Below are 116,636 nucleotides of genomic sequence, written 5' to 3'. Positions count from 1 at the left end.
GCAAGCTGTTAGGCTTAAATCCAGCCATATTAGTAATTACATTAAATGTAAATGAACTAAACACTCCAAAGAAATTGTCACATTGGATAAAAAAACCTAAATATAAGGCTGTTTAAAAGAGACATACTTTAAATATAAGGACACAAAGTGGTTGAAATTTTAAAAGATGAAAAAGCATCTACCATACCTATGCCAATCACGAGAAAGTTGAGGTGACTATATTAATATCAAAGTAGACCTCAAGGGACTTCCCTGGTGGTCCAGTGGCTAAGATTCTGCACTCCCAGTGCAAGGGGGCGGGTTTGATCCCTGGTCAGGGAACTAGATCCCACATGCCACAACTAAGAGTTCGCATGCCACAACTAAAGATCCCTCATGCTGCAAGGAAAATCCCATGAGCCACAATTGAGACACGGCACAGCCAAATAAATAAATAAATGAATTTTAAAAATATTCAAAGTAGACCTCAAGACAAGGAGTGTGACCAGAAATTAAAAGGGACATTTGGTAAACATAAGTGGGTCAATTAATTCAGAAACAAATGACAATTTTTAGTGTGTATGCAATCAAATAAGCTTTGAAACTTTGCAAAAATTGATAGAATCAGAAGAAGAAATAGGCAAACAAACAGTCATAATTAGAGATTTAACACCCCTCTCTTAGTAATCGATAGAACAGGCAGACACCAAAATAAGTAAAGATACAGAAAAAAGTTAAAGCAATTGACCTATTTGCCCTTAACCCTCACAAAACAAAATACAGAATATGTTGTATTTGATGAAAGATGTTTAAAATCTTTATACTGAATCCTCAAGGTATTACTGAGAAGAATTAAAATTTTCAAATATCATGTGCCGCCAGCCGCGGCGTGTCCTCAAAGTGCAGCAACAATCGACGAGAGGGGGTAGGGAACTGAAAACACCAAGGTATGGGATCAGAAGGGCACAAGCAACTGATGGTTGCAAGGCAAGTTTAATAACAAAGCATAGCCATATATATACCACTAAAGCAGGGAATTTGCTTAGTCATGCCTTATCGGGCATCAGCTGGTTTGATTGGCTTCTCGGCTTAATCACGCCTTATTGGCATCAGCTGGTTGATTGGCTTCTCGGCTTCTCCCTCAAAGGCACCAATTTCCCCTCCAGGGTTGCTTTTCCTAGCTTTAGGGAACAACCAGGGACTCCTAGTAACTGAGTAGGTCCCTGGAGCGATTTAGCCAAAGGCCATCTCCTTTTTTACGTTCATACCATAAAGTCCAGGATGCATACCAAGGAGAGTACAATCGGGCCCTGAGGCTTATGAGGGTCTTAATGGCGCCTTCTTCAGAGGGCAATGCTCGCCACATTTCCCCCTCTTTTATTTTTTAAAGCTTGATAATGCAATTTCAACCTATACACCTCCTGACGAAGAGCAGCGAGAAGGCCAACAATAAAGCGTAATAAACAAGGTAATGCAATTAACATCAACAATACACATGACCCCATGGTAATCAATCCTGTGAGTCCATTTTGAAACCAATGCATTGGGTTTAACCATTGAAGCTGATCCAAGAGTCCTTGAATTAATTGTTGGGGCCCGTCTTCTTGTAGATGAGCTTCTTGAATTGCTTGTATTTCCGCATTAAGTTTTTGTATGTCCAAACTAATGTGTCCATCAGTCCATACACTTAAAAAGTGCATTTTTACTTTGTTCCAATCCCAGTCAGTTTCATTATAAGCGTGTTGAGTCACACAAATCCAAGTATATTTAGCATGGCAAATCAAACGCATTTTCAATTTTAAATCCATAATTTGGTCTCCTGAGCATTTTTTAACTCATCAACCTCAGTTTTTAGTTGAGTATCAATATGACTTTGTAATGCTAATGTAATACTGGTATTTTTAGACAATTGATTAACAATGTGCTTGCTGTACAGTTTTACTTAATGCTAAACCGGCGGTAGCGGCTGTGGCTGTTAAAGCGGCTAAGGCTAATATGCTACATATTAATATTCCAATGAATCGTTTAGGTCTTTTTAAAGCTTCAGATAATTCTAGCCAAGCTTGCATGCTAGTACTATGATACCATGGTTCAGAAATATTTACAGGCAGCATTACATAGGAAGGTTGTTTTAACATCATAACAGAAAAAGTTCCTTTCATAGGCAGAATGCAAGTACTAAAAATAAAATTCTGACAAGTTATATTATATCCTAAGGAACCAGAAGTAAACTCAATCTGTAAATCTCCTATTAGCAAGGCATATGAGGGTGCAACACAAGTAATAACCGGTTGATAAGAATAAGACAATGCAAACTTCCCAAAATCCCAATACTTATAAAAAACCAAACTATTATTAGTAACAGAAACTGAAGAAATTAAAATGGTATCATTATTATAATTTAAGGTGCACCAGATTTGAGAATTCAAAATCAGATTGGGGAAAATCAGAAGGAAAAAAGGAGGGAAACTTCAAACTTGTAACAGCTTTAACTACCTTTAAACTATGGCCGGCCAGTAGTCCCTTGTCCTCCTACATATACTTCAACACAAAAATAGTATCTTTGACTTTGCAGCTTCTATTAGAGCTCCACTTTCAGCTTTATGATTAGACCCATCTTTGTTGCTGTAATTACCAGTCTCATTCTTTCCATTTTTGTTATTGTTGCCCTGTGAAATCATTTTTTCTAGAACAGCAAGAAGATGTAAAGCTTCCTCAGCTTGGTAGGTTAATATATACAGGTCTACGAGCAAAAACCACACTGCTTGGGCAAATTTTTCTTCAAAAGGTTCTATGAACTGATAAAGTTTTTCACCAACGGATATGGCTTCTGTATACTGTCGGATATGATACAGGATGACTGCTTAATTGTAATACAACATACTGTTTTCAACATCATCTAATCCATCCATTTCTTCAACAGCCGAGTGCACCTGATTCTTCAACTGGTTAAGTGTCTATCTTAAACTATCTATTGTTGTCTGGTTACTTTTGAAAAACTCAGCTACTGCCGTATTCAAAATTATTTTATAATCCTCTTTGTTTATAACTTGTAGGCAGGCAAGATGTTGCAGACAGACATCATAATTTCCAGCTGTGAAAGCCTGGAAAGCACTGGTGGACAACTCCTTCTCTTGATCAGTGATCTCAGGTCGCTCCTTGGATACTTTTTGTCCCATATTTTTTTTACTTCTGACTATTGCCCCGAGTTACTATCAACTTTACTATGTGGCCACACTTTCACTCTTAACTCCGGGGATTCACCTACCGAGATTCAGATGTCCCTCTTGTCAAGTCCCTGTTCGGGCGCCACTTGCCGCCAGCCGCGGCGGGTCCTCAAAGTGCAGCAACAATCGACGAGAGGGGGTAGGGAACTGAAAACACCAAGGTATGGGATCAGAAGGGCACAAGCAACTGATGGTTGCAAGGCAAGTTTAATAACAAAGCGTAGCCATATATATACCACTAGAGCAGGGAATTTGCTTAGTCATGCCTTATCGGCATCAGCTGGTTGATTGGCTTCTCGGCTTAATCACGCCTTATTGGCATCAGCTGGTTGATTGGCTTCTCGGCTTCTCCCTCAAAGGCACCAATTTCCCCTCCAGGGTTGCTTTTCCTAGCTTTAGGGAACAACCAGGGACTCCCAGTAACTGAGTAGGTCCCTGGAGCGATTTGGCCAAAGGCCATCTCCTTTTTTACGTTCATACCATAAAGTCCAGGATGCATACCAAGGAGAGTACAATCGGGCCCTGAGGCTTATGAGGGTCTTAATGGCGCCTTCTTCAGAGGGCAATGCTCGCCACAATCATGCACAAAATATAACATACATTAGGAAGTAAAACAAGTCTCAACAAATTTCAAAGGGTTGAAATCATACAGAACTTTCTCTGATCACCACGAAACTGAAGTAACAAAAGATAACTTTTTTAATGCCTAAATATTAGAGAACTAAATAATACACATTTCTCCTTTGATCAAAGAAGAAATCACAATGGAAATTGGAAAATATGTTGAATAATGAAAAAAATAACATCAAAATTTGTGAGATGCAGCTAAATGAATGCTCAGAGAGAAAGTTAATACACCAAATACATATAGCAGAAAACAAGAAAAGTTTAAAATCAATCTCTAAATTCCTACCTCAAAAAAGTTAGAAAAACAGAAGCAAATTAAATCCAAAGAAAGTACAAGTGAAGAAATAATAAAGATAAGAACAGAGGTCAGGGACTTCCCTGGCGGTCCAGTGGGTAAGACTCTGTGCTCCCAATGCAGGGGGCCCGGGTTCGATCCCTGGTCAAGGAACTAGATCCCACACGTATGCTGCAACTAAGAGTTCACATGCCACAACTAAGAAGCCTGCATGCTGCAACTAAGAGTTCACGTGCTGCAATGAAGATCCCACATGCTGCAACTAAGACCCAGTGCAGCCTAAATAAATAAATATTTTTTAAAAAACAGAGGTTAATGAACTAGAAAACAGATGAACAAATAAGAAAATCCACCCCTTCTCCCAGGAATAAATTAGGAGTTTGGAATTAACAGATACACACTACTATATATAAAATAGATAAACAACAAGGACTTACTGTATAGCACAGGGAACTATATTCAGTATCTTGCAATAACCTATAATGGAAAAAAATCTGAAAAAGAATATATATATATATATATATATATATATAGAGAGAGAGAGAGAGAGAGAGAGAGAGAGAGAGATAGATAACTCAATCACTTTGCTGTACACCTGAAACTTACATATTGTAAATCAACTATACTTCAAAAAAAAGAAAAATAGAAAGAGAATCCCTCCCTCCCCCAAAACACTGGCTTTTTTTAAAAAAGTAATAGAATTGTTACACCCTAGCAAAATTGTTTTTAGAAAAACATAAATTAACGACAACAGAAATAAAAAGGGTGATACCAGTAGTTTCTTACCAAAATAAAAGGGTATAAAAAGTATTGTATGAAAAACTTCATGGCAATAAATTTAAATATTCAGAAGAAATAGATTTCCTGAAAAATATGACTTTCCAAAACTGACACAAGAAAAAAATCGAAAATCTGAATAGTCCTATATTGGTAGAAGACAACAGTTGAATCTGTAATTTAAAACTGTCCCATAAAGAAAATCTCCAAGGTTATATAGCTTCATTGGTGAATTCTATAAAATATTTAAGGAAGAAGTAATACCAATTTTATAAAACCACAGTAATTAAAATAGCATAGTCTTGGCTAAGGATGCACAAATAAATCAATGGAACAGAATAGTAAGAAATAATCCGGGCTATAGACTGAATGTTTGTGTCTCCTCAAAATTCATATGTTGAAACCTAACCCCCAAGGGGTTGGTATTTAGAAGTGGGGCCTTTGGAAGGTGATTAGATAATGAGAATAGAGCCCTCACAAATGGGACTAGTGCACATAGAAAAGAGACTCCAGAGAGAGACTTCATCTCTTCCACTATGTGAGGTTACAGGTCCATGAAGCAGGAAGTGGGCTCTCACCAGACACCAAATCTGCCAGCACCTTGCTCTTGGACTTCCCAGCCTCCAGACTCTGTGAGAAATAAATTTCTATAGTTTATAAGCCACCCAGTCTATGGTATTCTGTTATAGCAGCCCAAACAGACTAAGATAAGCCCACACCTCTACAGTCAGTTGATTTTTAATAAAGATGCCAAAGTAATTCAATGGAGAAAGGGAAGTCTTTTTTTTTTTTTTTTTTTTTTTTTTTTTTGCGGTATACGGGCCTCTCGCTGTAGTGGCCTCTCCCGTTGCGCAGCACAGGCTCCGGACGCACAGGCTCGGCGGCCATGGCTCACAGGCCTAACCGCTCCGCGGCATGTGGGATCTTCCCGGACCGGGGCACGAACCCGTGTCCCCTGCATCGGCAGGCGGACTCTCAACCACTGCGCCACCAGGGAAGCCCGGGAAGTCTTTTCTTAATGGTGCTAAATAATTGCATAACTATGTGGAAAAAACTGACCCCCTTGCCCACATCATACACAAAAATTAATTTGATATGGATCATAGACCTAAATGTGAAAGCTAAAGTTTCTAGAAGGAAACATAGAGAATAATTTCACAACCTTAGGGTAGAGGTAGGAAAAGATGTCTTAGAACAGAAAATGTACTAACCTCTTTGGTCAGTACCTTTAGAAAGAAATTGATAAATGATTTGGTCAAAATTTTTAAACTTCTCATCTAAAGACAATGTTAAGAGAGTGAAATGCCAGACTGGAAGACAGTCTTGGTACACAGATAACTGACGAAAGACTTGTATCCACAATATACAAAGAACCCCTACAGATCAACAGTAAAACGCCAACCCAATAAAAATAGGACATTTCAAAGAAGAAACTACTTTGGAAGTCTCTTATCAAGTTAGATATACATATATACTATGGTACAGTAATCCTACTTTTATGTATTTACCTAAGAGAAATGAAAATTATCTCTACAAAGAGACTTGTACATGAATATTCTAATGAACTTCATTCATAATAGCAAAAAACTAAAAACAACCCAAAGCATATAATTAGGAAAGTAGATAAACAAATTGTGGTATATTCATACAATGGAACATTAGTAATAAAAAGGAAGGAATGACTGATCCAAGTAATATCACAAAATAGATGAATCTCAAAATTATCATGTAATTTTACCAGGTACAAAAGATAATATTGGTTGATGTGAGGAAGAAAGAAGAGTAGGAAGCTCCAGGCCCTCATTTCCCCACAGAAACACCAAGTAAACATCATACTGACCTAAGTAGTTTTGTGAAAACTCTAAAAACCAGTTAAGGATCTGTAGCAACCAACTGAATGCACAACAAAGAAACAGCCGCACTCAAAACATTCCAAATGAAAATTTCATGGCATTTTTGATCACCCTTGCCCACCCCCACCCAGGCATACCTCAGAGAGAGGAAGTCCATTCCTGATCCGTCCCTTAGGGCGGAAGGAAGTTGTCTACACTGTTCTGACTTGTCTGGGGGCTATTGGAGGGTTTGTTTTTCTCCCCTGACTCAGAGTGCTGACACGAATGGAGGATTAGTTTGGGTATCAGATTGGAGGCTGATCATAGCAGTGTGGTGCAGGGCACCGTGGAGAGCCTCAGGGGGATTTCTGACCTGTGGGCACCTGGGGGCAAGAGACTGTGGGCAGAGGAATACAATAGAACACCCAAGGCCCTGAGAAGAAGAAGGGTGAGACTCTTAGGGACATAAGATACTTTGAAAAGCAGCTGCGTATATAGAGGAATTAGGGGGGAAAGCACACAAACAGGCCCAAGGAAGATGTACCACGGGAGAAGACCCTGAGCCCTCATGCTGCACTAATTAGGGGACAGACACCTGCACTGAGTAACGCCGCAAAGACTGGGAGAGGTATCTGATTGTCAAATGCCCGGTTTTCAACAGATGCATGACCCATTCAAAGAAACAAAATAAATCAATAAATAAATCTATAAAACAAAATGACCCTAAAGGAAGGCTTCAAATTTACTTGACAAACACTTTGAAACAATTGTCTTAGTGATTCAGCTTGATAACCTAAATAGGAACACATACAGAGAACTAAAGGAAATCAGGAAATCAATATATGAACAAAATGAAAATATCTACAATAGAGAGAAATTATAGAAATCCAGCTTCTGGTCTAGCATATCAGGAGCTTGAAAGTTGTCCCTGTGTCCTAACAAGTAAAAAACTAAATGGACCAAAAATCACCAACTCTTCCTACCATTAGAGAAGTGAGGTCAAAGGGCAAATTGCTGACCCATAAATCAGAGAGACAGACAAGTAGATCCAGAGAATCAGAACTCACCAAAGCAGAAACCCATGAATAGAAACTTCTGTGGGAGCTGGTATCAGGGTAAGAATCTTAAACTGAAACTTATGAATTGCTGGAGGCTCAGTGTGGAAAAGTCTGAGAGTTTAAAACTCCAGAAGGGGGCTTCCCTGGTGGCGCAGTGGTTGAGAGTCCGCCTGCCAGTGCAGGGGACGCGGGTTCGTGCCCCACAAGCCGCGGATCGGCTGGCCCCATGAGCCATGGCCGCCGAGCCTGGGCGTCAACGGGAGAGGCCACAATAGTGAGAGACCCGCGTACCGCAAAAAAAAAACTCCAGAAGGGACCAGTCTTAGATGGGTGTGTTACCGAGTCCAAGCTCGCTCTGCTCACCGCCCAACAGGCCGATACGTGCCAACAAATCGGGAGACGAGGTGTTGAGATAAGGAATACAACTTTATTTTGAAAGCCAGCTGACCGAGAAGAGCGTCATGTCTCTAAACAACCCATCTTATCAGGGTTTGGATGCCAGTTTCTTTTATATAACAGAGAGGGGGAGGAGATGAGGAAGTAAAGGAAAAAACCCATAAGATTTGCAAATGTCCTGTGGCATGGCCAGCCTCTGGGAGGGGATGTGTTAGTTTCTTCTTTCTTGCAGCCATCCACAGGTGGACAAGGTCAGGATGCTTCCCTGAACAAAGGCACTTTGGTTTAACATTGAGGCAGAGGGGCAGGGTTCCCTGAGGCAGGCAATTGTGTATAGACAGTATCCTTTTAGTGAACAAAAGCAACAGGAAGCAAAGGTTAAAGTACAAGAAACAGATCCAACCTGTGGTCAGATTTGACTCGTCTCTGTTACAGGTGTGCTTGTGATTTTGTGCTTTAATCTCCAGGAGCCTTACCAGTTACTTAGAGTAAGCATTAGAGAAAAAAATTGCCTTGTGATTACAACAGAGGGAGGGGAAATGGAACTGTTTTGAAATATGCCAGGGCAGTCTGTTCTTAACAAAGCCTGCCCTCAAGAGAACTACCTCAACAAAGCGTAACTTATTGGAGTTTTATCAGACCATAACCAACCTGAATGAAATGAAATAATGTCAGTCCCTGTAGCCATCCTGTCCCACATAAAGGAGGGGGAAAGCTGTGAAGTTCACAGCTCAGGGGTACAATCTCCCTAAAAGACTGAGAACTAATATTTCATGGTCTATGGAATGCTACCCATCCCTCCACACCTTACCACCACATCTGTAAATGCTTATTTACCACAGATTGTTTTATCCAGTACAACATTTTAATCTTTCAACAAAAATCACAAGGTATACTATGAGAAATAAAATATTGCCTGCCACATCAGTAAACAAAGGATGTCACCGTCCTCAGCGACTGCAACCCTCCGTCCTCAGCGACTGCAACCCTCCATGAGCCGGTGAGCCCTGAGGAGACTCAAGAAGGAAACAGAATACCTGCCGTGTAGCAGCCATCGGACTGCAACCACCCCCTTCGGTGAGCCCTGAGGAAACTCAGGAGGTGGAAACACAGGATACTGGCTCCAGATAACCGAGGTGCATATCAGCGAAATGATTTCAGTAATCCCAGAGTCTTGCATCTTCCCATACATAGAAAAGCGATAAATTCCTTAATTTGATCTATCTCATTTTCTTTTCTTTTTTTTTTTTTTTCGGTACGCGGGTCTCTCACTGTTGTGGCCTCTCCCGTTGCGGAGCACAGGCTCCGGATGCGCAGGCGCAGCGGCCATGGCTCACGGGCCCAGCCGCTCCGCGGCACGTGGGATCTCCCCGGACTGGGGCACGAACCCGTGTCCCCTGCACCGGCAGGCGGACTCTCAACCACTGGGCCACCAGGGAAACCCATCAAATATTAATTTTATACTGAATATTTCCCAGATCACATAAACCTGAAATTCATTTGGGTCAGTTTTTTACATTTCTGAGAATTTATTAATTTAAATTTATTAATTTATTAATTAATTTCATTTAAGCCAATTAACTAGTGCTCATTTACAAATTAACTTTGGTTATATCATACAGAGGTAGAGACATATTATATCTGTAACATACACACAGACATAAAGACAGAACCAGAAGTTTCACAGCTTCATTTAAAAACTTAGTCATGAATCAGGTATTACAACATTAAACTCACTAGTTTATAAATAATAGTTGGAGTAAGTTAAGTTTAGTGGCTTGAGTTTAAAAAGGTCTCTTTTCGCCTTTTTCCTCTTAGTCTCAGGAATTGGAGATGGTCTAGATAAGAGAAAAATAAGAGTTCCCAAGAACCCTGGCAGAACATTTACATCTCAAAGGCACAGGGAGTGAGATATAAATTCCTCCTAGAAGGACTTGTCGCCTCATTTTCAGAATTCTGAAAAGATGTTTTTATCAAGCCAACTTTTTCTAACTGCGCATGCAAAAACCAGTTTTGCATTGTCAAAAGAGTCCCGTCCTGTCCATTTTCAGGGTGGGAAACTTTCTTCAGTTCCCAATGAAGTATTTGCAAGTATACTTAATTGGGTATTGATACAAAGATATAAATAACTGTACATATGTAATTTCATCCCATTTTTCCTCTCTCTTACAAAACAGGACTAACTGTAAAATAGAACTGTAAGTTCAGGACTTAACTTCGGGCCACTTCTCCCCTGACTCCAACTGACAGCAGGACCAGGATGTGTTACAAAAGAAAACCACTTTCATTTTTTTCATAGGTTCATAGCTAAACACTGACCAATTTTGAAGGATTGTATCCTAAAGGACTGCAGTTAGCTATACTATTAACTTTCCCCATTTTGGAAGGGTTTCTCTCAGGGTGACCAGAGCAAAATGATACTAAGTAGATGTTTTGGGTCAGCAGTGTGGTGCTTGTGGAAGACTCCTTCCCAGAGGACTCTTACATGTCTCAGAGGTCCCCAGACACCAGGAGGTGCTGGGCTGCTCAAGGTGCTGTGGTGACCCTCATGCAACTCTTGGATGAGCTCTCAGAGTTTCCTCTGACCCCAAAATAGGGTATGTTCTTCCAAGATGGATTCCTATGAGAGCACTACACATCACTGGTAAAGAACGAGACACCTCCTCAAGTTTTCTAATTGCCTGGAAACACCCTGAAAGGCCTGAGGGAGCAATATCTCTTATCTTTGGAGTCAGAGGACCCTCATACTGAGCAGGTTGGATAAAATTTTGTGCCACTTATCTGACAGTTAACTCTTATTAGCTAATTTTAACAAATAAAACAATCTGACATAGACAAACATGAACAGAGACATCTGAAACCCTGGTACTCTAAACCCAGGTTTCAGGACTCTACCCCAAATCCTTTGAGGACCTCAGTGGCTGCAACCTTTCATATTGTCTCTCTTAGGGTGGGACTCTAACCCATGATCCTAGTTTTGGGCCTCTAAGCCAAGTTTGGGGACTCTAACCCAATCCTGATGAGATTATTAGACAATGTGGGCACCAGCACATTTTAACGAGGTTACTCAACAAAAGACGTCTGATCCAGAAGCTGTTTCTTCTCTCAAAAGTGAAAGTAGGGGCTTCCCTGGTGGTGCAGTGGTTGAGAGTCCGCCTGCCGATGCAGGGGACACGCGTTCGTGCCCTGGTCCGGGAGGATCCCACATGCCGCGGAGCGGCTGGGCCCGTGAGCCATGGCCGGTGCGCCTGCGCGTCCGGAGCCTGTGCTGCGCAACGGGAGAGGCCACAATCGTGAGAGGCCCGCGTACCGAAAAAAAAAAAAAAAAAAAAGGGAAAGTAGTGCTGAAGTGCCTGGAGAGCTGCCGGTGGGGAAGCAGAACCCTGACAGTCAAGCCTTTAGGCAAATCTGGTATAGGTGGCCACTCAGGGTTGGCGGTGAGAGGCCATGCCCTGCAGGAGCTACAGTGCCTTAGGCGGGTGGTCACAAGACCTAAGTCCCTTTGTAGTTGCAAGAAATTGTTACTGACAAAGGACTCAATGCCCGATAAGAATAGAAGCCAACACTATGGTACTGGCTTTTGAGAAAAGAAAGAGTTTTATTACAAGGTCAACCAGCAAGGAGACAGGAGGCACGGCACAGATCTGTCTCCTCAATCTGGGGTTCCGTCAAACTTCTGTGAGTTAGGAGAGGAGCGTTGGTATGTGGAAGTGTTGGTGGGCAGGATTCCATTGGAGGGCTTTGGAACATTTATGGTAAGGTGTGGTAAAGGGGCTTCAGCACTTTACCAGCACTGGATCTTCCTGGATAATAGATCCTTCACTTCTGAAAGGGTGCCAGCATTCGGTTCCAGTCATGTCCCAGTCCTTTGGCTCCATGGAGGGAACTTTGGTTCTGGGTGTTATCTGAGATCAAAATGTTCTCCTCTGTGCATGTTCCAGCTGCATGACTGACAGTTTTTTCCTGTTGTCTCTGAAGAAAGAACTCAGTATCTTGTTAGAAACAGGATAGGGTCAGTATGAACTAGTTGTGTAGTTTCAGTATTTACTATCGAAAAAAAATCCACTTGTAAGTAGTAAATCTGTGCATATCAAACCTGTGTTGTTCAAGGGTCAACTATATTTTAAAGAAATTTGTGGGTGTGGTTCTTGTCTAATAGAGTGAACTTGAAAAGATTCACAGGAGACCTACAAAGTCTTTAATAGTATCATGTCACTGGAAGAATTGCCAGCTTGGACTAACAGGAACAGAGACTGAATGAATGAGCCAAGGCTTTTATTTATTTATGTATTTATTTATTTTTGGCTGCGTTGGGTCTTCGTTGCTGTGCGTGGGCTTTCTCTGGTTGCATGAGCAGGGGCCACTCTTCGTTGTGGTGCACAGGCTTCTCATTGTGGTGGCTTCTCTTGTTGTGGAGCACGGGGTCTAGGCACGCGGCCTTCAGTAGTTGTGGCACACGGGCTCTAGAGCACAGGCTCAGTAGTTATGGCGCACAGGCTTTGTTGCTCCATGGCATCTGGGATCTTCCCGGACCAGAGATCGAACCCGTGTCCCCTGCATTGGCAGGTGGATTCTTAACCACTGCGCCACCAGGGAAGTCCCAGGAGTTGTTCTTAAGGAACTACCCAGAGATGCCCCATCAGCAGGTGAACTTGATATAGATGATGAGATTCTGAACTCTGAACTGATGCTTCAGTGGGATAATATTTGGGGGCCTTAGGAGGGTAGTGCATGTATTTTGATATTTTGAGTGATATGAATGATTGGGAGGCCACAGGGCAGACAGTGGTAGATAGTCTTTAAGCTTGCCCCCAGATTCCTGACTCCTGGTGTCCAATCTGTAATATAAGCCCCTCTGCTTGAGTGTGGGCTGGATTTAGAGATTCACTTCTTTTTTTTTTTTTTTTGCTGCATTGGGTCTTCATTGTTGTGCGCGGGCTTTCTCTAGTTGCGGCGAGTGGGGGCTACTCTTCGTTGCAGTGTATGGGCTTCTCATTGCGGTGGCTTCTCTGGTTGCAGAGCACGGGCTCTAGACGCATGGGCTTCAGTAGTTGTGGCACGTGGGCTCAGTAGTTGTGGCATGTGGGCTCTAGAGAGCAGGCTCAGTAGTTGTGGCACACGGGCTTAGCTGCTCCGAGGCATGTAGGATCTTCCTGGACCAGGGATCGAACCCGTGTCCCCTGCATTGGCAGGCGGATTCTTAAGCACTGAGTCACTAGGGAAGTCCTTAGAGATTCACGTCTAATGGATAGGATACAACAGAAGCGATTGGATGACGTTCATACTATGTTATAAGAAGACTGTGGCTTACATCTTGGGTATCTCTTTCTCATCCCTTGTTCTGAGGGAAGCCAGCTGCCATGTTGTGAGCAGCCCCGAGGTGAGGCCCACATGGCAAGAAACAGATACCTTGGTCTTCAGCCAGCGAGGACCTGTGGCCTGAGGAGGCTCATGTGAGCAGTGAGGCAGCCTCCCTCTGTGAAGCCAGGCGGTCACTGCAGCCCTGGCTGACCCTTTAAGCCAGGAGTACCCAGCTAAGGCACGCCCAAAGCCCTGACTCATAGGAGCTGTGAGGTAATAAATGTTGTTTTAAGACACTGAGTTTGGGATCATTTGTTGTGCAGCAATAGATAGTACAGTTTGCTTCTGTTATTTGCAACTTAAAGGTTTATAACAGACACGTTAAGTGATAACCCTAAGTCCTCCACGACTTAATGCAGTCGGCCTTCCCAACTTTCTTTCCAGCAGCTTCAAGCTTCTCCACAAGACCCAAACTGTGCTCAAGCACGTATTTTAATGTTTTACTTTTATGCTAAGTATTCCCAAAGCAGATGACCCTGCCCTCTGAAACTTGCTCAATCCTCAACTGAGCTCCAAGGTTTTTGGTCTGTTCCTCTGACTTGATCTCTTTCTCTGACACTTACAAGCCCTTGACTTTTTACTCATTAGGACAGTGGTTATCAAGACGGGATATCTGGACCAGCAGAAAGAGCACCCCTGGAAACTGCAGATGCTTGGGTTCCACCCCAGACCTATTGGATCATAAAACTTGAGAGTGGGGCCCAGCAACCTTTACATGTCATGCTTTACATGTCAAAGGTATTAACACATTTGTTTATTACACTTTCCACTGGGATGCATTCCAGAGAGGACACTCTCCTGTGAGCCTCAAACTGGAGTCTCTTTTCACTATAATATTAGCTATAAAATATCAGTAGCATTCAAAGGGATTTTTAATTAATTGTTTTGTTTCAATTGGACATACCAGCTAAAATGAACAAGGGAAATAGAGAAAGGATAGGGTTTCAGATATCAAATAACCATTTAGGATGTATTATAATGAACATGAACATTCCTGTGTCTGTTGGAAATAACAAGGTGTGACTAATTTACTGCCGATAAATATGTCCTTTTTGTTTATGATATATTTGTTTACTGTTTGTTTGTCCTCCTCACTACACTGGGATCCTTGGGAACAGGCCTTTGTCTGACCTGCCCATCATGGCCAGCATCTGGCATGGGCCAAGTTGCTCAATAACAAATGAGCGAACACCTAGCTCAATAAAACACAGAGGTTATTTATGCCACGAGCCTACACATCCTCATACAGACCAGGATCAGAGCTACATATTATAGGCCAGCATATGAGACAAAGAATGAGTGCAGTTTGTTTTGTTTTGTTTCACAAAAAAGGTCAGATTTTATTGAATTAGGACACAATATTGAACTTTAGTTTGAATTAAGTTTTCCATTTACTGGTTTATAAAATGACATTCTCTCTTTAAGGTCAAGTTTATTGAAATTTAATTTATAGTAAACTTCACGCTTTTAAAAAATGCATGCAAATGTTACCGAGTCCAAGCTCGTACTTCTTGCTGAGTGACAGGCCAATAAATCGAGAGACAAGTTGTTGAGGCAAAGGACTAGCGACTTTATTCAGAAAGGCAGCACACCGAGAACATGTTGTCTAGTGTCCTAAAGAACCCGCTTACCCAAGACAGAATCCAGGCTTCTTTTTTTTTTTACATCTTTATTGGAGTATAATTGCTTTACAATGGTGTGTCAGTTTCTGCTTTACAACAAAGTGAATCAGCTGTACATATACATATATCCCCATCTCTCCTCCCTCTTGTGTCTCCCTCCCACCCCCAGGCTTCTTTTATACTACACAGGGAAGGGGTGTGGTTAGTTGCTGCAGACTTCTCGGTGCCAGCATCCTTTGCTCTTGCAGCTGTCCAGGTAGGTCTGGTCACAGTGTTCCTCTAAACCTCCAACAAGACTAATGTCTTGTCTAATGTCATCGTCTGTTCTGAAACTTTTAATCTCTATATGAATGGAGCAGTGTTATACCTTTAACGATCAGAGCCTTGAAAATGAGCTTTCCTGTATATTTCAGGTTCTAGGCCACATTCTTTTACAAAAGGTACAGAGGCATGACTAAGCACAGGCAACAGAGCACGAGGGTTAGAGCTAAAGGAATAGATTCAATATGGAGTCAGGTTTGCTCTCCTCTGTTACATGAATTCTGATGTACCCACCACCCCAGTAAAAATATAGAACAGTTTTATCCATCCCCAAAGTTCCCACATGCCCCTTTGTGTCAGTCCCCTCCCCTCCCCTCAGCCCCAGCCCCTGGCAACTACTTACCTGTTCCCGCTCCTATAGTTTTGTCTTTTCCAGAATATCATGTAAAAGGAATCATACATTATATAACCATTTGAGGATGGATTCTTTCCCTCAACGCTGTTTTTGAGATTCATTCAGGTTGTTACAAGTTCATGGCTTCTCATTGCTAAGCGGGATCTCATCGTATAAATTGGCACCATTTATTAATTCACCAGTTGATGGACATGTGGGTGGTTTCTAGTTTGGGGCACTTATGAATGCAGCCGCTATAAGCATCTGTACAGGCTTTGTGTGAGCATGTATTTCATTTCTCTTGGGTAAATACCTAGGACTGGGATTGCGGGGTCATCATCAGTATGTGTTTAAGACTATGAAACTGAAAACCTCTTTTCCAAGGTGGCTGCACCATTCTGCATTCATGGCACCAGCAGTCTGTGATGTTCAGTTGATCCACATCCATGCCAGGACTTGATATTGTCAGGTTTTTTTGTTTTGCCATTCTAATAGGGGTATAACAATATATAACTGTGCTGAATTTAAGAAAATTTTTGGAATTGAGGTATAATTCTATATAGTAAAATGCACAGATCTGAAATCTATAGAGTTCAGTGAGTTTTGACAAATGTGTATACTGTTTAACGAATAAAACTATAGAACATTTTCATTACCCTGGAAGTTTCCCCCTTGCCCTTCCTCAGGCACCACGCCCTGCTCAGAGGCAACCACTGCTCCAATCCCCATCGCTATAGATTAGTTCTGTCTGCTTGTTAGCTTTATATAGATGGAATTATACAATATGAAACCTTGTAAGTCTGGCTTCTTTTTTATCAGCATGAAATTCTTGAAATTCATCTATGTGGTTGTATGTGTCAGATATGTGTTACTTTTTGAAAAAATTGACTTTATTTTTCAGAGCAGTTTGGGGTTTCACAGCAAAATGGAACGGAAGGTACAGAGAATTCTCGTATACCCCCTGCCCCACCATGGGCACAGCCTGCCCCAAGTTAACACCCCTGCCAGAGTGGGACATGAACCTGATGTCAACGCAGACATCAGTGAACAATCTATAATAAGGAATGAAAGAGAGTTTTACTGGAGCCAAGCTGAGGACTGGCCCAGAAGTATATCTCCACCAAGGAAGAACGCGGTCCAGAGAAGCATGGTTTCCACTATAGTTTTATACTTTGTTGGAACAAAGAACATACATGAAACCTGACAGGGGTACATTCCTTCAAGGCTCCAGGAGAGATGTCTAGTTACATATTAACATGTACACAGAGAGTCAGCATGGGCCTGGTGTCTGAGAGGGGAAGTATTTCCAAAGGAGTACTAGCATTGGTGTCATAGGAAAGAAGGCGTTTCTCCCCATCGTCAAAGAGGACATTCTAAACAATCTGGATTATGCATTCTTTTCTTTAATGGTTAAAGCAGATACACAATGTATGTTTGACAGGTCATAAGTCAGGCTGTTCTAGTTGTGTTTTACATTCTATGCGTTTGGGCAAACGTATTCATCACTGTAGTATCATACAGAATTGTTTCACTAGTCTAAAAATTGTCTGTTCTCTGCCTATTCATTTATATCCCCCCCACCCCTGATCTTTTACTGTCTCCATAGTTTTGCCTTTTCCAGAATATCATATACAGTTGACCCTGGAACAACAGGGGTTTGAACTGCATAGGTCCACTTATACGCAGAATTTTTTCAATAAATACAGTAGTGCATGTACTACTGCATATGTTGATTGAATTCATGGATGTGGAACTGTGGGTATGGAGGGCTGACTGTGAAGTTAAGCATGGATTTTCGACAGCCCGGGGAAAGGGTGGGGGTGGTTGGCACCCTTAACCCCTGTGCTGTTCAGGGGTGAAATGTAGTTGGAATCATCCAGTTGCTCTTGCACCATTTGTTTAAGTTTCCTTTTTCGGGCTTCCCTGGTGGCGCAGTGGTTGGGAGTCCAACTGCCGATGCAGGGGACTCGGGTTCGTGCCCCGGTCCAGGAAGATCCCACGTGCTGCGGAGCGGCTGGGCCCGTGAGCCATGGCCGCTGAGCCTGCGCGTCCGGAGCCTGTGCTCCGCAACGGGAGAGGCCACAACAGTGAGAGGCCCGCGTACCGCAAAAACAAACAAAAATTTTCCTTTTTCCATTAAATTTTTTGGCATCTTAGTAAAAAAAAAAAAAAAAAAAAAAATCAGTAGACTATATAGGTATAAGTATTTCTGGACTCTATTCTACTCCATTAATCTGTCTATCCTTTTGCCAGTACCCCATTAACCTTTTTTTTTTTTTTTGCCACACAGCATGCGGGACCTTGGTTCCCTGACCAGGGATTGAACCCGTGCCCCCTGCAGTGGAAGCGTAGAGTCCTAAACACTGGACTGCCAGGGAAGTCCCAGTACCACACTAGTCTTGATTACTGCAGCTCTAAAGAAAGTCTTGAAATCAGGTAAAGTCCTCTAAAGCTGTTCCTGTCCTTCAAAATTGCTTTGGTTATTCTAGGTCATTTGCATATTCATCTAAATTTTACAGTCAGCCTGTCATCTACAAAATGCCTACTGGAATTAATTTGGATTGGGCTGATTCTATGGATCAGTTGGGAAGAACAGACATCTTAATCATATAGAATCTTTTAATTAATAAATATGGTATATCTTTTCATTTTGGTCTTTAATCTCTCTGAGTAATTTTATAGTTTTCAATTTAGAGGTCTTATATATCTTGTGTCAAATGCATTCCTAGAAAGTTTATGTTTCCAATGTTTTATTTCATGATCTTGTTTCTTCCAATACATCATTATAAACATTTCAAACATACAAGACAGTTGAATTATACCTGCCACCTAGACCCTATAAACATTTACTATATTTGCTTATTCATATTTAAAAATTTCATTTTACAATTGTTATTATATAGAAATATTTTTATATTGACCTTGAATCCTTTGAACTTATTATATTCACTTTATAGTTCCAGTTGTTTGAAATTCCTTTACATTTTCTACATACACAATCATGTCATTTGTGAATAAAGACAATTTTTACGTCTTACTTTCCAATCTTTGTGCCTTTTCTTTTTCCTAACTATTGCACTGGCTACGACCTTCAGCCTGAAATTGCACAGAAGTGTGTTTTTTTGTTTTGTGGTACGCGGGCCACTCCCGTTGCGGAGCACAGGCTCCGGATGCGCAGGCTCAGCGGCCATGGCTCACGGGCCCAGCCGCTCTGCGGCATGTGGGATCTTCCCGGACCGGGGCACGAACCCGCGTCCCCTGCATCGGCAGGTGGACTCTCAACCACTGCGCCACCAAGGAAGCCCTGCACAGAACTGTTGAAAGCAGACATATTTGCCTTGTTTCCAGCCTTAGGGGTAAAGCACCTAGTCTTTCCCCGTTAAGCACGGTTTGTTTTGTTTTTGTTTTTAAAGATGCTCCTCATTAGGGGGACGAATACTTTTTTATTCCTAGTTTATTGAGAGCTTTTATCATGAATGGTCATGGCTTTTTTCAAATACATTTTTACATCTATTGAGGTGATTAGATGATTTTTGCCCTTTATGTTGTTAATATGGTGAATTACATTGAGTTTCAAATGTTGAACCAACTCTGTGGTGGTGAACTTGATTTGCTTATGGACTTGATTTCATTAGGGAATTTTGGGTGTAAATTTCATGAGGAATATTTTTCTGTAATTTTATTTTCTTGCAATTCTTTGTAAATTTTTATCAGGGTTTTGTTGAACTCATAAAATGTTTTTTCTTATTTATTCCCTTATGCCTTTATCCTACTCATTATCTAGCTTCAAATTTCTTTTGGCTTAATTTTCTTTCTTTTCTCTCCAGCTTTTTTGAGTCTAACCAAATGGGTCTTGAACTTACCACCTTTTCTTCTGGAAGTATCTTTCAAAGTCCTTGTTCAGTGCTTTTGACTGTCAGCTGTTGGTTTACTTTTTCACTCTTTGAGGTCTCGTCATACACATGCATGCTTAGGAGTCAATCAAGTATGTGAGAGGAGTTTAATACAGATTACAGGGCTCCCCTTCAGGGTATGAGCCTTCCCGGCAGTCCTGGAGTCCAAGCCAGTGAGACTTCAGCTTTCCAGCTGAGCTCTGTCTGTTCATCCTGGAGTGCTGTGCACCCTGGGGTGCTCTTAGAGAAAGCCTTGTAAATGTGGGTTTCAAATAATGTGGTTTCCTTCTCTAAATACCCCGAATTTTCTGCTTTTGTTCATTCTCTAGTACCTTTTTAAAAAACATTTTGTCCAGAGTTTATTATTGGCATAAATTTTAGTCTAATAATGCTCTACTCTGCCGTCACCGGAACCAGCAATCTTACTCAATACTTTAAAGATGTTGTTCCAGTTTCTCTTAGTTGCCTTGATTCATATGATATGTCAGTATCACTCTTATCATTGTTAACCTATATGTAATGTATTTCTTTTCCTCAGGCTGCCTTTCAGGATTTTACCTTCCCTTTTGTTTCTAGCAGTTTGACTATGATGGACCTAGGTATGGTTTTGTTTTTCTTTATCTAACTTGAGATTCATTCACCTTCTTGGATCTACGGGTTCATGTTTTTCATCAAATCTGGAAAATTTTAGGCCATTCTTTTCTTTCGTGTGTGTGTGCGTGCTAATTTAACCATACAAATATTCATTTATACAGTAAGGAAAAACCTCTTCACCTTCATCTCCTCCCAGGCACCATGAGGCCCCACCACAAACACCCAGCCACTGTCTAGGTGGAGGAGGCAGCTACTGCTGTTCCAGGTTCACTCAAGGAAGCAAAGAAAAGGCCAGGCAGGGAGTCAGCTTGCATTTCTGGGCCCTGGCAACCCTGCCGCCCTCTCCTGCTGGGGCTCACATTGAATTGGGGGAGGCATTTATTCTTATGTCCATTTCCGACCTTGGCCATCCTCAGGCCACACCAGCTGTCACAGTGAGGTTCTCTTTTGACTGGAAGGGTCTTTGATAGATGTAAGTTTACAGCCAGTCCTTGCTGGGGGAAGAGAAGGCTGTTTCTTGTAGAAAAATGCCCTGAATTCAACTGTCCCCATAGCGAAAAGAATAAAAGCAGGCACGCGTGCACACACATCCACATCCACCTCACTCTGTGCACACAGACAGGCTCTTCCCAAGCCTGAGCCCCTCTGCCTCCCCCACTGGGCTCAGGTCCTTAAGGATGCTGCCTGCCTCACCTCGTGGGTGCCAGACATGGGTGGTCCTGCCCAGAGGCAGCCTGCCATTTGGGAAAGAGTCCAAGGAACTGAGACTACTGAGACTGAGAGGGTAGCCTCTGCCGCCCTACAGGGAGAGAGAGGGGCTCTAGGACTTGCTCAGAACCCAAAGCAGCGAGAAGAGGCAGGACGAATGGTACTAAGAGCCGCCAGGCCCTGGGAGGACCACGGACTCCTCCCGCCCCTACTCTGCAGCTTGCGCTCACTCTGGCCTCTGCAAGGAGCTCACCTCTCCAAAGATGTGTACAGAAAGGGTTTGCTCTTGAGAGGGAAGCCAACATGCTTGGGACAATTACCTTGCTGGGTAAGATTGCCTAAAAGCAAGAGGAGGAGCAGGACCCTTCCGGCAGGGCCAGACCCACTGACAGTGCCTACAAAGCCACTGCTATAATAACGGGAAAGGGGAAGGGGCACCTAGTGTGAAGATGTGATGCTTTGAGGGCTATCAGGTGAGGAGAACAGCTTGGCATGTATGGGTTCCAGGGCAGCATTCTGGGCCGGCCCAACAAACACAAGGCAATAGTGAGCCTTCTTGGCTTGCAGCTGTGGTGGCGTGGGCACCTGGCAGGGACTCCCCTCTGCTGTTGGAAATGCGGTGCTCTTTGTGTGCAAAGAAAGTAGGTGCTCCAGTGTGAGCCCTAGTCCAGCCCCAGACCCAGCGGCACTGCCCTCTCAGCAGGCTGGCTCCACCCTCCCCCAGGCAGGGCTTCTTCAGGGGACCAATGTTTATTCCCCCTTTTATTTGGGGGGAGGTACAGAGGCAAAGGGGGGGATTTCATACAAGCTTTTCTCTCACAATCAAGCTTTGAAAAAACAACAGTCCTAGAAAAGGATGAGGAGGAACAAACGACACACAGTTTTGGAATTCAGACACCCAGATAGAGACAGACAGGCACCCCACACCCAGGCTTGCTTGTGTCACACTCCCGGGGTGGCTGGGGTGTGGTAACAGGCAGGCGACCCTGCAACTGCACCCTAGATCCATATCCCCGGGTACCAAAGCAACCAGGACTCGGCCATTATTCCTTTTTTGTTTTTAATATTTATTTATTTATTTGGCTGTGCAGGGCCTTAGTTGCGGCACGCGGGATCTTTTATTTGCAGCATGCGGGATCCAGTTCCCTGACCAGGAATGGAACCCAGGCCCCCTGCATGGGGAGCGCAGAGTCTTAACCACTGGACCACCAGGTAAGTCCCTCAGCCATTATTTCTTAAAATATTTTTCTGGCACATTCTGTCTTTTCCTTCTGGGTCATCAATTGCATGTGTATGTTAGATTATATGATATTATCACACAAAATTGTGATACTTTTTCATTCTCAACTTTTCTCTTTCTTCCTGTAATTTTTACTAATGTCTTCAAGTTTATTAACCTTTTTGTTTTCAGTCTCAGCAGATTTGCTGATAAATCCATCTAATAAATTTTAAAATTTCAGGAGGTATATTTTAGTTTTTTTTTTTTAGACTTCCCATTTCTCTGTTTGAAATACCTGTCTTCTTCAGCATGTGTGTCATCTGTTCCTGCAAATTCTTCAACACATTCATAAAATTATTTCAAAATACTTGCCTGGTAATTTTAATAACTGAATTAACTGTGGGTGTGCTTCTATTGACTATGTTTTTCCTTGATTATGGGTCCCATTTTGTTACATAGGGTGATACTTAGTTACATGTCTTTTAAGTTTTAAAATGGTAATCTAGATATTGTCTATAAAAAGAACATTGGACACCGTAGTATAATATTGCTTTATTTAATTTCCTAGAGAATGCAACTCTGTCCTTGTGATACTGTGTTTATAATAAGAAATATATATCTGGTCTTTATCCCTGTTCCTGACAAAGAGCTTCTAAAATCCTTAGGATTTCCTGTGATGAGAGCAATAAAGGTGTCTTCTGTTTATTTTTTAGTACCACTGTAAACATTTTGTCTAGACTTTATCACTACTAGTAAAAATATTAGTCCGATATGCACTACCCTGCCATCATTAGAACCTGCAGTCTTTCTCAACACTTTAAAGACATATTTCCAGTTTCCTTTTGTTAATGAGGTGACTTTTGGAAAGCCCCCAGCCTAGGTAACCTAAGGACGGCAGTTTGTCACCAGAGGAACCAACCATGTGCTTAGAGGGGAGAGGGGCTGGAGATTTGAGTTCATCACCCATGGCCAATAATTTAATCAATCACGTCTATGTAATGAAGCCTCCATAAAAACCTAAAAAGGATGGGCTTCAGAGAGCTTCCAGGTTAGTGAACACACGGAGATGCTGGGAGGGTGTTGCGCTCCGAGAGCACGGAAGCTCCGCACCCTTTCCCCACGCGTCTCTTCAATCTGGCTGCTGCTAAATTATATTCTTTCATAATAAACTGGTAATCTAGTTAAGTAAAATGTTTCTCTGAGTTCTGTGAGCCATCCTAGCAAGTCAAACCCAAGGAGGGGGTTGTGGGCACCTCCGATTTACAGCCGATCAGTCAGAAGAGCAGGCGGCAACCAGGACTTGTGACTGGCATCTGAAGTGGGGTACACAGCAGTAATGTAGGACTGAGCCCTTAACCTGTGGGATCTGACACTATCTGCAGGTGGATAGTGTCAGAACTGAGTTGAATTATAAGACAGCCAGTTGGTGTCAGAACTGTAGTGTGGGGAAAAACACACACATCAGAATGGGAGTGTCAGAATCTGAGTCCTATATTTGGTGACAGGAAAGGATTCTACAGATTCCTCCTAGGTTTGAACTGAACTGCAGCTGAGCTGCACTCATCATATTGAACCTGTGGTTCCCAGTCTCTAGCCTCTAATACCCCCACCTCTTTAATCTTGTGAATATCTGAACTAGGAGGGGTTGGGCTGCAGTTTCAGATACTTTGGGTTCACGTTTGGATTTAGCTTTGACAGGGCTGCAGCATACAATCACTCTGAGAAGGCACAGGACTACTACACTCCCAGCTTTTTATCTACTGCCACCTTCTCAGCAAAATTTGGGCAGGACTCGGGGGAAAAAATTGTTGGGATAAGTGACTGATCTTTCATTTGCAGCCTTCACATTCCAATCCATTCTACCAGACCACATGGCTTGTCAAAGACACAATTGGTTTCTTCTCAACTGTATATTCTCTCCATGTACGGCACAGGAAGTCCTACTGCAAACTCACACCTGCACCTTTCATCCCTCTCAGGGTATGGAAGTTGCATAGCTCTTTGCTCTCTTAGGAAGGGCTTGTTTCTCTCTGGAATTCAGTTCGTTTCTGTATAGACAGTCTGTACTAAGCCCATACAAATGTACAATTTTATTTTGCCTTGTTTTTTTCTTGTTAACCATAGAAATGAAGGTCTTTAGTGTCTTAACCCAAAGTGGAAGTATGTAGGGCATTTTCTGAGATAGAGAATTTGGATTGGGTCTCAGATCAATCTCTGATAAAAGTGAATGAGCGTAGGTAAATTATATCTCAGTATTTGAAAAAGGCCGGAACTCTAGGTACCTTAACTAAATTCTCAGTCTCCTTGCAACTAGGTGTGACATGTAGGACAGATGCTTGCTCTCTGCTTCCTCTCTTGCTCTGTGGGCTGAAAGGTAGACAGAGGGCTGCCAGCTGGCCTTGGCTACTCGAACAAGGGCAACATCATCGGCAATAAGAAGCCAGAAGGGACCTCTGTCCTCAATCTCATGGTGTAGAACCACTTGGCCACCTTGAACCCCACTTGGACCTCTGCACTATCACAGGAGAGAAATGAACTTCTCTTTCCTCATGGAAATGTGTTATGGTCTCTTTGTTACAGAAGTTCAGCCTATGTTCTAACTCAATGGTCTTCAAACATTTTCTCTTAAATAAAAATTTTAGAAATCTGTATCCCCTCACACATTTTAAAGATGACATGTTTTTTTTATTTTAAAACTTTGCAAAGGCTATAGTTTCTGCTCTATTGCTTTATCACAAATGCTTTCAATATGTCTTCATTAAATTTTTAAAGCTACACATTACCTATGCAATTTATGCCAAATATCCCCAAGTTTAACGTAGTTGCAAAACCAGTCCTCATTGGCAAAACCATTCTCTGACTGAAGTAATGAGCTAAGTCAGATTACTTCCTATCAGAAAATGTCTGACTTCACTTTTAAATTTCATAGGTGTTAGCCCAGGCCAACCATGTCACTTCTGAATCCTAATTCTAGGATTGGTAGATACAGATTCCCTTAAATTTTTCATGCCCATAAAATACCTGGACAGTCTTCATGTACTCCAGGGTATAAAAACTCCAATTGGAAGGCCACCGCTGAGTAGAGTAGCACACACAGTTTTAGCCCTGTCAGTGGCACCAGCTTCCTGTCCACGGGGGCTCCTCCTGGACTCCCCTCTCTACCCAACTACCTCTCCAAGCCTGTCTCCTGACATGCCCCTTGCTCTCTGTGCACTAGCCACACAGGTCTTGCTTTGTCATGGACACACCAGGCTCATTCTTCCCATCCCCACCTTTTACATGACTGATAAGACATGACTTTCAAATGTCACCTCTCAGGGAGGCTTTCCTGGATCCATTCACATGGGAAATCACTCCCAAGTTGATCTTACACATTATATTTTACATCAAGATAAATTCTAGATGGAACAGTTAAATATAAAAATGAAAACTTAAAAGTTCCTAAGGGAAATAATGTGAAATTTTATAAAATCTTAGAGTGGAGAGGACCTTTCTTAAATTTTATTTTGTTTTAATGAAAAGTTGTATGGCATACTTTCAAAGTTCTCTTCTGGTTCTTAAAATTTTATGGAGTGAAAAGTATCTTGTGTACAAACTCACAGTGGATAGGTGCCAGACTGTGGCTTATTTATTGGTACCATATCTGAGAGGCCTGTTTCTAGGTAATTCATCTACTTTAAATGGAAGACTTATTTTGGTTATTGGTAAGCTAGGTTTTTCAGAATAAACTTCATTGAAAACAACTAAATATACTGATTAAAATATGCTTTAGAAATCTTAAATTCTTAAGCACACTTGCCAAAATAGTAAGGAACATTCCAACAGCTAAAAGAAAGCAAGAACCTTGACAGAGGCAAAGGGGTGAACTGGAGACAACTTATCCTAAAGATATTTGCCAATCCAGGTGAATTGAAGCCTGGGGCAAGAGGCTCATATACTTGGGTGTCCATATTTAAGTTAATCAAGTTAACAAACTAATAAATAAAGTATGTTTTATCTTCTTGACAATTATATCTTCATAAGAACAAAATTGAAAGTCATTAAAACATGAAAGACTATTTATAGCACATATTGAGTTCTGTTGATTGGGCAAGAAATGCTGGGGTAATAAAACAAAAGCAGGGTTTCCCTGGTGGTGCAGTGGTTGAGAGTCCGCCTGCCGATGCAGGGGATACAGGTTCGTGCCCCGGTCCAGGAAGATCCCACATGCCTCGGAGCGGCTAGGCCCGTGAGCCATGGCCACTGAGCCCGTGTGCCCGGAGCCTGTGCTCCGCAACGGGAGAGGCCACAACAGTGAGAGGCCCGCATACTGGGAAAAAAAAAAAAAGCATAAATATTTTACAACTTCAAATCTTTATTTCATTAAATTTATTTTGTCTTGATTTCAGCAAATCATTTGTTACGTAAATAAAGAGTTTTTCATGTAATTACATTCTACTAACAGTAACATCAATCTTCCTTGATTTTAAGGACATTTTCTCCTGTCCTAGTTCTATCCACCATTTTAGTGGAGGTTCTGGCCAGGGAAATTACATGTGAAAATGAAATAAGTCATTCATATTGGAAGGAAGTAAAACTGTCTCTGTTTGCAGTTGGCATGATCTTGTATACAGAAAATCCTAAGGAACAGACATACACGCACATTAGTGCTAATAAGCAAGTTCAGCAAAGTTGTAGGATACAAGATCACTATATAAAAACCTGCATTTGTTTCTGTACACTTGCAATGGCCAACTAAAAAATAAAATGAAGAAAACAAATCCACTTCCAATAGCATCAAAAATAATAAGTCATACATTTGATAATAATATAAGACTAGCACACTAAAAAATAAAAACATTGTTAAAAAAATTAAAGAAGACCTAAGTAAATAGAGACATCCCATGTTCATGGATTAGAAATTAAATATTGTGAAAATGGCAGTACTCTCCCAATTGATCTACAGATTGAATGGAATCCCTAGCAAAATTCCAACTGCCTTTTTTTGCAGAAATTGACAAACTGATCCTAAAATCCATATTGAAATGTAAACAATCCAGAACAGCCAAAACAATCTTGAAAAAGAACAAAACTGGAGGAATCATACTTCCTGACTTGAAAACTTACTACACAGCTACAATAATCAAGACACTGTGGTAGTGTCATAAGGATGGACACATAGATGAATGAAATAAAACTGAGAACCCATACATCTATAGTTAAATGATTTTTGACAAGGGTGCCAAGACAATTCAATCGAAAATAATAGTCTTTTCAACAAATCATGCTGTAACTAGACGCCTAACCTCACTCCTGTTATAAGGCCTAAAACTTCATGTGCTGCCTTTACATCTTTGATCCTCACAGGGCCTTAGAAAGGCCTAATCATGAGTTCCCTTGCTCTCTAGAAACATCCCCCACCCAGCTAGTTCTCCTATCCACTGAACCGGCCGCACCCTACCTGGTCCTCAATCTAACAGGTTTCACTTCCTTGCCAACCACAGAATCATCCAAAGCAATCACATCCACCACCTCCACCTCTAGTTACTATTGGGGTCGGCCAAAGAGTTTGTTCAGGTTTTTCTACAACATCTTATAGAAAAACCCAAACAAACTTTTTGGCCAACCCTACAAAGCCGCCTCCTGCAGCCCCTGCTTGTTCATTCCATTCACATTGTGGTCTGAGAGCATACTCTGTATGATTTCTATTTTTAAAAATTTGTTAAGGTGTAGTTTATGGCCCAAAATGTGGCCTATCATGCTGAATGTTCTCTTAAGTTTGAATTGTATTCTGTTGAAGTAATTTAAAAATGACTCTCTGATCCAGTTCAGTTCAACCATGTCCTTACTGAGTTTCCATCTCTCTACTTCCATTGCCTATCTGTTCTTGTATGGCATCCACTTTTTCCATTAGAGCCCTTAGCATATTAATCATAGTTGTTTTAAGTCCCCAGTCTAATAATTCCAACATTTCTGCCAAATCTGAGTCCAGTTCTGATGCTTGCTGTCTCTTCAAACTGTTTTTTTGCTTTTTGATAGAAGCTGGACATGCTGTGCTGGGTAAAAGGATATGAGGCAAACAGGTTTATCTGGGTAGCAGTTAGACTGTTACCATTTGCTGTAGCAGTAGGTTTCAGAAGCTACAATTTCCTCTGGTGTCCTGGTTTCTGTATCCTATTGTAGTCAGGTTTCCCTGGAGACTTCTTATTAAATAAGGTTTTAGCTTACAGTTGTAATTCATTGTATTCCCCTGTTACACAGAAGCCCTACTGGTGGGGCAGCAAGGTGTGGAGGAGGAAAAGCATTTTGTAGTACTATGATTAGCTATGATTAGCTCTCAGTCCTGTGAGCCTGTGCCCCTGTGCTACGACCTTTACAAGTGCTTCTCAGTTATCTCCTCCCTCCACCCGCTACACACACACACACACACTCCCCCCCCCTCCCCCCGTCTCTTAGGTGACACAGGAAGACTAGAAGGGGCTGGAATTCGGTGTTTCCCTTCCTCCAGGTTCATTAGGCTCTGGTAAAAGTTTCCCTCTACTCAGCCTGGCTAAAAACAGAATTCTCTGGGCATATTACAAAATGGATACTATTCTCTTCCTCATGCAAGAAACACAAGAGGATTTCTCTCTGATCTTCACTGTGAAAACCTGGTAGCCCTCCTAAAACTCACAAAAGTACGCCCCATCCCTCAAGTCTGGGCCCCCTGGAGTTTTTAACGCAGAGTCTTGTCCACATTGAGCCTCTAGCGATTTGTCAATTATGATTTAAGTTTCCTTAGCTTGGTTCTGGCTCCTGAAGAGGTTGCTCTGGTATAATGTGATTCTCTATGTCTGCTTGTCTCTCCAATTTTGGGGGCAGCAGTTTGCCCTCTGACCTCAAGTCTGATGGGTCTAAGAAGGGCTACTGATCTTCATTTTGTTCAGCTTTTTTCTTGTTCCAAGGATGGGAGTGATGACTTCCAAGCTCCTAACATGCCCAACTGGAAAACCGTAAGATTAAAGGTCCAAACAGAACCAGAAGAAAAATTAAGTAAAAGAGATCCCATCTTTTCTACACAGAGGAGAAGGCAATTTAATGTACATCACAGCATTAACTTTCCTACACAAACTAGTTAAAGAGCAGTTCTTACTCAGAGTTAGTGTAGAAGTCCTTTATTTAGATGACTCAAGAATCACCTGATGAGTGTAGCTGATGTGCTGGTGCACTGCCAGCAGACAGCTGCAGTGTCGCTGCTCCTGGGGTGGCCTCAGCTGGAGAGGGCATGCTTGCCCTAGGGACCCACAACCAAGGACTGATGAAGGTGGGGGACAGAAGCCTATTGTCTCAACCCTGCAGGGCTGGCTTTTCTCTCCAGCCAGTTCATCGCCCTTTCCCTTCTCCCCACTGAGCACTCTGAATCTTGGAGGCTCCTTCCCGAAGAAACCAACTGGTGACACTTTGTGAAGTCTATTCTTCCCCCAATTTAAACTTTGTTAATCTTCCCTTGGAAACTCTTAAAGTCGTGAGAAAAGAACAAATACAGTATAAAATCAGTCTAAGGTAACAACAAATTCCAAATACTCATTTTTTTTAATGAAAATATTTACTTTCCTAAATATCCTATAAATAAATGTATCTTCTATCCCAGGTTTAGAAACACTGATATTAAACATAATTCAGTTTATGAAAGAATTATGTTTTGGTATGTTTGATGTGATGATTTTTGCTATGCATAAAGAACTTTACCAAAAGAGCCAGGCCATCATTGTTTGAACCTTGACTCCATCATGACTGATTTATGCGAGCATAGGCTTCCATCAGTTTCTACAGGGTTTTGACTTAAAGCACCAGATCAAGAAATACTTCTTATATCTTATAGTTGTTAGGTTATACTGCAGTGTTTTCTTGAGACCTGGAAGTAACTATTCATCCCTGGCATTTGAAGGCCTCCTCAGTGAATTTCTTCCAAGACTTCAGAGTAAAGCCTGAGACCTGGGCTCGTTCCCAGGAGGGCTTATTAGCCGACTTTGCCATCTGCGTGCAGGAAATGCTGATGCTGTAAAACGACTGAGATTGTGCCTAGGGCAGAGGCCCCTGGGTGCTCAGCTCTGAGGCTATGTGGACTTCAGTAGTTGTTTTTAAAAAGTAAGTAGTAAATATAGTGCTGAGTCATAAATGGTAGAGACATGCCAAGAAGTAAAGAAACTGTAGGAAAACTGAACAGTAAATATAGTTTTAATTAATTGTGGTTAGCTCACAAAAGCCATACAATAGGATGTATCAACAGCTGGCTTTTACATTTATTGACATTGGTGGAAGCTATTTTCCATTTTGGAACTTCCCAGTTCCAAAAAAACACAAAACTTCTGTGACTAAGCAAAAGGGGAATAAAGTGCTTTAATTTATTTTTAATATTAATAATTACATTTTCAAAAACAATTATTTTACATTTAAAGGTATCAATACCATAAATCTATAGCTTATAGTAGGAAATATAAGTGTAAACAGCCTACATACATTCTGCATTATTGATAGTTTTATATGCATAACCCGATATACTAACCAATAATCTCCAGAGAAAACACATAAAACCCTCTTGTCTAGACAGCAGACAACAGTTTTAAAAACAAACCAAGATGGATTCCCGTTTCGCAGCTGCATGTGGTGGAAATGTATATGTATGAAGATTAAATCGGAGGCATTTGCTACACTGAAGGTATTTGCTCCATGCCAGCCATGAGTGACAGTGCTAGAGATTCCACTGTGGGAAGAATAAAAATAGGTTAATAAAATAGGTTTAAATGTTTGAAAATGGCTAAATAGGCTCTAATAAATGTCTTGAAAAGTACTTAGAGACATTTTCTATTTTTAATTAAAATACTCATTATTTTTAACATATAATAAAGATGATAATCTTCATTTATTAAATACAATTGAGAAAGTATGGTTTATTTCTATTTCAGATCATTTTAGTTTTGAAAACAAAAACAATCTGGGCATTACACTGAACAAATCACATTTTTCAAAATGTCATGGCCTCAATTCACAACAAAAAGCCATGTTCTGAGCTATGAGTGGAATCTCCTTGCGTAACAGTCACCCAGTGCAAAAATGGACAAATGTATCAATGTTTCCTCTAACACATTTCTAACACAGCATGGTTTTTTTTTTTTGGCTGAGGGTAAAAATGGGGGAGGCTGAGAGGAGGCAGTAGGGGCTTACGACATTAATTTGTTTTTAAATACCTGTGTAATAAACAAATGCCTCTTCATTGCAGAAGAGTCACCTGACACAGGAATACAGCAATCTAAGTTAAGCACTGTGAGATCAGAACTTTCTCTGTTTTCCTGCCTGGCCAGCCTCCAGCTTCTTCACTACTTACACAGAGCCGTCGGGGAGGGCTGGGGGTCAGGAGGACCGGCTCTGCGTGGGGCACTCTAGGATTCCAGTCTGCCACGCCGACAATGGGTTTCTCTATCCTGGCAAAGATTATGTGCCTCTGGCCGGTCACTGCCCCACCTACCTGAACTGTGGGTGCAGCAGGTCAGCACTGAAGGGCTCATCTCACCCCAGAATTTATTTAGACTTCTTTGCATTCACAACTTTCTAATGATATGTTTTTTGTTTATTCCATGTTCACTTGTTACTCTAACAGTATTTTAAAAAATGTTCAGCTACTCTTAATGAGCATATCACAATTTGAACATACAGAAATAGGGAACAAATTAGCCCTGCATACTTTTCCCAAAAAAGCTCTGCAAGAGATACTACTTAGTCCTTTGTGTCTGTAGATTAAATGACTGTCTTCTCCCCATGACTCACCCTACAGACCTCTGTCTGCTTCACACACTGTCCGTGTACTGAACCATCAGGCCTGCATTTCCTTGTGTAAGAGGCAGCCTTGGGAATTTTAAAATTGCTAAAAAAACAAAACAAACACCCCCCACCCCCGCAAACCCTATCTTTTGAAAAGGAATAGTTACCAAAGCTACACATGACAGTGAAGTGTGACTGAAACCTATTCTGCCATCTGCTTTACTTAACGATGGTTTTAGAAATCCATTGGTGTAACACATGATATACTAGAAAGCAAAATCTTCAGTCTCAATGTTTTACATCTGATTCACTCACCCCACTGTAATTTGGGAAAAACAATTCAACTGCTGAGGGACTTCCCAGGTTCGAAGTAGTGAAGAATTCTAATTCTTCATGAGATCAGTACCAAAACAATACAGGTAGACTTAGTTACCAGAAAATATAAAAGCAGGGGCTTCCCTGGTGGCGCAGTGGTTGAGAGTCTGCCTGCCAGTGCAGGGGACATGGGTTCGAGCCCGGGTCTGGGAAGATCCCACATGCCGCGGAGCAACTGGGCCCGTGAGCCACAACTACTGAGCCTGCGCGTCTGGAGCCTGTGCTCTGCAACAAGAGAGGCCGCGACAGTGAGAGGCCCGCGCACCACAATGAAGAGTGGCCCCCGCTTGCCACAACTAGAGAAAGCCCTCGCACAGAAACGAAGACCCAACACAGATAATCAATCAATCAATCAATAGAAATGCTGTAGAATTTTTAAAAAAAAAGAAAATATAAAAGCAGTAATAATTTTAACATAATACTCACGATGGGGAAAGGATCCTCTACAGACAGCTTTGTTTAAAACGGTTACAAGAAACATATGGCAGTTTTTAAAATCAGACTCCATTTTCTCTATAGATTCCATTCTAGGAAAGAAAGTAAATTTCAACTTAGGTAAATGCATAAGGAGTTACTAGGTAGGCTATAAAATGCCTTTGGAGTAATTTCAAATGTGCTTCAGTTTAATTATGTAGAATCCTAACTCTAAAGATTCTAAAATAAAATATAAAATTTCCTGCCAAACTTTCAAAGAGTCTGAAGGAAACTGTCATTAGGATACAAAACTGCTGCTTCAGGATGGTAGTGAGTTCTAGAGTGAGGATAACTGGGGATATTCCCTTTTCTATTGTATAGTTCTATACTTTTACTTTTCACAAGCACACCTTCTTTGAACTAAACAGCACATTAAAGATATAAAACCTTACATTTTAAACTTACTAAAAACTTGTTATTACGTGAAATAGCAAACACCCATACCCAGCTTCAGTAGTCACCTCCCTGCAGGCAGTCCCACTTATACCCTTAGTTGAGACATCATAGCATTTCAGTCATAAATATTTCAGTGTGTACACACTAAAGATAAATACTCCTTTAAAATCATAGCCACCATACCATTTGCTTAAAAATTTCACCTTGCTTTAAAAATTTTTCACTTTCTGCTTTAAATGTGAATCAAGATCAGTTAATTTCCATAAACTGCGATGGTTAATATGCCTCTTAAGTCCTCCTCACCCCCTTGTTGAAGAAACAGTTCAATTTTAGCGAAGTATATGCAACAATGTTATTACCCTCTCCTCCACCTGACAGTGACATGGAGGGAGAAGTCTGCGGCACACACTTGAGACAGCAATAATAAAGTAAGACTTCTGTTTTCATCCCTGCAATGAGGAATTTTATCTACCAAAGAGGAATTTTTATCTACCATTTAGAGTATTCTGACACAGCCATATGTTAAGATTTTAGGTTAGTGCTATAATGAACTTGCAGCTCCTTACTAATACCAACTAAGTACAAGCTACTATCCTAACAGCCCAGTCAACCAGACTTGCTCTTTTAAATATATTTCAAGGGAGTAATAATAGCAGCATTACATTAATTAAATTAAATTAATTAATTAATTTATTTTTTGCAGTACGCGGGCCTCTCACTGTTGTGGCCTCTCCCACTGCGGAGCACAGGCTCTGGACGCACGAGCTCAGCAGCCATGGCTCACAGGCCCAGCCGCTCCACAGCATGTGGGATCTTCCCGGACCGGGGCATGAACCCGTGTCCCCTGCATCAGCAGGCGGACTCTCAACCACTGCGCCACCAGGGAAGCCCTACATTAATTTTATAAACAAGACAGGGATAAACTATTGAGCTGCACATTCAAGGTAATGGTAGAGGATGGTACTCTGGATAGGAAGAAAGAGCTCCTGGGTCCTCTGACTTTCTATGTGATAGGTGTGGATAATAAACACCCTAAAAGTAAAATATACAATAATTCTTTTAGAGCTCTCTAAAATACAATTTTGGACTAGGATCTAGCATGATGTCCGGAATTTGGTTTAAAATAATTGAGTGAATGGGAGTGGGAGTGGGCAGTAAACACAAAACAGAACTGATTGTCACTGGCATCTGCTGAAGTGGAGTGATGGACCCCAGGGTCTGTTATGCTCCCCGCCCACTTCTGTGTATGCTCGAAGGCATCCATTAACAAAAATTTAGCAAACCTATACAACAGGAATGTAATTTAAGGATATTTGCTTGTTCTAATCAAAAGACTTCAGATTTTTCTTGTTTTATCGCTCAGAAAAGAATTGCATAATCCTCGACGCTGCCTAGTTTAGATGAACAAATTCTTCAATTCTTTCCATAATTATAAGTGTACGTGATGTGTTGCCAAGAAGAAAAACAAGGCTCCCAGAATGAAGCCAGCTAAAAGTAAAACTGAAATGGTCACAGCACAGAGGCCCCACAAGCTGCGTACTTACTGCCATGCCCCCAGGCCAGCCTGCCAACCGTCTGCAAACATGAGGGCCAAGTTCAACACCTTCATGATGGCTTCCTTCACAAAACTGACCTGGAGAGAAAGCCATAGAAGAACATAGGCTCTGTGACCATGTTTGGACACTGACACCAACACTTTCACCTAATTTAAATGAGTCACAGAAAAAGCTCAGTGCAATTACTGCCTTCTAGGTATAAGGAAGGGTACTAGGCTCTGAACAAAATGCACTTGGAATTGGGCCACACGCCTTCTGCAACCCCAGTACAGGTATATCAGCAGCAGAGCCAGCAAGCTACCATTTCCTGGGACAGCCATTTGAATTCACCAGTGAAATGGGGCAAGTTATTCCAACGGCTGTAAGATGACTTAATCCCATATATTCACATCAAGCTGGACACATTTCCTGACCAAAGCACTATTGTTCCATAATTGATAAAACTTTCTTATTGAATCCAAACACAGTGCTGAGTGAGTGCGGACGGTCACTATAAAGTTGTCAGCTGTTTCTCTTCTATGTAATTTCCAGTCGTATGGCACAAATTTGTAACCTATTTGATCTGGTCCTTCCTTAAAGAATATTTTGCAGATCAAAAGCTTAATAAGTATAAAATTCCAAAGTAGAGAGACAACTTCCCTTGGTTAGCTTCATTCCTGCCTCAGTGGCCAAGTTCACAGGTGACAGACACCTCATGTACCTTTTCCCTCAGCAGACATCGATCATGGATGGTTGACAAGTATCTATAGTGAATTTTAATCAACTGATCTAAATCCTTGGCTTCTTCGACTTGATGTTGAAACTCCAGCCCTGTACTGTGAAGAATCTTGAAAGAGAAAGATGACAAATTTAATCAATAGATTTTTTTCTTTGAGAACTAATGTGCCACACACACAAAACTTTTTTACCAACCTCTTCTACATTCACTTGCACAGGGAGAGAATGCCTCACTCTGGAATAACAGACTGCTCCTGTGAGGAGGGGCAAGTATATGAACTGTATAGGATATGCAATTATTTTTTTAAAAAGTCACCAGGTAAACTGAATTTATATGTTTTAATAAATTCCACTGCTTACATAATGGTCTTTCTTTAAAAGGAACATAACTGTACCTCAAGTAGAGAACAAAAAACAAATTAAATAAAAACTTAACTACCATGGTAGAGAGTAAATGGTAAACTACCATTTACGCTCAACAATTAAGGGCTTAAGGTTGGCCCTCTGAAGGCCACTAGTGCACAGGAAACAGAGAGTACCTCTGCCATGTGTATCATGTCTAAAACACAGGCTTCAAAGGCTCACTTCATCCAAACAAAAGTGGGTTCTTAGAACCTATCTACCAGAATGACTACAAATTGTTTTTTAGCAACCATTATAATCCCAGTGAGTACTGTCCTCGAATAACACGGCTACTGTTCAAACATCTGAACTCCTCTCCAGAAGTTCCTCTAGAACTGGTTTTAATATGTGTAAGAAAAGCAGTTTTATTTACTCAAGTTACTTCTTATGTTTAAGGAAAAAGTATATAATCTGGCTGCCTTTTCTTCCTTATGCCCCATGCTAGCCTGACAGATTTGTTTTTAGGCTTCCATTACAAAAAACTGAAGCCATTTTCCAGGGACAGCCCTGTTCCCACTGGTGACATTTAAAGGACTACGTGGCAAATTCTGATGGGAAGTCCAAAAGAGGAGCTCTGGGTGTGTCATCCCAAGGGGTCACTAGACAGGAGAGACACAGTGTCCGGACACACGTGCTCTGGCATGTTTTAAAAAACACTTCCCCCTGCTGCCATGTTATTTTATGATCAAGTTTTTAGTATGTGCTATCTTCACATTTACAGTCTATAAGTATTTTGTGTGCTTGTTTATATTTATAAATATATTACAAGTAATTCTCTGTGAACAGATGTATACACAGTGACAGAACTGAGTGGATGGACAGACACGAACCCTGGTCATGATGTAGTTGTGTAAGCTGTTCACAAAGTGCATGAGCTTCACTCTTAAGAGGAACATACGATGAATCTGCTGTCTTACTGGCTCCTTCTGTGGTCCAAAATTAGCAGCTGTGTCTTGTCCACCTAAAAGTCCTTCAAGTTGCGGTTTTTCAGCAGGACTAGCTAGTTCTGTAAAGGAATGGAGAGGAGAGGGGGTGGGAAGAGCATCCACTCAGACCCCACCTGCACCACTGCACAGAGCAGGACTTGTACTGGCATGGTACTCGGCTGGATATACAGCAGGGACCCCATCCTCCCTATCTGGAAGGTGAAGCAGTAAAAGCTGCCATACCACCTTGATTATCACTGTCCTCAAAAATATAAAAACAAAGTCCCATTAACTTGTCATTAAAACTTTTTCACATAACCTAAGAATTTTTATTCTGGCTAAATTCCTAATTTAGTTATTGTATTTCAGATTAACTGTACTCATTCAGGGAAGTTAATTCTGATGTCTGTAAAGCTATTGCCATAAACACATATCATTCTGGCACTTGTGTATACATAAAAAATGATCTAAGACTACCAACCTTATTTTCAGTGCTAAAATTAAATTATAATTTATCTGTTGAAAACAAATCTTACCACCAAACAGTAAAACATCCAGACTATATTTTGCCCATTTTATTTGCAATAAGAGAAGAAACACCTGATTATAAATTTTTTGACATTCCAAACTTATAACAATGTCCACAGGCCATGGGACCTATGAAAACAAAAACAGGAAATTAGAATAGAAAGTAACCTATTACTCATATGTCTCAATTTTTTTTTTTTTTGGCTGTGCTGCACAGTATGTGGGATCTTAGTTCCCCGACCAGAGATTGAACCCACGCCCCCTACATTGGAAGTGCGGAGTCTTAACCACTGGACCGCCAGGAAAGTCCCTTGTATGCCTTAATTTTAATAGAAAATGTTCTTATACAGAATATCAGCACATACCTTATAGCTCAGGGTCAGACCATCTAAGATATGAACAGGGAGTTTCTTCTTAGCTGTGTCAACATTTTCAAAAGATATAGATAGACTAGATAAAGAAATATAAGTTTTAGTTATTTAGTACTTTGAGTTATCTATTTATATATTCCAAAAAGACATTTCATAAAATGAATGTAGAGAGTCCATATTTTTCTAAGCATATATTGCAGAATAGAAATCAGGTTTTAGAAATAAAGAAGGGGGGCAAAATTTTTAAATAATGGGTTTAGCTAGAAAAAAGAAGATACTTGGGCTTCCCTGGTGGCGCAGTGGTTGAGAGTCCGCCTGCCGATGCAGGGGACACGGGTTCGTGCCCCGGTCCGGGAAGATCCCACATGCCGTGGAGCGGCTGGGCCCGTGAGCCATGGCCGCTGAGCCTGCGCGTCCGGAGCCTGTGCTCCACAACGGGAAAGGCCACAACAGTGAGAGGCCCACGTACAGAAAACAAACAAACAAACAAAAAAGAAGATACTTATAGTAAATTACTTGGGAAAAAAAAAAGTCAGGGAAGGTTAACTGTATTTGCTAGGTGCCTAGTCCCGGTAGAGTTCATCAAGAGGCTCAGGAGACGGACCCTCTGTTGGGGGTGGCAGGAGAGAGGTTGGGGAGAGAGAGAGAGGGAGAGAGAGGGAGAGGGAGAGTGTGTGTGTGTGTGTGTGTGTGTGTGTGTGTGTGTGTGTGTATCTGGTTGAGGGAGAGGCTGTTCTCCTCACCCTGGAGAGCAGGCATATGCAAGTGTGTGGGCAAGAATGGGGTCTGAAAGTGAGAGAGTGGCATGGACATATATACACTACCAAGTGTGAAACCGATAGCTGGTGGGAGGCACCTGCATAGCACAGGGAGATCAGCTTGGTGCTTTGTGACTGCCTGGAGGGGTGGGATAGGGAGGGTGGGAGGGAGGGAGGCGTAGGAGGGAGGAGATATGGGGACATATGTATATGTATAGGTGATTCACTTTGTTATACAGCAGAAACTAACACACCATTGTAAAGCAATTATACGCCAATAAAGATGTTTAAAAAAAAAAATGGGGGCTGCTTCTAAAGCAAAGGTGTCACACACATGGCTTCATCCACTGTTTCCCAACTAGTTTGAGTGTGACTCTCAATAGAATGCAGCTACCATAGGGCATGGAAATCTTCCTGAACCAGGCACTTATTTCCTTCACTCCTCAGAACAGTTCTGTCACTGGGCTGAGAAAGGACGTGACTCTCCCAGGTTACAGAGGCACCTGTGGCGACGCCTGGATGCAGCCCACGGAAGGTTAACTCTAAGGCCGAGGCAGGAGTTAGCCTTACAACCAGAGGTGTAAGGGGCAGTGTGTGATTTACGTTTAGCCAATTCATTCCATGTCACAGACTAGTCAGAATTTTTTTAGCTCGTAAGTCTGTTACACGTGCATCTACTAAGTACTTAGTAGGCACCTACTGAATACCTTGTCAAGTGCTGCACTAAGCAGGTGATAAAAAGCCAATCCCTCCCCCGCTCCAGGGGCTCATAGCCCAGAGCAAACAAAACCTGCAGTCAACAAGAGGGGGGGCAGCTTTGCAGGAACGCAGACAACTGCTGGCCATGCCCATGGGAGAGCAGCTAACTCAGGTAACTGGAGGGTGCAGACACGTGAAGGCTCCTATGGGAGAGAGTACAGCTCTCGGGGAAACCAGAAATGTCCCAAATCCCTGAAGTGGGAAGTGTGGTGGAGAGAGGAGGCGATGTGTCTGTCTCTGTGTGCACAAGAAGCGAGGTGGGGAGCCAGACAGTGAAAAGCTCTCTCAGGAGAAGCTCGGCCCATCTGCTCCGAGGCGCCACGGAGCCCAAGCGTGCGTGGGGGTGGGGCGGCTAGTGTCCCGTGTGGCCCTGGAGGGCCAAGTGGAAGGGACAGACGCCGAGACAGCTGGTTAGCAGGCGTGGGGAACGTCATCCAGGAGGCAGAACCGAGGGACCAGGGTTTGTGGGGGCCGCAGATGGGAAGGAGTCTAAGGTGAGCTACACTGGCACTGGGATGAACAGTGGTCCTGTCCAGAGAAACAAAGGGCTGAGGAAACGATGGAGCTCAGTTCTGGACACATGGCACCTGAGGAAAGTCATGAGGCACTGGTTGTGCAGACACCTGGGCTAAAGGTACTGACCTGCAGGTCACTAGCGGTCGCTGAAGCCATGGACGCAGAATGAAGGTGCCCCAGGCAGGAGAGCGAGAAGCTCCGCTAAGAGCGGGCGGAGGGCCAGGGGCTCACAGGGAGGGTGCAGAAGGAGCGCCAGTGACAAGGGAGGGGTACGGGCAGGGCAGGGGAGCCTGGAACCAAGAAGGAGACTTGTGCGTGCAGACTCAGGGAGCCTGAGGGCACAGACAGGTGCCTAGAACACACGGAAGCCATACGAGAAGGGGTCCCAATGGGGTGGCTCATCTGTCCTGAGTTAATCTGTGAGTGGGCGTCTCAATAAAAATATCACCAATGTTTTTGTTTTTGTTTTGGTGGATGGAGCTAGACAAGATGATAAATAAAGTACATTTGTTAAAATAAAGCAAGAATAGCCAGGAAAACCCTATTAATAAAACAGAATGCTGTTGGCATGTGCATACACTGAACAGTGAAACAGGATGGAAAATTCAGAGAGAGACCCAATGCATATAACTCAAGTGCATATGAAAATTTAATGATAAAGGGGTATCAAATAAATGGGGAAAGGTGGATTTTTTTTTAAAGAAATAAGTGATGGCAACCAGTTAGTCATTTGGAAAAAAGATAAAACTGGATCTATTTCTCATGTTTTTTAGCTGAATAAATTCCAAATGGATCAACACCTAAATGTATAAAAATCCGTTCAAGCATTAAATGAAAACATGGGTGAATTTCTTTATACACCTGGATACAGTAAAACTTTAACTATCACTTAAAATTCAGAAGTAATAAGAAAATATACATTATAGAACTAAAAAATATCTTCATGACAAAACAAGAAATTGTTATACCATCAGCAGAACAAAAAGACAAATGCCAAACTGGGAAACCTATAAAAAGAGCTTCTAGGGAATTCCCTGGCAGTCCAGTGGTCAGGACTCCGCACTTCCACTGCAGAGGGCGTGGGTTTGATCCCTGGTTGCTGGTTGGGGAACTAAGATCCCACAAGCCATGTGGCACAGCCAAAAAAAAAAAAAGAGCTTCTAAAACTGGAGAGGATGAAGACCAACAACTTGATACTGACAGAAATAGTGGCAAAAGATGCGGAGAGTTCACTTTAAAACAAATGCAAAAATAAGCACATGAAAAGATAACTACGGTCACATGAAAAATGTAAATAAAAACTACACTGAGACATCATTTTTCATCATCAGACTGGCAAAAATCTGAAAGTCTGACACATTCTGTTGGCGAGGCTGTGCAGAAAGCCTCATTGCTGGTGGAGATTCGAAAAAATATGGCCTTTATGAAGAGGAATTTGGTGACAGCTAGCAGAGTTACACAGGTGTTTATCCTTTTACCTGGCAATCCCATTCTAGAAAAACACTCCAAAGTTACACTGGCAAAAATAAGAAGTGAGACGCATTAAGACCAGTCACTGTATACATACGCCGCAGAACAGAATCCACGTGTCCACCAACAGGACACCTGGCTGAATGAACACAATCAGCTGTAAAGTAGTGAGGACAAGCTCTCTAGCCTGCAATGCAGTGACTCTGGGATGTATTATCTACTTAAGAAAAGTTAAGCAGGTGTTACAGAGGGCACACTGTGTGCTTCCTTTTCTGTAACATGTGAGGAGAAAAAGGAATATGTACACATACGGTTTTGGTTCCAAAAACTAAATGCTGGAAGGATAAAATAAAATCTAATAAAAAAGGTTATGAGGAAAGGGAGAAAATGGACAGGAATAGGAACAGAAGCCAGAGCTCCCTAAAAGTAATTTTGTATCAATGATTTTAACTTAAGAAATATATAGCGGGCTTCCCTGGTGGCGCAGTGGTTGACAGTCCGCCCGCTGATGCAGGGGACAAGGGTTCGTGCCCCGGTCCAGGAAGATCTCATATGCCACGGAGCAGCTGGGCCCATGAGCCATGGCCGCTGAGCCTGCATGTCCGGAGCCTGTGCTCTGCAACAAGAGAGGCCACAACGGTGAGAGGCCCGCGTACCGCAAAAAAAAAAAAAAAAAAAAAAAAAATATATATATATATATATATACATATATATATATATATATATATATAGCTGTTTTATACAATTAAAAAACAAAATGGAATCAAGAAAAATAAAAATGAAGTGATTCCTAAAAGTAGAAAATACAACAAATGAACCCAGCCCTATATTAGTGGTATAATGGTATAATCACATTGAGAATTGTTCCAGGTGACCTTGAAATATAGGATTCTGATGACTTGAAAGTACAAGGAAGAGAATATAGTCACAAGCATGTTTTAAACTCTCAGTGGGCTTGTTGCTGTTATTGTTACTTTGGAACTATTACGATTTATTATAGAATATAATAAATATTTATGTTCATGTGTTAGCACTCAAGGGAAGATACAAAAGAAAATCAAAAAAGTGAAATCCTGTAATCTTTAATACATACTGGAATTATCAATATGAGCTTATGATTCATCTTCCTCTTTCTACATATTTTCTAGCTCCATCCACTGAGTGAGCCCAGAAGTACTGATAATCCAGTATAGACGAACACTCTGGGACACAGACCAAGGGCTTTTAAAGCCACAGAACAGACAGGACCAGTGCTCCTGGAAGAGGTGCAGAGCCTGGGGCAGGAAGTGTACAGGATGAGTCCGGACATCCAGTCCTGAAAGCAAAGATGCTCTCCAAGATTACTAGAGTCAAGTGAAGGAGTTCCGTCTGGGTAAAGATGGGACAGTCTGAGCAAGGAAAAAAGGAATAACTATAATAGATTGAAACATACTAAAAATAACAAAATTCATGAGTTTCTATTGATAGTGAAAAATATAGCCTTAACCTTTCCTGGCACCCCCCCGCCGGGGATTGCTAGGCACTAATTCCTCATTGTGAAAAGAATCTAGCAGTTACCCTGCTTTTACTAATCATATAATTGATGAAAATTCTGCTTTTATGGAATCATCAAAGGTAATACATGACACAAATAAAAGGAATATTTTATCTACTACTAAGTAGTAGATGGGCAGTAACCTGGCATGGCTGTGAGGAAATCAATGTCCTAAGTGTAACATGTAACATGTAATAAATGTTATTATCATTATTACTTTTCAAGGGCCACTGAGGGAGCCAAGAAAGGTAGCCAAGCAAGGACATGGAACAGGAAAAAGGACAAACAAGCAGGGTGGAAAATGAGCCTCTGTTATACACAGATTTAATGGCACCACACGATGCCACCTCACATCTCCTTTCATTCAGTGGGAAAGTCGCTGCTGTCTCAGCTTTTTTTTTTTTTTTCTCAATATATTTATTTATTTGGCTGTGTTGGGTCTTAGTCGTAGCACTGTGGGATCTTTGCTGTGGCATGCAGGATCTTTTTCGTTACGGCATATGAACTATTAGTTGTGGTATGTGGGATCTAGTTCCCTGACCAGGGATCGAACCCGGGCTCCCTGCACTGGGAGCCCAGATTCTTACCCACTGGACCACCAGGTAAGTCTCTGCCTCAGTTTTCTAATGTGTAAAAAACATTAGTAAAACTCATAGGGGTTGGTGTGAGGATTAAATAAGATAACATATAAAAGAGAAGAGTTCGGGACACATGAATTATCTTATAATATTTAAAATAAAAGGTCCTCCCATATTTTACCGTGAACTGTCTTCAGGATAACGCTGTCCTACTGCTTCTTGAAGCTGGACATTAAGAAAAGACACATTCTGCCAGGTTTCCTTTTCTCTTATTTTATCAAAAATTGACGTGTAGAAGTCATACATGGTATCTCCCCCTTCCATTAAGAAGAAATTCCTCATGGCCTGCAAGTACTCAACCAACCTGAATGAAGAGAAAATAAGTGACAGAAAGATCTTAGGCTCATAAGATAGGATTCTAGATCAGGATCAGGTACTGTACACCATCATTTTTAGTGAAACGGGTTTACACTGTACATTTACTAAAATTAGAAATACTAATACATCTTAAAGATTTTCAAAAATAATAAAAACAGCATATGGTTTACTTTTAATAATCAGAAAGAAGTTATTTTTCTATAACATTGAAGAAAATTTGGCAAAGTCACAAAAGTGTAATAAAAAAAGTCAATCCAAATCTACTATTCATGATGAATTTCCACTATTAATATTTAGGGTATTTCTTCCCAGTCTTTTTTGCCGTGCATTAAAAAATATAGTTCCTACCATGTTATATACCCTATTTTTTAAGATTTAAGAAACATTACATTATTTAAAACTCTGTATAAACATAATTTGTATGAACTTTACAAAGTTCATACACGGAAATGAATACGCCATATTTTAATATGGATCTGCATATTTATGGATGTGCCACAATTTAAAGAACTAGTCATCCATTACTAAGTAATTTCATGTTCTTTTTCTGATAGCAAACTTCGTGACAAGCATTTTTGTGTAACAAGCTTTTTCTGTATTTCATTTGGGATAAATTCTCAGAAACAATTTTCACAATAAAGTTAAGAAAACAATGATGGTCTACTGATCCTCTCAAAAGAAAATTGTTTATTGCATATCCACTCCCTACTCTAATTAAAATTAGCTTGAAATCTAGGTTTAAAAATAACTTCAGCTATTCTTGAAGTACAATAAACTACCAACTACCTCCCAAATGAAACCACTCCTCATACCTGTAATCTTTTTTTAGAGTTCGCATGAGGTTCCCACAGCAATCTAGATACTGCTTGTCAATATGAGGATAGAGGCAAGATCTCAGCGTTAATTCAAAAGTCTGGCAAGTCACAGATTCTGATGATCTATCCACACATATGTCTCCACCAGCAAACTTCTCGTGAAAGTCACTCTGTTCCAAATACAACCTTTAATATAAAAATATGAGTCTTCTTTTTAAGAGCTGCTGTCAACAGAATTCTCTTTTTAAAAAAAGACATCAATTCTTTTTTTTTCTTTTAATGGATGTACAGTTGATTTACAATATTATATAAGTTTCAGGTGTACAACATAGTGATTCACAATTTTTAAAGGTTATACTCTATAGTTATTAGAAAATATTGGCATATTCCCTGTGCTGTACAATATATCCTTGTAGCTTATTTATTTTATACGTAGTAATTTGTACCTCTTAATTCCTCACCCCTATCTTGCCCCTCCCCTTCCCTCTCCCCACTAGTAAACCAATATTTTGTTCTTTATTTATTTTTTTTTATTTATTATTTTTTTTGTGATATGCGGGCCTCTCACTGTTGTGGCCTCTCCCGTTGCGAAGCACAGGCTCCGGACGCGCAGGCTCAGCGGCCATGGCTCACGGGCCCAGCCGCTCCGCGGCATGTGGGATCTTCCCGGACCGGGGCACGAACCCGTGTCCCCTGCATCGGCAGGCGGATTCTCAACCACTGCACCACCAGGGAAGCCTATTTTGTTCTTTATATCTGTCAGTCTGTTTCTTTTTTGTCATATTCACCAGTTTGTTGTATTTTTTTATTTTTTTAATTTATTTATTTATCTATTTATTTTTTGGCTGCGTTGGTCTTCGTTGCTGCGCACGGCCTTTCTCTAGTTGCGGTAAGTGGGCGCTACTCTTCATTGTGGTGCACAGGCTTCTCATTGCGGTGGCTTCTCTTGTTGCGGAGCATGGGCTCTAGGCACATGGGCTTCAGTAGCTGTAGCACATGGGCTCAGTAGTTGTGGCGTACAGGCTCTAGAGTGCAGGCTCAGTAGTGCAGCACATGGGCTTAGCTGCTCCATAGCATGTGGGATCTTCCTGGACCAGGGACTGAACCCGCGTCCCCTGCATTGGCAGGCTGATTCTTAACCACTCACCCACCAGGGAAGCCCTGTATTTTTTAGATTTCCCATGTAAGTGATATCATACAATATTTGTTTTTCTCCATCTGACTTAACTTCACTAAGCATAATACCCTCTAAGTCCATCCATATTGCTGCAAATGGCAGAATTTCATTCTTTTTAATGACTGAGTAGTATTCCACTGTGTACATATACACCACATGTTCTTTATTCATTCATCTCAATAGAATTCTCTTAAATCAAAACTCTGGAGTCCCATATTTACCTTTAGTCGTAAAATTACCAACTATTATAGAAATAAAAATCTTTTTCCTCAAAGTATTCTTTGTGTGAAGCAGTCCTTCACAGAGTTGCTTCTGCCTAAAAGATCAAGTACTGAGTAGGTCTTTCTAGCCATTAGGGTTGAAAGTAGTGAATGATGGCCATTAGAAAATAAACAGGTATTGTGTGGGCATTAATAACTTATTTCATTGGGGCAATTAGCTAAAAGCCCCTAAGGGCCAAGATACATTGGGAGGGTCTGACTCAACATGTCCCAGGACCCCCAACTTCCATGAGCATCTTCTGTATGAGTGACAGCGCTGCTCACGGGCCTAGGGCACATGACAACCTGTGGACACTCACAAATAATAAGGAGGCTAAATTATGTATCTGAAATAAGTGAACATAATATATTCTTGTATTTCATTCATTAGAAAGGAGAGGCTACAAAGGTTTCTATTTTTAAGGCTGGAAAGCCCTACCTGGCAGAGATAAACAGTTACTAAATATTGCAGCACCGTTTCTGCCATTTCAAACACTGAAAATCCTGCAGGTGTGTATCACCTTGCAAAATTAATCGCCAGCAGCGGATCATGAACATCATCCAGTTCGAGATGCCTCTTGGCAATGGACTGCATCTTAATGAGGGTCTCTCTGGTGGCCTGCTGCTCAGTGAGGGCCTGTGCAGTGGAGTCTTCTCCATGTCGAAGACGAGACTGCACAGACTCCAGAAACAGGGTATACAGACTTTTTCTTTCTGCATCTGAAACATCAAGAAATGTGTAAGGTGAATTATGTTCTAGTAAATAACTAACATTAAGAAATGTTAAGTAAACTTATCTAAATGTAATATAGCCTGGTATTTTTCCTTTGGCCTATGAAGGTCTATCCCTGTTTTGTTACCCTTACAGTACCCTTAGTACAACTAAACATTTTTTTATACCCTCTGTTAGACAATTGCAAAGTGCATGTTTAAACATTCAAAGTATAAGCTAGTTTTTTTCTGAACAGAGTAACAGCTTAAGCAGGATGCCTGAAAGTAAGGTTACCATCATACTAGATAGCACTATGATAACACGAATAGGAATCATAATTACATTGGGAAAAACACTTTCAACAGTGGCCCTGGAAAGTTCTTTACGTTTTATTATTCAGTTAAAAAGGAAACATTCCACAAAGTGAAAATATTACTTAAAGTAGGTCTAATAATTTAAACTAATTAACGTAACATTAAGATGATTTACAAACAAAACAACTAAGGTCACATCTATACCTCTCAAAGCCTTTTTAGTCAGTTGATAAAACCTTAAGTATACTGCTTAAATTACATCCCAAAAGACCAGAAATTATATCAAGATTTTCTCAAAATCTATGATCAAGTCTGAACCGCTCACCAACAAATTCCTATCTGCCAGAGTTCATGTCCTCAGGTGCCAAATGCTGCTCTGCATTAAGAAATACCAGAAAATTATTGTTAAAGGACCAGTCCTAAGGCATCAAGAATAAGTAAAATGCACGTGGAACGTATTATCACTGCCTTTCAAACACCGTGATAAAAGTTTCCAACGAGGACAATCTTTTTTCAGTCAGGAGCAGCATGACCTATCAATTTGATCATGGTGATCACTTCCATGAAAATAAAAGGCTTTGATAATTTTCAAACTGCAAAGTAATGACATATCTCAGAATGGCAAGCGTGAAGACTGGAGCAGCTGCTCCACCACTAAGCGGTTACCTCTGGCTGTGGCTTGGCACGTGGTGCTCTCCATGCATTGCAGGTTCTTCAGCAGCTGCATTGACTTGCCAGCCATTATGATCTGCTTGAGGACGGGTTTCAGGAAGGACACCATGGTGTGCTGCCTGCTGGAGGGCCCTTGATCACTGCCAGAACTCGCACTAGCATTATCACTCATTTTTTCTTCGTTTTCTGTCTTTTCCGATACACTGTAGAGCGTGTAAGTTGCATACCAAAAGTCTCTGTGATTTACCGGAACATTCTTGTTTCTGTAGGGATTCAAAAGAATTTTAAACTTTAACTTCTCTTCCTTAAAAACAACAGTGTATCTATTCTAGCTTAGGCATGTTGTCCAAACATTCCAAAACACAGTAATATCAATTATTAGTAAAACAATGCAATCTTTAGGTAAAATGGGACAGATGTTTTACCTGACTTCAGCTTAACACAGAAAAGTGGACAAATACTCTGAATGGCATAGGTAAAATCTAACTATGCAGAAAGTTTCCTGAATTGGAATTAAACAAAATATGATTAATTTGGTTCTCTTTAAGGGTAGAATAAAAGTTTACCCATCTCCTCTGAAAGTAAACTCCAGAATTCCACATCTTTTTTTCCACAATTATTTCCACTGGACTATTTTAACAATGAAACAAGGTGTACTCATCACCACCTAAGGATAGTCAGAATCCCGTTTTTACAAAAATCCTCATGTGCAACAGAAGAAACAAGACATAATGAGACCCAAAATTCAGCTAAAGAAAGGCCAGTTCTTTTATATGAGCACTGTGTAAACAGGGTTACCTTTCTGTAGCTCTAAGAAAGTTACTCTCCTTGATGAGTTAAATGGATAGCTATCAATTAAAAACATGTATCTAGGGACTTCCCTGGAGGCACAGTGGTTAAGAATCTGTCTGCCAATGCAGGGGACACGGGTTCGAGCCCTGGTCTGGGAAGATCCCACATGTTGCAGAGCAACTAAGCCCATGCACCACAACTACTGAGCCTGTGTTCTAGAGCCCGTGAGCCACAATTACTGAAGCTTGCATGCTTCAACTACTGAAGCCCGCATGCCTAGAGCCCATGCTCTGCAATGAGAAGCTGCTGCAATGAGAAGCCCATGCACCGCAACGAAGAGTAGGCCCCGCTCGTCACAACTACAGAAAGCTCGCATGAAGCAATGAAGGCCCAATGCAGCCAAAAATAAATAAATAAATAAATAAAAACAAAACAAAACAAAACAAAACACATGTATCTGTACAGAGTGCAGAACTTAAGACTGAGTTAAGAGAGTGCAAATAGTTCTACATTGCAGTTTCCATGATTCTGTTCAGAAAAATCAATTAAGTGAAGGGGAATCATCATAAGTAGATTTTATGACGATCAAGATTTTCCTTGTTTTATTAAATATTATAGTAAAAAGGTTAAAAGAGCAGCTAATTAGGAGAAATAAATATATTAGAGGCATATTCTGTAATATTTTCACACCTTTTGTCTCATAGATAATTTATTCCCATTGGTTCCCATTAATGAAGCCATCTGACATCACCTAATTCTTTTTTTTTTTTTTTTTTTTTTTTTTTTGCGGTATGCAGGCCTCTCACTGTTGTGGCCTCTCCCATTGCGGAGCACAGGCTCCGGACGTGCAGGCTCAGAGGCCATGGCTCACAGTCCTAGCTGCTCCGCAGCATGTGGGATCTTCATCTTCCCGGACCGGGGCACGAACCTGTGTCCCCTGCATTGGCAGGCGGACTCTCAACCACTGCGCCACCAGGGAAGCCCACACCTAATTCATTTTAAGGGACACAGTGTGCCTTTCACCATACCAGCCAGCCATAAACACACTATCACTCAAAAATATAATTTGCTAGTAAGCAAAGTTGAGATTGACATAAAACTTGGAAAAATATTTTTGCACTGGTACCTGATGTCTTCCATAAAAATGCAAGAGAACTTGCCTACGGACCATGTGAAGCAGCTAACAGAAGTGTATGATCTCCACACGGGAGAAGAGAGGTAAAGCCAGCTCCTGGTGTGCCTCCCTCACCTCTGGATGATGAACTCCCGGGCACAGTCGCACAGGTGCCCATGCACGATCCACTCATCTACAGTCTGCAGGTAGGGCCGCACGGTCTCCACCCAGAGCGAGAACAGCAAGGAGACCTGAGGAGACAGCGCAGCACGCACATCCATTCTCAGAACTCCCTCGTCTCTGGACAAAATGAGGTTCGAGCGTTTCTGAAGCGCCTTTTAAAAAGTGATCCAATTTCTATGTTTTTTGAAACAAAGTAAGAAATTAAAAATCCAAACCATATGCTATAAAATCTTTATGAAAAACCTCACCTAAGTATGAGAAGACCATACTGTCCATAGCAGGACCCTCTTAGGAGTGAAGTTACGCAGGGATAACAGGTCTAAAAACTGGACAGTCCAAACTGGGATATGGTTATCCTATCCAACTAGTGCTATTAGCAAAAGGTCCATTAATAACAAGGAAGTGATTCTGTTCTACTACAGTTCCTAATAAAAAGAAATTACAGAGCTGAAAAAAATAAACTTTTCATTGAAATGCAGTATCAAAGTGGTGAGGAAAAAGAGTCACACCAACAAACTAGGCAAAACACCTAAATTATGTACCCAAAGAAACATGCAGCTTTCTAAAGTCTAGATTTGTATTTTTAAAAATTATGGTTAAAAAAATACATAATATAAACTATACTGTCTTAACCATTTTAAAGGGTACAGTTTGGTAGTGTTAAATGTATTCATATTGTTATGAACACAGACCTCCTAAACCTTTTTCAGGCTACAAAACTGAAACTCTGTACCCCATTAACTATCCCATTTTCTCCTCTCCCCCAGTCCTTGGCAACCAACATTCTCTTCTCTGTTTCTATGGATCTGACTACTCTAGAGACCTCATATGATAGATCTGTATTTTTATTTAAGAAAGAGTTATTAAGAATATCTATAAAACTCAGCCAGGTATTTTTCACATCTTGCTTTTCTGTCTTGTTTTCTTCTTGCCTCATCCGTCCGGTGATCCTGGCGACTACAGATGACAGGATAGTTTCCTGCAGCCTCAAATTTAGAACCTAATCTGAAAGCTCACAACAGCTGTCTGACACACTATTTTTACAAATATCTACGACAGGATATCGAGCTCTCCTATGGCTGAGCAGAATTAGTCACACACGGTGGGCCAGACAAGGATCCCCCCACATACAGTTTGCTCAGAGGCTTCTCCAACATTGTCATATTCAAGGATGGCTTTGTACAGGGTGTTGAGCAGGTGAGATGCTCGAACGACATTTCGAGTGTCAGGTGGAACTTCTGCTACTCCAGTACTAAACACTTTGTGCAGAACCTTGAGCTGAGCCAATCGAGGTGACAACTTGTCCACCACTATTGCAAGAGTTATTGTAGTATCTGCAAATATCAAGAAATCAAACTCATTAAGAAGGAAAAATATCAGCATTCAAAATGTGATATAAATGCTAACCTACTTATGGAAAGGCATGGCAAGCCGGAGGATGGCAGGTTTTAACCTCATGTTACAAGGAACTGATTTCCCCCAAAAAAGAACCCCCTAAAGAAGGAAAAGACAACTCAGCAGAAAAATAATGAATAAAGGAAGTGATAATTGATGGAAAAGGAAATTCAAACAGTTCTTAAACATATAGAAAGATACTCAACCTCACTTATGAAAAAAGAATGCAGAATAAAACTACTCTGGGCAGATACAAAACAGACTACAATGGGCTCCTGTTTTAGTGAGGGGAGGCGGAGAGGGTGACTCCTAAAGGCAACAAGAGCAAGTCCCTTCGTCAGGATGGCACAGCTCTGAACCCTAAATATGGAGGTGGTCAGACAGATCTACACATGTGATAAAATGTAAATGAGTGGCAGAAAGAAACTGCTTACCTCCTCGCAAAAATACAAGGCCCTGCAAAACTGGTGAAACCCATGTCAGACCTGCAGACTAATTAGTGTACTGTGTCAATGTCAATTTCCTAGTTTTGATAACGTACTATATAGGTGTCAACACTGGAGGATGCTGGGTGATGGGAACATGGGACCTCAATGTACTATTTTTTGCATTAGTTGTAAATAAAAGTTAAGGGGGAAAACCTGCACTGGGTTACCATCTTCACCTGTCATACTGGTGAAGACCCAAAAGTTTGATAACACACCTCTGGCAAGACTGGGAACAAACGGGTACTCATACAGATTGCTGGCAAGGGTGTAAAGTGATTTATCTGTACCTCTGTGGAGAACAATGCGGCAATATCTACTAAAATCACATATGCCATCACATACCCTTTGACTTAGCAATTCCACTCTTAAGAATTTGTGCTATAGGTAACTTGGTGCACATATGTACAATTACTTATATGTAAGTGGTTATCACTGCAGCACTGTTGCCAACAGGAAAAGATCAGGTACAGCCCAAATGTCCATCAAAAGGGGACTGGTCTATGATACATCCATACAATAAAATGCTCAATATGTAAAAAAGAACGAGGAGGCTCTTTAAATACTTGTATGGTATAATCCTCAAAATTTAAATTAGAAAGCAATTTGAAGAGAGCAGTTAAAAGACTACTAGGCATGTGCGTATGAATATATGTTGCTTGCATATGTCTAAATTATTTCTGGAAGGATGCACAAGAAATAGATCAGTTGGTTGTCTCTGGGCTGGGGAACTAATGCAGGAGGAAAAAATTTCACTGTAAATCTTTCTATATTGTTTGGATTTTTAGAGATATGAATGGCTTAATACAAATTTAAAATAATTTTTAAAAATGAGTGCATTCAGGAGAATTACTTATTTGCCATGTAATTTTCAAATCTTATATTATTAACCTAAATGGCATTCAAAATATGAGTTATGTGTGTTATGAGTAAAAGGGAAAAATATTTAAATACCATTATTGATGATGCACTTCTCAATTTCTGTAAGTTCCTCTTTGAAACTAATGAAGTATTTGTACAGGGCCCACATGAAAGCCTGGTATGTTCTAAAAGGTGCTTCTGTCGACTTCTTAGGAACGGAACCATTTCCAGGGAACATGCTTTCAGAGTTGTGCCCCATGATTTCATCAATAAATTCCTGGAGTCGAAACACAACCTGGCCATATGCTGCTATTTGTTCTAGCACTGATCGTAAACAGCTCTACAACAGAAGCAAACCAGAATGATTTAAAGTCAGTCTTCTGTAGGCATTCTAATTCAAATCCCCCTCACTGTAAAATATTTCTTTTGTGACTTTTTAAAACAGTATGCTTAGTAAAAGACAAAGTAATAAAACGAGTAGTTTTACATTCAGAGGAAACAGTGTAAGCATTAATTTTTATAAAATATAGAACTGTGGCTTACACTTTTTAAAAACACATAAATATAAGGTAAATGTACTGTAGGCAAAAAAATTACAGTAGACAGCTTTCCCAATAAAGAATGACAGAAAATACAAATCAGAACTAAATATGAACGCCAAAAACAATATAAAAGAATTCTCTAAGCACTATAAAAATACAAACTGAATTTTGCCTTTTGGAACTGCAATATATTTAATAGTTAATTTTAATATTGCAAAATGTTCTAAAGTTATATAACCATGATTTACATAAATCTTATTTAATTTTAATTACAATAAATACAAATAACTTACATGTGTCAAATGAGTTACTATAATGTTGTTCCTCACAGTTACCTTTCCATCTATCAGCTGAAATATAAAGAGTTTTTTTACCCCTGAAAGTAACCTGAAATAAAAAGATGAATGTACTTTAAGTTTAGAAAAATATTCACTACAGTAATGCCTAAGAAATTTAAATAAAAGATTCAGAAGGGGAGGGTAAGGGAGGACAAGGAGGTCAGATAATTAGAAAATAGAAGACATCAGTCTTTTTATCTGATTACTTTAAGACTGATTATTTCAATACCATCTTTAAAAAAGTACAGAACAGTATGGTCAAAACATTTCCTCACATACGTGATGGTCCAAACAGATCTTCCCACTTTTAAGCATGTCAGTATTATATTTTATGGCAGAGAGAACCAGAAACTGGAAATCTCAGTAGTAACAGCACTACATGCTACATTTTTCATCTTCATTTTTGTGTGAACACAATCTAAATTCTTAGATTCCTGGTTCCTAGGTACAGGGCACAGGTAACTCTCACTGATGTGCTCTGCCTAAAAAGCAGTAAGCAGAAAATTAGAAACCTTAACTTGAATTTAGATATTTAAAAGTGATAGTCTAATCTTGGTTAAATCATATATGACATTATTTAAAATGGAAAAGAGGTAAATATACCAAAATCTCCATGGTCGACTCTAAAGTTTGGGCTTCCTGAGTCTGCCAATCCAAATTTAGGTGTCCACAGGGACCTGCTTTGGGTTCATACCTAATGGCCTATTTCTAATATGCATGTGAAAACCCCTCAAACATCTTTCTTCAAAAAAACCAAAATTCTGCTTCTCATTAATAAAGTCTTTAGACTATGAATTAGGTTAACAGGTCTTACCATAGGGTTTCCCGAATAACCTGCGTTTCAGTAACAAAAACTCTGTCATCTGGAACATATAATGGGTCACTGCTGTACAAGTGTTGGTCCCTATTAGATAACAAACATCAAATGTCAATGAAAAGATTTCTCATTAAGCAAAAGTAGAAGTCTCAAAGAATATGTGTAATTTAGTGGTAATTTAACCAGTAATAAATAAGCAAATAAACATAATACATACTTTAAATTTCCTCCCATATTCATTTTCACAAGTCAATTGAAATACTCTCAGAGAAGCACTTTCACAGCAATTCTAATTGCTATGTTTATTGCTGACTTAGACAAATATTTAAAACTATGTACTGTTGTTTTGGAAAAATAGTAACTATTTTTGCAGTAAGTACACTAAAACAGAAATCAAATAAATGGTCTAGTATAAACCAATCCACTCACCTTGAAAATAAAAAATCAAAAAGACAGATTATAGTTAAATAATTTCACTTTAAAAATAATAATTAAATAACAAAACTGCTTACTTGGAATTGTTAAAAATTTCAAGGAAAAGCAGATTTGAGATTTGTTTTCCCTTCTCACTTGGCTGCCTTGTGAATAAACCCATTCTGCTGCAAACCTTGGAGCTTCAGCATTTGGCTTGCTGCTCATCAGGCAAACGGAGCTAGTTCGATGAGGAACTGATCACAGGTTAAGTGGCAAGTGCAAAGTGTTATGAAGAATAAGTGACTGAGGAGAGCGGCCAAGACGGCAGAGTAGAAGGACCCTAAGCTCACATCCTCTCATGATCACAGAAAAATTACAACTAACTGTGGAAAGAAAAACTGATAAAAAACACTGAAACACACCAGAAAATATTAAAGAAGGAACCACAACAAGACAGGTAGGAGAGGCAGACTCGCGATATAACCAAATCCGATACTCCCCAGGTGGGTGACCCACAAACCAGAGAATAATTATATTATACAGGTTCTTCCACACGTGAGGCATGCCCTAGTCTGGGGGGTCTGGCACCGGGAAGAGGAGCCACCAGAGCATTTGGCTTTGAAGGCCAGTGGGGCTTGACTGCAGGAGCTCCACGGGATGGAGGGAAATAGAGACTCCACTCTTAAGGGCACAAACAAAATCTCATGAGCACCGAGACTGAGGACAAAGGCAGCAATATGATAGGAGCCCGGGCCAGACCTACCTGCTGGTCTTGAAGGGTCTCCTGGGGAGGTGGGGGATGGTTGGTGGCTCAAACTGGGGACAAAGACACTAGTGGTGGCTATATCAGGGAGCATTCACCTGCGTGAGCTCTCATGGAGGCTGACCTCTTGGCACCAAGACCTGGTCTCACCCAGTAGGCTGCAGGCTCCAGTGTGGGGACGCCACAGGTGAAACAACAAACGGGGCAGGGACACAGCCCCTCCCCTCAGCACACAGGCTGCCTAGACTTCCTGAGCCCGCAGCCGCCTCTACACACGCCCACAGATACAACCCTGCCCACAAGAGGGACAAGACCCAGCTTCACACATCAGTGGGCAGGACCAGTCCCTCCTGCAGGAAGCCTGAACAAGCCAGTCTTACCCACCAGGGGGCAGACAACAGAAGAAAACCACAGTCTGCAACAGGTCACTGATGAAATAAAAGAGGAAATAAAAAATACCTGGAGACAAATGAAAGTGGAAACACAATGATCCAAATCTACTGGACACAGCAAAAGCAGTTCTAAGAGGGATGTTTACAGTGATACAAACCTAACTTAGGAAAAAAGAAAAATCTCACATAAACAACCTAATCTCACACCTAAAGGAACTAGAAAAAGAAGAACAAATAAAACCCTAAGTTAGTAAAAGGAAAAATCATAAAGCTCCACAGTGGAAGTAAATGAAATAGAGACAAAAACATAATAGAAAAGATCAATGAAACTAAGGGCTGGTTCCTTGAAAAGATAAACAAATTTGGTAATTTATCAGACTCATCAAAAAAAAAAAGAGAGAAGGTCCAAATCAATAAAATCAGAAATGAATAAGAAGTTACAACTGACACCATAGAAATACAAAGGGTCAGAAGAGACTACTATGAGCAACTGTATGCCTAACAAAATGAACAACCTAGAAGAAATGGACAAATTCCTGGGAATGTACAATCTCCCAAGACTGAATCAGGAAGAAATAGAAAATATGAGCAGATCAATTTCCAGTAATTAAATTGGATCAGTAATCAAAAAAAGTCCCAACAAACAAAAGTCCAGGATCGGATGGCTTCACAGGTGAAGTGTACCAAACATTTAGAGAAGAGTTAACACCTATCCTTCTGAAACTATTCCAAAAAATTGCAGAGGAAGGAACACTTCCGACCTCATTCTACGAGGCCATCATCACCCTGATAACAAAACCAGACAAAGATATCACAAAAAAAGAAAATTACAGGCCAATATCACTGATGAACACAGATGCAAAAGTCCTCAGCAAAATACTAGCAAACTGAATTGAACGATACATTAAAAGGATCACATAGCAGGATCAAGTGGGGTTTATCCTAGGGATGCAAGGATGACTCAACATCTGCAAATCAATGTGATACATCACATTAATAAATAGAAGAATAAAAATTACATGACCATCTCAACAGATGCAGAAAAAGCTTTTGACAAAATTCAACAACCATTTATGATAAAAACTCTAAAAAAAATGGGCATGGAGGGAACATACCTCAACATAATAAAGGCCATATACGATATGACCAGCTAATATCATACTCAAAGGCGAAAGCACTTCCTCTAACATTAGACACAAGACAAGGATGCCCACTCTTTCCACTTTTATTCAACATAATTTTGGAAGTCCTAGCCACAGCAATCAGAGAAGAAAAAGAAATAAAAGGAATCCAAATTGGAAAAGAAGTAAAACTGTCACTGTTTGCAGATGACATGATAATATATATAAGAAAATCCTAAAGATGCTACTAGAAAACTACTAGAGCTTATCAATGAACTCAGTAAAGTTGCTGGATACAAAATTAGTATATAGAAATCTGTGGTATTTCTATACAATAACAATGAAATATCAGAAAGAGAAATTAAAGAAACAATCCCATTTACCACTGCATCAAAAAGAATACAATACCTAGGAATAAAGCTACCTAAGGAGGCAAAAGACCTGTACCCCGAAAACTGTAAGACACTGATGAAAGAAACTGAAGAGGATACAAATAGCTGGAAAGATATACCGTATTCTTGGATTGGAAGAATCAATATTGTTAAAATGACCAAACTACCTAAGGCAATCTACAGATTCAATGCAATCCGTATCAAATTACCAATGGCATTTTTCACAGAACCAGAACAAGAAAATTTTAAATGTGTATGGAGACACAAAAGACCTTGAATAGCCAAAACAATCTTGAGAAAGAAAAACGAAGGTGGAGGAATCAGGCTCCCTGACTTCAGACTATATTACAAAATTACAGTAATTAATACAGTATGGTACTGGCACAAAACCAGGAACATAATGGAACAGGATAGAAAGCCCAGAAATAAACCCACACACTCATGGTTAATTAATCTACAACAAAGGAGGCAAGAATATGCAATGGAGAAAAACAGTCTCTTCAATAAGTGGTGCTGGGAAAACTGGACAGCTACACGTAAAAGAATGAAATTAGAACAGTCTCTAACACCATATACACAAATAAACTCAAAATGGATTAAAGACCTAAATATAAAACTGGACACTATAAAACTCCTAGAGGTAAACATAGGCAGAAAACTCTCTGACATAAATCACAGCAATATTTTTTTGGATCCGTCTCCTAGAGTAATGGAAATAAAGAGAAAAATAAACAAATGGGACCTAATTAAATTCAAAAGTTTTTGTACAGTAAAGGAAACCATAAGCAAAACAAAAAGACAACCTACTGACAGGGAGAAAATATTTGCAAATGATGCAAATGACAAGGGATTAATTTCCAAAATATATAAACAGCTCGTACAGCTTAATATGAAAAAAACAAACAACTCACCAATCAAAAAATGGGTAGAAAACCTAAAGACATTTCTCCAAAGACATACAAATGGCCAACAGGCACATGAAAAAATGCTCAATACACTAATTATTAGAGAAATGCAAATCAAAACTACAATGAGGTATCACCTCATACCAGTCAGAATAGCCATCATTAAAAAGTCTACAAATAATAAATGCTGGAGAGGATTTGGAGTAAAAGGAACCCTCCTCCCCTGTTGGCAGGAATGTAAATTGGTACAGCCACTATGGAGAACAGTACAGAAGTTCCTTAAAAAACTAAAAATAGAGCCCCAATGTTCATACCAGCACTATTTACAATAGATAAGACATGCAATCAACTTACATGTCCATCAAAAGATGGACAGATGAATGGATAAAGAAGATGTGGTACACACACACACACACACACACACAATGGACTATTACTCAGCCATAAAAAGAATGAAACACTGCCATCTGCAGCAACATGAATGGACCTAGAGATTATCATACTAAGTGAAGTAAGTCAGACAGTGAAAGGCAAATATCACATGATTATCACTTATATGTGGAACCTAAAAAAATGATAGAAATGAACTTATTTATAAGACATAAATGCACTCATAGGCATAGAATAGAAACTTACTGTTACCAAAGGGGATAGCAGATGGGGGGAGAGATGAATTAGGAGTTTGGGATTAACACCCTACTACATATAAAACAGGTAAACAACAAGGACCTACTGTATAGGATACGGAACTATATTAAACATCTTATAATAACTCATAATGGAAAAGAATCTGAAAAAGGATTATATATACACACACACACATATATAAATGTATGTATGTATAACAATCACTTTGCTGTATACCTGAAACTAACACATTGTAAATTCAATACTTCAATTTTGAAAACTGTTAAAAAAAAGTTCAAGAAAGCATTTGAATGTCATGAAGAGATTAGTGGTATGATGGGAATAAAACACAGACCTACTAGAGCATGGAGTTGAGGATATGGGGAGGGGGAAGGGTAAGATGCGACGAAGTGAGAGAGTGGCAGGGACATATATACACTACCAAATGTAAATTAGATAGCTAGTGGGAAGCTGCCGAATAGCACAGGGAGATCAGCTCGGTGCTTTGTGACCACCTAGAGCGGTGGGATAGGGAGGGTGGGAGGGAGACACAAGAGGGAAGAGATATGGGAACATGTGTATATGAACAACTGATTCACTTTGTTGTAAAGGAAAAACTAACACACTATTGTAAAACAGTTATACTCCAATAAAGATGTTAAAAAAAAAAGCATTTGATTTAAGTCACAACTCAAAACCAGATATTAAAACATCCAGGTTTCCTCTATCAACACATGAAATGGAAAATAGCTTCTTACCAGACAGCAGCTAGATTGGAGTGCAAATGTAAACTATGAGGAAACCTCGAGGACCTGACTGTCCAGTACTGACGGACCACATGTTGTTCCAGCCAGCTTCGGGCATCTGCCTCATCTAGTGGAAGGAAATTTATTTACATTTAAGTTATAAGAGTTAACAACAAAATACTTGATCAGCTTTGCTACAATATCTGGACTTATGATTCCATTCAAATATTCAATTGACAAAGGGTCTTTAAAATAACAGCTACCCAACAACATTTATAAATATAATCATTTACTTAAAACCATATATATGTATAAACACACACACATACACAGAGAGACATACAAAATTTAATTGTCACTGCTAGAAAATTAAAAAAAAAAAAAAAAGTTACTCGATTTTAAAATGACCCATGAAAGAAATTGAAATGGCAACCTAAGATGTTCCCAAGCACCCCCAAAGCCTCAGGACTAGTAGTAGGGTTTGAAGGATTAGCTATCTTATACAGATTGTTATAGAAAACAGAAAAAGGGAGAGCTGCCTAACATTTTATGAGGCCAATATAACCTTACTTCTAAAACCAGATAAAGACATGATAAGAAAAGTAATTCATCGAAGAATAAAGATTAAAAATTCTCGATTAAAAAAAGGCCTACCCAATCCAATACTACAGTAAAAAGATAACAGAATGATCAAGGAAGTTTAGCTCAGGAATTCAAGATGATTCACTATCAAAAAAATCTATCAGTAAAGTACTAGAGTAAAAGTGATGAATTATAGAATTATCTCACAGATAAAGAATAGCACTTGATATAAAGTTCAATACTTATTTATAATGAAAGACTCCTAGAAAAACAGAAATAAGTCTTAATTTTACAAAGGACACATATCCAGAACATATGCCAAAAACTATCACACTTAATTAAGGAATTTCAGGGGCAACCCTCCTGGGATAAAAACCACTCCAGGAAACCCACGCTCATTGCCACTGCTTCCTCTGCAGACTAGACGGCTGGCCAGAAAAAACACATGGTTAACATGTCATTAAGAAAATATAAGGTATAAGAACTGGCAGGAGGGGCTTCCCTAGTGGTACAGTAGTTAAGAATCTGCCTGCCAATACAGAAGACACAGGTTTGAGCCCCAGTCCGGGAAGATCCTACATGCTGCAGAGCAACTAACCACAACTACTGAGCCTGTGCTCTAGAGCCCGTGTGCCACAACTACTGAGCCCACACGCCACAACTACTGAAGCCCATGCTCCTAGAGCTTGGGCTCTGCAACAAGAGAAGCCACTGCAATGAGAAGCCTGCACACCACAACAAAGAGTAGACCCTGTTCACTGCAACTAGAGAAAGCCCACGCAGCAATGAAGACCCAACACAGCCAAAAATAACTAAATAAAATAAATAATTTTTTTAAAAATAGAACTGGCAGGAGATAAAACTGTCAATATTTGCAAACAATACTGATTGTCTACACAAAAAACCTGGGATCAACAATATATAAGCAGCATGAGAGTTCAGCAAGAATGCTGGATATAAGAATAATTTATAAAAAACAAGTGTCCCCCTACTCCAGCAATAAATAAAATAAAAAAAGACACTATTCACAATAAGAACTATTAACATACACAGAAATTAACAAAGACTTAAGGTCTTTACAAAGAAAATTTCCAAAATCTGGTAAGACATTAAAAAATTAGAATAAATGCAGATATTTTCATAGTAAAGATGTCAGATCCCCCCAAGCTAAATCTATAAATTCAATGCAATCCAAATAAAAATTCCAGCTGGATTTATAAAAAGGAACTTATCATATTTCTCCTAAAATGTCTTTAGAAGAATAAAAGCCCACAAATAGCTAAGCCTATTTTAAAAAAGAGTAAAGGAGGTGAAGGGGAAACTTGCCCTCTATGTGTTGAAACACAGTACAAAGCCATATAAATAAAAAGTCTGTTCCTCCACAACTCACACTCAGGGAAGAGAATTGAATGTTCAGAAATAAATAAGTGTATTGATAATAATAATGTTAGAACCACAAAGCCATGTGGAAAGAATGGACTGTTGGGAAATCTGCTCATGACACGGGAGAAAAATAAGCTGGACCTTTTAACCTCACTTCATACATAAAAGAGGATCTGGTGGTCACTAAAGAGCTAAACACAAGCTCTAAAAAAGCAAACAGAAGGAAAATACAGGGAAATGTTCTTTTAGAGAAAAATATCAAGGCCCAAATTCTAACCACACCATGAAAAATTCAGATTTGAGTACAATAAGATATTTTTAAAAATCACAGATTCTGTCTGGAGGATACCATGAACATACAGGTGACTAACTAGAGGAAGAAAATTGCAACATCTAAAACCTAGGAATTACTATGTAGATATACAAAGAACTCTGAAGTGTGGGGATGGGCAAGAATGACATGAAACTCCAAAGAAAAGCAAGCAAAGGATGTCAATGGATACATCATCGAAGGGGCAAGACTGATCCCAAGTACTTATCCTGAGTAGTCAGACAAATGGAAATGAAAACAGCAGACCAAATCAGAGGGGTGGGGTCTAATCAAGTAGGGATGAGATTGTGGACCAGGTCCATAATTGGGCAAGGCATTAGGGAGAATGGGTGAAGGCAGCTCAGGCTTGTCCACAAGAGAAGCAATTACAGAAATGAGGTACTGCAAACTGCAGCATCCTACTCAGCCATCAGGAGCAACAGAAGAGATATTCATAGAGTGACATGGACAGACTAAAACAGAGTTAAATGAAAAGAAGAACAGAACAGAGTTTACACATAGCATAATACCAGTATGTAATTTTAAAAAAGGAATACAACCAACCAAAACAATGTACTTTACAAGAACTCAACATGTTTGAGAACAGATATCAAATACATTAGAACAGGAGCCTGTCTCTGGGCTGGCAGAGAAAAGGAAAGGGGAATGAGAATCAGAAAGGGCAGAAGAGAAGAAATAAACTAAACCAAAAGGCCCTGCACAGGCTGCTGCAGCTCAGATGCTCTGAGCTGATTAATCCACACTCTACCCTAAAGGTCCAGTTCAAGAATGAAAAAGAAAGGGAAGAGAAAAGAAAGCAGAAAATCATTAGCATGCTAAATCAGCTTTAACTACTTTATGTGCATTTGGCAAGGTTCAGGTACAATGAACCCTAGCTTCTGGGGTTAGTTTCATGGCTGTGACCATAGGAAAAACACTGTAACCAGGCCTTTGGTTTTTATCTACAAAATGAGAAGTAGGATTAGATGTTCTAATCTCTAAGGTTGTTTCCAGCTCTTTCTAGATTCTACTAATTCATATTTTTTCACTAAAAACTGAAAAAGCAGACATTCAAATTTAAAATCAAATTGTATGGATCTTTTCCTTTTATTTAGTCACTAACTTTAGCAAAGCCAATCCTTCTCAAAAAAAAAAAAAAAGAAAGAAAGAAAAGAAAAGAAACAACCATTTAGGACTAACAAAGTTCTCAGAACTATATATATTAAAAAAAGACCAAAATTGCAATGTAAATGCCTTTTCAACATTAATTCTATAGAGCTACTTCTTAGGCACTACAGAAGAAAGATCTACTAATGGTTTAAAAAGTTTTGTTTTTAAGGACGGCAGAGCTTACCAATATTTTAAACCACATGGAACTGATTTTCAGAGCTTGCCTTTCCTTCTAGAGAATTCTTCTATTAGAAAATGATGCCAGTATCTAAGAACACACACTACCTTTCCAGCTGACTTGAGGTCCTGGTTTTTTGTTTTGATCTTGTTCTTCTAGTGGTGTCCTGTCCACCTGAATCCCAGAGTCCTCTCTGCTTAAAGGCTGTTGATCATCTTCATCTTCACTTTCTTCAGACCAATTCTGATTAAAAGAAGGAAATACACCTTACCCTTAGAGCATCCAAAAACTGAAGCTATTTACACTAAAAGATCAAGAAAATTTCAGAAGAAAAGCAAAAACTTTATCAAATAAAACTTTTTTCTACATGTCTTGAAAGTTACTATTACAGGATGGAATTAGTTTTGGTGGCAAAATCCCAAGATTTACAGCTCGTTAAGGGATACATATATTTTCTGATCAACTTCCTAGTACCGATGTTTGGGTGAAAAATCTTAATAAAACTTCCACAATAAACCACTCTAATTTAGTGAAGAGTGTTCCTGTTTTAGATTAGTTGCTGTAGGGCAGAAGGACCCATAAAAATCGTCTAAATAACTTGGCATGTATTTATATTTTCAGTAGCAAAACCACTGCTACTTACTGGTGTGTCTACATTTGATCCAAGATAAATTTCTTCACCTTCCATCAAGTATTTTCCCCAGTCGAAATCGTCTTTCTTTTCTAAAATATAGCAGAAGAATTTCATCAGCTGGATCAAAAATATGTGGGAAAAAAACGCCAAATTACAGTAAAAAGTCTAACAAAACTCAAAATAAAATACACTTGGGAAATCAAAGTTCTAAAATATTGAAACACTCAGTAAGTTGACATTCTAATACATTAAAAATTTTAATTTCTTTATCTTCAAAAGTGATTTTTCTCTTTATGTAATTGAAAGTTTAACTTACAAAGTCAGAATTCATATTTTAAATGAAAATTTACAACTACAAATGCATTTAAGACAACAGAAATATTTTAGTTTCACAGATTTTTTTAATAACTTTTTATAAAATCTCAATGTCTGGTAATTAAGTCATAAAACCAATTTCTCTTTTATTTGTTACATATGAAAAGCATTTGGTAACGTACCCACTTCTTTATGTCTTGGTGTTTCCACATAATTGCTGTTTGAAGGAGAATCAGACAGACATAGAAGAAGTGACAGTATGGAATAATGTGCATCTGTCTTTAAAACAAGAAATGAAAAATGTGAATCACTGAGGTTGGTAAGAGCTTTCTAAACTAGTTTGAGTAAAGGAAAGATAACCCCATGACAGTTAAGTCCTCAATTTTTTTTCCTGGTTTAAGAAAACACAAATCATACCTAAATAAATCTCAAACTCTAAACTTGTTTTTGTAGTTCAAGCGTGTACAGATAAGGAACCTATCAAATAATGTACTACCTGAGTCATAATGAGGAGTCTCAGACAAACCTAAATTGAGGGACAAGCTACCAAATAATTAGCCTGCTGTCTTCAATAATGTCAAGGTCAAAAAAAGAAAGGGTGAGGAATGTTCCAGATCAAAGGACACCAATTGGTGAGCCCAAGCAAAAAGTACACAGGAGTTCCTTTTAGTATTCTTCAACTTCTAAGTTTTGTAAAACTTAAACTGTACTTTTAAAATCACATTTAAGAAGCTGCCAAGAGGACGGCTTAAAGATGGCGGAAGAGTAAGATGCGGAGATCTCCTTCCTCCTCACAGAGACATCAGAAATACATCTACACGTGGAACTTCTCCTATAGAACACCCACCGAACGCTGGCAGAAGACCTCAGACCTCCAAAAAGGCAAGAAACTCCCCACATATCTGGGTAGGGCAAAAGAAAAAAGAATAAACAGGGACAAAAGAATAGGGACGGGACCTACGCCAGTGGGAGGGAGCCGTGAAGGAGGAAAGACTCCCACACACTAGAGGCCCCTTCGCGGGCGGAGACTGCGGGCGCCGGAGGGGGAAGCTCCGGAGCCGCGGAGGACAGCTCAGCCACAGGGGTGCGGAGGGCAAAGCGGAGAGATTCCCGCAGAGGATCGGTGCCGACCGGCACTCACCAGCCCGAGAGGCTTGTCTGCTCGCCCGCCAGGGCGGGCGGGGCCGGGAGCTGAGGCTCGGGCTTCAGTCGGATCCCAGGGAAAGGTCTGGAGTTGGCAGAGTGAAGACAGCTTGAAGGGGGCTAGTGCGCCACGGCTGGCCGGGAGGGAGTTCGGGAGAAGTCTGGAGCTGCCGAAGAGGCAAGAGACCTTTTCCTCCCTCTTTGCTGCCTGGGCGCGAGGAGAGGGGATTAAGTGCGCCGCTTGAAGGAGCCCCAGGGGCGGGCGCGGAGCTGCCGAAGAGACAAGAGACTTTTTCTTGCCTCTTTGCTTCCTCGGGTGTGAGGTGAGGGGATTAAGAGCACCGTGTAGAGGAACTCCAGAAACGGGCGCGAGCCGCGTCTGTCGGCACGGACAGTAGAGACGGGTGTCGGACGCTAAGGTTGCTGCTGCCACCACCAAGAGGCCTGTGTGTGAGCGCAGGTCACTCTCCACACCGGCCCTCCCGGGAGCCCGTGCGGCCCGCGCGGCCCGCCACTGCCGGGGTCCCGGGATCCAGGGACAGCTTCCCTGGGAGAACACACGGCGCGCCTTGGGCCTGTGCAGCGTCACGCCGGCCTCTGCCGCCGCGGACTCACCCCGCCCCCGTGCCACTCCCTCCCCCCAGCCTGAGTGAGCTGGAGCCCCCGAATCAACTGCTCCTTTAACATCGTCCTGTCTGAGCGAAGGGCAGTCGCACTCGGACAACCTACACGCAGAAACGGGACCAAGTCCAAAGCTGAACCCCAGGAGCTGTGCGAACAGAGGAGAGGGGGAGGTCTCTCCCAGCAGCCTCAGAAGTGGCGAACTAAAGCTCCACAATCAACTTTAAGTGCCCTGCAGCTGTTGAAAACCTGAATAGACAACGAATCATCCCAAGTTGAGGAGGTGGACTTTGGGAGCAAGATATACTATTATTTTCCTTTTTTTTTTTTCTTTTTGTGAGTGTGTATGTGTGTGCTGCTGTGTGAGATTTTGTCTGTATAGCTTTGCTTTCACCATTTGTCCTAGGGTTAGACCGACCCATTTTTCTGTTTTTTATTTTTTTTAAAGGAAATTTTTCTTCTTAATAATTATTTTTTATTTTAATAACTATACTTTATACTACTCTGTCTTCTCCCTTTCTTTCTTCCTTTCTTCCTTCCTTTCTTCCCTCCTTCCCTCCTTTCTCCCTTCCTTCCCCCCTTCTTTCCTCCCTTCCTCCCTTTCTTCCTCTGCACCTTCCTTCCTTCCTTTCTTCCTTCCTTCCCTCCCTCCCTCCTTCCTTCCTTTTCTTTCCTTTCTATTTATTCTACCTTTTATTTTGAGCCGTGTGGATTAAAGGTTCTTGGCGCCCCAGCCAGGCACCAGGGCGGTGTCCCTGAGGTGGGAGAACCAACCTCAAGACACTAGTCCACAAGAGACCTCCCAGCTCCACGTAATATCAGACGGCGAAAATCTCCCAGAGATCTCCATCTCAACACCAAGACCCAGCTTCACTCAAGGACCAGCAAAGAACAGTGCTGGACACCCTATCCCCAACAAAGAGCAAGACAGGTCTACAGCCCCATCCATTAGCAGAGAGGCTGCCTAAAATCATAATAAGGTAACCAACATCCCCAAACACACCACCAGACGAGGACCTGCCCATCAGAAAGACAAGATCCAGCCTCATCCACCAGAACAGAGGCACTAGTCCCCCCAACCAGGGAATCTACTCAACCCACTGAACCAACCTTAGCCACTGGGGACAGCCACCAAAAACAACAGGAACTACGAACCTGCGGCGTGCAAAAAGGAGACCCCAAACACAGTAAGATAAGCGAAATGAGAAGACAGAAAAACACACAACAGATGAAGGAGCAAGATAAAAACACACCAGACCTAACAGATGAAGAGGTAATAGCCAATCTACCTGAAAGAGAATTTAGAATAATGATGGTGAAAATGATGCAAAATCTTGTAAATAGAATAGACAATTTGCAAGAAACAGTTAACAGGGACCTAGAAGAAATAAAGAGGAAGCAAGAAACGATGAGCAACACAATAAATGAAATTAAAAATACTCTAGATGGGATCAATAGCAGAATAACTGAGGCAGAAGGACGGATAAGTGACCTGGAAGATAAAATAGTGGAAATAACTACTGCAGAGCAGAAGAAAGAAAAAAGAATGAAAAGAACTGAGGACAGTCTCAGAGACCTCTGGGACAACATTAAACGCACCAACATTCGAATTATAGGGGTCCCAGAAGAAGAAGAGAAAAAGAAAGGGACTGAGAAAATATTTGAAGAGATTATAGTTGAAAACTTCCCTAATATAGGAAAGGAAATAATCAATCAAGTCCAGGAAGCACAGAGAGTTCCATACAGGATAAACCCAAAGAGAAACACGCCAAGACACATAATAATCAAACTGTCAAAAATTAAATACAAAGAAAACATATTAAAAGCAGCAAGGGAAAAACAACAAATAACACACAAGGGAATCCCCATAAGATTAACATCTGATCTTTCAGCAGAAACTCTACAAGCCAGAAGGGAGTGGCAGGACATATTTAAAGTGATGAAGGAAAAAAACCTACAACCAAGATTACTCTATCCAGCAAGGATCTCATTCAGATTTGATGGAGAAATTAAAACCTTTACAGACAAGCAAAAGCTGAGAGACTTCAGCACCACCAAACCAGCTCTACAACAAATCCTAAAGGAACTTCTCTAGGCAAGAAACATAAGAGAAGGAAAAGACCTACAAGAACAACCCGAAACAATGAAGTAAATGGTAATAGGAACATACATATCGATAATTACCTTAAATGTAAATGGATTAAATGCTCCCACCAAAAGACACAGACTGGCTGAATGGATACAAAAACAAGACCCATATATATGCTGTCTACAAGAGACCCACTTCAGACCTAGGGACACATACAGACTGAAAGTAAGGGGATGGAAAAAGATATTCCATGCAAATGGAAATCAGAAGAAAGCTGGAGTAGCAATTCTCATATCAGACAAAATTGACTTTAAAATAAAGACTATTACAAGAGACAAAGAAGGACACTACATAATGATCAAGGGATCGATCCATGAAGAAGATATAACAATTGTAAATATTTATGCACCCAACATAGGAGCACCTCAATACATAAGGCAAATACTAACAGCCTTAAAAGGGGAAATCGACAGTAACACAATTATAATGGGGGACTTTAACACCCCACTTTCACCAATGGACAGATCATCCAAAATGAAAATAAATAAGGAAACACAAGCTTTAAATGATACATTACACGAGATGGACTTAATTGATATTTATAGGACATTCCATCCAAAAACAACAGAATACACATTTTTCTCAAGTGCTCATGGAACATTCTCCAGGATTGATCATATATTGGGTCACAAATCTAGCCTTGGCAAATTTAAGAAAATTGAAATCGTATCAAGTATATTTTCCGACCACAACGCTATGAGACTAGATATCAATTATAGGAAAAGATCTGTAAAAAATACAAACACATGGAGGCTAAACAATACACTACTTAATAACGAAGTGATCACTGAAGAAATCAAAGAGGAAATCAAGAAATACTTAGAAACAAATGACAATGGAGACACAACGACCCAAAACCTATGGGATACAGCAAAAGCAGTTCTAAGAGGCAAGTTTATAGCAATACAATCATACCTTAAGAAACAGGAAACATCTCGAATAAACAACCTAACTTTGCACTTAAAGCAATTAGAGAAAGAAGAACAAAAAAACCCCAAATTTAGCAGAAGGAAAGAAATCATAAAGATCAGATCAGAAATAAATGAAAAAGAAGTGAAGGAAACAATAGCAAAGATCAATAAAACTAAAAGCTGGTTCTTTGAGAAGATAAATAAAATTGATAAACCATTAGCCAGACTCATCAAGAATAAAAGGGAGAAGACTCAAATCAATAGAATTAGAAATGAAAAAGGAGATGTAACAACTGACACTGCAGAAATACAAAAGATTATTAGAGATTACTACAAGCAACTGTATGCCAATAAAATGGACAACCTGGAAGAAATGGACAAATTCTTAGAAATGCACAACCTGCTGAGACTGAACCAGGAAGAAATAGAAAATTTGAACAGACCAATCACAAGCACTGAAATTGAAACTGTGATTAAAAATCTTCCAGCAAACAAAAGCCCAGGACCAGATGGCTTCACAGGCGAATTCTATCAAACATTTAGAGAAGAGCTAACACCTATCCTTCTCAAACTCTTCCAACAGATAGCAGAGGGAGGAACACTCCCAAACTCATTCTATGAGGCCAACATCACCCTGATACCAAAACCAGACAAAGACGTCACAAAGAAAGAAAACTACAGGCCAATATCACTGATGAACATAGATGCAAAAATCCTCAACAAAATATTAGCAAACAGAATCCAACAGCACATTAAAAGGATCATACACCATGATCAAGTGGGGTTTATCCCAGGAATGCAAGGATTCTTCAATATACGCAAATCAATCAACGTGATACACCATATCAACAAACTGAAGGAGAAAAACCATATGATCATCTCAATAGATGCAGAGAAAGCTTTTGACAAAATTCAACACTCATTTATGATAAAAACCTTGCAGAAAGTAGGCATACAGGGAACTTTCCTCAACATAATAAAGGCCATATATGACAAACCCACAGCTAGCATCGTTCTCAATGGTGAAAAACTGCAACCATTTCCACTAAGATCAGGAACAAGACAAGGTTGCCCACTCTCACCACTCTTATTCAACATAGTTTTGGAAGTTCTAGCCACAGCAATCAGAGAAGAAAAAGAAATAAAAGGAATCCAAATAGGAAAAGAAGAAGTAAAGCTGTCACTGTTTGCAGATGACATGATACTATACATAGAGAATCCTAAGGATGCTGCCAGAAAACTACTAGAGCTAATCAATGAATTTGGTAAAGCTGCAGGATACAAAATTAATGCACAGAAATCTCTGGCATTCTTATACACTAATGATGAAAAATCTGAGAGTGAAATTAAGAAAACACTCCCATTTACCATTGCAACAAAAAGAATAAAATATCTAGGAATAAACCTACCTAAGGAGACAAAAGACTTGTATGCAGAAAACTATAAGACACTTATGAAAGAAATTAAAGATGATACAAATAGGTGGAGAAATATACCATGTTCTTGGATTGGAAGAATCAACATTGTGAAAATGACTATACTACCCAAAGCAATCTACCGATTCAATGCAATCCCTATCAAATTACCACTGGCATTTTTTACAGAACTAGAACAAAAAATTTCACAATTTGTATGGAAACACAAAAGACCCCGAATAGCCAAAGCAATCTTGAGAACGAGAAATGGAGCTGGAGGAATTAGGCTCCCTGACTTCAGACTCTACTACAAGGCTACAGTAATCAAGACAATATGGTACTGGCACAAAAACAGAAATATAGATCAATGGAACAGGATAGAGAGCCCAGAGATAAACCCACACACATATGGTCACCTTATCTTTGATAAAGGAGGGAAGGATATACAGTGGAGAAAAGACAGCCTCTTCAATAAGTGGTGCTGGGAAAACTGGACAGCTACATGGAAAAGTATGAAATTAGAACACTCCCTAACACCACACACAAAAATAAACTCAAAATGGGTTAAAGACCTAAATGTAAGGCCAGACACTATCAAACTCTTAGAGGAAAACATAGGCAGAACACTATACGACATAAATCACAGCAAGATCCTTTTTGACCCATCTCCTAGAGAAATGGAAATAAAAACACAAATAAACAAATGGGACCTAATGAAACTTAAAAGCTTTTGCACAGCAAAGGATACCATAAACAAGACCAAAAGACAACCCTCAGAATGGGAGAAAATATTTGCAAATGAAGCAACTGACAAAGGATTAATTTCCAAAATTTATAAGCAACTCATGCAGCTCAATAACAAAAAAACAAACAACCTAATCCAAAAATGGGCAGAAGAACTAAATAGACATTTCTCCAAAGAAGATATACAGATTGCTAACAAACACATGAAAGAATGCTCAACCTCATTAATCATTAGAGAAATGCAAATCAAAACTACAATGAGATATCATCTCACACCGGTCAGATTGGCCATCATCAAAAACTCTAGAAACAATAAATGCTGGAGAGGGTGTGGAGAAAAGGGAACCCTCTTGCACTGCTGGTGGGAATGCAAATTGATACAGCCGCTATGGAGAACAGTATGGAGGTTCCTTAAAAAACTACAAATAGAACTACCATACGACCCAGCAATCCCACTACTGGGCATATACCCTGAGAAAACCATAATTCAGAAAGACTCATGTACCAAAATGTTCATTGCAGCTCTATTTACAATAGCCAGGACATGGAAGCAACCTAAGTGTCCATCAACAGATGAATGGATAAAGAAGATGTGGCACATATATACAATGGAATATTACTCAGCCATAAAAAGAAATGAAACTGAGTTATTTATAATGAGGTGGATGGACCTGGAGTCTGTCATACAGAGTGAAGTAAGTCAGAAGGAGAAAAACAAATACCGTATGCTAACACATATATATGGACTCTAAGGGAAAAAAATGTCATGAAGAGATTAGTGGCAGGACGGGAATAAAACACAGACTTACTCGAGCATGGACTTGAGGATATGGGGAGGGGGAAGGGTGGGCTGAGACGAAGTGAGAGAGTGGCAGGGACATATACACACTATCAAATGTAAATTAGATAGCTAGTGGGAAGCTGCTGCATAGCACAGGGAGATCACCTCTGTACTTTGTGACCACCTAGAGGGGTGGGATAGGGAGGGTGGGAGAGAGGGTGATGCAAGAGGGAAGAGATATGGGAACATATGTATATGTATAACTGATTCACTTTGTTGTAAAGGAAAAACTAACACACTATTGTAAAACAATTATACTCCAATAAAGATGTTAAAAAAAAAAAAGAAAAAAAGAAGCTGCCAAAAATTAAAAATACTCCAAATATGCAAATAGTCATAAACTATGCAAGGAAAGGAGAGAGGAGGTGAATTAAAATCAAGGAAGGTAAGTCTCAGGTTACCTCTCCCTATTAAATGTTCTATAGTACTTTATGTACAGCTTCATAGTGTTTACCATAATTATAATTAAATAGCTATTCCCAACTACTTGGGTAGTGATGATCATGTCTTGTTTATTCCGTATTCCTACCACCCAGTGATGAGAGGGACACAGTAGACACTTGGTAAACTTTCCTGGGAATGATAAGGCAATATATCACAAATTCTCTGCTTAGAAATGTGTTAAAATTCCTTTAACAACAAAAAACTCATTTTCATTCCAAAGAGAAGAGTAGTCTAAAATGTAAATACTTGAAGAAAATAACTCCCAATATATAAATCTATTATTTAGTAATAACTGCTAACATCAGACTGTTTATTTTGGAAGGACTTTGTACACGTGAAACAGGTGAATGTTACCAGTGAAAGAGGAGAGAACTATGTATAGTAAAAGCAAGAGCACACACAGTGCCCCTGCAGAACTCCCTACTTTGCCAAGGACCAGAACTACTGCCCTGTAGCTGCATGGTGATGCACAAAAGCAGCACATGGTCCTGGGAAGAGGACCTGGATGAGGCCATTCCCCTTCCCCTCGTTGTTCTTTTTTTGGGGAGGGGGCTGTGTTGGGTCTTCATTGCGGTGCACGGGCTTCGCATTGCAGTGGCTTCTCTTGTTGTGGAGTACGGGCTCTAGGCGCGTGGGTTCAGGAGTCGTGGCGCATGGACCTAGTTGCTCCGCAGCATGTGGGACCTTCCCAGACCAGGGATCGAACGCATGTCTCCTGCACTGGCAGGCAGATTCTTAACCACTGTGCCACCAGGGAAGTCCCCCCTTGTTCATTTTTTTGCTAACATCTATAAGGGAGCTTGACACCTAGAAAACTCATTAATTGAGGTAATCACTGAACTAAAAGTTAGTATTAATGGTTAAAACATAACCTATCAATCAGCTAATATCATGTTTTAACTGAAGTCACTAATAGCATTAAAGAAAAACGAAGACTGCTCCTAAAAGTTAGGGCCCTGGAACTTAACATTTAGATGATACAGGAGACTGTCCAAGATGGCAGATTGGGAAGACCTGCGTTCACCTCCTCCTACGGGCACACCAAAATTACAACTATTTACAGAGCAACTATCAGTGAGAATGCTCTGCAGACTAGCAGAACAGATCTTCTGCAGCTAAAGAAATGAAGAAGGAACCACAGTGAGATGGTTAAGAGGAGTGGAGACATGGTATAGTCAAGACCCATACTCCCAGGTCAGTGACCCACAAATAGGAGTACAGTTATAACTGCAAAAATTCTTCCCAAGGAGTGTGGGGTTTGAGCCCCTATTGAGCTCCCCAGCCTGGGGGTCCTGCATTGGGAAGACAAGCTCCCAGAATGTTTGGCTTTGAAGGCTAGTAGGGCTTATATTCAGGTGACACAGAAGACTGTGGGAAATACAGACTCCACTCTTAAATGGCACACACAAAATCTCACATGCTCTGGGACCCAGGGCAGAAGCACTAATGTGAAAGGAGCCTGGGTCAAACCCACCTGCTGATCTTGGAGAACCTCCCAGAGAGGAAGGAGGTAACTGGGTCTCATCCTGGGGACACAGATGCTGCTGGCAGCCATCGTGGGGAGCTTATTCTACCACAAGGACATTAGTGTGGGCAAGCACCATTTTGGAGTCCTCCTCTAGCCTATTAGCACAGGGGGCTTACCTGCCCACCAGCCAGTCTCTAACAATCCCAGGGCCCCCAGGTCAGCTGCCAGCCATGTGGAGACCCAGCCTTGTCTATCAGTGTGCCCACGACCCAACCCCACCCACCAGTGGGCCAGCACAAGCCCCAGGACCTCTTGGGTCCTGCAGCCAGCTGTGCCAGTACCTGGCATTACCCACCAGCATCTGGGCAGACCTAACTGAGGCTGAGTCTGGCAGCCAACGGTGCTGAGGACCATCCTGTGTACCACTGAGCCAACAGTAGTCAGCCCACCACAACAGAAGGGTCCATGCAGCCCACAGAGGGGGCACCCATAGAACAAATAGCTCTGGTGACCAGCGGGGAGTGCTCTGCTGGGCCCCATAGGGCATCTCTTATATAAGGCCACTTGTTCAAGTTTGGAAAACGTAAGCATTCCACCTAATGAACAGAAGTGAAAACAGAGAATTAGGCAAAATGAGGTGACAGAGAAACATGTTCCAAATGATAGAACACAATAAAAGGCCAGAAGAAAGAAGCAACGTGGAGATAAGTAATCTACCTGGTAAAGTTTCCAAGGCAATGACCGTAAAGATGCTCAACAAAATTGGGAGAAGAATGAACACAATGAGAAGCAAAATAAAAAGTTAAAAAATATAAAGAAAAACCAAACATAGGTGAAGAATACAATAACTGAAATAAAAAATATACTAGAAGGAATTCACAGTAGATTAGATGATACAGAGGAATGGATCAGTGAACTGACAGTAGTGGAAATAATGCAAACTGAACAAAAAAATTCAAAAATAAGGACTGTTTAAGAGACTTCTGGGACAATATCAAGAGTACTAATATTCACATTATAGGGGCCCCAGAAGAAGGAGAAAGGGGCAGAGGACTTATTTGAAAGGATAATAGCTGAAAAATTCTTTAACCTGGGAAAGGAAACAGACATCCAGGTCCGGAAAGCACAGAGAGTTCTAAACAAGATCAACCCAAAGAGATCCACACCAAGACACATTGCAATTAAAATGTAAAAATTAAAGTTAAAGAGAGATGGACTTCCCTGGTGGCGCAGTGGTTAAAAAACTGCCTGCCAATGCAGGGGAAATGGGTTCAATCCCTGGTCTGGGAAGATCCCACATGCCGCGGAGCAACTAAGCCTGTTGGCCACAACTATTGAGCCTGCGCTCTAGAGCCCGTGAGCCACAACTACTGAGGCCCAGGTGCCTAAAGCCCGTGCGCCACAACAAGAGAAGCCACTGCAATGAGAAGCCCGAGCACCACAATGAAGAGTAGCCCCCGCTCACCACAACTAGAGAAAGCCGGTGCGCAGCAATGAAGACCCAATGCAGCCAAAAATAAATAAAATTTAAAAAAAAATTTAAAGAGAGAATCTTAAAGGCAGGAAGGGAAAAACAAGTTACTTACAAAGGAATTCCCATAAGGCTATCATCTGACTTTTCTGCAGAAACTTTGCAGGACAGAAGGGAGTGGCATGATACATTTAAAGTGATGGAAGGGAAAAAACCTACAACCAAGAATACTCTACCCAGCAAGGCTGTCATTCAGATTTGAAGGAGAGAGCAAAAGTTTTACAGACAAGCAAAAGCTTAGAGTTCAGTACCACCAAACCAGCTTTTCAAGAATTGTTAAAGGGACTTCTTTAACTGGAAAAGAAAAGGTCACAACTAGAAATAAGAAAATTACAAAAGTAAAAGCCTCATTGGTAAAGGCAAATATACAGTAAAGGTAGTAGATCAACCACTTATAAAGCTAGCAGGAAGGTTAAAAGATAAAAGTAGTAAAATGATCTATTATCCACAATAAGTAAATTAAGGGATACACAAAACAAAAAGATATAACATATGATGTCAAAAACATTAAATGTTGTGGGGAGAGGAAAAATGCAAGGTTGTGAAAATGTGTCCAAACTTAAGAAATCAGCAACTTAAAATAATCACATGTATATATTAGCTTGCTATATACAAACCTCATGGTAATCACACCCAAAAACCTATAAAAGATACACACACACGAAAAGAGAAAGGAATCCAAACATAACACTAAACATAGTCATCAAATCGCAAGAGAAGAGAACAAAAGAAAAGAACAAAAAAGAAATTTAAAAATCCCAAAATAATTAACAAAATGGCAATGAGAACATACCTATCAATGATTACTTTAAATGTAAGTGGACTAAATGCTCCAATCTAAGGATACAGAGTGGCTGAAGGGATACAAAAATACCCATATATATGCCACTCCTAAGAATCTCACTTCAGATCCAAAGACACAGGCAGACTGAAAGTGAGGAAATGGAAAAAGGTTTATCATGCAAATGGAAATGAAAGCTGGGGTAGCAATACTTAAATCAGACAAAAACAGACTTTAAAACGAAGACTGTAAAAGGAGACAAAGGACATTACATAATGATCAAGGGATCAACCCAAGAAGAATATACAATACCTGTAAATATATATGCACCCAACATAGGAGCACTTAAATACAGAAAGCAAATAATAACAAATATAGAGGAGAAACTGACAATAACATAATTATAGGGAACATTAAGAGCCCACTTACATAAATGGACAGATCATCCAGACAGCAATCAATCAGGAAACACTCGCCTTGAATGATACATTAAATCAGACGGACTAAATAGATATATGTAGTACATTCCATCCGAAAAAGCAGAATACACATTCTTTTCAAGTGCACATAGAACATTCTCCAAGATAGATCACATACTAGGCCACAAAACAAGTCTCAGTAAAATTAAGAGGACTAAAATCATATCAAATATCTTTTCCAACCACGCTTCTAAGAGACTAGAAATCAACTACAAGAAAAAAACTGCAAAAACCACAACCACGTGAAGGCTAAACAACATGCCACTAAAGAACCAATGGGTCACTGATGAAATCAAAGAGGAAATAAAAAAAATACTTGGAGACAAATGAAAGTGGAAACACAATGATCCAAATCTATTGGACACAGCAAAAGCAGTTCTAAGAGGGATGTTTATAGTAATACAAACCTAACTCAGGAAAAAAGAAAAATCTCACATAAACAACATAACCTCACATCTAAAGGAACTAGAAAAAGAATAAATAAAACCCAAAGTTAATAAAAGGAAAAATCATAAAGCTCCACAGCAGAAGTAAATGAAATAAAGACAAAAACATAATAGAAAAGATCAATGAAACTAAGAGCTGGTTCCTTGAAAAGCTAAACAAATGTGGTAATTTGTTTATCAGACTCATCAAAAAAAAGAAAAAAGAGAGAGAAAGCCCAAATCAATAAAATCAAAAATGAATAAGAAGTTACAACTGACACCATAGAAATACAAAGGGTCAGAAGAGACTACTATGAGCAACTGTATGCCTAACAAAATGAACAACCTAGAAGAAATGGACAAATTCCTGGGAACGTACAATCTCCCAAGACTGAATCAGGAAGAAACAGAAAATATGAACAGATCAATTTCCAGTAATTAAATTGGATCAGTAATCAAAAAAAGTCCCAAGGAACAAAAGTCCAGGACCAGATGGCTTCACAGGTGAAGTGTACCAAACATTTAGAGAAAAGTTAACACCTATCCTTCTGAAACTATTCCAAAAAATTGCAGAGGAAGGAACACTTCCGACCTCATTCTACGAGGCCACCATCACCCTGATACCAAAACCAGACAAAGACATCACCAAAAAAAGAAAATTACAGGCCAATATCACTGATGAACACAGATGCAAAAGTCCTCAGCAAAATACTAGCAAACTGAATTGAACAATACATTAAAAGGATCACATACCATGATCAAGTGGGGTTTATCCTAGGGATGCAAGGATGATTCAACATCTGCAAATCAATGTGATACATCACATTAATAAATTGAAGAATAAAAATTACGTGACCATCTCAATAGATGCAGAAAAAGCTTTTGACAAATTTCAACATCCATTTATGATAAAAACTCTTGAAAAAGTGGGTATAGAGGGAACATACCTCAACATAATAAAGGCCATATACGATATGCCCAGCTAACATCATACTCAAAGGCAAAAGCAGGGGAGGAACCAAGATGGCGGAGTAGAAGGACATGCTCTCACTCCCTCTTGCGAGAACAGCAGAATCACAACTAGCTGCTGGACAATCATCGACAAGAAGACACTGGAACTCACCAAAAAAAGATACCCAACATCCAAAGACAAAGGAGAAGCCACAATGAGATGGTAGGAGGGGCACAATCACAGTCAAATCAAATCCCATAACTGCTGGGTGGGTGACTCACAGACTGGAGAACACTTAAACCACAGAAGTCAACCCACTGGAGTGAAGGTTCGGAGCACCATGTCAGGCTTCCCAACCTGGGGGTCTGGCAACAGGAGGAGGAATTCCTAGAGAATCAGACTTTGAAGGCTCACGGGATTTGACTGCAGGACTTCGACAGGACTGGGGGAAACAAAGACTCCACTCTTGGAGAACACACACAAAGTAGTGTGCGCATCGGGACCCAGGGGGAAGGAGCAGTGACCCCATAGGAGACTGAACCAGACCTACCTGCTAGTGTTGGAGGATCTCCTGCAGAAGCGGGGGGGTGGCTGTGGCTCACTGTGGGGACAAGGACACTGGCAGCAGAAGTTCTGGGAAGTACTCCTTGGAGTGAGCCCTCCCAGAGTCTGTCATTAGCCCCACCAAAGAGCCAGCATAGGCTCCAGTGTTGGGTTGCCTCAGGCCAAACAATCAACAGGGACGGAACCCAGCCCCACCCATCAACAGTCAAGCAGATTAAAATTTTACTGAGCTCTGCCCACCACAGCAATAGCCAGCTCTACTCACCACCAGTCCCTCCCATCAGGAAACTTGCACAAGCCTCTTAGAGAGCCTCAACCTCTAGAGGGCAGACAGCAGAAGCAAGAAGAACTACAATCCTGCAGCCTGTGGAACAAAAACCACATTCACAGAAAGATAGACAAGATGAAAAGGCAGAGGGCTATGTACCAGATGAAAGAAAAAAAACCCAGAAAAACAACTAACTGAAGTGGAGATAGGCAACCTTCCAGAAAAAGAATTCAGAATAATGATAGTGAAGATGATCTAGGACCTCGGAAAACGAATGGAGGCAAAGATTGAGAAGATGCAAGAAATGTTTAACAAAGACCTAGAAGAATTAAAGAACAAACAAACAGAGATGAACAATACAACAACTGAAATGAAAACTACACTAGAAGGAATCAATAGCAGAACAACTGAGGCAGAAGAACGGATAAGTGACCTGGAAGACAGAATGGTGGAATTCACTGCTGTGGAACAGAATAAAAAAAAAAAGAATGAAAAGAAATGAAGACAGCCTAAGAGACCTCTGGGACAACATTAAACACAACAACATTTGCATTATAGGGGTCCCAGTAGAAGAAGAGAGAGAGAAAAGGACCAGAGAAAATATTTGAAGAGATTATAGTCGAAAACTTCCCTAACATGGGAAAGGAAACAGCCACCCGAGTCCAGGATGCGTAGCAAGTCCTATACAGGATAAACCCAAGGAGAAACATGCCAAGACACATAGTAATCTAATTGGCAAAATTTAAAGACATAGAAAAAGTATTGAAAGCAGCAAGGGAAAAATGACAAGTAACATACAAGGGAATTCCCTTAAGGTTAACAGCTGATTTTTCAGCAGAAACTCTACAAGTCAGAAGGGAGTGGCATGATATACTTCAAGTGATGAAAGGGAAGAACCTACAACCAAGATTACTCTACCCGGCAAGGATCTCATTCAGATTCGATAGAGAAATCAAAAGCTTTACAGACAAGCAAAAGCTAAGAGAATTCAGCAGCACCAAACCAGCTCTACAACAAATGCTAAAGGAACTTCTCTAAGTGGGAAACACAACAGAAGAAAAGGACCTACAAAAACAAACCCAAAACAATTAAGAAAATGGTAATAGGAAGCTACATATCGATAATTACCTTAAACGTGAATGGATTAACTGCTCCAACCAAAACACACAGGCTCGCTGAATGAATACAAAAACAAGACCCATATATATGCTGTCTACAAGAGACCCACTTCAGACCTAGGGACACATACAGACTGAAAGTGAGGGGATGGAAAAAGATGTTCCATGCAAAAGGAAATAAAAAGAAAGCTGGAGTAGCTGTACTCACATCAGATAAAACAGACTTTAAAATAAAGATTATTACAAGAGACAAGGAAGGACACTACATAATGATCAAGGGATCAACCCAAGAAGATATAACAATTATAAATATATATGCACCCAACAGAGGAGCACCTACATACATAAGGCAACTGCTAACAGCTACAGAAGAGGAAATTGACAGTAACACAATAAGAGTGAGGGACTTTAACACCTCACTTACACCAATGGACAGAACATGAAAAATGAAAATAAATAAGAAAACAGAACCTTTAAATGACACAATAGACCAGATAGATTTAATTAATATTTATAGGACATTCCATCCAAAAACAGCAGATTATACTTTCTTCTCAAGTACGCATGGAACATTCTCCAGGACAGATCACATCTTGGGTCACAAATCAAGCCTCAGTAAATTTAAGAAAATTGAAATCATATCAAGCATCTTTTCTGACCACAACACTATGAGATTACAAATCAACTACAGGGAAAAAAACGTAAAAAACAGAAACACATGTAGGCTAAACAATACGTTACTAAATAACCAAGAGATCACTGAAGATATCAAAGAGGAAATAAAAAAATACCTAGAGACAAATGACAATGAAAACACGACGACCCAAAACCTATGGGATGCAGCAAAAGCAGTTCTAAGAGGGAAGTTTAAAGCTATACAAGCCTACCTCAAGAAATAAGAAAAATCGCAAATAAACAATCTAAACTTACACCTAAAGGAACTAGAGAAAGAAGAACAAAACCCAAAGTTAGAAGAAGGAAAGAAATCATAAAGATCAGAGCAGAAATAAATGCAACAGAAACAAAGAAAATAGCAAAGATCAATAAAACTAAAAGCTGGTTCTTTGAGAAGATAAACCAAATTGATAAACCACTAGCCAGACTTATCAAGAAAGAGAGGGAGAGGACTCAAATCAATAAAATTAGAAATGAAAAGAGAAGTTACAAGAGACATAGCAGAAATACAAAGCATCCTAAGAGACTATTACAAGCAACTCTATGCCAATAAAATGGACAACCTGGAAGAAATGGACAAATTCTTAGAAAGGTATAACCTTCCAAGACTGAACCAGGAAGAAATAGAAAATATGAACAGACCAATCACAAGTAATGAAACTGAAACTGTGATAAAAAATCTTCCAACAAACAAAAGTCCAGGACCAGATGCCTTCACAGGTGAATTCTATCAAACATTTAGAGAAGACCTAAAACCCATCCTTCTCAAACTCTTCCAAAAAATTGCAGAGGAAGGAACACTCCCAAACGCATTCTATGAGGCCACCATCACCCTGATACCAAAACCAGACAAAGATACTACCTACAAAAAAAGAAAATTACAGACCAATGTCACTGATGAATATAGATGCAAAAATCCTCAGCAAAATACTAGCAAACAGAATCCAACAACACATTAAAAGGATCATACACCATGATCAGGTGGGATTTATCCCAGGGATGCAAGGATTCTTCAATATACACAAATCAATTAATGTGATACATCATATTAACAAATTGAAGAAGAAAAACCATATGATCATCTCAAAAGAGGCAGAAAAAGCTTCTGACAAAATTCCACACCCTTTTATGATAAAAAATCTCCAGAAAGTGGGCATAGAGGGAACCTACCTCAACATAATAAAGGCCATATACAACAAACCCACAGAAAACATCATTCTCAGTGGTGAAAAACTGAAAGTATTTCCTCTAAGATCAGGAATAAGACAAGGATGTCCACTCTCACCACTGTTATTCAACATAGTTTTGGAAGTCCTAGCCACGGCAATCAGAGAAGAAAAAGAAATAAAAGAATATAAATTGGAAAAGAAGAAGGAAAACTGTCACTGTTTGCAGATGACATGATACTATACATAGAGAATCTTAAAAATGCCACCAGAAAACTACTAGAGCTAATCAATGAATTTGGTAAAGTTGCAGGATACAAAATTAATGCACAGAAATCTCTTGCATTCCTATACACTAATGATGAAAAATCTGAAAGAGAAATTAAGGAAACACTCCCATTTACCACTGCAACAAAAAGAATAAAATACCTAGGAATAAACCTACCTCAGGAGACAAAAGACCTGTATGCAGAAAACTATAAGACTCTGATGAAAGAAATTAAAGATGATACCAACAGATGGAGAGATATACCATGTTCTTGGATTGGAAGAATCAATACTGTGAAAATGACTATACTACCCAAAGCAATCTACAGATTCAATGCAATTCCTATGAAATTACCAATGGCATTTTGTATGGAACTAGAACAAATAATCTTAAAATCTGTATGGAGGCACAAAAGATCCTGAATAGCCAAAGCGGTCTTGAGGGAAAAGCGGTCTTGAGGGAGCTGAAGGAATCAGACTCCATGACTTCACACTACACTACAAAGCTACAGTAATCAAGACAATATGGTACTGGCACAAAAACAGAAACATAGATCAATGGAACAAGATAGAAAGCCCAGAGATAAACCCATGCACCTATGGTCAACTAATCTATGACAAAGGAGGCAAGGATGTACAATGGAGAAAAGACAGTCTCTTCAATAAGTGGTGCTGGGAAAACTGGACAGCTACCTGTAAAAGAATGAAATTAGAACACTCCCTAACACCATACACAAAAATAAACTCAAAATGGACTCGAGACCTAAATGTAAGACCAGACACTATAAAACTCTTAGAGGAAAACATAGGAAGAACACTCTTTGACATAAATCACAGCAAGATCTTTTTTGATCCACCTCCTAGAGTAATGGAAATAAAAACAAAAATAAACAAATGGGACCTAATGAAACTTCAAAGCTTTTGCACAGCAAAGGAAACCATAAACAAGAGGAAAAGACAACACTCAGAATGGGAGAAAATATTTGCAAACAAATCAACGGACAAACGATTAATCTCCAAACTATATAAACAGCTCAATATTAAAGAAGCAAACAACCCAATCCAAAAATGGGCAGAAGACCTAAATAGACATTCCTCCAAAGACATATAGATGGCCAAGAAGCACATGAAAAGCTGCTCAACATCACTAATTATTAGAGAAATGCAAATCAAAACTACAATGAGGTATCATCTCACACCAGTTAGAATGGGCATCATCAGAAAATCTACAAACAACAAATGCTGGAGAGGGTGTGGAGAAAAGGGAACCCTCTTTGCACTGTTGATGGGAATGTAAATTGATACAGCCACTATGGAGAACAGAATGGAGGTTCCTTAAAAAACTAAAAATAGAATTACCATATGATCCAGCAATCCCACTACTGGGCATATACCCAAAGAAAACCATAATTCAAAAAGACACATGTACCCCAATGTTCATTGCAGCACTATTTACAATACCCAGGTCATGGAAGCAACCTAAATGCCCATCGACAGACGAATGGATAAAGAAGTTGTGGTACATATATAAAATGGAATATTACTCATCCATAAAAGGAACGAATTTGAGTCATGCTGAGGTGTCAATGGATCTAGAGACTGTCATAGAGAATGAAGTAAGTCAGAAAGAGAAAAACAAATATCGTATATTAACGCATGTATGTGGAATCTAGAAAAATGGTACAGATGAGCCGGGTTGCAGGGCAGAAGTTGAGACACAGATGGAGAGAACAAATGTACAGACACCAAGGAGGGAATACTGCAGGGGGGTGCGGATGGTGGTGTGAATTGGGTGATTAGGATTGACATGTATACACTGATGTGTATAAAATTGATGACTAATAAGAACCTGCTGAATAAAACAAACAAACAAAAAAAAAATGAATACTAAACTTTCTTTGGGTTATCTGTATGGAAATATGTTAATATAAATGTTTCAGACATTACAAGAAATCCCTAAAAATCTTATATATTCTGGTATGTTATAAGTCATAATTCTAGTTATCACTTTAAAAGGTATATCTCAGAAATAACTAAATTTCCTTGTCAATTGCATTATTATGAACTTTCATCAAATCTTTAACCGTAGTCATTTTTTTTTTTTTTTTTGCGGTACGCGGGCCTCTCACTGTTGTGGCCTCTCCCGTTGCGGAGCACAGGCTCCGGACGCGCAGGCTCAGCAGCCATGGCTCACGGGCCCAGCCGCTCCGCGGCACGTGGGATCTTCCCAGACCGGGGCACGAACCCGTGTCCCCTGCATCGGCAGGCGGACTCTCAACCACTGCGCCACCAGGGAAGCCCTAACCGTAGTCATTTTTAAGTGTTTTGTCATTTACAGACAGTCCTGGGTGTACTCTGATGCTTTTGCAAAAATGTTCCTATAAAAGGGTTTCATCTTCAAGGAATTCATGGAAAAGACTGACAAGTACAGGTTTCTGGTAACTGACTATACTGCTGAACTGAATGAATAAGCATTGTCAAAACTCTAATGGAAAACTGATGAATTCATAAAAGTGCTAACAAAAGATCAAGATGAAAAAAAATTAATTACATGGGACTGAGTGAACTGATGAGGATGATTATAATTTTTGTGACTTTGTTTGAATTTTAAAAATGTTTAAAAAAAAAGGCAAAAGTATTTCCTCTAACATCAGATGCAAGAAAAAGATGCCCACTTTTGTCACTTTCAGACAATGTAGTCCTAGCCACAGCAATCAGAGAAGGAAAAGAAATAAAAGGAATCTAAATTGGAAAGGAAGAAGTAAAACTGTCACTGTTTGCAGATGACATGATAATATATATAAGAAAATCCTAAAGATGCCACCAAAACACTGTTAAAACTATTTCATGAAATCACTAGAGTTGAAGGATACAAAATTAATATACAGAAATCTGTTACATTTCTATACACTAACAATGAACTAATGAAGGAAAAATTAGGAACTCAATCCCATTTACAATTGCATCAAAAAGAATAAAATACTTAGGAATGAATCTAACTAAGAAGGTTAAAAAAGACCTATACTTGGAAAACTATAACACACTGGTGAACAAAATTGAAGATGACACAAAGAAATGCAAAGATCTACAGTGGTCATGTACTGGAAGAATTAATACTGTTAAAATGACCACACTACCCAGCAATCTGCAGATTCAATGTAATCCCTATCAAAATACCAATGGCACTTTTCACAGAACTAGCACAAATAATTCTGAAATTTGTACAGCAACACAACAGACTCTAAATAGCCAAAACAATCTTGAAAAAGAAAAACAAAGCTTGAGGTATCACACGCCCTGATTTCAAACTATATTACAAAGTGATAGTAATCAAAACAGTATGGTACTGGCACAAAAACAGACACATAGATCAATGGAACAGAACAGACAGCCCAGAAATAAACCCACATTTATATGGGCTATTATTCTATGACAAAGTAAGCAAGAATATACAATGGGGAAAGACAGTCTCTTCAATAAATGGTGTTGGGAAAACTGGACAGCTACATGCAAAAGAATCAAAGTGGACAACTTTCTTACATCATGAACAAAAATAAATTCAAAATGGATTAAAGCCTAAATATAAGACCTGAAGCCATAAAACCCCTAAAAAAAATAGGTGGTACACTCTTTGACATCAGTCTTAGCAATATTTTTTGGATATGTTTCCTCAGGGAAGGGAAACAAAAGCAAAAATAAACAAATGGGACTACACAAAATCAAAAGCTTTTATACAATGAAGGATAATATCAACAAAATGAAAAGGCCACCTACTGAATGGGAGAAGATATCTACAAACCATATACCCGAAATGGGTTTATATCCAAAATACACAAAGAACTCATACAGCCAATATTTTAAAAACCAATCAGATTAAAAAATGGGCAGAGGATCTGAATACACATTTTTCCAAAGAAGACATACAAACGGCCAGACACAGGAAAACACGCTCAATGTCGGTCATCATCAGGGAAATACAAATTAAAACCACAAGGTATCACCTCACACTTGTCAGACTGGCTATTATGAAAAAGAAAACAAATAAGACGTGTTGGCGAGGATGTGGAAAAAAGAATTCTTGTATACTGGTGGTGGGAACGTAAATTGGTGTAGTCACTATGGAAAACAGCATGAAGCTTCCTCAAAAAATAAAAAATAGGGCGTTCCCTGGTGGCCTAGTGGTTAGGATTCTGGGCTTTCACTGCCATGGCCCAGGTTCAATCCCTGGTTGGGGAACTGAGATCCTGCAAGCTGCACAGCACAACCAAAAAAGAAAAAAAAAAAAAACTACCATAAGATCCAGCAATTCCACTGAACAAAAACACTAAACTGAAAGAATATATGCACCCCTATGTTCACTGCAGCATTATTTACAATAGCCAAGATATGGAAGAAATTTAAGTGTTCATTGATAGATGAATGGATAAAAAAGATGTGGTATATACATACAATAGACTATTACTCAGCCATTAAAAAGAATGAAATCTTGCCTTTTTTGACAACAGGGATGGATCCAGAGGATACTATGCTTAAGTGAAATAAGTCAGACAGAGAAAGACAAAGACTGTATGATTTCACTTATATGTGGAATCAAAAAGCAAAACAAATGAAAACCAAAACAAACATACAACAGAAACAGAAACTGAGTCACCGATACAGAGAACAACAGGTGGTCATCAGAGGGAAGAGGGATGGGGAATAAGTGACATAGGTGAGGGAGATCAAGAGGTACAAACTTCCAGTTACAAAATAAGTCACAGGGAAGAAATGTACACTATTGGGAACATAGGAATAATACTGTAATAACTTTGTATGGTGACATATGGTAACTAGAAATATCAAACCACTGTGTTGTGTACCTGGAACTAACATAGTGTTGTAGGTCAATTATACTTCAATTAACCTTTAAAACATGGGTTAATTTGCTCTTTTATGCTACCTGTTTGCAAAGAGATGAAAGTAAAGAGTTAGAGCTCCATCTCTAAATTAGCCACGTGGCCCTTCATAGTCCGTCTTATAAAGACCTGCACAATCCCTGCTACTCTACGGAAAGTCAAAAAATACATGTACATATATATTGAAAGAGCAATTCCATGTGCTGTACATTTATTATATCAGAGGTGGCCTTGAATCTCAAAGTTAGAAATAATTTTCCACTTCCACATCCTTTGAAATCCAAAGCTACGAAGAGCCAGAATTCCTAGTTCCAGTGGGGTTTTACAGATATGCCAAAGTCTTTGCTTATTTCTTCTAGAATAACAAATAACCCCAAATTCTCCTTTGCCAAACATCGTTTCAAGCCTGGAGGTAAAGTGTCATTTCCTGAATAACTCATATGGAAACTATGTCTATCTATTTGTAAATCTAAGTAAAGTGGGGTTAGAGATTCGCTTCTGGCATGATGGAGGAAGATGGCCTTCAAATCTTCTCCCCAAAAAGTAACTGTTAGTCTGGACAAGACTGCCAAAGACAACCATTTCAGTGCTCTGGATCAAGCACAGGCATACAAATGCAGTGTTTATCCATGAAAATAACCTCAGGTAAGAACAGTGTGAGTTTGAGGCACATACGCCTAAAGCTATCTCCCTTCTCTCACCAGCTCCATCAGAGTGGTACTTCAACCAGGGCTGGACAGCAAGTGAACACTAGCAGCTTTGCTGCCATTGTCTTAGTGGTGATTGCAGTGGCAAGTGAGTGGGGAAACCAGTAATTGCAGGCCTGAGTATCGGGCAAGCAGTGGACCAGCAGAACAGTTGAGGGTTTATCAGGTAGCTCCTAGATGCAAGACAATGAAAGGGGGCTTGCTAAGCTCTCCACATGTCTTGGGTTGACTAGAGGCTGTGATGTGCACAGCAGAGACTTGAGTGGACCCAAGCCACCCACATCTTTGGCCGATGGAGACTGAGTTCATGTGCAGAGATGAGAGAGCCCACACAAAGTATAAGCCAGGACAGTCTTGAAAAGAGCTTAAGTAGCAATGTACTTCTCAGTCCACACACAAGTAAATCAGATTAACAACCAAAAATCATTTAATGTAATACACCATATCTTATGCACTGAATTATGTCCCCCTCAAATTTATATGTTGAAAATCTAACTCCTATTGTGATGGTATTTGGAGATGGGGCCTTTGGGAGGTAATCAGGTCATGAGGGTGGAGCACTGGTCCAATGGGATAAGACCAGAGTGCTCTCTCTCTCTCTACCATGTGAGGTCTCACCATGTGAGAAGGCAGCCACCTATAAGCCAGGAACAGTTCTTTGTGCATCTAGTGAGCAATATATGGATTAATTATTATTGCCAAGTGCAGAGAAGTCATTTAAAAGTTTAAGGATAGCCAGATAGTGCTATTATTTCTGCCAATCTCTGATATCAATTTCCATAGTAGGTTGGTGCTAAGATGATTAAACAAGAACATACTTCTTCTTTCATCACAAGCCTGAGACACACTGGATTTGATGGCAACACTTAAGTCAATTTCCAGGAGATTCTGGTTCTAGTCAGTGGACAATACTAAAACAGAATGAATGTTTAAATGTTAATAGAAACAGGCTGACAATAATCAGATTAGAAACAGTAAAATACAACAGAGATCTCACAATATAGCATACCTTGATTTCCTTTATGCTTGGAAGTGATGCATTTAGAAATTCCTCAGTTAATCTCTTCCAACTAGCAGCTTTGCTGAGATCAGAATGAATGATGAATTTTTCATAAATCCTAAAACGTTAAAAAAAAAATCAACTGATTACTATAAAGCTATATTAACAAAAACGTCTATAAGAAAATTCATATATATCTGAACATGCACATATATATACACACATATAAACTTACTTACCCTTCTATTGTCTTTTCTACTTTGTGGCTGTTGACATCTAAGAAACGATGAAATCTAAAAGAGAAAATGTAATTCTTATAACAATCTTGTCATATAGCTAAGCAGTTTAGTCTCACAGCCCTGCACATCTCCCCGACACCCTATACTCAGCTATATGTATCCAGTGAGTGCACCTCTCTCCCTGTATCACCTCTATCATTCATGCAAACAACCACTGAATCTGAGAGACTGCTCAAGCATTCTTTCCACAGGACACAGGCTGTCCTGAGCTACCCAACCCTGTCCTCTGGCTCCTCTGTCTTTTCATAATGCCCTGTGTCTAAGTCCAGCACAACACATTCTATAGCAGGGGTTCCTAATCTTTTTATGCCAGTGAAGCCCAGTGAATCCTAGGGACGCCTTCTCAGGATAATGCTTTTAATCATAAAATGAAATACGAAAGAAGCCAAGCATACTGAAATACAGTTGTGAAATATTTTTTTTTAAGTTTGTGATACAGTAAGAAACACATATCTTTGTTACAGCATTAAATAACAAAATCTAGCAGTGGGTTCATAACTATGTAACAGTAAATGACATTTTAAAATATCTGTAATAACTTCAATATGGCAGTGAAATCTGTGATTTCTGCTGGTGACACAGTCATACAATAAGTAACTGCTTGTTGCTTTCATTCATAGTTGAAGGAAATACTACTTTTTAGTTGGAGATTAGTGTAATTTTTTTCTTGTCCAAATCCGTAACACCTTAATTCTAGCTTCAGGCCCTCAGGTTAAGAAGTCCTATTCTACATCATATGTAATTAATTTTTGTCTGTCTTACTGAAGGACAGAAGCTTTATTTCGCCTACCTATGAATTTCTAAGGCCTAGAATGTGGTCACAGTTTTTTAAAAAACAAACATGAATTGTTCATTTTTCTGATGGATTAAAGCATCATGAAATTACAGTATAGCTCACTCAACTCTTGTTTTTCATCTTTTAGTATCAAAGCCACACAATCTGTACTTAAAAGAAGTAAATTATACTACTAAATAACATCTAATTCTAACCCAGTAAATGGCTGAGTGGAATACCACTTTACTTATAATAATTTAGTTTCTCAGGGTGCAAAAGTAGATAATAACTGCTTATGTCTCTCCCAATTCTAAAATGATGTCCACTTACCTACTGTCATTTAGAAATATTAATAGAAAAAATTATTTGAGATACAGCATTTAAATTTCTCTATTTATATCACCTATTCAGGCACTGTGATAGTTATAAGTTACATTTAAGAACTGAGTATTTTATTTCAGAAACTTGGGGGGACTGTTAGACTCATCTATTCTTATTATAAACCAACTAGGCACTTTATAATCATTAAGGTTGACAATCAAGATTACAGATTTTGAAAAACTGTTTACTATTCAGGAAAATTTCTATTGAAATTAAACAGGTAGAATATTAACAATGACTAAATTCTTCTAATAATAATTTTTAAAAAATAATAATTTAATTACAGGTAATGATCAAAACAGTATCGTCTAATTTACATGTTCCATAAAGAAAAACGGGAGCTCTGACTTCACCTAAGTACCTAAACTGAATAAATCTTTAAAAATTAATTACATGAAAAACTGTATTAGAAGTTGCATTAGGTGGCCTGGTGTGCTCTATGCCAAGAACCGTTCTAGGTGCTGGAATAATAAATGAACAAAACAGATGAAGATCCCTACCCTGGTGGAAGCTGTATTCTGCATGAAGATGGGGGAGGAGACCACAAACAGTAACAAGTAAGTTATCCAATGGGTCATGCTACGCGTTTTGGAAAAAGAAAAAGAGCAGGGTAAAAGAGATACGGAGTGGCCCAAGCAGGGAGGGAGAGTCAGTGAAAATACAGTTTTAAATTGGGTATGGCCATTATTTTGCTATAAAACTTTACTCACCCATCCATTCAAAAAATTGTTTGATGGGCAGTGGCCCGCGCTAAGCGCAGTGGGAGGGGCAGGGAACTGGACAGACAGAACCCTTCCCTAGGGGCGCACTTCTAAGACTGGAGGACGACCCCCAGCAACCCACAACCCACTGTTTGAGCTTGCCTGTGTCACCCCGTCGGGGACCCAGAAAGCGCGAGATCACCAAGCAGCTGGAGCGACAAGGCGCGCTGGGACTCTGACGGTCGCGCCACGCGCCCCACACCTCGCCAGACCCCTTCCCGTCCCCGGCTCCGGTGCCGCGCCCGCACCTGAAGTTGGACCAAGCGAAGTGCAAGGCGAGCTGGAAGTTAGGGTCTGCCTCGTCCTGGACCCCCGCCACAAGGCGAACGAGCTCGCGCACGTCGCGTTCTTGCCTTGGGTCCAGCCGGCTCCAAGACGGCACCGGAGACGCCATACCTCCGGTGCTCCCGCACTCTTTCGGCGCCCGCTCTCGCGAGTGTTCGAGCCACCGCCTAGTTGAGCGAGAATGCGGCCTCTCTCGCGAGAGTTCGCGCTGCAGTCGCGTTGAGCTTTGGCTCTGATTTTTGTTGGTGGTTTGGGCGTGTGTTCTCCAGTCTCACCTGGTTAAGTTTAGGAACTTCTTAAAAGAGGTAGCCGTTATTAGTAGTTTTATTAATAGTAGTCTCTGGCTAACCTTGGTTGATGGTTTAACTCCTAATGTTTTGAGAGCAGCCACTTCTCATTCGGTTTGCATCTGCACTTTCAGGTATCGTGATCCGTTAGTTGCCCATTCTTCTCTAAGCTTCATTTTCTCCTAGAGGTGATCTCCAGTGATCTTTCGGTTCCTCTCTGCCTACAAGGGCCACAGTATATGGCCCACGCTCTGGCAGGTGTAAGGTAAGTCCGTTGTCCCACACACAGGCTGAGCGCTACACCTCCTGCTCTTTCCGGTGACTCCCAGTGGCCCCAGGAGAACTTGGTAAACCCCGTTGGCCAGAGGTGGAGTAATGTCCTTGCTGTTGTTCATAATTAAAACTGTACTTTAAAACTGTTTCCGTTAAGTATTGCTCGTAACCATTCCAAGACTTGTTACATAGAACTATTTAATTTTTTTTTCTTTAGGGATCTACTGGTTTTCATGTGGTTTATTACATTGCATTGCCGTAGTGAAAGATAGCTGATACACCACTGTCTCAGTCTGTTTGGGCTGCTGTAACAAAGTACCACATACTGGGTGGCTTATAAACAACAGAAACTTTTTTCTCATAGTTCTGTAGGCTGGATTTTAAGATCAGAGAGCCACCATGATTGGGTGAGGGCCTGCTTGCTGGAAGCAGACTTCTGGTTTTGTCCTCACAGGGTGAAAGGGGTAAGGGAGCTCACTGGGGCCTCTTTTATAAGGGCATTCATTCCATTCTTGAGGGCTCCACCCTCCTTTTCTAATCACCTGCCAAATACCAGCATATTGGGCATTAGGATTTCAAATTATGAATTTTGAGGGGACACAAACAGCTACCTAAAACATAAGCTGCACACAGCTGCACAAATCCCACAAGAAGGGGAAAATCATAGCAGTAGAAATGATTCTGCGAAATGGAATTTATACTCTCTCCTTAGGCAGTCTTTTCTACTCCAGTCTCAACTATCATCTGTGCGTTTATAACTCTCAAATTTGTGTATGCAGCTCACATTTTCCTTAGCACTCCAAATCTATAATAGCTTGTTGTACATCTCCAAAATCAAAGTATACATACACACTTACATGTGTCTTTCCTGCCTCCCTATCTAGCTGGTTGGTCTTGACCTCTGGAGGGATACTTAGAAAACTTTCCACAGGGCGCTCCCAATGACTTGGACCCAGTAGGGACTGAGCTACTCTCCCAGGCCTCCCTGGCTGGCCTGGGCCAATGTTCCCATTCTGGAAGGGGAATTGGAAATTTTTTCTAGAGGTGCCTCTGATGACTGAGCCCCATTCAAAATACAGCTGGGCCCCAAATATCCTCTGTGGGCCTCAAAGGCTGGTCACCCACTCTGCAGGGGATATGGAAACATTTTTGGAAAGAACATACAAAGACAGGATAGCAAACAGTCTGGGTGCACTTCCATGTGTCCCTTGCTGGCCTAGGCCAGTGCAGCCCTCCAGAATGGCCCCTGGATAATTTTTCTGGAAGTGCATGCAAAGAATAGGCCCCAGGCACCACTGCAGCCTGGCTAAGGGTGCCATCCCCATCTTCCTGTCCAGCCTGTCCCAATGTCCCCTTTGGAGGGACTTAGAGATATTTAAGGGGTGTTTCTGTTGAATGTGCCATATATGGGACTGTGCCAGTCTAAGGATGCCTACCACAGATCTACATGCCCAGCCAAGTTGGGCTGGCTTTTAGAGGGAACTTACAAAAATTGGGGGGAGGTGCAATGCCCTTCCCTTCATCCATGGCCAGCCTGAGGTGATGCCCACCTCTGGAGGGGAAATTGGAAATGTTTGGGGGAGATATAGCCAGTGACCAGGACTGATGCAGGATTGTGGTCAGGGTGCCTTCCCCAGGCCTGTTTGTACTAATGGGGCTGGTCCTGGCCTTGGAAGGGGAATTCAGAAACTTTGGGAGTGGGGATCCCAATACCAGGACCTACCCAGGCTCCTTCTCCAGGCCTTCCTGGCCTGCCCAGGCCTTTCCACACCAGAGAGAGGCTTAGAAATGTTTTGAGGTGTCTCCAAGGACCAGTCACCAGGCAGGAGCACAGCCAGGGCCAAGGTGCCTCTGCAACCTCCAGGCTTGTCTTGGTGATGACCCCCTCAAGAGGGAGACATCAATATCTTCAGAATGTGCACCCACCTTCTAATCTCCAAGTGGGACCATGGCTAGGACTGGGGTGCCCCCTGGGGCCTCCCTGTTGACCTGGGCTGGTACCTGACTCTGAATGAAAAGGGGTGCCTCCCCAAAACGCTTCTCAGTCCCCCTCCAGTGGCTGAGATGTGAACAGCCTGCCAAGGAGGCCTGGGGAGGGCTCTGGGCTCTGCCACAGTCCACAAAGGCCCGGCTGCCAGCAGCACCCACCTGAGTGTTCCTAGTCCCACTCTGGCCGAGACTGGCCCAAACCAGATGGGAAGCAGGGGAGGGCAGTGTGGACACAGCTATGGTCCTGCATGGGCCCAAGTCATTAGTGTGCCTCCAAAAACATTTCCAAGTTCCCCTCAAAGGGTGGGTGTGTGCCACCATGAGCCTGCCAGGGAGGTCTGAGAGGGCACTAAGGGTCAGGCCCTGGTCCTGTGTGGGTCTGGTCATTGGATGGCCTCTGGATGTTCACCTCTGAAGGATGTGGGCACTGGCCCAGGTCAGCAAGGGCTGCCCAGGGAGAGTAATGTGTGAGGTCCAGTTTTTGATGTGCCCCCAGAAAATTTTATGTCCCACTTTGGTGGTGAACACCAGCCTGTGACCGACATGGAGGCTCCAAGAGGGAGTCTTCATCTCAGCTGTTGTTTCCATATCCCCCTTACAAATGGGGATTGGTCTGAGCTGGCCAGAGAAGCCCCTGGAAGGGTGCCTTACGGGGCCTAGTTGTAGAAGGCACTCCTAAAACATTCCTAAGACCCATTCCAATGATGGGGATCCAGTGAGCATCAAGAAGGGCGTGCCCAGGCCTGGTGGTATCCCACGTGGGCCTGGTCATTTCGTGCAGCCCCCCAAATGTTTTCATGTCCCAACCAGAGAAGGGGGCACTGCAGGCAGGTCAGATGCACCCTGAGTTCCCACCGAGGCTCCTTGAGGTCCTCTGTAGGGCAGGTCACTGGAGGCGGCACCCAGCCACTTTCCTAAGCTCTCATCAGTGGTGGAGACTGGCCTGGATGGCCAGGGAGCCCCACAGAGTGTCCTGACCATGGTCAGGCATGGGCCCTGGTCAACTGTGGAAAATGTCTCCAAGTCTTCTCTGTATGTAGCACTGGGTAGGGATGCCATGGGGTGGTACTGAGGCCTAGACAGTCCTGCGTGGGGCCTGGTTACCACATGTGTCTGTTGAAATTTTTTCTAAGTCCCTGTCCTGGCCACAGTGCTAGGTGTGGCTCGGTTGTCAGATATGCCTCGAGAGACACACAGAGATGTGTGTCTCTGGAGTGGCCAGCCAGAGATGCCTGTGGAGGGGCAGATGGTCCAGCCACAGTCCCACATGAGCCCCTGTCATCACACGCCCCTTTAGAAAATGTTTCCATGTCTACTTCTGGACCTAGGGAGGCTTGGAGAGGATGTCTGGGACCGGCTTCCCACTCCCAGCATTGGAAGCACCTCACACAATGTTTTGTACAGTCCTGGAATGATTCAGACAGAGAGGGGCGACTGTGGAGGCTGTCCATGCACACCCACACCGCTGCATGGGGCCCACCCCCTGAGACCAAGAGAGTAAGAACTGCAAGAACTCATGGCACAGAACAACTCCATCCAAACCCTTCCACTAAAAGACTTGCCCAGGGGCTTCCCTGGTGGCGCAGTGGTTGAGAATCCGCCTGCCGATGCAGGGGACACGGGTTTGTGCCCCGGTCCGGGAAGATCCCACATGCCACAGAGCGGCTGGGCCCGTGAGCCATGGCCGCTGAGCCTGCGCGTCCAGAGCCTGTGCTCCAAAACGGGAGAGGCCACAATAGTGAGAGACCCGCGTACCGCAAAAAAAAAAAAAAAAAAAAAAAAAAAAGCCTTGCCCAAACTGTGGATTGTCTTTTGGCAGCATGTGTCTCTAGGATGACCCCAGGTCCCGCCCACCACCCACCCCAAACAAAATACCTGCTTGGGAACGCCCAGTGCTGACATGAAGTGTACTATTTGTTCCAGCTGACACCTGACGATTGGCCCCTGCCCTCCCCTTCTTAGAGGACTACTGAAAGGGGTCTGTAATTGTATGTATCTCTTGCAACTCAGAAGCATCTCTCTCAAGGACCTGAGAGCCATTCCTTGGAAATGTAATCACTAAGGATAAGGCCTCTGTCTCCCAGTCTCTGTCCTAACTTCCATAACTGCCAGTGAACAAACACAGATGAATATATTGCATCTGCACTGAGCAACCCTGTGTACTTCTTCAGCTCTCTGACTGTGCCCAGCCGTCACACGCCCCTCCATCATTCTCCCCTAAAATGCCCTAATAAGCTCTGCACTCATTGGAACAGAGCTCAGTTCTATCCCCTACTGTCAGAAGTTACTGAGTAAAACCTGTTTTCTGGCTTTAACTAATGTCTCGCTGTGTTTATCTTTGACGGGGCACCCGGGCCTGGCTGACTCTGCTTGGTCAGTGTGTCTCCCAATGTTTTCTGTCCCCCTCTGGTGGTGGGGACATCCCAGGATGGACAGGCAGGCCCTGGGGGCACCAAGTGTGGTCACAGTCCACGCTGGTGGGCAGTAAGGGAGGGGCTGGGCACGGTTCCACCTGGGCCCTGGTGAGCGTATGAATCTCTCTTACCATTTCCAAGCCACCCCCTGGAGTGGGGACAGTGATCTGGGTTGGCCAGGGTGCTTAGAGGTTGCACACCCGGTCATGCGTCAGTCCTGTGGGGTCTCAGTAATGAGCAGCCTCCACCAAAATATGTCCAAATTGCTGGTGGGGGAGGGCCAGGACTGTTCAGTTTGTACAGTCAGGCCAAGGAGGTGCTCCAGTCCCACCACAACACTTCACAGGGTGCAGGTGGTTGCACGCCATGAAGATGTCTCTGTCTCCCTCTGGAGGGGGGCCAGGAAGTTCTGGTGAGGGTGCTAGGGACTCCACCAAAGTCAGCTTGTGTCGGTTGTAGGAGACTGTGGGACCCTGTTGCAGGATGCACCTCCAGAAGGTCTGTGTTGCTTCAGAGGGGAGATGAAGCCAGCCAACACGGGCCGAGAAGTGTCCACGTGGCCCTTTTTATTGAACCACCTTCAGAAGAGGTTTCCAACTCACCTGCGGAGGTGGACACCTGCTGGACCAGCTCTTGATGCCCTGGGAAGGTCCCCAGGCTCTGCCGAAGTTTTTATGGGGCTGGTCGCCCTACACGCTTCCCAGAACATTTCTGAAGTATTCCTTTGGGGAAACACTGGTCCAGGCCTCTGGAGAAGGACTTTACAAGATTTTTCAACATGATCATCTAGGACCAGGCAGGTTCTATCCTCCAGAGAGGACTTAGAAAACATTTTCAGGAGGTGTTTCCATGACTGGGCCTCATGAGAGACCTCATCCAGCTGGACCAGATTAGCCTGGGCTGACCCCACCCACCAGAGGTGGCAGAAAGGTTTTGGTGAGCGTGTGCAATGGCCAGGCCAACCTAAGGCATCTTCCTTAAGACTCTCCAGCCTGGTGGTCACTGCCTCCAGGAGGAGACTTAGTTTCACAGGAGGTACATCCTGTGACTGCCCTGCCTCTCCCCAACCCACAACTTCTCTCCCCCTTCTCCTGGCCCTGCCACTGGAGGGGGACGTAAGAGTGTTTTCAGGTGGCCACTAGGACCCATGACGATGGCACTCATTGCACACCCACTGTACTCCATCCAGCTTTTGTCTGACACGCCCCCTCTGTGCTATTTACCTGGTAGCTGCTGCACAACCAGGCTATTCTCTCCATTTCCACACTTTGCACACAGCCTGTGCCATTCAATTACAACTCCTTGTAGAGAAACAATAGTTCCTTGCTCACCCATTCTACATCATCCTAACGTGAGTCCTTGCTCATCTGGGTGTTCCATGCACCTAACAGTCTGCACACCAACCGAGTCATCTGGCTTACGTGCCTTGCACACCCACTGTGAGGAGCCTCTGCATTTCCAGCTGTTATACACTGTCTTTCAGCTCTTTGAACATCCAGTTCCACTCCTTGGACACCCACTCTCACTTTCAGCACCTGTGAGCAGCTGTGTTGATTCAAAACCGCTGCTTGAACACCACTGTGCCCCAACCTAAGTCTGCATCTTGCCCACCTGCTCCGTTATTCAGATACCACTCTTGCACACCCACTCTGTGTGAATCAATAGCGACCTCTTGCTCATCCACCTGTACCATTCAATGTACACTCCATGCACACCCACATGGGTGCCATTCAACCTTCTCTCCTTGCAAACTGTCGACTTGAAGAAAAACACACAACATAAGAGTTGTAAGTTTCAGTATTATTCAGGATCTTACTGAGGACTATAGCCTGGGAGACAGCCTCTCAGATAGCTCTGGGGAACTGTTCCAAAGAGGTAGGGAAGGAGCCAGTATATGTACGAGTTTTTTGGCTAGGGAATACATGTATTCAAGCATACATCTTGGTTAAAAGATTACTGCTAGTCACAAAGAACAGATATCTCAAGGTAAAGATTTTGATGCTTTTCTACGTATGGGAAGATGCAAGAATCTGGGCTCACTGAAATTCTTTCTGAGATATGCATCTAACTATCTAGGAGCTGGTTAATCCAAAGCACAGAGTGCCTCATCCTGTTTTTTTTCATCCTGAGCTTCCCACAGGGTTCACTGTCAATGGGTGACTGCAGTGGGTTGCGACTTAACCTTTTATATAACGGGATGATGAATGACACTCTATTTTTTAAGTTTACAGCACCTACTGTGTCTCTGCAGTTTCCCTTTGATGCCTTCCTCTAGGATATTCACGTTAACATCCAGCCAGGCTGTGCCATCAACTTCCAATCTCTGCTCACCAACAGTTTCCCAGCCACATACTGCACCCCTTGAACTTGCTGGCTGTGATTCAACCCCTCTGCAGAACCATGCTGAGTTATTAAACCAGCCCTCCTTGCAGGTTCAACAGGCGCTGTCCCACTTAATTCCTCACACAGCCAGTGGGCTCCATTCATTCTCTGGGCTATTCAACTTAAATCTGTTGTACAACAAAGCTATACTATAAAATCATACCAATAATATACGTGTACAATTGTACATCCAGACAACGGGTCTGTAACTACAGCCATTGCACAGCAGTGAGATGCGTGTATAGTGGAGGATGCGTGTGAGACTCTGTTGTCATGTGAGTGTGTGCCTGTGAAATACTTTGTTTGCCGTGTGTGAGACAGTGTTTTGAATTGTGGTGTGATACTGTGTTTCGCTGTGTGTGTCTGTGAGAGAGATAATCTGTGTTTAGTAGTGTTTTGCTTATTTGTGACACACTGTTTCTTGGGGTTTGTGTGAGACAATCTGCTGAATGGTGTGAGTTTGTGAAACACTGTTTAGAGACACATGTATATGAAACTGTATTTAGTGTTGTGTGTTTGTGGCAGACACTGTGTTGGGTGGGCTTTGTGTGTGAGACACTGTGAGTATATGAGGGCACGAAGTTTATTGGAGTGGGGGGGGGGGTGTGAGAAAGAGAGAGAGACACTGTGTTGAGCGGTTTGTGTATTTGTGATCACTATGTTTTGACCCCAGGAGGGCTCTTTTAGCTGTCTCCACCCTGCTTTGGGTGGTGAGCCGGCTGGCCATAGTTTGCTCCTTGCTCTTAATTAAGAGGGTGATTGTTTTCAAGTGTCCTTGGTCACTTCTCTGGGTGATGGGTGAACAAAGGGATCCCCCAGCTGCTCAGCTGCACAAACCAGGAAGTTAGCTTCTTTACTTGGAGTTGCAGGGGATGAGAGATGCTTATCCTCCCAGTGAAACGCTGGTCAGTGGGGAGCTGAGGGGAGAGGAGCCCTGCCTTCTTGGCCACCACCTGGAGGGGAGCTTTCAGCACACTAAGAAGGCTGGGGAGGAAGAGAGCTGGTTGTGCCTCAAACACTATAGACTGTTGCTGTTTCTATTGAGTGTTAGTTGATTTAAAAAATAAATGTTGGCAATTTCCTGGCGGTGGTTAGGACTCTGAGCTTTTACTGCCAAGGGCATAGGTTCGATCCCTGGTCAGGGAACTAAGATCCTGCAAGCCACACGGCACAGCCAAAAATTAAAAAAAAAAAAGTTTCTTCATTTGCTGCACAGTAAGTCCTTAGGACTATTTTCAGATATTTTAAATGTTTTCACAGCTCCACTTGTTTTGATGGCCCACAGAGCCTCTCATGCCAGCATCACATGAGTGGAACAGAAGTCCACATAAGTCCATCTTTCTTTCTGATTTATCTACTTGTCTGTGTGTCTGAATGCTTATTTATTTTCTATTTATCTGAATCTATAGTCTGTTTCTCTGTCCATCCATTTATACATCTATTTGTCTATATCCCTTCAATATATATGTCTTCTGTCTGTCTGGATGTCTTAATCTCTGTTCACCTATCTGACCGTCTGTTTACTCTGTTGGTTTTCTGTCTGATTCTCTGTCTGCCTATTTTTCTGTTTCTCTATTTCTAAGTCTCTCTCTGCTCCCTGTCTATCTATATAGCTGTCAATATGTCTTTCTGTCCATCTGTCCATATGTCTATTTATCTATTTCATCATCTATCACTATCATAATATTGATCTGTCCTTCTGTCTCTTTTCTTCCTGATTTTTTTCTGTTTCTGTATCTTTCTGTGTGTCTGTCTCTCTGTCATTCTGTTTGTCTTACTACTATTAGTAGAATAATTGTATATCTAATTCTTTGCCTAATTGTCCATGTGTCTGTCTTCATGCCAGTCTGTTTTTCTGTCTTTATATTTTCTGTCCATCTTCCTGTCTATGTATGCATATATTTATGTGTGCTTGTGTCTATCTTCTATCTTTCTATGTTTTTTAGTGGCCATTAGTCGATATTTCTATCTGTCTTTGCAGTATCAGTAGATCTGTCTTTCTGTCTGTCAATCCTAGTAACTGTCTATCTGTAGGTCTCTGTATGTCTGTCATTTTGGCTTTCTACCTCTTTTTGTCTATATTTATGCCTACTTTCTATCATCTCTGTTTTTGTTTCTTTCTTCCTATTTACCTACCTTTCTGTCTGTGTGAATGCTTGTGTGTCCATCTCTCTATCCCTCTATCTAGCCATCTGTCTCTCTCTCTATCTAACTCCCTATGCAAGTATATAGGTATCTACCCACCATCTATCTATCTACCCATCATCTATCTCTCTCTCTTTCTGTATGTGTTTCTATGTGGCCACTTGTCCATCTGTCTTTGTCTACCTTTACACTATTTGTTTATCTGACTGTCTATCCATCTTTCAACTATCTTTCTGGTCATCTGTCAGTTTTAAACCTATTTTTGTATTCATAGGTTCATCTGCCATTCTGTTTTTTTAAACACTTATAGTAAGATATTAACTCATCTACATATACTTCACCCATTTAAACCATATGATTCAATGGCTATTTTAGTATCCTCACCATACACAGTTTTAGAAAATTTAATTTTCTAAAGGAAATCCTGGATCTCTTAGCTATTATCTCGCAACCTCCATTCCCTCCAGCTTTAGACAGCCACCAATCTACTTTTTTGTTTTTATACGTTTGCTTATTCTGGACACTTCATATAAATGGATTCATGCAATAAATTGTCCTTGATGACTGGCTTTTTTCACTTGGCATAATGGTTTTAGGTTTATCCATGTAGCATATATTAACTATCAATACTTAATTTTTTTTTCCAAATAATTTTATGATACCACTTTTTATTTACCCATTCATCAGTTGATAAACAGTTGAGGTGTTTCCACTTACTGGCTATTATGAATAATCTTGCTATGCATAATTGTGTACAAGTTTTTGTGTGGCTATATGTTTTTATTTCTCTTGGCTATACACCTAGGAGTGGAATTTCTGGATTATTAAGGGAAAGAACAGAAAGTGTACCCCATCTCTCCTCACCCCCACAGAGTTTCCCTCTTATTGACATTTTGCATTAGTGTGGCACATTTGTTACAATTGAAGAAATGATATTTATACATTGTTATTAACTAAAGTCCATCATTTACATTAGGGTTCATTCTTTGCATTAAACAGTTTATGGATTCTGACAAATGTGTAATGTCACTTGTCCACCATTATAGTATCTTTTTTTTTTTTTTTTTTTTTTTTGCGGTACACGGGCCTCTCACTGTTGTGGCCTCTCCCGTTGCGGAGCACAGACTCCGGACACACAGGCTCAGCGGCCATGGCTCACGGGCCCAGCCACTCCGCGGCATGTGGGATCTTCCCAGACCAGGGCACGAACCCGCGTCCCCTGCATCAGCAGGCGGACTCTCAACCACTGCGCCACCAGGGAAGCCCTCCTTCCTTTTAAAGGCTCCATTTTATGGATAGACCACATTTTGTTTATCTGTCCATCTGCCTTGGGCTGCTTCTAATTTTTGGCTATTGTGAATAATGCAGCTATGAATATGGGTACAGAAATACATATTTGAGACTCTATTTTCAGTTCAAGCCACCAAATTTGGAGGTGGTTTGTTACATAACAATAGACAAACAGCATGCTGAGTCATGATTAGATCACACCATTGAAATGGTACAAGGATGATGATTGTTGAAGGAGAGAATTGTGTTTCTGTGTGAGTGGATGGAGGTCAGCCTGAAGACTGTGTGCTGACTTAGTGTCCCTAGGACCTCTGCTTTGGAACCCCTCATTTCCCTGCTGCCCTGGAGAGAGGGTAAAGTGGGCTACAAAGTAGCAGCATTTATATGCTGGATTGATAGCTGTGTGTCAACAGTAAGGAAAGACTACTCCATGTTTGTAGTCAGATTGGACAGTCTGCTAAGGTGCTTCCTCCACCAGGATGGTGCTAGAGCCCAGCTTGGAAAACAAAGTAAACAAATAGTGACTGATTGGGTCAGTCAGTGCAGGAGAGGTGAGAACGCAGAATGTTGAATCAATCTTGGATTCCATCACAAACCAGAGTGGCTAAAATCTCACTCTTGTCCAGGTTCATCAGGGCTGAGGAAGCAAAAGAAACCATAGGATTTTCCTGGAACAAGTTCAACAAATGAAGGTCAGGCTTTGAAGTCACTGCTGTAATACTGAATAAACTTGAAGGACTTCCTGGTGGTCCACTGGTAAAGAATCCACCTTCCGATGCAGGGGACACAGGTTCGATCCCTGGTCAGGGAACTAAGTTTCCACATGCCGCGGAGCAACTAAGCCCGTGAGCCACAACTACTGAGTTTGTGCCTCAACTAGAGAGCCTGACTGCCTAGGTGTACTTGGGGATCCTGATGTGATGCAGGTGAGCCTCACCTTCTTGAAGGTGGGCCCCTGACACTGATAGTAAGGATAAGTGGTTTTCCAACTGTTAAAAAAATACAGTGTATTAGTAGAAAATTTGAGGTTTTTAGTAAGGGCAACAGATCAGGAGACAATTAGAATTGAAAAGATACTTGTTTATATGTGCCACATCTTCTTTATCCATTCATCCATTGATGGACACTTAGATTGCTTCCATGTCCTGGCTATTGTAAATAGAGCTGCAACGAACATTTTGGTACATGACTCTTTTTGAATTATGGTTTTCTCAGGGTATATGCCCAGTAGTGGGATTTCATACAATGGACTATTACTCAGCCATAAAAAGAAATGAAACTGAGTTATTTGTAGTGAGGTGGATGGACCTAGAGTCTGTCATACAGAGTGAAGTAAGTCAGAAAGAGAAAAACAAATACTGTATGCTAACACATATATATGGAATCTAAGGGAAAAAAAAGGTCATGAGGAACCTAGGGGTAAGATGGGAATAAAGACACAACCTACTAGAGAATGGCCTTGAGGATATGGGGAGGGGAAAGGGTAAGCTGGGACGAAGTGAGAGAGTGGCATGGACATATATACACTAGCAAACGTAGGGTGGATAGCTAGTGGGAAGCAGCCACATAGCACAGGGAGATCAGCTCGGTGCTTTGTGACCACCTAGAGGGGTGGGATAGGGAGGGTGGGAGGGAAGGAGACACAAGAGGGAAGAGATATGGGAACATATGTATATGTATAACTGATTCACTTTGTTGTAAAGCAGAAACTAACACACCCTTATAAAGCAATTATACTCCAATAAAGATGTTAAAAAAAAAAAAGAAAGAAAAGATACCTGTTAGTCACAGTTCCCAAGAGGAGGGGGCGCACCCTGTCACAGGGAGTCACACGGGGAAGCACCGGCTTCAAGAGGCAGAGGGCCTGAGGAGAAAACGTGGGCAAGAAACTTTATTGGGGTTTCCATGGGAAGTAATGGGCAAGGCAGGGGAAGCAGGGTGAAGATGGACTACTTTGAATAATTTCAGTGGGCTCTGGGGCATAGAGGCTGTCCCTGGTTGTCTGGTACCAGGACCTGGGGTGATTAGGACAGGTGGATGTTGGTATTGACCCGGATAAAGTAGGTGGGCAGTGGTGAGTTGGTTGGTTTGCAAATGAAAGATGCACTTGCAGAAGAGTCATTTACTATCTCTAGGAATCAGCTAGCCCTGAGAGAGGCCATCCCTCCAGAGTCAGCAAGGCCCCAGATGTCAAAGCATCAGAAAACAGAAAATAAAAAACATGTTTACTACATGCTACAACATAGATGAAACAAAAACATTATGCTTAATTCATTTTGATATGAAATTCACAGTGAAGCAGGCTTTGAAATCACTGCCGTAATAGTGAAGAAATGCGAGAAATTCCTGAGATGGATTCTTGAGCAAACACACAAAAGGCTACGTATTGTATGATTTCCTTTATGTGAAATGTCCATACCAGGGAACTTTATAGAGCCATAAAGCAGATTAGTGGTTGACAGAGGGAAGCGGGAGCGAGGAATGGGGACTGCTGATGGGTACAGAGCTTCTCTTGCGGTGATGAGAATGTTCTGGAATTAGATAAGGGTGACGGCTGCACAACGTGGTGAAAATACTAAAAGAACACTGAATCGGACACTTTAAAAGGATATATTGTGGTATGTAGACTATATTTCAATTAAAATAATGTGAAAAGAGAGAGGTGCTCCTACAGCTGCTGGAAACTGGAATAAAGATGGTAGTGGCGAAGGAGCAGGTTCTAGAACTTTTGAAAAAGTGGTATAGAAATTGGTGACAGGTTGGATATGGGGCAGGAGAGAGAGGAGTGGAGGCTGGTTCTCAGGATCCCAGAAGTATTAGCCCGTGTGATTGGGAGTGTCATTGAGCAAGGCAGGTCAGGCGAATGAGCAGCGGATCGAGTGGGCACTTCAGGATGGGGCGCCGCATGTGCAGGGAAGACTCACCGGATACACTGCTTTGAGGTGGGACTTTGATGTGGCGGTGGCCGCTGGACAGAGGCAGCAGTCTGCCTTGAAATGTAGACCTGGGTGCTGTTAGCAGGTGAGTAGAACCCAAGCCAGAGAGTCAGGGACATCTCCCAGGCCACCATCCTGTTTGTTCCTTTGTGTCTTAGGCATGGAGCCCCCTCCATCCTGAGTACCTTTCTCACCTTCTTTACTCCAATGCCATATAATTCTAGCAAGCATGCCTTAAACCACTCTCCCGCCATGCCTCCTCATCTCAGGCTGGGTCCTGTCCTTATCTTTATCTCTACTGTGACTACTTGGTATTGAAAGTGAGTATTTTTCAGTCTGTATCCCCCACCAGGACAGGGATCCATTTTTTTTTTAAGTTTTGTATCCACAACCAAGTGTCTCTGACTCCCAGGCTAGAGGTCTCAGCCACCATCCTACACGACTCATTTGCCCATGCCAGAAACCTCAGGGTCGTCCTCAGTGCCTCCCTCTCACCACTTTTGCCCAACCCAATGCCAGAACCTGAAGATTTGAGTGGCTCTCATATTAGCTCCTGTTCAAACCTCTGCCCTGACTTACTTCATTCAGTCCCATCCTCGCCTGGATGCAACCATCTCCTAACCGGTCTTCCTCTTGTCAAGCCAGTCTTTCATTTAGAAAAAGTGATTTTTTTTTACAACACAGATCATGTCACTCCCGTGCTAAAAGCTTTCAGTGACAATCCCCAGCTTTCAAGATAAGAGCAAGCCTTTTCACTGAGCAACAGGCCTCTGTTTCTCTAGCATTTTTTTAAAAACATCTTTATTGGAGTATAATTGCTTTACAATGGTGTGTTAGTTTCTGCTGTATAACAAAGTGAATCAGTTATACATATACATATATCCCCATATCTTCTCCCTCTTGCGTCTCCCTCCCTCCCACCCTCCCTATTCCACTCCTCTAGGTGGCCACAAAGCACCGAGCTGATCTCCCTGTGAGATGCAGCTGCTTCCCACTAGCTATTTTACATTTGGTAGTGTATAGATGTCCATGCCACTTTCTCACTTCATCCCAGCTTACCCTTCCCCCTCCCTGTGTCCTCAAGTCCATTTTCAACGTCTGCGTCTTTATTCCTGTCCTGCCCCTAGGTTTGTCAGAACCATTTTTAGATTCCATATGTATGTGTTACCATCGGTATTTGTTTTTCTCTTTCTGACTTACTTCACTCTGTATGACAGACTCTAGGTCCATCCACCTCACTACAAATAATTCAATTTCATTTCTTTTCATGGCTGAGCAATAGTCCATTGTATATATGTGCCACATCTTCTTTATCCATTCATCTGTCGATGGACAATTAGGTTGCTTCTGTGTCCTGGCTATTGTAAATAGAGCTGCAGTGAACATTGTGGTACATGACTCTTTTCGAATTATAGTTTTCTCAGGGTATACGCCCAATAGTGGGATTGCTGGGTCATATGGTAATTCTATTTTTAGGTTTTTAAGGAACCTCCATACTGTTCTCCATAGTGGCTGTATCAGTTTACATTCCCACCACCAGTGCAAGATGGTTCCCTTTTCTCCACACCCTCTCCAGCATTTATTTTTTAAAAATTATTTTATTTCATTTATTTTTGGCTACATTTGGGTCTTTGTTGCTGTGTGCGGGCTTTCTCTAGTTGTGGCGAGTGGGGCCTACTCTCCGTTGCTGTGCATGGGCTTCTCATTGCAGTGGCTTCTGTTATTGCAGAGCATGGGCTCTAGGTGCGTGGGCTTCAGTAGTTGTGGCTCACGGGCTCTAGAGCACAGGCTCAGTAGTTGTGGCACATGGGCTTAGTTGCTCTGTGGCATGTGGGATCTTCCTGGACCGGGGCTTGAACCCGTGTCCCCTGCATTGGCAGGTGGATTCTTAACCACTGCGCCACCAGGGAAGTCCCTCCAGCATTTATTGTTTGTAGATTTTTTGATGATGGCCATTCTGACTGGTGTGAGGTGATAGCTCATTGTAGTTTTGATTTGCATTTCTCTAATGATTAGTGATGTTGAGCAGCTTTTCATGTGTTTGTTGGCAATCTGTATATCTTCTTTGGAGAAATGTCTAATTAGGTCTTCTGCCCATTTTTGGATTGGGTTGTTTGCTTTTTGACATTGAGCTGCATGAGCTGCTTGTATATCTTAGAGATTAATCTTTGTCAGTTGCTTCATTAATGTAGGTATTAATCACTATAAACTTCCCTCTTAGAACTGCTTTTGTGGCATTCTATAGGTTGTGATATTTTTTATTTCTATTTTTCATTTTTTCAAGATATTTGATTTTTCCCTTGGATTTCTTCTTTGAACCATTCAGGGGTTTGTTGTTTAATTTCCAAACTTTCCAGCTTTTGTTCTGTTATTGATTTCTAGTTTTATGCCATTGTGGTTGGAAAAGATACATTATATGATTTCAATCTTCTTAAATTTGCTGAGACTTCTTTTGTGACCTATCACATGACCTATCATAAAGAAGGTTCCATGTGCATTAAGAAGAATGTGTATTCTGGTGCTGTTGGATGGAATGCTCTGTACGTGTCTGTTAGGGCCATTTGGTATAAAGTGTAGATCACATTCAATGTTTACTTATTGATTTTCTGTCTGGATGACCTATCCATTGTTGAAAGTGGGGAATTGAAATCCCCTACTGTTGTTGTCTATTTCTCCCTTCAGCTCTGTTAGTATTTGTTTAATGTATTTGGGTGCTCTGATGTTGGGTGCACATACATTTATGACTGTTATATATATAATGATAAAGAGGTCAATTCATCAAAAATTTGTCTTTCTCTTTTTTTTTTTTTTGTCTTTCTCTTGTTACTGTTTTTAGTTTAAGATCTATTTTTGTCTATGTGTAGCTACTCCTTCTGTCTTTTGTTTACCATTTGCATGGAATATCTTTTTTTCATCTCTTTAAGTTCTCTTCATCTCTGATAAGTTACAATTTCTTTGGTCTTGCTGCTTTTAAGATTCTCTCTTTGTCTTTGTTTTTTGAGTTATATTATAATGTGTCACTGAGAGGAACTCTTTAAGTTGATTTTGTTTTGTGACCTGTGAGCTTCATGAACTTGGTTATCCAAATCTCTCCCCAGATTTGGGACATTCTCAGCTATTATTTCTTTAAATAAACTTTCTGTCTCCTTTTCCCTCTCCTCTCCCCTTGGAACTCTGATAATTTGCAAATTGGCTCTTTTGATGTCATTCCTTAGATCAAATAGGCTTTCCTCACTCGTTTTCAGTCTTTTTTCCTTATTTCTCCTCTGACTGGATAATTCCAAAGTTTTAGTCTGCTATCTCACAGATTCTATCTTCTGCTTGATCCATTCTGATGTTAATGCTCTCTATGGCATTTTTCATGTCATTCATTTTATTCTTCAGGTCCAGAATTTGTGTTTTTTTATGATTTCTATCTCTTTGTTAAACTTCTCATTTTGTTAATGTATTATTTTCCCTCTTTTGTTGAATTGTCTTCTGTGTTTTCTTGTAGCTCACTGAATTTCCTTAAAATAACTATTTTGAAATTTTATTTGGTAAATTGCAGATCTCCATGTCTTTGGTGCTGGTTACTGGAAGATTATTGTGTTCCTTTGGTGGTGTCATGTTTCTTTGTTTTTTAAAAATAAATTTATTTATTTATTTTTGGCTGCACTGGGTCTTTGCTGCTGCACTCAGGCTTTCTCTAGTGGTGAGCAGGAGCTACTCTTTGTTGTGGTGCTCAGGCTTCTCATTGTGGTGGTTTCTCTTGTTGCGGTGCACAGGTTCTAGGCGTGCGGGCTTCAGTAGTTGTGGCACAGGGGCTCAGTAGTTGTGGCTCATGGGCTCTAGACCACAGGCTCAGTAGTTGTGGCGCATGGGCTTAGTTGCTCCGTGGCATGTGGTATCTTCCCAGACCAGGGCTTGACCCGTGTCCCCTGCAGTGGCAGGTGGATTCTTAAACACTGCATCACCAGGGAAGTCCTGGTGTCATGTTTGTATGATTTTTCATGTTCCTTGAAGTTTTGCATTGCTATCTTTGCATTTGAAATAGCAGTCACCTCCTTCAGTCTTTACTAACTGCCTTCAGGAGAGAAATACCTTCTATCAGTGCTGCTAGTGATTCTGAGGCTTTATCCAGCCTTTTGTGGTTACACCTTCACCACCCCTCTTGTTCCCTCTTGGTAGTAGGGGGAGTGTAAAATTCTAAAGATTGTATGCCTTACCTCAATCCTGCAATGCACCAGCCTGGATTTTGACAGTCTTTGTTTTCCATAAGGTGGCACTAAAACTCAAGTTTGTGGTCTCTTCCTGGCCCGATCCGGTTCCATTATCTGTGCATGCCCACCAGCTGTCTGCCAAATCTCACTCTTGCTGCTGCTGTCTGGAGTGTGCCTGTGTTGGGAGCTAGCCCCAGGGGCAGAGGAGTGAAGGTAGGGGAAAAGTGAGGCATACTGAGTGCTGGGATGCCTGTGGGACAGTCGGGGTATCTTCAGGCAAGATGCTTGCAGAAGCTTGTGGGCAGGCTTCTTGATAGAACTTGTGATGCAGTTAGTAGGATCGGTGGCCCTTTAAATCTCTCAGAGAGTGCCATCTGCCACTCTCCTAGTCTTTTCCCACCATCCACTCATGCAGCTCATGACTCAGTACTCCTCTCCATTGCACCCAAACTCATATGTTTTTGTTTTTGTTCCAGCGGTGTGCTGGAACTTCTCCTCTGGAAATCTGGATTTCCACAAAAGCTCTCTCATTCTTGGGTCATTGTCTAAAATATTGTTTTCCAGAGTGTACTAGACCATGGCCAAGAGGGCTTAGAGCTGATCCATGGGCTAGGACCACAGCTAGGACCGAGGTCTGTATGCCTATTACCCGATGCAAGGGTGGGTGAGATTCTTCCCAGGTCTCTTGATATATGGTGCTGAATTCCACAGCTCCCTCAAAGGCACTTGCATCCATGGACAGATGCCAAATAATTCTTGTTGAGAGGGGCACAAAAACGAGATATTTTATTCTGCCATTATGCTGACATCACTCCACAGTAGAAATTTCTCAAGGTGCATATGGGTTAAAATATACCATAGATGATTATACTAGAGTGACTGATCATTCCACTTTGCTTGAGACTTTCCCAGTTTTGCTATTAAAATGAAAACTTTTAAATATTTTTATGTTATTTGATTTTTATTCATCTTGAATGGCTCATAGTTTTAAATGGTAGTTTTCAACCGTACAGAAGGAAAATGTACCAGAATTAATAAGCTAACTTTTTAAAGTGCAGAAGACCCCACTCCCCACCCCACCCGGGTAATCCAGTGTTTAGACCTACATGTGTGAAAAGTCTCCCTGTGGTTGTGCATACATTATTCATCCTCCAGCTCTGATCCTGCCCCCTTCCAACTCATACACATACACTCATGTACATTGGAGGTTACTAATAGTTCTGTGAAGGGATAAACTAACTTAAAAAAGTAAATTTGAGGCCCAAAGTGTTCAATCCATAACTATTATCATAATCATTACTATTTTAGTGATTATCTCAATTGGTTTTATTACCTTAATGGGATGGAGTTTTGCTCTGAGAGGTCTAAGAGAAGTAAATTATCTTTTCCTTTCTGGTTCCAGTTTATCACCATTACTGTCCAGTTCTTAGGGGAGAAAAAGAAAAGAATTGATGAAGTTGTGTTATACAATTTATCTCCTTCTGTAGTATCCTGTTTTTTAAAAAAATCAGGAGGGTATTTTAACTGTAAAAAACTTTTATACATGCCATAACTGAAAGATTTGTGTCTACTTTAATCTGAACTACATTGATTTTATTTCCATTAGAAAGTAGTTTTGTAAATTAAGGGAAAAGCATTAGTAAAATGTATATGCATTGAAAGCCTTTTAGTCTCCAAGGCAATCATTCAGTTGGTCACATCAACGTGTATTTTGAGACCATTTATTGAAATTCCAGAAACAATAAAAAATATCCAAAAAAGTAATTCAAATATTGAGGCTTTCATTGTTTTAGACTTTCTTCCAAAGTAGAGGCTAGGCTCATGGTTCTCTACTCTGGCTGCAATTTAAAATACTCAGGGTAAATATTTAAATATGCTGCTATCCAGCCATACTGCTGGAGACTGCTCTAAGTGTAATGTGATGTGATGTGATTTTATGGGATGGGATGGGATGGGATGGAGTCTTATATTAAGCTTTATTTGTTTGTTTGTCTGTTTTTGTTAGTCTCCCCTGGGTGATTCTAATGGGAAGACAGGGATGAGAACCACTAAACTCGGAGCGAGAGGATAAGAAAAGTGTAGCCGATCTCAACTTTTAAAACTATGTTTGTTATCTCTACTTTGTCCCTTCTGTCTCCAAAACATAAACACACAGACACAAACCTCTCCTATCCCCACCAAGAATCCTTCCTCCAGACTTCATTATATTTGAATGGCTGTATTCCAATCAGCAATGCTAGATTCTAATGGGTTTTCCTCTCTTAATTGTCTCTCCCATCCATCCATCTCTTGCTGGACTTTCCCCACTGAACCCCCCTCACAAATGTTTACCAGAGCACAGGGGCTGTGGCCACTCTTTTCAGGATTTCACACAGTGTCTAACACAGGGACCTGCCCAGACAAAATCATAAATATTTGTTGCACTGAATTATTGAACTGTCTATTTGCAGTGTCTTGCTAGTTGTTTTTTCTCTGTGATGGGATAGCAGAGTTATGTTCTCATTTTCTGGTTCACTCTTACCACATCCCTTAGTTTCGGGCACAGAGATGCTATGATCTCTCTTGCATACATACAGATATATATTCTCTTCCCTGTTTATGTTTTCTCTCTGTCTTTCAGCAGTAGAAAATAAGTGTCTCTTTTCTAATGCATGAGAAGAATATCATGGGATAAGAGGATGCATTATCCACAAATCCTTGATATACCCTGCCTGATTTGTATCCTGTCTCTGCATCTCACCTTTTGACCCTCTCTCCATTGTTCATTATACTCTGATCATGCCAACTTTCTTGCAGCTTCTTGAACACACCAAGTTCTTTCCTATCTCTGGTACTATGCTCTCTGCTTAGAACACTCTTTCTCCTGCTCATCACCTGCACATCCCGCAGGTGATACCATTCCCTCAAAGAGAACTTCTACACACCCCTTATGTGGAAAGGAGGCTAATTTAAATGGAGAAGTCAGGACGGCCTCTCTGACCTTTTAGCTGGTGGCTGTGCAGGTCGTCCCTCCACCTCAGTGCCTGACACAGTTTAGCTGCTCGATTGATGTTAGTTGAATGGATAAAGACATGGAATTCTGTTGGAAAATTAGTCCCTATAGACTAGAGGAAAACCTGAACTCAGTGAAAATGTAAGTGTTGATTTTTTAAGCCTTATCTTTAATGTTCTAAAAGAGATCAAATGTAAGGGGCTCAGCTATCCTTCAATCTAATTTTCAGATATATCAGTAAGCAAAGGGGAAAAAACAAAGTAAAGGCTATCAATATTTTGGATGTAAAACTGAAGTTGGTGAACAACTTATGCTATGTTATTTCTTTTCTTTGCAACTTCATTACTTTATTATTGTTATTTCTTAATAGTAATTGAAAATGCCCTGTTAGAAACACTGATTGACCAAATGTGAAACTGAAATTTCATAAACTTATTATAAAGACTTGGGTTACCTGGAAATAAAAACACTTAGGGGGCTTCCCTGGTGGCGCAGTGGTTGGGAGTCCGCCTGCCGATGCGGGGGGCGCGGGTTCGTGCCCTGGTCCGGGAGGATCCCGCGTGCCGCGGAGCGGCTGGGCCCGTGGGCCGTGGCCGCTGGGCCTGCGCGTCTGGAGCCTGTGCCCCGCGACGGGAGAGGCCACAACAGTGAGAAGCCCGCATACAAAAAAAAAAAAAAAAAAAAAAAAAAAAACACTTAGAAGGGAATTAGGTCTTTGTAATGTTAAAACATTACCTATTTAATGATCACTATCAATTAGTTAATTAATAATTAAGTTGGTTTGGCTACCACCTATATGTATTTATTGAATTTTAGTAAGTATTGTTTACAATTTAAAATTGCTTATGAAATCCCAAAGATGAGTTATATAATTTTAGTGAACTACTATCATGGAATATAAAAGTGTACATTAGAAAAGAAGTTGGAAGAATAAAATATATAATTAAAGTTTGCTGATAGAACATCTACACAAAAAATCAGTATGTACATAGAAGGTTTCTGAATGACACTATTAATCTTGACACAATTTACTTTTATTGGATATTCCACCTTACTACTATAGAAAAAAAATAACATTTTTTCATAGTAAACATGGAAAATTCACTGAGATATTCTGGGTCAATGTATACCAATATATTAAAATATTACAAATTATGTTCTCTGACCACACTGGAATTAAATTAGAAAACAGTAATAATAAGATATCTAGAAAAGACCTAAATATTTGGAAATTGAACAATACACTCTATAAAACCCCATGCTTTAGAGAAGAAATAACAAAGAAATTATATAATATTTCAAATAATGATAATAAAAATGTAACATATCAAATTTGGTAAGATGTAGCTACAGTGGTGCTTAGAGGGAAATGTGTAGCTTTATATACTTACATTAAAAAAAGAAAAAAGATAAGTTTGAAACCAGTTATCCAAGTTTCCTCTTAAGAAGCTAGAAAAAAAAAATGAGCAAATCAAACCCAAGTGAGTGAAGTAAATAAAAAGAGCAGAAATTAGTTAAATAGAAAATGAATAACCATAGAGAAAATTAACAAAAAGCCCAAACTTGATTTATAAAATCATAAACCCCTAGGAATAATGATCTGAAAAAAGAATGGTTGGTGTAGTGGTCACCTGCTGGAGTGCCCATGTACCAACTCCTTGGTCTCTAAGAACTTTCTCATTCTGACAGAACTTCCTGTTTTTGTAAATAGGTTAAACCAGTTGAACTAGTGATTTTGAGGAAACTATTTCCCCTTGTGTTTTCATATTCACTTGGAACCCAGGATGGTGACAAGGAACCAGAAAAAAAAGGAGTGTTATGTACTAAGGAAATGTACTTCACTGTTGCAGCAATAAAGGGTACTTTTAAAATAAGAATTCAAGTAAGTACCCAAATGTTTCTCGACCACCTTATATATGGGTCAGTGAGGTTGGATTTAAAGTCTAGGTGGACAGTGTAGGCATATCAAGTATCCAAGTGGCTGATGCATGCCTTTGAAAAAAACCATAACTATCTGGTTTCTTATTTTGGATCTGTTGACCTTGGACTCATCTCTCACACTTTCATTTACTCATCTATAAATTGCAGTTCAAATGATCTCTTGAACTGCAGTATTGATACTTAAAGTGTGACACTTCACATAGTCCTCAGAGACTCATGGAACTGAAACAAAGAGAATCACACAGGGTCATTCTCCTTCATGACTAAATTGCCTGCACTTATCACTGCAATTATATGAGTCACATACGAACCATTTTATTCCCCCTAGTTTGAAGATGTGGGATGGAGGTCACTTTCAGCACATGGAAACTACATATTTAATGGTAGTTGTAGGAAGTATTCCAAATTTCACGTCAGCCATTGGTCCATTTTGAGCATACAGTTTGCTAGCATTGAGTACTGTGTTCCAGTTCAGCTCAGACTTGCTCCACCCAATGGAAGCCAGCCAGGAAGACCAGAGGGCAGTAGTCCAGTCTTTCCTGCAAACCCACCAAGCAACCCACCCAGACCAGAACCCTTCAGACAGGTGGCCAAAAGAGGAGAGAGGAGGGGAGAGAGAGGGGGGGAGAGAGGGCAGGCTGTGGGGGAGGGCAGTCTGCTCCAGCTGGGCCAGGAAGTGCTGCGGCTGGCCCTTGCAGTGTGCCTGCCAGCCCCACCCGCTGCTCTGTAAGAGCAATATCCATGAGCATGCCAGCGGGGCCTGAGGCCTCAGATAGGTCTTGTGTCCTTGGGACCTAAGGGCACACAAAGTTTGTACTATGGGGTCCAGGTGCAAAAGGACAGTCGTCCTCTTGGCTTGTCGCTGCCTTGCCAAGGGAATGTCCTTCCCTTGGGAAAGGGAATGACTGTGCTGGAATCGGCTGTGGCCTGCAGCCCCTGCCTTGTGAACTCGGAGCTCCCAGTATAGGAAGAACTCGAGGACGTAGGGAGCCCGCTGCCTGCACGTTAGGGGTCCCCTCAGTCAGCGCCCCCGCCCACCCCATTGCCCTGAGTCTGGGTGGGGCTGTGAGGTTGAGGGGCTGGAATGCTGCCTCCTGCCAGTGTTGCTGTAGGGGCCGCCAAAGGCCACTGGCGGGCAGGTGGGGTTTTAGGATGGGGAAGGCAGTGGCTGGAGGGTGGGGAGGGAGGAGGGAGAGGGGGGTCTTTGGAAAGAGCTGAGGGAGAGGGAGGGGGTGGGAGGCTAAAGCCTTCAGCAGCTGGTGTCCCCAGGAGGTCTGCAAACCAAGTAATAACAAGGTCAGTAACCATGCTCCTGAGGTCAGGGGAGATTGGGCAGATTCCTGGTGATATGTTCTGACGCCAGGGTCCCAGAAGCCCACGGCCTGCTCTGGCCACTCTGGCTCCCCACGTGGCTCTGGACCAGGCACAGCGAGGTCCCTGCTTGCCAGGTCTGGGCGCACCACCAGCTGGCCCAGGCGCTAGGCCTTGCTTCTGCTGCCCATGCCTCCTACCAGCTGCGTCTGGAAAGTAGGAGGCGGGCCAGCCTGCTGTGTGCCTGAGACCAGGGGCTCCAGCATTTCAAGGTCCTGGTGTTCTCTGTGCCCTCCCATCACTCCAGATCTGGATACTCCAGATCCGGCCCTGCTGGGTTCCGAGAGCTCACGAGGTCCAGCTGCTGGGGCTGAGGGGGTAGGGACTTCAGGGCCTTGGGCCCTTGGTCGTACGAGCGTCCACCGGGCTGTCATGCAGCCCAGCCAGAGCCCTGACAGCCTCTACTGCAGGGCGCCACTTGCCCCAACCCACCTGGAGCCAGCAGGGCCCAGAGGGCACAGACCAGCTCTAGGGCCCTTCCTCACTTTTCTTTTTCATTCCCTTCTTCTCTTTCTACCAGAACAGGCAGAACTGGATGATGAAGGAATGAGCAACCCCAGACCTTACATAACCTGGGTTACCTTGTCGACCTGTCCTTGCACAGTGTTCTGAGAGGCTGTTCCTCAAGAACCTTCTCTGCCGGAACTCTCACTCCCCTTCGAGGCTTATTGAAACCTAAGGAGCTCTGTGAGCTCTGTCCAGTTCAGGCCTTTCTCTTGCTCTGGAAGCCTGTTTAGCACTAGGTCATTTTCTAGTTGTTCTATGAGGATTTGGCTGGTCTCTCCAGTAATGAAGCAGGACTCTCAGATGCAGGGACCCCTGGGTCATGCTGGCCCCAAATATGCCTCCACCCCAAACTGCTCACTCCTCTCCAAATATATTCAGAACTTTCTTTTTTAACCATATTTCTGATGGGTAGAAATGAAAGTGAAACGTTATTTCTGGGTAAGCAAGATGTAGATGTACCTTAAAAAAAAAATTTTCCCCCCAGCTGGGTCCAAATTCTACTTTAGAAATTTCAGAAGCTAGTAGAAAACAGGGAGAAAAAGTTTTGAATTTTGAAAAAAATTGGAAACAAGAGTTTCCAGATGCTGGACCAGGGTCTGGTAAGGATTTTGAGGTGCCAAGGGCCACCCTCCAGGAGTTTGCTATGCCTCTATAGAGGATCCAGCTAATTTCACTGCC

The 116,636-nt window shown here is 41.2% G+C and overlaps 1 protein-coding gene across 2 annotated transcripts; it reads right to left on the bottom strand.

Annotated features, from left to right (window-relative positions):
• Positions 1-30,402: 30,402 nt before the first annotated feature.
• TUBGCP5 (tubulin gamma complex component 5) lies at positions 30,403-91,383 on the bottom strand. 2 transcript variants are annotated; one of them, XM_059055008.2, is made up of 23 exons: positions 91,196-91,383; positions 88,971-89,024; positions 88,741-88,849; positions 64,350-64,446; positions 63,862-63,941; positions 63,326-63,461; positions 59,608-59,722; positions 54,233-54,322; positions 53,374-53,467; positions 52,632-52,878; positions 50,929-51,131; positions 49,750-49,865; positions 47,703-47,971; positions 46,532-46,730; positions 44,571-44,759; positions 43,562-43,744; positions 37,760-37,844; positions 37,403-37,523; positions 36,771-36,946; positions 35,522-35,647; positions 34,810-34,898; positions 32,822-32,922; positions 30,403-30,965 (listed from the first exon to the last, which is right to left on the bottom strand). In XM_059055008.2, exons 1-23 carry the CDS (start codon positions 91,339-91,341, stop codon positions 30,910-30,912), a joined length of 3,081 nt encoding a protein of 1,026 aa, XP_058910991.1. In that variant the 5' UTR covers positions 91,342-91,383; the 3' UTR covers positions 30,403-30,909. The 2 variants fall into 2 exon arrangements, with proteins under 2 accessions (XP_058910991.1, XP_058910988.1); XM_059055005.2 differs by lacking the exon at positions 32,822-32,922 and having other exon boundaries at positions 30,423-30,965.
• Positions 91,384-116,636: the final 25,253 nt, after the last annotated feature.

The sequence above is a fragment of the Kogia breviceps genome, chromosome 2 (genome assembly GCF_026419965.1).
Source record: "Kogia breviceps isolate mKogBre1 chromosome 2, mKogBre1 haplotype 1, whole genome shotgun sequence".
Classification (NCBI taxonomy): Eukaryota; Metazoa; Chordata; class Mammalia; order Artiodactyla; family Physeteridae; genus Kogia; species Kogia breviceps.
This window is presented reverse-complemented; position numbering and strand designations above follow the sequence as displayed.

Bases quoted from the DNA above. Each gene is read 5' to 3' on its own strand.
- TUBGCP5 (XM_059055005.2), bottom strand. From the start codon at position 91,341: ATGGCGTCTCCGGTGCCGTCTTGGAGCCGGCTGGACCCAAGGCAAGAA. The intron at 59,723-63,325 runs GTAGTGTGTGTT...TCCTTCCACTAG, and splicing joins ACCTCAAGTCAGCTGGAAAG to ATGAGGCAGATGCCCGAAGC. The intron at 52,879-53,373 runs GTAAGTTATTTG...CTTCTGTTGTAG, and splicing joins TAGTAACTCATTTGACACAT to AGCTGTTTACGATCAGTGCT.